Source organism: Diplotaxodon limnothrissa, linkage group LG5 (genome assembly GCF_057381915.1).
Source record: "Diplotaxodon limnothrissa isolate DT_005_m linkage group LG5, D_limnothrissa_male_GT1.1, whole genome shotgun sequence".
NCBI classification, from domain to species: Eukaryota; Metazoa; Chordata; class Actinopteri; order Cichliformes; family Cichlidae; genus Diplotaxodon; species Diplotaxodon limnothrissa.
Window position 1 is genome coordinate 36,739,129 of NC_140600.1, and position 126,645 is coordinate 36,865,773.

The following is a 126,645-nucleotide window of genomic DNA, read 5'->3' on the forward strand; positions in this document are numbered from 1 at the left end:
TCTATTCATGTAGTCGTTCTTTTCCACTTACCCTTATCAAGGTCGCGGTGAGGCTGGAACCTCCACCTAACATCATTTGTTGTATTATATTTTAAATACATTGTTACCATTGGATAATTGTTTTAAAAAAGAGATTCAAAACAAAGTACAATAACTGAAGAGACTGAATATCCACCTCCACAGAGCATCTTTTAGTACAATCTAACACAACAATCCAACTAATATGAAATGAAAATCCATCTGTCGCCTGGCCACTGATTATGCATAATTCTAAGCTTTAATAGAAGTTGAGCAGGTAGTTACATAAAGCTATCATGAACAAGTATCTTACTGCCAATCTGTCTACATTTTTCATTTTTATCAAATCACAAGAGATAGATGCCATTTTTGAAGCCATTTCCATATGTCTGTAGGCTCAGCAATTTATCCATGATAATCAGTATGCATGACTGCGCAATGTAACCATTAAAGGTTTTGTTCAGAGCACATACACACACATGCAGTTTAAAAGCTGTTGTGTACACAAACACACACTCTGTGCAGCAGGGCTCTACAGAGATATTACACACTTGGAGAAGGATCCCAGTTTTGGCTGATTGGCGCCATAGAAGCAGATTTGTTGAATTTCAATGCGGATTCTTCAAATATTCAGACTCCATGCTGGGCTGTTGTACCAAAAAGCTGGGTGGTTATTAGTAAGTGAGAGCTACAGTAAGACACTATGGCACAGTGAGAAGTTATGCAATTCAGTGCAACAGCTCTGCAACAAGTACTTCAAAGATAAGGCTTATCCTGGTGAATATTTGTTGTGCCAGAGAGGATATGAGCCTCTTGGTGATTTGTGGTCTTAAAAAATATTTCATTTAATTGGTGCTTCTTTGTGTGTTCTGTTTTATCAAGGACAACTTTGATGTTTTCATGGTAAAGGACAAAACTGTGCTGTTGTCTGGTGTTAGCTCCTGTTGTTTCTTACTCAAAAATCAAGCTTTTAAGTGCTCAGTTGGTGTATGATCATCTTCTCTTGACTCATGTCTGGACACTAATAGGCTCTCAGAGGCGATGGCTTTACTTTTATGCAATTGTTTTTCTTTTGATGCAGAATTTGACCATGATGTGCCTCACGTGCTTTGTTTATACAACACTGTGTATCCTTGTGACTCTGCAGGATCATCTGTTGAAATCTTTCGCAGTTTGGAGCTCCTAAGTAACATACCAGGAGCATTGTACCCAGTCCTCACTGTACTACAGGAAATTAGAGCCATTCAGACCACTTAACGCGCACAACAGCTGTGAATACTCAGTTCTTGAGAGCCCCTTTTGAATGAAATATCAACCTGCGCCGTTTCAATAGGCCCCAGCGCCGCCTTTGAAAAGCTGCATACTGTGTTCAATTAGCTATTGTTGGGGGGAAAATGGCTGTTCATGTGGGTGATATTTAGCTGCGGGTCTTTTAGTGTGTAATCATGCTCCAATAAGCCGTTCAGTATTCAGAGCAGTCATCTTTCTGTGTGTAGAGAGCCACATGAGGACTACGACACAGTTATTATTGTGTGTGTGGAGGAGTGGTGATGAGAACTCTGTGATGAGAAGCCAGTTGGCTGCAACCTCCTCTTCCTCCCACCCTTTGACATGAGGCACATGAGTCTGGAGATGGATTTAGGGTAAATGGATTTCTTCAGTGTGGTCATGAATCAAAATATTAATAATAAAATCTGTTTTTATTGGTCTGTTTTTATTTTTTACAAAAGTAATTTAATATCTCGTTGAAAGATTGCATAAAATACTGGCATTTAACATCATAGCAGCATTGAAGCTATTCACTATTACATTTACAGTTTGAGTTTTTCTCTTCTGATCTCGGTTACCATCAGCACATGAAATTGGAGCAGGTCGTGGGCTCAAGCAGCACCCTTCGGGGCTGAAAACTGAAGCCAGTGCAGAAGTGCAAAAACAGTTCTTGGAGTGGCTACTTGAAGTTGCTTCACAGACAATATAAAAGATGGATGTAGATTCCAGGTCTGAAAAGTAAAGCCAATGTGGAAATGCCTTAAACCTGCATTCTTTTAAAAGACCCACATGAAGACAGGAACCTGCAAAAAGACTAGAAGTCTGTGGGAAAACGTTTCTCTGCCAGGACCTAATGTTATTATTTTACATATAAGTGGGTAGAGACTATCCAAGAAATGTATTTTCTTTTTTTTTTCTTTTTTTTCTTTTTTTTCTTTTTTTTTTCTTTTCCTTTTTTTTGCCTGTCCCGTTTGGCTCTTTTGCCATCAGAATTGTTGTCTAAAGGCAAAGAAAGATGCCCAACGGATTTACTTTACCAAACTGACCATCCCAGCCTTGCCGTAATGGTCCATTTGATTCACCTTTTATTGTTTATTTTATTTTCACTTACTGAATACGGGACAGACTTGACTGGGGGAAAGAAGGGGAGAAAGAAAGAGGGAAAGAGAAACAGCTGAGAAGAGGGACGGGGGAGAAGGGCAAAAGACAAAAACCAACAGAATAAACAGAGAAAAAAAAATGCATATATCAATCACCTGGATCACCTGCTGAGAAAGAAAAAAGAAAGCAAGCAGAAGAGAACAAGAGTAATAGAATAAACAACATCACAATGATATATGGGAATATGACAGTAAATACTAAATGTTAAACATTATTGTGCAGCACATAAGATCAACAGAACACAGTGTGCTTTGAGGTAGGAGCCAAAAAGGGTGTAGTTTGTGGGTGTGATCACCCGTGTGTACACCTGTGAGCATGGACGCGCTTGTTTTTTGTTTTTTTAAAAGGTTCCTTCATGTAATAATCTGCTAGAGGGTGTGGGGGGGCCACAGCCCCGTCCTCCAGGGCTTGAAGCAGGTGTGGAGGAGATCAAAACTCCAGACATCCAGAGGCCCCCAGAACACAAGAGACCAAGGAAGACCAACAGAGGGGCAGCTGCGCCACTGTCCCGGAAAGAGCTGAGGAGAGTCCCAGATGAGGGCTCACTCAGCAGCCGCGGAGCAGAAGCCAGGGGGAGTTGCAGTGACGCGCCCGTGAGCTCCGCCGGCAGCCAGCTGCGCCTGAGTGACCGAGCCCCAGGCCGAGAGGCCGGGGGCACCCCACCTCCGAAGTGGCCCGAGCGAGCCCCAGGCTCCAGGCCCCGATAAGCGGCCGCCAAGGAGTGAGCCGGTGTGTACCTGGACGCCCATCCCCGTACACAAAGAACCACCAACGCACCGATGTCTGAGGGGGTCCGCCACTGGCAGGGGAAGTGGTGGTAGGGGGAGATAGGCCTCCAAACCTTGGAGGGCCTGAGATGTCCCCAGAGAGGTGGCGCCTGACACCCAACCTGACATATAGACACAGACATACAGGCACACACAGATACAAACATCCATTCCCACCCTCATGCTCTCATATGCACTTACTCCACACTCAACCAACGTGGAGACAGACATAAAGAGACGTTGTACACACGATCACACTCCCCAAGCGTACTCTACAAACCGGGTCTAGGTGCCCCCGCCCCTGGAGGGGGGAACTGCACCCAGACCCAGGTGGTGTTTCCCTTTTCCCTGCGGTGGGGGGAGGCAGACCGCCCCGACTCCGCAGCAGCAGGAAGGCTCCACACTCCAGACCGCAGTCGGACGGCCAACTCCTCCTCCTAGTCCTAGCCCCCCTGCTCCAGCAGGTCGCAGAGAACGGGGGTGAGAGAAGACTCCGAACCTCCCTCCACCCGCTCATTGTAATGTTGATGCATGTGTGTTCTAAGGTGCATTTAAAACCCAGGAGGGCATGGAGCTACCTGCCAGAGAGCAGCAGGTAAGCGCATGGTCCCTCCTGCTAGCCCTCAATGTCTACGTGTATTTAAAATTGAGAGGTGGGCAACGATGCCAGGGGTGGGGTGTACACCCTGATGGTACTTTGGACTCCGTGTATCGTGCCCACCCCCAAGATCCTATATGTATGTGTAATGAGAGTGTGAGTAATGTGAATGTCTAAGTTGTGGGATAAAATTGAGGCAGAGGCAGCCAGAAGGGGACAGAGGGGGGGTAGCCTCCTCTGCACCCTGGTGACATACCCCTACTCCAAGGCCCTGCATGTGTGGGTGGTTGTGGTGGAGCGGGAAGAGGGAGGCAGCTGGAGATGGGGAGGGAAGGAAGGGAGGGGCAGGTGACCCCTCCCTGGGGCCAGCTCCCCCGCTGACCCCAGTAGGCACCCCCATACTCCGCGACCCGCCAGGGAAAGGGGGCCCAGGCCCATCCAGACCGGGCCCAGTGCAGCAGCGCCGCCCGGCCCCACAGAGCCCGGGACAGTCCACCCAACCCCACCACAGAGAAAACTGCACCCACCCCACCATCCACTCATCTTCCAGACTACATAAGACAATAAACACCCAGGCTGAGATCTTCCTCCACCTCTCCTGTATCTCCCCCTCCTGCAGAGGCAGCTCCTGAGGAGAGGAAAGCTCCTGCAAGATGTGACAATCTCCCCCACCAGTTGAAGAGCCCCCCAGGTGGCTCGACGCACCGGCGGCACCCTGCTCCAGGGCTGGGCCCCCATGCACCCACCCGCCCACAACCCCGGCAACACACCAACCAGGACCCAAGCCCCCGAGGCCCGGTCCGGGTCCCAGCCCAGAGACGGAGCGCCCCCAGAACCTCACGCCCATCCCGGACCCACCCAGGGGCAGCCAGGCTACCAGGTCAGTAACCCACGTCCGTCAGCACAGACCTTCCCCTAGCCCCGCTGCACGCAGCCGCGAGGAAACAGTCACCTGAGAGCCAACAGAGCCCCCAACCGGACATGACCGCTACCCCGGGTTGAGCCCCCCAAGGAAGATGCCTCCGGGGAACCCCCCGACGCCCTAAGCCTGTCCCTACCCCCACACCAATCACAACAGTGAAGGCGGGACCAAACTATGACCCCCCACCCCCACTAGGTGATGGAGCTGATCAAAGGAGCCCAGAGCAATTGATCTGATGTGGTGGCAGAGGCTGTGTCAAGACTAATGTAATCTAATAGATAATTTCTATATTGGTTAGAATTAAGATTATTTTTATTTTTCCAGTTCATGAGGACTGTTTTCTTGGCTATGCATAGGGCAGTGAAAATCATATGGGCTATATTCTTTTCTGAAGTGACATTATCTAAGCTGCCCAACAAACACACTAAGGGGGAAGTTGGAATGTTACATTTCAGATACTTCGATAAGTCTTCACATATCTCGCGCCAAAACTTCTGAACTGGTGGACAGAACCAAAGAGCGTGGATATAATTGTCCGGTGAATTGGTTTGGCAGTGTGAGCAGTTGTTGGTAGACGTAAAGCCCATCTTGAACATCCGATGACCTGTATAGTGCACTCTATGTAATATTTTGTATTGAATTAATTGAAGACTGGGATTTCTAATTAGATGAAAGGTTTTTAAGCAAATCTGAGACCAGAAGTTTAGGTCTAAGTTAACTGATAAATCCGCTTCCCATTTTGCAATAGGAAGTGATATTGATTCATCTGTTTTAGAAAGCATTCTGTAAATTTTGGATAGTAATTTGGGGGGTTTAAGAGTAAGAAATTGAACCACACTTGGTGGTGTTTGTAGTTCAACTTGACCCGGTTTAAATTTCTTTTTTTACTATGGATTTAATTTGTTGATATTCTAAAAATCTTTTCTTGTTGATCCCATATTGTGTAACTAGTCCGTCAAATGAAATAAATTCTGTTCCTTCTAGTATATGTTCTAAATATTTGATTCCTTTATCACTCCAATCTGAAAAGTTTATCATATTATTGTTTTGTAATATGTCAGGGTTGTTCCAGATAGGTGTACGTTTGCATGGGATTAATGAAGACGCCGTCAATTTTAGAAACTCCCACCATGCTGTCAGAGAAGAGCTGATGTTGATGCTTTTAAAGCATTCATGTCGTTGGATGTTTGAGCTGATAAATGGTAGGTCTGAGATCTCTAGATTATTGCAGAGTGCTTGTTCTACATCTAGCCAAGGTTCATCTAAGAGGGTGTGTTTTAGCCATCCTGAGATAAACTGAAGCCTGTTGGCTAAGAAGTAGTGCTGAAAGTTAGGCAGTTCTAGTCCTCCTTTATCCTTGGTCTTTTGTAGTGTTTTTAAGCTTATACGTGGGGGTTTATTTTTCCAAAGGAATTTGGACATACATGAATCTAGAGATCTGAACCAATCTTGTGGCGGTTTAGTTGGGATCATTGAGAATAAATAATTTATTTTTGGTAAGACCATCATTTTTATAGCGGCAACCCTTCCCATGAGTGATATGGGTAGACATTTCCATCTAGCCAGATCATCTTCTACCTTCTTTAAAAGTGGGATATGGTTTAATTTAGTTAGATCTGCAAGCTTGGGAGAAACATTAATACCTAAATATTTTATATTTCCCGATTGCAGTGGTGTAGAAGAGGAATTATGGAAGGAGCAATTAATCGGTAGGACTGTAGATTTTGACCAGTTAATTGAGTAATCTGATATTCTTGCAAAAGAGTTTATCAATTCAATCACCCCAGAGATATTGGTTTGTGAATTTTGGAGAAAGAGTAACACATCATCCGCATAAAGGCTGATTTTATGTTCCACGTTCTTGCATTTTATGCCCTTAATTACTGAATTCTGTCTAATTGCTGCTGCTAGTGGTTCAATAAAAATTGCAAATAGTGAAGGGGAGAGTGGGCATCCCTGCCTGGTGCCCCTCAAGAGACAGAAGCTGGAGGATGTCTGGTCATTTGTTCTAACACAAGCTGTTGGGGAATTATATAATATTTTTAACCAGAAATGTATTTTCAAGTTTTGGTGAGAGAAGTTCTTCTGTTGTATTACTCTTGTTGTTTAGCACTAATTCAGTGATGTGTGTCAAAGTTTGTGGATGTAGGCTGCTTTACTACAGCTCGTTTCCAAATATGATCAGTACTGCTTCGCAAAAACTAAGGGAGATGATGAGTAGTCCAAGACCAGTTTAACTACTTTACATGCAGTTATACAGTTTAATATACAAGTTCTCCAAACACTAGAAGGTATTATTTGTAATTCGAGTATGTTGCTGAGTGTTAGAAATGGAAGAGCTGGTAGGATTATACACAGCTTGTTAATGAAGGCTATTGTGAAAAAGAGAAATTATAAATCCATTTTGTGATGTCCTTGATAGACACATCAGGAGAAGCTACAGTGTAAGTGGATAATTAATTACTGAATTGTGTATTTGCTGGTGTTTTTGTTCTTGTTTCACCAAAGGCACGGTGTAACCAAGGTGTGCACTGGAAGTCTAAGAAACTGGTTTTCTCTGAGCTGATTTATCTCCACTGTGCAGTGTGGGCAGATTATGAAACCAAGCCAGCTCTCAATAAAACTCATTTTCCACAAGCAATGAATTTCATCAAATAGCAGAGCAGGAGAACAGAAAAAATATCCAAACATCCATCTGTACAGTCAAAGAGTCTACCTTGTGTTGAGCTGTATGTGAATACAGAGCAGCCCGGGGAAGCCTCCACAATCCCTGGCAAGGTATTCATTACACCCACAAACCTCCAAGTCAGCAGAAAAAGAGGAGGACACAATTGAGCGAGCAGCAATCTCCAGTGGCTCTGATTTCATGCTCTGTGTTGCATTTCCATGGCTGCAGAAACCCATTCCTCTAAACCCCCACTTTTGTTTTTTCATTGTCCCACCATTTTTCCCCTCAATGTCGGCCCACAATCGTGACTGGAGGCAGCAACTGGCCATCGCACTCAGGAGGGTAAACCTATCCTACATGCGATGCCAAGAGGGCTGGGATAAGGTTTCATTACTGGATGAGAGGCTTTATTGGCCAGCGTGTGCCCTTAATGTGTTTTCATCCATGAGGAAAAATGCTCCTCTATCCCCATAATATAAAGTCATGTGATAATATGAGCTCCCCTCTGCTCTCTAGGGATTTTAAATCAGCGGCATAGTGCTCTGCAGCCTTGACTCCAATTCAAGGTGGATAATGGCATCAAGAGTCAATGAGTACGGTTTGTTGTGCACCGGTTTTTCTCCAGCGTACATTGCTAGGTCGCCATCACGGTGTGTCACCTCAGTTTTTAAGCCTTTTGTGTACAAAGAACACAAGCAGCTGCTTCGTGTCTCTGCTTTGAGCATCACAATTAAAGATCACATTGCCTACCTGGTGTGCTCCAACAGTAACATAGAAAAAAGCAAAAAAAATGATGTGCAACATAACTACACACTTTGTTTGCCTTTGTTTCTCTAAGATAGTAGTCAAATTAATTCTTCACTGATACATATTATGTATATAACATATAAGAATAAATCTTATTCTTCCTGCAGAGCATATAGATAGATATAGATGGAAATATAAAATACTTTTAAAAAGGATGGGAAACACTCCTGATTAGAGACCCTGCATAAATGTGGTGACAGATATGCATAAAGCCTCTTCAGCATCACCTCCATGAAACATATTCAGGTCACTGACCTGCTAAAATATCACAGGGGGGTGAGGACGGGGTTAGATTAGCAAAGAGGGAGACCATCCGAGACTCGGGCTTTGGAGTAAATTGATATTGAAACATCACTAACACCTCTGCAGCCATCAACCCCTCTCTAAAGACCAGGCACATAGACACAAACACACAGCCATATCAGCACTTACACACAAACACACACACACTCATTGTGTTGCAGACATGTGGGAGCTAGTGACCAGGAGGGAGAATGAGGTAATGATGAAAAAGCCAGAAGAGAAGAGAGCCTCCTCTAATGAGCTATTGACATTTTCAGATGATGAGTTAGGGGAGATGTACTTAGCTGCTGGATTGAAAAACACGAGATGTGCCGTGGAGAAAATAGTAATGATTAACGTTTAAAGCTAAAAAAGATGGCCCAAACACTCAAATGAAAAAATACAGCAGAGAAAAGAAATAATAGATTTTATGTAACAATAGAAATTTTAGACAAAGAGGGAAAAAACCCTCATAACTCAAATTAAATTATGGATAAATAAATAAATATAACGTCATGGGGAAAAGTCAAAGATAATATAATAAACTTGACATGAATTAAGATACAAATTGTAAACAGTTAAGAAGCATAAAAAATAACTGCAGAGTGATATGAAGTCTCATAAGGCAAATGTGTTTTATAGTATGAGGGTCAGCTTGTCCTGAATAATCACGCATTCTGCATACAGGCCCTACTGACTGTGTAATTTATGTTAATGAAGAAAGTTACACTGAACCCATCACACACACATTTTTATTACAACATGGCTTTATTTGTCGTCTTTTTTTAAAACAACATAGTTTTATGAGTCGGATGAACTGCATATAATCATATTTACAGGACATATATGTATTTGCTAGCCTGTTATTAGATAAAATGGTTCTGTTTTGGTTGCCATTCCTTTGGCATTAACATCTACTGTATTTCCATTATTGTGTCTATTCTGGGTCTAAGGTTAAAACCAGCATTACACTCTCTGCACCAGTATAGATGCATCATATCTATATGGTATAGTGTTGGACCACACCTCTTAAACTTTGAATGTGGGTGTTTTTAGTCTTTGGTTGCCACAGGTGTGTAAAATAAAGCACTTTCAGCCTGCCTTCATAAACATTTGTCAAATACTGGATCACTCCAAAGAGCGTAGTATATCAGCGCCTCCTTTGGTGAAATTTCTTCCCTCTTAGATATTCCATGTTCAGCTGTTAAAAAAAAAGCTTATCAATCAAAGCAGCTCAGACACCAGGTGGATGACCACCAAATAAAGTTACAGAGCGCTGGGGTATGACAGTCTCCAATGCTCTCCAATGTTCTGCAGAGTCCCAAACCTTTTCTACAATTAACATCAGCACAAAACCTGTGCACAGGGAGCTTCATGACACAGGTTTCTATGCTCAAGCTAGTCCTCTATTTGAAGTGTATAGGTGGCTGCAATACTGTTGTCCATATAGTGCATATGAGCAAACAAGGAATAGCACAAATTTCCTATACTGAGGTAAAAGGCTTGAACTCAAATCAGCTCTTTAAAAAAAATAGACAACCCTAACTAAACACACGTTTTCTTCATTGCTCTTTTCCAGAGTTTTCACTACAGAAGTGGAAAGTGGAAATTCAAATCATCCTGGCTCACCCACAAAGCCCCAGTAGGCTTTTTAATGACTGCTCTTTTAATGTTTTCATGGAGCTTAAGTGCCCAGTATTTTGGTTTATGAACACATACTCCACTTTTGTTTTAAGCTAATTAATAAAAACAAAGAGGCAAACAATACTATGCTAACATGCTGAAATATGGTGTTAAAGATTTATCTTCATCGTGTTGGTATGCTGGCATTAGACTTTAGCTCAAAAGATTTGTTGTGTCCAAGTAGAGCCTCAGAGAACTGCTGACACAGCGACTCTGTGAGGCTTGTTGTGGGTTTGCTTTTGTGACCACAATTATTTGTGGTTATTCTTTTTCCGTCAAGGCCTGTAATTTCATCATTTGCTACAGCCATATGCTTGCATTTCCTAGCGCTCCTCATTTCTTTGAATATCTGTAATAAACAGTCACAAATGTTGCCTAGACATGTCGCAGTCTACTCATAGCGGAGGAAGGAAGCAATAGCAATGAAAACATTTATAGCATGAGTAAGAGCTTTTTCAAGACGAAGCGAAAGGCCTAGCTGGAAAGACAAGAAGCTGATTCATGCTTGTGTTGATGGAAAACCTGTTGTGGATGCTTTTGTGAATGATTTCACTCTCACTGTTAAACATTTGTACAAAACATTGTGTCTTAAAAGAAGAAGAAACCCCGAAAGATGTTAACACTCTAAATAGGGTGCTGGATTTTTGCCGTCAACTAATCCAGCCATCTGTCTGTCTGTTGCATGTGATAAAACTACTTTTCAAAGGTGGCATAATGTGAGTCATTTTTCATTCACTGTCAGTCCAACAGTGATGCATCAGCTCAGTCTCCAGTCAGACACATAGCACTGCTGAGACCAAAGAGTAATTGACTGGAACTCAAGCCAACGGGCACAGGAAGGTCCCCGAAGATCGGCTGCCGCTCTGCTCCTTAAATACATTGACATTGATTTTTTTTTTTCACTGTGCTCTTGTCATCACATACTGTTCAGGTCATGGATCAGAATACACTTTAGGTACTGGACCAGGAGGGAGAATTTCTGATATACAAACAGTGCTGTGCAAAAGTCTCGAGCCACCACATTTATATATATTTTGTTTCCAAGGCTTTCTGGAGCTCTTTTACAAGTTTTTCTTTGTGCATCGGCTGCTTTTTCACTCACTTTCATTCCAGTCCTTGTATCTGACCATTTTTATAGGATTATTTTTTGTTATTTAAGCCACTTGCTGTAACTAACTCACTCACCTATGAATCATTCAAGGGATGAACCAATGTTGGTACTATACACAACAGATAACTTAGCAAAGAACCAATTTTAAATGGCATCTTTAGGCCTTTTTTACCCGCAGCTTGTCACAATAATACATTTTGTTCCCATTTCTTTAGGTGAATCTATGAAAAATGTCAAAGTCACAGTTTCTCAGGCATAAGATAACATTTTTGAACCAACATCAAGATTCCTAAAGAGTTGTTAGCCAAAAACATTGCATATTTCAGCGTGGTGTGCAGTGCATTCTTGAACAAGTGGCAGGCCTGAAAAACTACAGCAGATGAACACTATCTGAAGGTCTTGAAGAAATAAGAAAAAAACTGCAAAAACCTCACACAGGTCTACTGTTCGACAAAGGCTCTTCAAGGATGGTGTCAGTGGAAGGGTAAAGAAGTCAAATTATAAATTATACAAAAACTGGACTTAAAATCAGTGATAACAGGTCTTACAGAACCTAAATTGAACATTTTTGGTTCAAATCATCATCAATATGTACAGAGAAGGTCAGGAGAGAGGCGCAATTCATCTGTAAAACACGGTGTTGCCTCACAGCAAGACGTTCCTGACCATCAGGCCAGGGTCTTTCTGTGTGGAGTTTGCATGGTCTCCCCGTGTCTGCATGGTTCTCACCCACTACTCTGGCTTCCTCCCACAGTCCAAAGACATGTAGTTAGTGGGGTTAGGTTAACTGGTAACTTGGTAAGCCCATAGTTGTGATTGTGAGTGCAAATGGTTGTCTGTCTCTATGTGTTAGACATGCGACAGACTGGCGACCTGTCCTGGGTGTACCCTGCCTCTCGCCCAAAGGCAGATGGGATAGGCTCCGCCCCCCGCGAGAGTAGAAGAGGATTGATATATTACGTGGGACTTTCTGCCTTTTACTTTGATGATGTGAATATTAAATAAAATATTCACACCAACAGAGTCCCTACACTACTCCCAGTGATCTGCTCTGGACTAAAAGTAGCATCAAAATAAAAAGAGGCAAACTTCTGTCAAAACAGTCATACCACAAAGCTGCTAAATATATACTGCTGTATTTTTTTGTGAGCGTGTGTGTAAACAAAGACAGTGACTGTGCTGCACGGCTGCCTGTGTAAATACATGAGGAATTCAGTGTAAAAACATGGGCTCTTGTTTCTTATGTAAACACACAGGTACATCACTGGGAAAAACACCATCCATTTCAATTAGGCGCTGCTGATAATGACAACTGGAGGCCTTCAATTTAATTACAAAACCGTGTGATTGCAATCACAGTGAGGCAGACTGCCCGTGCTAATGAAAATATTATACATTTAACAGTGCGTGGAAGGGAATGAAGCAAACCAATGTAACTGAAGTATAATCGCCAAAACAGTAAAGAAAAAAGAAAAAATTATGAGTTTTCTGCACAATCTTTTGTGTGCATCATTGCAAAATAATAAACCTTACAATTAAAAAAAAAACAGCTATAAAAGGGCTTATTCTCAGTAAATCATGTGGCATATAAGAGAATTATCTGAACATCAGAACAGCATCAATATGCATTATCAAAATAAATATATTACAGACAGGAAATGGCAGATGATGAATCCTTGGAGGGCAGACATAACCTTGCACTCCAACCTGTCAATATTCCCCCGAGAGTAAAGCTCATGCTCACTCTCTCTACAGAAAATGCATTAGACAGAGACGATATCCTGGACTCGCGCCTTCAATCTATCACACACAACCACTAATCTGTTAATTGATCTGGCAAGGGGAAAGGAAAAGTGTGTGTGTTGTGTGCATGTGTGGGGGATACGGTGCTGAGGGATGACACGACTGAATAAATATATAATCTTTTATAATGGGTTCAGGGACCTTGAGTGGATGAGAGCTTGCTTTTGTTTGGAGTCCCCCTTTAAGGATTCATCCAAACCTGTTTGTTGTTGGCAGCCTACAGCTAAGACCAGAAACAATATAGAAAGATTTCCCTCTAAATAAATATGTGTGCATACATCAGTGACGAGATTCCAGTAAAACGTAGGAGAAGATCATGCTTATGTAGGATAATGTGGGACTCTCTGTTTGGTATTTCTGACTTAAAACATTAACACACAAAGTGTTGCAAACATTACCCACCCGAGGATAAATGTACAGCATGTAAGTATTTGGTAAATAAGTGCAGAAGGCTAGAACTGCTTAGGCTAGAATTGCCTCTATTTGCTTAATCCAGTCAAAAGTGGAGAATTTTTTAACTCAATTATAGCTTTATTTCCTTTTATTTATGGTAGTTTACATGAGATTTGCTGAAACACTAAACCTTTTATCAAAATGGAAACCCCACAATTACATCTTATTCAGCGCAGATGTCTTTACATGCCACACTGCCCTCATTCACAGTACAGGTGTGTTTATGGTGCTGCATTATAAGTAAGGGAGGTCATGCTTGCAGGGCCATTGCTAATTTTACCTGGGCTTTCCCTACTGTGAAAAGTCAAATCTCAAATGTGAAAAAGGTCGATGGTTATGGGAATAACGTCTTTTAAAAACTCAAATGTTAACCTGATGTAAAAATAACACGAATAATAAAATGGGGAGAATCCGACGAGTGTGCATGTCTAAAAGCTTTCAGCGTATCTCTAAAGTAGGCTACATATTGACATACTTCATCCAGTAAATGCAAACTTGGACCTCCAGGAGATGATACTGGAGTGAAAGAACGACACTAATGACTCTGATCATTTCAGTCAAAAGACGACGGTCAATAATATGCAGCAGAAAATGTCATCAAGCGTTGCTTTACAAATGCAGCAGTGTTTAAAGGAAATATTAGAGCAGTGCCAGAAATCGTGCCAGCCGATTGGCCAAACGTACATTGACTCATTTAAAGCGGTCAGCATCGTGTTAACGCCTTTAAAGGACCTTTAAAGCTGTTCTTTTCAGATAAATAAGGACATTCCAACATTTCTATTTCAGTGTTTTTATACTCTGTATGCATGTGGTCCATGCTGTTGCCTTCTAGGATAAAAGTGCAGGTACAACTGGTTTCATAAGCAGATAATGCACTTTGTACAGCCTTCACGTGGCTCATACTACAAAGAACAAAGATTAAATGAAATGACTGGTGTGTTACCACGTTTGATCCAGGTTCTGAAAGTAATACATTGTGAGGACGATCACATTTTGCATGGGTGTGCTTTGATTTTACTCAAGCCCACTTGGTACCAACGAGTCTTTCTTACTTTTCCGAGGGGAGTCGGAGAAGCTGAAGGAAGCTCAGAGTTTAGAGTCAGGCGGATGGCAGCGGGCATTCTTTCAATAAGAGTGTAATGAATGCAAAAGTGGTTTTTTTGATATTACTCCGCTTCTCAGCCGCTAAAGGGATTAGGAGCCTGATGAAGGCTGGGGTGTTGGTGATAAGAGTCAAAAACAAGAAGAAGTGAGTCATACGCTCTGATCCTTTCACCACAGTCCTCACCAGCAGATTTTTAGCATCCTCCTCTGCGTGACACAGACATCCCCCTCGGAGGCATAAGGAGCTTAGATGATGCAGCATTTTTTTTCCTCCCTCCTACAAGAAAAACTTGAAGGAGACTTGCACTAATAGCAAGCTGGCTGCTTCTTGTTGACTTGTCAAGCATTTAATATGAAGAATCTGCCTAAGGAGAAAGAAATCACTGTACCACAGTGAATGCTAACCAAATTAGTTTATCAACTATTTTCACTACAGAATAATTAAGAAATCATATGCTATTTGGTTTTCCTCATTCCACTGTTATAAGTGAATGGATGTTTTTATTAAACATGACAAATCTGAACCAAAAGCCCAACATTAAGACTGCTCTAAGTGCTTGGTCGAAGAGGAGTTGAACTTAATACAGTCATCTTAAGGACTCGGTTCTGGGTGTGAGCACAGACGGCCGACACACCTGATGTTTAAGCCTTCTGTTTAAGAGGGCCATCCAATCAAACAATGGGGCAGTGGCCTTGTAGTGAAGAGAGTTAAAGCAACTCAAGTAAAGACCAAATATAAAAGTAGGTCAAAATAAGTATACTGTATTCCATATATATATATATGGTTGAAAAATTATGATCACAGTTGCATGTTGTGGTTAAAACAGGTCAGGCTGTAATTTTATATGTTAACTATTTAATCATGACTTAGCATTACAAAAGAGTACAAGCACGCACTTATTTTCTTGAGGTTAGAAAAACCTACATGTATGCTGCTTCACCTCCACGCAATGCACGATTTAACCTTTCATCGTTTGTTGTATTTATATCTCTGCTCTTTCCTTTGCTCTGGAAATCAGAGGGAAGCGATTACAGAAAATCCCGTCTTTCAGGTGAGAAAGTGGGATTAAAAAGCAGGCTCAGAGTACAAGGTGTGAAAAATGCTCACAGTGTTTGGTGTGAAGCAGGATGTTGAAGATGCACTGTGTGCAGTTTCATTATCCGATTAAAAGCAGCATTATACGTTAAAAATGAACTGCTGGCTTTGCATTGGTTTACTGTGAGAGCTTCTAGGAGGTAGCGTGTCCATGTGTTATTCTTGTTCATATACTGACACCTAATGGCCATCGAGAGTACAGCAAAGCATGTGGAATAACAGTGCACTGAACAGTTTCTCCATTCAAAATCACTGGGTAACTGATTCCCACCAACATTACATTCCCATACAATTCCTATTTTTGTTCAATGTGGAATTCCAGAAAACAAGAAAATCTTGTGATCTCATATTTCATCCCAAATAAGTCAAATCCACTTTGAATAAAAGTTTAATTCACAAAAATACATTGACCAGTATAATGAAAATGTACTAAAATGTACTTTAATAATCCATAAAAGCTGGAACATTATTGACAGAAAAACACAAGAAGCATTATTAGAGTTGGTTTAGTATAATATATTTCAGCTTCGAGAGACATAGAAATCAATCCTTATTTTTCCCCATATTTCTTCTATAAAAGACCCATTTTTTCTGAAGCATTGTTATGCAAAAAGAAAAATGGCATTAGAATATATTATGGGAGCTATGAAATCCCGGTGACTGAGTATAAAATTAAGTCACATCAGAGAGAGATATCTGCAGAAGAGAAGTCCATGAACAAGAGGGCAAACAAAGAAAAAAAAATGTAATAAAAAAAATAATAATACATATCATAGACCTCGATCTACCATCACTGACATGACAGGCATGGAGAATAGGTGTATGGCTATAAAAAAAAAAAATTCTCACTTTTCCACTTTGATTTCACTTGAAAACATCTACACGTAATAACTGATGCTTTATTCATGCTCGTTTTTGAAGAATATTTATAATCATACAACTAAAGAGGTCAACTTCCATGTCTTTCAAATACAATATTGAAAAAGATGAAAAATACTGAATCCAAGTTCTAACTTTGTTTTCCTTCTTAAATGCTGTTATTTCTTTATGTTAAGCTGTCAAAAAATAAAAATAAGGGGCTGGCCATGTAGGCAGCTCGTGGACTTTTTTTTGTTTTTTTTTAACTTTCAGAGGCTTTGCTGCATTTTAATCAGAACATCGTCAGTTTGTGGTGCTGTTGTTGGTGCAGAGGTGGACGCTTCCCGTTCAGCGTTCACACTCAAACTGAGACAGAGGAAGGTCCTCGGAGGCGAGAGACCAGAGTCTACTCTCTCTTACTGTCTTTCTCTTTTCATTCTCTCTGGTGTAGATCATCCTCATCTTTGATAGGAGCAGTTCAGTCAGCTGATTCACCGTTTATGGCTGATGGAGGAAGGGTAGGGTCAGGGCTGTTGGAATGCTGGCACGTTCCAATCAGGGCAACAGTTCTTCATTACAGCATTTCTGCAAGACAGCACACTGTCAGTCCTTCCATAGCCAACTCAAATCACCCTCTGAAAGAAAATTAAGGCGGCAGTGCCCTCTACTGGCTGCTGAGCAGCATTGCAAGTGTTGCAATTTCATTAGAAAAAAAAATACACGGGCATATAGCATATATTATACCACTTTAAAGTAAAAGCATTAATGATTACAAGAATGATGTGTATAAACCTGGGATTTTAAGGCTTAAAAATAAAATTAAAAACTTATAACCTGCTTTTTGGACCCTTAATACAAAGTTTTTCATTCTTAAACTTCTTAGCGCTTTTCTTACATCTTAACCAGACCTTGGAAAAGAGATCAAATGTCTAACACAAAGCCTCAGGGGAAAATCACACCTCAGAGCAGAAAGTGAAGCCAGCAGTCCAACAGGGAGCACAGAGAAGTACTCCTGCACTATGTTCCTCAGAGGCACTTTCAGTGCCAAAGGCTTTAGGAAGCCGAGTGATCAGCATTTTGTGGCTTCTCTCAGCTGAGCAAAACTTCAATCAGTCCGTGTGCCAAAAGTCATGTGATGAGGTCTGCCGAGTTTCTGCTTGGGATGTTTAAACACTGCTCAGGTGCCATCTTTCCATTAACAGTCTGAGCTCTTAGCTCATGCTCGCCCTGTGCTTAAGTGTAGCTGCTGCAATTAAATGAACGTCTGTCTGGGCGAACACCGAGAGCCGCTGGTGTTCAACTCACAAACACCAAAATGAGAACAGAACACAAATAATATAATAGGAGTATATGCATGATGCTACAAGTGCAACTAGCAGGCTCGTGATTCATTTGCAGGCCAAGCTACCTTTCAGAGAGGCGGTGACAATAAGTTGGTAATGAGCGCAATAACAGATGCCCTGCAGTAACCATTCTTATTTCAAGTGTTCATGCGGTCTACTCTCATGTTGCTATAATCACATTCTGGCTACAGCAAATCTTGTTTTTCTTATTAGTCTTACAGTTAGCTTTCATAACTTCCATATGTTGTTGCTCGGTTTCTGATGAAGTATTCATTAACAGACCTCTTCAGACACATAGTAGAGCTCCTTCAAGAATATTAATGATAGCTTTATTTCATTAAGGTGTTTGGAATCTAGGGCCATGCAAGCTAACAGCTCCCTAAATATATCCCTCTCCCAGTGAATACAGTGACAGATAAAACCAGAGACTCAAAGTTCATGAGCTCATCAGGTCAACATGCTGGAAGCCACAAACTGACATGTCCCATTAACTCTCTGCGTCCCGTCTGTGCCTGGCACTGTATCCCCTCTCTCCCTCTCGCAGCGTATGAGCTGGTGGGCTGTGAGCAGTGGAACAGCGAGGTTGAAATCCCGTTAGTGCTGGTTCATTGGGCTGGCCGGCGTGAGAGTCGGGTAGGGTGGAGGTGGGGGGTGCTGGGAGTGCTGACGCCACCCTGGGGCATGCTAACAGAGGCCCCCGCTCTCACACACTGGAGCTCTAACTGACCAACACAGATGGGTTCAGACGAGGAACGCAGTGGGTGGTTCAGCGACCCTGCTGTCTGGGCTGGCTACAATGGCACTGTCTGTTTCACTAATCCAGTTTTATCTGCAAAATCAAAGTTTTATTCCTCCACCCTGGAAGTTAAAAGTAACTGAAGACGTAAGATCTCTCTGTTGGCTGTGTGAACCTGTCAGGTCTGGCAACACTGGGGTTTTGTTCTGACAACAGAGCTCAAAATACCAGCTAACAGATTGTAAGAGCTTCTAAAAGCGACTGCACTCTAACCAAAATACTGGAGGGAGGAAGAAAAAAAAAAAAAAAAGTTGTGCAAACTGTCGCTTGTTCAGCTACACCCTTTTTAATTTCAAACAACAAAGAGGCCATATGAGCTCCATTTTGCTCTTTTAATGACATTTGATTGTTTTCACAATATCATTCACCAATTAACAGCGAATAAACTGTTTAAGCTTTTTATTCTTGCTCACAATTAGATTCGTTTTTTGCTCCAATCCTTATGGCAAAATATCCCATAGGCTTGTCAGTCCTTTATTATTTATCTGTAGGCTTTATGGATGTGTACTCCTTATTTGTGGGTTCAGTATACTTATAAAAAAAAAAAAAAAACATAGCCAACTACTGATCTGGAAACATTAAAGCAGACTCGGGAGAAGTAGTTCATGTTTGGAGATTATATTAAAGTCAGCTGTTTATTATTGCGGAAATGCAATGCCACTTTATTACTGACAGGGAAATGTATTGACCGACTGTGAAGAACTTATTTGTCTACTTAGAAAAAAAAAAAGCACAGATCCCTAAAAAAAAAAATGTTAAGGGTCAGAGTCCTGCTCAAGGACACATCAGCTTCACTGACACCCAGGCTTTAGTCCTAAAACCCACTCATGTTCCATCCTGCAGCCCTTCGATCACCAGCAGATTTAGTCCCCGAGCCCAAACCAAACGCTGGCAAATATTTGGGCATTTACTGCTTCAAAAATAGGCTCCTGTGCTGTCGGCAAACACAGACCAAACAGCTCATGCAGAGTGTTACATCATTTGCAAATTCACAAAAGCTAACAGTTACATCTCCTTTGTACAGCGTCTGATCCAGATTCAACCTTTCACACAGCTACTTCAGCAAACAGGTTTAGCCTTTGACAGAAGGTCAAATGACACATCATGCAAACTAGTTTGTTTGAAGCATTCTGAACAGTTTACGCTTCACTACCTTCAAAGTTTGGAAACAATGAGGCCCAATTCAGTAATCTCCATGTGAGGGTGGCTGCACATCCTAAGTTCTTACAAGATTTCCTCAACTGAATAGATTGAGTTTCACCTGAAGGAAACGTTCTACATATGTAGTGGAAACTTTTGAAACTGGTGAGAGGTGGGTTAAATGGGCACAGTTCCATCGGGACATAATGAAAATTTTGACTTATTTTAGGTTACTGAAGATGTATGCCTGCAATATGACAAAAAGGATGGCTGCTCTCTGACCGCAGTTTTACTTAATTAGTAGTTTTTGCAGATTCTGATTAACAATGAAGCAAAAGCAAGTAGCTAACAGCTTACTCAATGTGCTGGCCATCTATTAAAATCTCATATAAGATTTATACAACTGTAGAAGAAACAAGGAAACATGTCATTAGTGTTTACAGAAAATGCTTTGCAGCTCCAATCTGCTCTCATGTTGCAGTCCAGACTTTGACGAATTGACTTTAATTATTGCCTGCGGTCGTTCTAAAATTAACAGACAAGATTGTCTGTTTGGAAGGATTCACAGAAATAAGCACTTAGCGTGACAGTTTTCAGACTTCCTCATTACCACTGTTAAAAAGAGGCTGGAGTGCCGCGGCGGGAGAGGTCCTTGCGTTTCTCCTCATGACCCAGCAGTATACCTGTGGCAGCCGCTGGCTGCAGTGCTGTTTTGAAAGTTGTGGAAGTGGAGTGGGTAGGGTTGAGCTGCCGTTTCTTTTGATCACCAGTTTTCTCCAGTTAAGGAGGTCAGACTCAGTCTTTATTTTTGACTTTGTTTTGGTAAGGTCAGGGGTGCAGGATTTGTGTTGATTTGTTTTTGTTTATTATTTTGGCCTCGGCTCACCCTGAAGTGTTGACACTCCCGTTTTGTTGTCCGTCTTTACCACTTTATAAATAAATCACATTATAAAGAACGGATTTGTTTCCTGTGGCTGCTTGGGTCATTGGGGGGCAGGTGCCTCACTCATGTTATTGCCTGGCCCTAGACGGGTCGTAACACCACAAAAAACAAAACAACATGGGTTGTTTTGTTTTTTTAAATCCTGTGAAAAAGATTTCAAAAGAAGCAGCTCTTCGTCTGGGAAACAACATGCTGACAGATCAGGATTTCCCAGACGTAACGAGCTGCTGCAGCTTGCTGAGGTCTGAAATTTATCTCCAGTTATCGCAGACTGACTCATTCATATTACAGGAATGAAGATTTAAAAAGCATTTCACAGGTCTGAAGGGTAATTCACGGATGCTTTCATTTCTAGACATTCACGGGGCCTATGCGTCATCAGTATCAATGAAATAATATTCACTGAATGACGAGTGAAGTTGTTTGTAGACTGTAAGAGAGCTAACGACAGATCAGTGTTGTGTATCTGCTGTTAGGTTGAAAAGTTCCTCTTCAGACCGTTTTAAACCAAGAACCTCTCTTGTAACCAGTTAAATGAATCACAGGGAGCCAGGTCAGGCATTACCTCATGTTGCTTGCTAATACACACACTATAATTGTGTAATCTATTGTCTCTACTTAAACCCTCAGTTATACCTCCAGCTACTTGGAGGGGGGGCTCCATCTCTAAACTGCATGTTTTGAGTTTATACAGGTACAATAACCACTGTGAACAGTTTATTTAGACTATAAAGTTAAAGTTGTTTCGACTTAACCGCACGCAAACAAACCCACATGACTAAAACGACAACTGATGTATGCAGTACCATCGGAGACAGCAGGAAGATCAAAGCCATTACATAACAATTAATCTGACAGCTTGTCTATGAATCATGAAGTTGTGAAGATGCCGGCTGCATGGGTATTTAAGACTAATGTGTTTTGAAACTGTAGACACAAACACACACACACACACCTGGCTCAGAGCTGCTGCAGGGGCTGAAGGGAGAAAGGTCTTTAAAGCAGAACGCAGTTGGATTTCTTTTTTGCCTTCTTCTTTTCCACTGGCGTTTTCCTATTTATCTGTCTGACCAAGTCATAGAAGATCTAAGAGAGAGAGAGAGAGAGAGACAACACAGATAAAATGTTAATAAAGCTCTAAACCTTATACCTTTAAGTACCCACACATAGCCTCGTCACTAAATGGATTTGTGTGACAGTTTGCAGACAGAAGGTTTAACAGGATGTAGCCCAGAGAATGAAGTATAATCCATCTAAGCTCATTATTACCTACATGTCAGAGAAACCTTAATTATGTGTCTTAAATAAATACAATTCTACTGATGATTGCAGTACACACATCCATCTGTGACTGAGATGGAAAACAAACTGAAAAATATATAGAGTTGCATTTTTGGAGGGGACGTTTGTACTCACATCAAGGACGTTGATCTTTGACTTAGCAGAGGACTCTAAAAAGGCACAGTGGTTCCACTGTCTGGCCAGGTTCTGGCCCTGCTCCTTCCCCACCACACGCTCATCCTCCAGGTCGCACTTGTTCCCTACAAGGATCATCGGCACCTGAGGACAGGTAAGAGCAAGCAGGTTCTGTTTGTGCCCACATGATTTATCCCCCATTGTCTGGTCACATATTCCTTGTTCATGCATTTTTAAAATTTATTTTAATGTAAAACTTAACATTTTATTCAGAAAAACTGTTCAGATTCCTCTAAATCCATTTGTCCTTACAACCTAGACTCCACTCTGTATGTCAGCAGGCTGTTTTAGGATTTAATATAAATCCTACAATTTGTATTATTCACAGCTGAGGCTGTAGTCCAGGTTCACATCCAACACAGATAAATTAGAAGTATACAGGATACACGTATACAGCTTGAATCACAAGACCGTACATAATGAGCCATGAATCAAAGTCTCCTCATGAAGGAGAAGAACCTTCCTTTTACTTTTGACTTTGTATAACTTCTTCGTTCATACCTTTTTGCCATTTTTCCCCTACAGAGAGGAAATTAGATATAGGAGAAAAGCAAACGTGTTTCCTATAAACACGTTTGCATTAAAAGGCTTCAGTAACTTTTCTTTTAGACTTTAAATACAAAATTTTAATACAAAAACTTTACTTTTTGTAAACTTAACCATAAACCTTTAAATGCCATTTTGCAGGGAGAAAAGGACCCTTCTTTGGAGGTGCAGCTGGGAATGTTAGAAAACAAACATTATCAAGATTGTTTTAATCCATTTGTCACCCTTTAACTCTACCTCAGGGAACGGTTAACAGTATAAAGGCCCAGGCTTTTTTATTGAACACACCAGCCACACACACACACACACATATAAACAAAGGGGTTAAATCTCTTGGAGTGAAAGGTAGTGAAAAAGCAATATCTGCAAACAAATGTACAACCCAAGTAAAAGACTGAAGAGATGAGTATTAACAGTCAATGAGTGTGCTTTTCTCTGAGGCCTGAATTGGAGGGTCACAAAGATGATCAATAAAAAAACGATCTCCTTCCCGGTGGGAAAGTAAAGAAAATCATTTAGGTTACACAACTGTGTCCAGAGAGATTAAAGAATCAATAGGAACTGACGAGGAAGGTGGTTTATTTTTAACTTTTGTTTCTTTAAAAGGGAAATAAATTAAAAGCAAAGCTGAGGGGACAGTCACTGAGATTAAGTGCAGCCAGTTTTGGAACCTCCTAAAACCAGCAATGCTGCTTCTTTTGTTCTCTCAAATGTTTTAATAACCAAAGGTCCCCTCAAAAAGAAAAGAAAACAGAAAAAAAAAAAAAAAAAAAAAAAAAAAGGAAAGCCTGAGGAGGACAGTATTCTGGGCAAAACTTCAGCCTCAACTGTCAAAGTAGGCAGAGCTGGGCAGTCAGGGTGTCGGGATGAGTCTCATCCTGCCTGCTGTTTCCTGCCCGGCTATCTAGGGAGAATGCTGGCCCGGAGGAAGTTATGACAGCCCCGCCCAACCGGGATAACATCGCTTTCCTTCCTGAATATTTTCAAATGTTTCAGCTGGATTCCATGCTCCAGCTGCTCTCTGGAATTATATGACACAGAGAGGTCTGTGTGTGGATGTGTTCATTCAGCCTGGGCTGCATTTCCACATTGAAACTTGGCTTAATAAACTAATCACTGTAAAACTGTATGATGTTAGAAAACGTCTCAGATGTGAGGAAGACTTTAAGATGTTGTCACAGGGTTCGTTCACGGGATATCTGCGTTTGTGATACAGCTTAGGAATCAACTGATGGAAAAAATTCTGCATGCAACAAAAGAGGCGCCAATAATATATCAGCCAGGAAAGTCTATTTGTGGCGCCAAATAAATTTATGCATGGGAAATCCTGCCTTCACTCTCTTCTGAGGACCTACAAATGCCCCCCAGACATGTCTTGTGGATGTGGAAAAGCTACATATTTTTAAGAAAAATACCAGTATCCTGACATGTGCTCACTTGTCCATACTCTTTTCCCCCCCAGTAAGTCTTCTTTTCAGAGGTTGCTGTTGGAGCACTACCGTCAGGCTTCTTGAGACAAAGTAAGATATAGGGTGAGTATTTTGTGCCCTTTCTATGGGGCAGACGACAGGAAACTGAGATGTTTAGATTAACCCCACAGAAGTTGGTGGTTGATGTTTGATATCTAAACAAATCCTCAAGCTGAACTGCTGAATGACACTTCTCCCACGGGTCCCGGGAGAACCAGTGGTATGCCCTCCTAACATAAACTCTTGAGTCAAGCTGGGATAAAAAGAATGGTGAGATGGCTGAAAGGATGGAGGTATGCAGGGAAAAAGGGAAAAAAATGTTCAGCGTCAGCAGAACACAAGGCAGCATTAGCCTACTTGAAGAATCCACACAACCCACAGAATCTGTTCAGACTTTATTAACATGCTACAGACAGGTCGTATCCCGCCCACAATGGCACGCCGAAGATTGGATTGTGGGTAACAGTGAACAGGCGGGTACAGAACGACAAAAATGAATGGAGTTAGTTCTTTAAAATGGAGCAGTGAGTCACAAGCATTGGAGTCAGGCATTACTACCATCCTAGTCACACGGGCAGAGACTGAGGTGGCCCGGAAAAGTCATAAGACCTCTCTTACATAAGAAGTGTGAAAGGAAATGAAGGAAGTGAGCTTTTAATTCACTAGTGTCTGCTCACTTACTTTATTTTTGCCACTAATGGCTCTTCTAAAGAGATGGAATTTGACCCTACTGTGTTCATTGAATGTACAACCATTAAAAGCCCTTTTAATTGAGCCTGGTGATATTAGGTGCATCTGTACATTATACCCGCTTTGCAGTAAATGGTGCATGTCAGAGCTGAGAATAAGAACAGCTGTAGCAGCATCAACGGTTTCTGCTTTAGCTCTGCAGTCACTTGAAAGATTTCTCAAACTAAGAAATCTGCCTTCTTGGAAGAAAAAGGGAAAACATGCCCAGCATTTCCTTTGGTCATGCATTCTTGCAAGGGGCAAAAAAGGATAAACAGATATCATGGCTATCAAAGGTAAGGGCACAAATGACCAGTGGACTGATAGCTGGCAGAGTGGCCATAATAGCCAGATAAGCTGAACTGTTTAAACTAAAAGATGTTTTCAAAGGGAACAGATTTCCAGAAGAAAAGAAACATCAACTCTTTCCTTGCGTGTCGAGAAGCCACTGGTCCTGCAATCCATCTGTTAGCCTGAGGCTAACCTCAGCTCCCAAACCATGGAGAGCCTAATGAAGAACCACAGTCTCACAACCCAGTTTTTGATGAGCTGAGGCTCTCCTTGCACTTCATGCCTGACAGTCCAATCACCCACATAGAGTGCCAGACCACATCAACACCACAAGGTTGGCCATCAAACAGAGGGGGGGAAGAATGCAACAGAAGCTGAAAAGGCCAGTTCAAATAAAAGCAGCACAATAATTGCACAAATATAGAGTAAGGGGAGCAAGAAAAAGAGAAAAGAGAGGTATTCTGCTCCAGGCTAGAGAGAGGCTTTGCAGATGGCTGACGGGGAACAGAGAGACGTAAGGAAGCAAAACCAAGAGGGTGGGTTATGGTAACATTCATTCCCTCAAGAGATCACCAAAAAAGGGCGTCTTAGATCCTGCTGACGCACTATCGACTCGACCAGAGAGGGGATAGAGGGCTTACTCGCTCCAGCAGTCCCACAATTTAGCAGATATATAGAAAACTGGAAATGTGCTGGTGACAAACAACAAGCTTGGAAAATAAGGAGATGACACATGCTCTTATTTGCAGCGTCGATGTGAGGCAGGCCTGATGGAGAAAACCACACAGTATACAGAAAAATCCCCGTGAGCACGAGTGCTCGGTGTCTGCAACAAACACTGATGAAACCGCAGGGACATACCCACACAACGTTAATATTAATCAGTGCTCAGTTATGCAGAGTACACAAGTTTGCCACTGTTTATACTCTATAAACATAACACCGTGACACTGATTGTGTTATGTTCAGATAATACAAATCTGCAATTAATTGCATAACACAGAGTGATTATAGTGTTGAATGGTATCTATAGCAACAGTCTGATCAGGCCCCTGAAAAATGTAGGCGGCTGAGCCCACGGACACAGGGCGTTTAGGTCTAACTGTACTCGTTGCCACTACTCTGCTTTCCACAGCCTACGTGATTAAAGAAAATTTTAGCCACAAACTGATAAAATTATAAAACGCTTGTACGCTTATGCCAGTATACTTACATCCTCTGTGTCCTTTACTCGTAGAATCTGTTCTCTCAGGTCTTGGAGGTCGTTGAAGGTGGACTGTGCTGTGATGGAGTATACCAGGGCAAAGCCTTGGCCATTCTTCATGTACAAGTCCCTCATAGCTGTGAACTGTTCCTACACAAGGGGGGAAAAAAAAAGATGGAGAGACTATGAGCGCTGTCCTAAAGCTTCCAACTTTTACTTATTGTTTTTTCTTTTTTTACTCTTTTATTCGCTGCACCAGTTTGACGATTACATTGCATATCTGTGACAAGATTACAAACTTTGCTGGATGGTTAAGTCTAAATAATCATTAAATCATTTGTCAAGCATAGATGTGTTGGCTCTAGATTGTCCCTTTTGTTTTGACTGGTCCATTTGTCAGAATTGAAACAGAAAAAAAAAAAGAAAATAAGCAATTTCAGGCCAGTGTACGTCGATGAAACTGAACACCATTTTATTATCAACTGAATAATCACAGTGGATTGGTTGAAATCCCAGTGGATAAAGAAACAGTATTGTGCAGGATTACAATTCTTGGATGTCTGTCAGGTTTTTCAGCAAAGACACACACACAGTGCAATGCAACGTGGTCTGTTACCGACAAACGCACACTTAAAACAGTTTCTGCACATCTCTAGGATAAGAGATGATGTGTTTCTCAGTCGCCAGTTCCCACACAGACAAATGTTTCAGAAATGTTCTTGCACGAGGACACCAGTGGGGGGGCAGAATAAGACTAATGTTAGATTGGTGTACAAAATATTCTAAAACAATCATAGATACACCATAAAAAGGCATCACAGTGTCAGCTCATAACTGGATGTCATTTCAGCTACTAAAGATCTCATTGCCCACTGTATCTGTGAAATACAACTTGTTTTAATGTTTCACAGTGTGGGAGACCGTCACATCTTGTATCAAATATCATTTATGAATATGTAAAAACTGCAGGCGAGGAAAAAGATTTCTGGTGCCAGGAGTCTGTTTCTTTTCTCCCAGATTGAGCCTGAGTAGCGTTGACTAATAGCATCTGAGCAGGTCACGGTCGAATGCAGGTAAACAGTGTGTGCAGAGAGAATCGACTGCTTTCTGACTACAATTTAGCTTTAAATAAATAAGGCTGTTTTCCCTAGAGGCCAAATTACCAAACACTACCTAACGCATTGTCCAATCTGAAACGCCTCTAGATTTACTAAAATATATATTCAGGAGTGCATATGCCCAGCAAAGCTGAGCATTTGAAGATTTCAGTGGCAGTGAGTTTACTTACTGTGCCGGCTGTGTCAAGAATTTCAAGCATACATTGCTGTCCATCTACCTCCACTTGCTGTAAGAAAACATGTAAGAGCATCTTTAATTTCAGGTCACTGAGCAAACAAAATTCATAGGTTATATTCATAGGTCATACACTGAAGACTGAAAGAGACAGCTAACACTGAGGGGAAACATGAAAGCAACCACACCAGTAGTATGAAGTCACAGGAAAATATAAAGAATGAAAACTAGGAATGAGAGGGTAACAGAGTAGAAGCAGTTGAATGAGAAAATTTCCGAGCACAATAATATGTGAACCTGAGGAGCAGCTGGTAACAATCAGCTCATTTCAAGCCAGCACTCTGCCTCTCACGGGACACTCACCTTTCTGTATGAGTCTTCTATTGTAGGGTCATATTTTTCCACAAAGATTCCTTGTACAAACTGAACTGTCTGTAAGGGGAGACACACAGAAAGCCAACATCAAACTGCTGGAGTAGCGCATGCAGCCAAAGTGCCATATCATCTAACACCTTGTCCACCTACGATCATCACAACTAGACAGGAATGAGGATGTTCATGAAGCCCAGCTGTGACCAAAAGCACAACATAATTATTCTACTGGCACACTTCTAAATCTGCATTTGTTTGAACTTTTTTATTTATCAAAAAATATTCAGTTAGAATAGTAAAATGTAGAAAATACAAGGGCTGATCCCCAGTTTAGGATTTGTACTTGTTTAATCATTGCTGTGAACCCAGAAGATGCAGAGAGTTAAGAGCTTTCAGTGCAAGAAAAATTGAGTGGCGCAAAAAAAATAAAATAGAGTGGCCAAATCACCACTTTGCTACTTGAATGTAAAAAAACAAAAAACGGCCTGCACATTCACATAAAACAATAGTGGAAGACAGGATCCTTTTCATGGTAAACAATCCTTTTCTTCACTTGGCTGGATGTACTAAAACTCTTCTAGATGTCTATTATCCAAGTCTACCACAATGAGAAGACTTCAAGACAGCAAACAGAGGGCAAACAAGGTAAAAACAATTTAGCCTCAAAAATGTTGAATATAGTATCCAGTAGTTTAGGCCAGATTAGACCTAGAAATGCAGAGGTGCCAGTTCAGTGTGGAAACAGCATTTTTTAGACCAATGAAATTAATCACTCAGTAAGAGAATAATGTGAAGAAATAAATATGGAGAAGGCTTGGAATGAGGCACACATCTCCATCTGTAAAAACATGCTGATGTCAATAGGACTACATTAGGATGTGTAGCTTCCAATAGCACTCACCATTTACCAGTGATATGACAAAAGACAGAGGCAGCTAACTCTGAAGCATATAGGAATATACTGTCAGCTCAGATCATTGACAGGCCAGTGTTTCAGAGTACAGATGGCCAGAAATCTTAACCTCACTGCAAAACCAACCCAGATGTTTTGGAGGTTGAAAAAACAAAACAAAAACACAGAAATATTCTCCAATGGTCAAGGTAATCAGCTGATCTCAATCAAGAAAGGAATTTACATGAAGACAAAACTAAAGGCAGAAAGCCCCACAAACAAGCAACTACAGTCAGCTGCACCAAAGGCCTGGCAAAGCATCACAAAGAAGGAAAGCCATCTGTGGTGATGTGCATGGCTTCCAGACTTGGGCAGTATTAAAAAAATGAACATTTTATATATAATTATATTAGTTTTTCCAAGTACATGTTAGGCCTGTGCATAAAAATGGTTATAATGCCAATGTTTCTGATCTTCAATCAGCATATCAGTTGCTTTATTTCAAATCTCATATGGTACATAGAGCCTAAATTATGATAAATGTGTCACTCTCCAAATAAACAGCAATGTCCAATTTTGGATTGTGTTAAAAGTGCTGTGCTGAGCGGCAGATTTACATTAGTGGGGTAGACCAAGTTCACCTGATAACATCTTAATCCTGCCTGTTTGAGGGATTAATCTGACACCTGGTTGAAATTAGCTGAGCAAAGCATACGACACATTTCACAGGCATCTGAGGTCTCCTGACAATAAAATACATCACTGCTCTGGTTCTGTTCTCTATCAACCTTAAGAAAAGTAAAAAAAACAGATTACGATGTCTATACATGTAAACACAGATGAGCTTAGGACTGGCACTCTTTGAACATTTCAAAAACCCTAACAATAAAACCATTATATGCATACAGGCAGCTAGTTTCGATAACACAGGCCTTGGAGATAGATTAAACCCTTGTCAGCAAACAAGCATGTTCTCAATAAATCCTTTAGGAAAAAATTTAAACAGTCAAAAGACAGTTTCATCTGTGCTCTATAAACCTCCATAATTAAAAATGTTTCACCGCATGCTTTCCTTCAAAAGCTAGCAAAGCCTCTTGCTGTTTTATTGACAATTATCTACAAAGTCTTTAGGGAACACATGGCAGGAGTAATAGAGGCAGCAGATGCAGGAAGAGGATTGGAAGGCCATACTCACCAAAGCAGACTTGCCCACACCTCCAGAGCCTAACACCACTAGCTTGTATTCACGCATGGCGGGATTGCTTCACTGGACAGCCCAACAGTCTGCACTGGACAAACAGGGAAAAATAAAAATTGGACAAACAAAATGAGCAAAGGTGTGAAAAAACAGTGGGGAAAAAGCAAAAAAGAAATCTCTTTTCAGGCAAATCAAAGGGATTTTTTTCCTGTCTGGTCTTTGAGTTTTTCCCACTCCAGAAAGAAAGGATTCTAGTCATTCCTGGAGGATATAGAGGAGAAGCAGGACAACAATGGAGGGAACACCCATAAGTGGAGCTGCTTCAGGGTGGAGGAGGTGAAGAGTATGTGACCCCCTCTCTAACAAAAACCAGCTGTGATGTGTATGTGTAGGGGGGAACTGAAGGAGAGAGGAGATGATACATTGATCTGGCAGATATTCCTCGTAATGACACAATCATTTGGCTTTCACACACACCAAAACACACCCTGCTTACAGATTTGTTAGTCACTGAGTCAATTTTTGGTTTTATAAAACAGCAATATGGTGGCGGTCTCCTTCGCTTATGACAGAAAACAGCTGAGCGAAGTGGAAAATGTGATGGAAGGAAATTGTGAAGTAAAAATATCCCTTTAAGAAACAAGGAGGTTATGAATCACTGGCACACACTGTGGCGTAAAGTCAGATTGGGTAGCCAACTGGGTCACTACAAGCTGGGCTACAGACTCAGAAGGGGTTTAGATGTAGCTAAGCAATGTGGGGATTTCTGATTCCTTATCTACTGATCTAACTTCATATCAAGCAGTGTCTCAGGGTTTTTCCTGGCTCAGAACAGGCCTGTGATGAGTGTCTACGCACAGCAATAAGAATAAACTCTGTGTACTTTAAAAGCAATCAGTCTGGTACCTTATTTGGCTGAAATCTTTGTTACTTCTCAACATTTTATACACAAACATGTCTATTATAGTTGAGGAAATTAAACCCCCATTAACAAAGCTGGTTTAGAAAAAACAATATTTTAAATAGGAGGAGATTTTCCAGTAATTGTCAAAGCTGCAGTCAAAAAAAGACATTCAACTTGAAATATAAACAATATTCTAAATTACTGATACAACCACAAAATGTGGTAGGGATGTATTTAGAGAACACTAAAACATTTTAATATCGGTTTTCTTCAAAGACACGGCAGCTGACTGCCAGCTTATGTTTTAATGAACCAAGCGCTTTTGGATCAAGGGCTAAAAAGTGCCGCTTGTTGACATCAAGGCTGTAACGAAAAAAATAAATAAAAATCAGATAGTAGCGCATGCTGAAATTAGGTCCCAAGGACAACTATATAGCCTCGATTAATCATCAACTCTTTTGCAAACATCAAAAGCCCAATCATCAGCTACTCTGGAAGCAGATGATCCTCTTCTGCACTGCTTTTTTTAAATAGCACACGCTAAACAAACTCTCAGGGGGAGTGGTCAAAGGACGAAGGACCTCCAGCTTCAATCACAAGCAGGGACCATGTGGGACATGAAGGCCAGAGTGTGCATAATTCATATTCTCTAATCCTCTGCACTCAAAGAGAAGTTCTCCTTGCATGATTAAGGGAGAGGAGCCAATGGGCGGTGAAGAAAAAGAACAGGGATGCACGAGTGCTATCCAAACGTGCGCCCCTGTACGCTCATGTAAACATTCAAGCACAAAGTCAAGTGCATGCAGTGTGTCACATATACAATGTGGTACAGACAATGTCACACTAAGATTTAGGCTACACTTCACTTGTCAGCTATGTGCACATCACAATTCCACTGTGAATGCTGTGGACTGACCCTTGCTAAGACGGATGACGTCAGGGGCTCGCTCTGTGACAGAGGCAGTCAGATTATTATGTGCCAGCTTCAAAGGTCATTATGGAGGATGAGTGTTCCTCCAAAAAAGTGCAGTCAAATTCCAGCTCCCATCTTTACCATTTCAAACCTCAGTTTGCAGCCTGTGCATATGAAGCAATTGTTTCTAAGGGTCCATTCCTCGCATGTGTCAACAAATAAAGTAACTACATGTTTTTAAAAAGGTGTAGAAAGGTTTAAAAAGACAGTTTTCTTTATTTGGACAGGCTGCCTAGCAAGGATATTTAACATGTTATTATCAGCACCGGGTAGGATACGAAAATGTTAGGAGGAATGCACCTACAAACTGTCTGCCAACAAAAATTAAGATGACAATAGGAAAGAAAGCAGCACAAACTACCAGGCAGATTAACTACTGTACAAAAAAAAAAAAAAGAAGTGTGCAAAGCCGAATATGACAACAAAACAAGGTCTGTGTGGATCACCCTCAAAAAAAAAAAAAAAAAAAAAAAGATAAACCAGAATAAGAGCCAGTCCAGACTTATTTCGAAGGATCAGTTACTAGTAACTAGCCATCCTTGGCCCTTCTTGTCTCAAGTCTCACTAATCCCTGGCTCGGTAAACAGGTTGATGTTCAATATCATTCATCTGCCTTTCCAAAGAGAAGCTCTTTCCACAATCAGAAACTCCAAAAAACTCCAACTCTGCCTTTATGAATTGCAGCTGGTGACAGCAGTCCTTTTTCTGCTCTTTAGAGGTGCTGTAAGCTGGAGGGACCCCTAACAAGAAGGGGGACAACACGACCAAGAGCCACTACACCAAGAACTCCAAGGCTGCACAGCAGAACAAGGACTGCTGGTTGAGACAAAAGTCAAATTAGAAAGTAAAAGCACAAAAAAAAGAATCCAAATCTGTCATGTACATCTGGAGTTTTCAGCACTGTAAGAATTACTTCTGACGTTAGCAGAGAGATTCCTCATTTCACAAGAGATGGAGATGTCGCCAAAATTTTGTTTCCTCTAAGAGTTTGCTGTTCAGCAAGTTAAAAATAATCTTTTCATTTACTGGACTAGTTTAGCATTAGTTCCGATCTCATATCCCCTTTTTCACACAAATGTGATGCTATTTTCAGAACAAAATGGAAATTAAGCCCTACAATCCGTGTTTCAGGGTTTTTCACAGTCTCTCTGATACTGGAAAGAAGTTAAGTTTAAAGTTACTGACATTTAAAGGAGTTTTGTAATCACCTACCTAACTGTAAGCAAATCTGACAGGGTATGGTTTCCCTTATTGCAATTATGGGTGCTTACCACAGCATATAAACAAATATATATTTAAAAAGAAAAAAAAAGTCACAGGCCATCATGTGCTGGAAATAAAAGTAACTGAACTGCCAATAAGTACTGAGACCACACCCAACTTCTAAAAAAATTATTTTACATAATTTCAAATTAATAAAAATAATACAGAACAGAGGCATGCAGCTGAGAACGAAATGCAACCTCATGGGCCTCTCTTACTAAATATTATATAGGTTTGACGGTTATGGTTTGACCTAACCTTCATTTTGATCTTAGACAGACCAGGGATTTCCCCCTCGTATACAATATTGCAGTGTCCCATCAAAAGGTTTTCTCCATTATTCAATGCCATACTGATAAAATTATTTTTCAACATTTCAATTTACTCTATCTTGAAATAATGGCCACAAATAAAAGACACCTCATTTTTCTAGCCAGGGGAAAACCGTGTACACACCTGTAAAGTTTTGTGGCTATTTCTTGTACAGTTGTGATACTGTCACACTGACAAATCCTGTCCTGAACACCAGGCAAAGAACCTAAAACCGTTTTGGTGGTAGTTCCCCCTACATGACCTGTCACTGGGAGCACATTTCTTTAGCATTATGACTCGCGCACAGAGATTCTCACAGTGAAAACAGTACCAGACAAACTACTGCAGCTGCTAAACATAGGTGACAGTCACCCAGCCGGCACTTTCTCACCAATTAGCACTGTTGGCAGCACTGATATATTTTTTTGTTTCAGTTCCTACCTTCAGGCAGGAGCTTCACAACCATCCATGCATGCACAAACAAACAAGCTGAAACACAGCTTTTACCCGTGACATTGATGAACACAGCCTGTCAATAACATATCAATAATCTTAGTGTAAAGTAATGTATGTGCCGCATTTTTTATTTATTTAATAATTTTACAGTTGTGTTGCTACTTATGCACGTGCACCATCAGTAGTTGTCCTTTTGTTGCACTTGTGCCAAAATAAATATAAAAAGGTCTTAAATCTCAAATCTGATTGCTTTCCCAAATTTTCATATGGCAGTCTATGTATGAAAACAATGAGTCAAAGTGCTGGTGAACTAACACGGAAGCTCAAATACAAATGAAGAGCAAAAAACCACTAAAAAAAAAAAAAAAAAAAAAAGAAGTAAATACTGCTACTAATAAAGTATTGAGAAACAGACCAAATTTCTTAGCTCAGAGTGTCTTAATTGATGCTAGAATCACTGGACTTGGTGCCATCTTTCACACCCCAAATGAACATATTGATTACAGCTCAAAGAGACTCTGCTTCATGTTTAATTTGCCAGCAACACAATTTTTGTTTCTTTTTGAGTTTTCCTTGAACTTGCAGCTACCTGCAGCCTGTTCTGCAAAAAGGTACTAAAGTGAGTGAAAAGAATACTCTCGTTCTGACACCTTGCCTGCATGATATCAGGGAAACTACACACAGCACAAGCCTGCAAACACAGTCACAATACCCGCAAAAATACACATAGGGCCATTTAAGGACATCAGCTTTTAAAACCAAACCAGTCTCTTTCCACTGCCCTCAACTACACACTGTCATTCCCAAGAAAACAAACACACCACTGCTGTTAATCTGCTTTCGTAGTAACCCCAGCAAATAAGGAGCGGGAGAAGGCCACATGCCACAGAAAACATGCTCCTCTATGACATCACTGCATCACTCACCCTCTACAGCCAAAGGTATGTATCCATCTAAGGCTGGGAATTGGATTAGGTGGCGCCGGTAGCAAGAGCATGCAGCGAATGCAAGTCTGGATAAACTGCAAAACTTAATTTAGTGAACAGGAGGCTGTTCAGCTAAAGTACAACCTCCCAGGATCCACAATTTCCTGGTCTACTGAGATTAATCCAACAGCAACGAAGCTGTCACACAAACTGACTCAGCAGGATGGGATGACTGACAGCTGCCCTCCGTATCCTCCACCCAGTGCGGATGGTGAACATGCACACATCCGCTGGTTACGCTAGCAGCACAATACCAACTCTTGTGGGTTTTCGCTTGCTTGACAAACTACATGTTGATGAGCTACGCTGTCAAAAAAAAAAAAAACCTACTTGTGGTTTAGGGTGAGATAACAGTTGCTCCAACAGTTTCTGCTAATAGGTGTTTTTATGTGTTCAAAAGTGCTTGCTCCTATGTTACCTCGACTAAAAACCGCAGTTCACTACACATAAGAAAGAAAAAAGAAGAAAAAAAAAAAAAAAAGTACTAACTTTAGAGGCTGCTGACAAAAAATATCTACAAACATTCCTTTGATCTTAGTTTAGTTGGGTCTAAGTTTGTCTTTACATGAAATTTCACCTGTAACAGATTTTCAAGTCCTGCTGTATAAGTAGCTTGGCAATTAATTGTAACTAATTAATTTGAAGTGTATCAACTTAAACTTGTCTGTAATTTCCTGCAATTACTACCAAATTACAAACCTCGCTAGGAAATTAGGAATTTACAAGCTTGTAAAATAAACGCTTACCACCAGAGTTACAATAAAGGGGAATTCCATGTTTTCACAGGTAACTAGAGTAAAATACTTTCTGAAGAAATTGTTTTGTGTTATCAATTAAACTAACTTCATTCAAGAAATAAAGACAGGTGTCAAAGAGTTTTTAGCTGCACTCGCCGATCACTCTTCTCTTACAAAAACATGAACTAACATAAAATAACCCAATAATCCAATAATCAAGTTATACAACTCTCTTTTTTTTCTTATCTCCTACAACCTTAAATGCCCCCATGAGTCAGAGCTAAACTGCAGCCAGGCACACAAACTCTGTGACTTAATTATGACAAAGACCCGTAACTGACAAGCCTTGTCAGCTGAATGCATCTGTGTTACTGGGGCCCTGACCTGTAACCACATCCTCTTTCCTAAGCGCAAAAAGGCTTCATGCTGATAGGATGGAAAAGGAGTAGCTACCTACTAAAATAACCTCTTCCAGTCTCTGTTCCTGTTCAAGAATCCTGACAGCAGGCTGGCTTGCTTACTAAGAGGGAGGGTAGGGGTTATTGGCATAGATGGCATCTTTAAAGTCAGGTTCGGGGAAGTGTGTAATTTCAACAAAGAAAAAGTGAAATAAAGTACCCTTGAGGCAGTGAGCCTCTTTGTAAAAAGGGCCGATTAACTGGGAAAGTGACCTGCTGTGTGTTTACAGTTTCAAGGATGGGGCACACACCTTTCCTGCTTCACATCTCTCCCCCTGAAGCAGAAATAATATGCGATAGGCTGTCACGAAGCTTGGAGTCAGACAAGAGAAAGTAATTTGAGCTCTTTGGTTATCTCACTGTGAATCTACCTAATTTGCTTAAGGCAGCGGCATATGCTTATCACTTCAGGTCATGCCAAGTCCCTGCAATCTGTGGCTCGGACTAAACCACACAGCACAACACTGTCGATGTGTGATTATTACAACATGAGCTCCAGCAACATTAATCAAATTCTGGTCAAATCATAAGCCCGCTTACAGATAAACCCTTAAAATGGCATAATCTATAATCCACGCGAGTGAGGCCGGCATGTGTCCGCAAGCAGTCTAGTTTCAAACCAGCAACTAGCCTAAGTCCCGTTATCAAGCTTGTTAGCAAAATGCCGCTAACTAGCTAGCTTTAACTGCCTGCTGCGGGCCGCCGACACTTCACAAACCGCTAGCCGCGGCTCGTTAGCAAGCGAGCTAACTAGCCGACACATTCCCGACCTCTGCGCACTATCAAAACACAACCACCCTGTCAGAAGCCCGCCTCAAACAACCCTACCTTACTATTCCCGACCAAACCAGACGTGGCAAGCACTAAATCAAGCCACACTGCAGTGTATTTTCTCGGGAAAGCCACAGCTAACGTTACCTGCCCTTCCGTCTGGCCTTGACTAAAATGGGAGTGCACACTCCGGTATGTACTTGCGGGCAATTCCTCTCCTTTATTCGGCGAAAAAACACACACGCATACACACACAGACACACACGGCGTGTGATGATGAATTCGCTAATGGCCACGCAAGCGTCGGCGCTACGTAGTCCCGTGCAAATGACTTATTATTCGACCGCATTCAGCACGTAGTAAAGTTTGGCTTTCTGCACTTACCGTATCTTGCTCGCTGTCTCCTCGCCGCTCCGCAAGTGTCAGTTTGCCTCGGGCCCGTGCGCGCAGCAGACGTCACTCCCCGCTGATTCTCATTTTTCTTAAAAGGGCATGACACATCGGCCGCGCGCCCCGCGTCATTTGCATGATAACGGACTGCACAGTAACGCTAAGTACTAACACACTCACGTAACCTGGATTCATGCATTATAACTGTTTTATAGCAAATAACCTTTGTTGTACAATTAAGCAGTGCTCAAAGTCAAGCACTTTCTGGTTGTGAGTTATGTGAAAAATGCAAACAAATGTAAAAAAACAAAACATAAAAAACAAAGTTTGTGTACAAAATAATTTCTTTTCACTAAGATTATAAATTGTGTGAGATAAAGTCTAAATCAAGTCTCAAGAGCCCCACGAAGACACTTAAAATTTATTTTAATTGAAAAGCAGTCAAAGCTGATTCTTAAAACTTTACCAGCCATCAATTATAAGACTTTAATGATTATTGATGACTTTATAGGGGAAAAAGGTCCTTGAAAGCAGTTAATATAAAAATGACCTACTCCCTTTAATGATTGAGCCAAAGTAGAGCTGACAGCTGACACAACAAATTAACAGTAAACTAATCACCAACAAGTTTTGGGACTGATTAAGCATGCTTTGTGTGTCACTGTGTTAAAAATGTGTTTTGGCTTCCCAAAACTAAACATTATGGTTGGGAAGGTTGCTTATGATGGGTATTTTACACAATTTCCTGACCATTTATAATTAAATATTTTTAGGGGAAGCTGCTGTTGCTTTCCCTATCTTTATTTATTGTTCTGGGATTTTATCAGCTTCAGAAGTAAAGTCTGAAACTTTGCCACGAGTACGGTTCTAAAAATCAAACAGCCCACTTGCCGTGCGAGCTGCATAATTTTCTCATCCGGTGTCCACCTGTAAATTTGAAGCACTGGCTCTAGAAGAGATAACTGGTGCGTGACACGCACATGCAAGAATGTGAGAGGAAAATGCTTCCTTATGTGTCCTTTGTAAATACATCTTTAAAGAGTCAGCTGCACCAAGCTGGGCAGGCAAAGAGGGCAAAAGTGGGTTTTTTTTGTTTGTTTTGCAAGGAGTTCCCTCTAGTGGAGAAGCAAAATCCTGCTCTAGCTTGTAATCTACAGTCCATAAATGTATTCATAAAGCTCCAAAAGACATACTTTACAACTTATTTCTTTAATGTACCAGAGTACAATCTGTCATACAGATTTAATACAGAATACATCAATCCCTTGCTTGAGTTCTCCATTTAATATTAAATGTCTGCCTCAGTTTGTCATTAGCAGTCTTTTTCTCACTTGTGCTGAATGTAAAAACCACCATCACATAAAATAGAACAATCTGACACAACTCCTTACCATTGAAAAATAAATAAATCACTGTAAAACAAACTAAAATATTCCAGGAATGGCATCTGTGTGTCTGTGGTAAGATGCTTGCCTTCATAACTCTGAATAAAGTCAAAAAATTAAAAAAAAAAAAAAAAAAAAAAAAGGCCAACCAAGTGTTGCTGGCCAACCCAAGCATGACAAAAAAGGCAAATATAGATTAACATAAGTGAAAGCTTTACTGTATGTACATATAATTAATTATGTTCCATGTGTGACATATTTTTGATAGATTCAACATCTCAGATTCTCTATCAAGATACATGCAGTTTATACTGTATGTAAACAAAATAGAAAAGCACATCTCATCCTCACAACAACTCTCAGCTGTCTGTATTTTACCACAGCTAGGTGAAACAGATGCACACGACAAGCCTGACAATGGCAAAAGGCAGATGTGTACATGGCTCCTGAAAGAAGGAAAATGGTGACGTGTTTTGTCGTTCGCTTCTCCGACAGTCCATAAAGTTGGGTGCACTTTCTACCGTTTGATGTGTGGTACTCTGCACCGCCATTTCTTCTTTTTAACTTCAGCAAGGAATTCACAAAAGGCCTAGAGGATAAAGAGGTGAGGACTTCCTCTCACTGATATTGTCTGTAGTCTCCAAAGGGAGAGGTGGGCATGGGAGCAGGGGCAGGTTCCTCTGCAAACTGAGGTCCTAAGGAGGAAAAAATAAAACTCAGAGTGAGATCGGTGCCAAAAGTCTAAAAGAGCAAACTGATGAATCAAAAAGACTTCCCAAAGGTCCTCACTGACATATGACGACTGAGTGTTTTTTTCCAATTATTTAAAAACAGTCACAAATTAAAATAGTCAGTTTCTTCAGAAAGCTGACTCAATCTTCAAATATTCGCATTTTGCCATAACTGTAGTATCATCACTGATAAACACTGTTTCAGAATAAATTTTATAATTTGATCATTTTTGTCCCACAATTCAAACACAAGCAGTAAAATTTAGAAAATTTGCAGAAGAATCAGATGAGATTTATCACACATATTAGACCTGATGTTTATAATCCATGCTACTGTGTGGTGACTGAATACTGTTTTCGGCAAAGCATGTGAGCAAGCTGGGGGTTGACTAACACTCCTAAAGTACAGTCAACAAAGATAAACATATCAGGTGCTGGGCAACAAGAGGTGAAGTCGCAGTACATTCAGTGTTTTTTTTCTTTGCCGCAGTCATGTCATCTTTCATCTAAGTATTCTTTCACGCCTGATGGCTTCTGGTGGTTAGGTAGACTTTTATGTACAGTAATTTATCACAATGGGTGCTCGTTACATAAAACACTCTTCAGTCTCTTTCACTGAATTTATAAAAAGATCACCAAAGTATTACTCACCAGTTGGAAGCTGTGAAGAGGCAAACCTAGTAAGCAGGATTCCAGCGCCCTCTATCAATGCCAGCAGGATACCCCCCATGGCGGCAGAGCCAAACATGGCTACCGGTCCATCTATGGACAAACCAAGGGCATTAATTGACTAAAATCACATAAAACATTCATTTCTGCACTTAAAAGGTATATTCAACAAGACTGAGATGGTACTGTTTGTTAGAAAATGTTCCCACCATCAATTTTTGTATCAGTTTTATTCCACTATTTTTGGATACAACTTATTATAATCCATTTCAATGAAAGGTATATAGCACAAGTGTTTTCAAACTACTTTCGGCTGCTCACCATTGTCGGGCAAATGTGTAAACCACTTCTGTCTATTCAATCTTTTGTTAAAGTTGTTCAGAATTATATGAGGACCCCACAGTCCCTGTACAAATAAGCTTCAAGTTTTTCTGCTCCAGTAAAGTAAGCAAAATGACCAGAAAGTGATGCAAAAACGAATCTATAAATAGAAGTAGACAAAAATGAAAACATGCAGACCAGTTACAAGAATCAACAACTCCATTTCCTCATACTGATTGCAGGAAAGTCTGAAAACTGGGTTTACTGGACCAGCTGTTGCAGGTTTTGTTTCTTTTTTAAGAAACTCCCACAAGAAGCCACTGAAGAAAAAAGCCTGAAAATCTCACACTCAGGAGGGGTTGTAATAAATGTGGACATGCATGTGAAAGCACATTTGCTGTTTGTATGAGGTATGCAAGTTTTCTGTTGACTACTCACTTCTTGCAGCAAGAATAGCTCCTGTCATGGCCCCACTTGTTATTGAGTTCCATGGATCCTCCTTCCCTCGCACTTTTACTAAACCACAGTCAATCATGGAGAAGAGGCCTCCCCATACTGCGAAGCTACCTGCAACACGCCAAAGATTTGCATCAGCTGAAGAAGTTATCATTGAAGATACGCTTGTCACTTTGTCAAGCAATCACCCGCGTCACATATTTACATAAGTGACTTCTACCACTAACACACTTCAACAGCAAATAAAGTATTAATAATTCTGCACACAGATTATGCCTTCAGGCTCCAATAGCAGCTTATTTAATTAAACGATAATTACTTTAATATACAAAGTTGAAATATTTCCCAAGATTAATTTGTCACCATCGGAACTGCAGACGATGTACAACATGCTGCTGACTACAGCCCATGTTCTTTACAAAGGAAGAGAAATGACCTTTGAAACAGTTCAGCAATTGTTCTTACCCCCGAGCTGTGGGGCTCTGGTCTTGATAGCAGTTAAGCTACCCCTCATTCTGTGGCTCATCCCCTACAAAAAAGAGAGACAAAAAACATGCATCAGTGGAAATTCACTGTCAGGTCAGGATTTCTGAGACCAAAGATTCAGAATTTTCAGATTATGACTAATAACATAAGTTGAAAAAATTGTGGGTCTTTGAAATTCAGGTTGGATTAAAAAGAAAATTTCCTGTTTACAGGAACAGAAACACTGCTTTATCATCGAGTGTCTTTGAGTGTGACACTGACCCCAAGGACAGTACCTTGAATGTCAGCTTTGACTGAGGCCAGAAAACAGTCCTTGAACTTACCGAGGGTGCATTTCTGAAGCCTTTCACTGCCTGAAATATTCCTCCTCCAATAGCTCCCATGGTGAAAGCTCCCCCACAGTCATCCACAATCCTCCAGGGGCTAAAAGCAGAACACAGACATTTTAGTTTGTTTAAGTTAATAATGTCATGACATTTGAGATCTCTCATTGCATGTTCATAACAATCTCTTAATGTTCCCTGTAAGTCTAAATTAATCCAAAGGTAAAGGAAGAAGAACTAGTTTATTACTGGTAATATGACAATAAGATATAGGTCATCTGAAAACTCTAAAATCTAACTATACACACACACAGACTTGGCCTTTGAGAAGGAGACCGGTGTAACAGTGAAGCTGTGAAGAGTAGTCAGAGGAGTTTAAATATATCCAAAAGCAACCGACAGTGCACAAGAGAAGTGAAGAAGAGATTCAGCAGGGTGGTGGTGATGGAGACTAGTGTCAGCGCTGATTTATGACAGAAGCAAGAGTGAAAGGGAAGGTTTACAAAAGAATAGTAATGAGACCTGCTGAGATGTATGATGAGCAGACAATGGCACTAACAAAAAGACAGGAGGCTGAGCTGAAGATGTTAAGATTTCCACTGGCAGTGAACTAAGAGAGAATGGACGGGATTAGAAAGCTCAGTTTAAACAGAAACTAAGTTTGAGAGGCAAGGCTGAGATGGTCTGAACGTGTGCTGCGGACGGTTAGTGTGTATATATTTGACAAAAAAAAGATGCTGAATATGGACCTGCCAGACATGAGCAGAAGCAGAAGCCCTCAGAGAGGGGCAATGTAGTGGAGGAGGACATGCAGAGGGTTGGTGTGACAGAAAACGATGCTAGGTATAGGGTGAAATGGAGGCAGACGAAGAAAAACACACGTACGCGTGAACGCACACAAACTCACAGGGTCACTCTCTCTGTGTCCTATGTTAATAACCACCTCTGAACCAGCGTAAAACATGAAGTATTACAGCATTACAACATTTTGTTTGTTTGAGCAGTAAGGATTATACTTCACATGACCGCATCTCAAATTTAAACAAACAGACTGCACGTTTACTTCTCACATACGACTTTATTAGAAAGGGTTTACATGGTTAGATGGTTGCATACAATGTAATATGACTTCTGGTCAAAATCAGGAAAATGTAACCGTTTTAAATAATGTATGTAAAACTGGATCTTCTATTTACTCATAGCCATTCGTTTACGTAAACAGATGCACTACATCTTAAATCACGAAACGAACATTTTGCAGTGATATTGAAGGACAGTAACCTTGTGTCTCGTGTTTCTGACCATTAGTATGCGATCTTAAATTGTTATTAAAAGCTGGCCAAAATACTTAAAAACACAAGTGGGAGAAAAACAGCGAACCAGGCCAACCTTTTTGAACTTTTAAGAAGTTTATTTAGTTCACGGTTCTTATAAATTAAACCTAAACCAAAATAAGCATACACGAGGACAGCCACCGAGAAAAAATGTATGTATTTGTAAAAACATTTATTTTAAATCCTCAGTGACGCTGTTAAAAGTTCATAAACTATTTGAACAGGACATGTCTCAAGCTAGCTGAAGCCATCAGGCTGCAGTCTAGATAGCGCACAAGTAGCTAATCCAGCTAGCTTACTTGTGCGCCAAAGCAAAATAATACTAAAATAACTACTCCAACTTTTCCCGAATGGCTACCAGTATGCGGTTACAATAGATGTTATATGCCTTTTTTAAGCACCGGTTTGTGGGGTCAGTAAATTTAAAGCAATGACATGTGGCAATAAAACCGACAAGGTCACAACGTGACTTAGCCGTCCCGACGCAGTGCTCGCTCAAACTACCTTCACTTGTGTATGCGAAGTTAGCATTTCTGCTAACGGCAGCTAGCCGGCCGGTTTCGAGGTGTTTCGGTCGTGTCACGTGATATAAAATAAAAACATTAAACACAACTAACATGGCATGTATTCAAAACGCAGCCCACTGCAGTACACGCTGAAACGGTGTGGGAAACGGATTAATTTTAATTTTAGGACTCACCACGGCTCTCTGGCATACTCCTCCATTTTGTTCTTTGCTGTTCCGCCTGACGTAACGATTATCGAACACCTGACGTAACGACACTATAGAGACAACGTCATTTATTAAAGGAACAGAGCATGCAGGGACGAAGGATGAGCTTCAGGCTGCTGTCCTGAGAGTTTATTACAGCCTATTTCTTAAACCTATCCACAGAAATACAAAAAAAGATCTTGTAATGAATAGTGTAAAGTAAAAAAGTAGAACTGTTCAAGCACTATAGACTTGTATTATACTTGAGTGTTTGCTAATTCACATAACATGAAGCAAATTAAAGGACAGCCAGACAGGTATAAGAGAGTTTTGACATTTCTATCAACAGAAGCAATGTCACACTGATCACATAAAGTCTTATTTACAGTGACAAAGGTTAAGAAGCAGGTAGAAAAACAAAAGAACACCCCTTAATAAACTTTTTTTTTCACATTTCTGCAACACAAATAGAACTCTTCATAGCAAAATAATCACACTCTGCTGTGCTCCTAGTGTTTTCTTAGTAATAGCAATGCAATGTACTTAGAGGCCTTCTGATGGCACTGAAAACCAGTAATCTCAACATTTCATTCCTTCCCCTCTTTTTCTTCCTTCTGAGACTATTGGTCAGAGTAGCAGCTACAGCTAAAAGACAGAAGGCTGGCTCACTGCCCATTATTAGGAACAAGAAAGGAATGACTTACAGAGCAAGCCCTCATTGAGAAATGACCAAATATAGGCATTTTGTGGATGCAGAGACTGAGGCAAGGCTGCAGAGAGATAAACTGGCCTGCTGCTGCTGCTCTCTTTTTTCTCTGGATGATGGCTACCTTTCCAGCTGGTGGGTGGACACTAGACAGCTCCCAATGTTTCCACGTAGCTTTAAACACATTATGTAAAGAGCAACAGATAGAAGAAAAGTTCTTCATGGTCCACTGCAGAAGCACAGATATGCATGCTACGAAAACATTCACTAGTTGATATAATGTTTTGTGTCTGGTAAAGGTTCTGCCGTGCGGTTTTTAAAATTAATCCATCAAGAAATGCAGATACATAAATTTAAAAAATGTGAATCCATGTTTATTTCAGTAGTTAAAGTACGAGACACGAGAGGCCTCCTGCTTTCCTGGAAAGGTATTTTTTGGCATACGGACACCGCAAGTTTCCACCTTAGTCTAAGTAAGTCATGGGACCCCAACTAGCCACAAAAGTCATAGTGATGTCGTAAAATCCTGCTGCGAGTACAAGCCATTGCATTTTTGAATGTATATACAGCTGTGGTCAGAAGCTTCCATACATTCATCATAGGGATGAATGTGATGATCATTTGGGGCTCATAAGGATTTCTTCGAGCTGCTCCTTTTCCAGGGTGGAAGGATTGTACAGCATACATATTTATTTACTTTAAAATGCAAGAATTGGGTTTGCATTTCTTTTGGATTTTTTCCTATCCACACAGGGTCAAAATTATACACACAGGCTGAAAACAGACACAGACTCGAACCTTTTAATAAGCGCTGCTGAAGGTTTTAAAGTGTCTTTTAATTCGACAAGGCCGAGGCCTATTTGCTTCTTGTTAATGATCACGAGAGATTACAATTGGTAGATCCTCTTTGTCTCCATAAAAAGCATTTGTTAGACAGCAACCACTGAATTCCCCAATACTAGGAATAATGGCAAAGTCCAAAGAACTCAATGAAGTTGAGGAGAATTGTAGATTTATACAAGTTGGGAACATTTCATGGAACCATTTCTAAGCATGCCATCACAATTGTCTGAGAGGGTCCCTGCTCCAAAATCAACACCTTAAAGCACAACTAAACTTCCCTGCTGACCCCATGGACAAACCAAATGCCTTCTGGAGAAATGTTTTATGGTCAGACAAGGAAAAAGATTGACCAATTGTGCTACACTGACAAGAGTTATATTTGAAAGATTAGAGGTGAGCCTTTCAAGTTCTTGTTTTTCAAAGTAATTAAAGCTGTGTGCTGTACAGTCATTGCATCATGGATAAAGAACAGTTAAAAGAAAACATTAAAAGCCTGAAACATGCCCATGATCAGTGATGTAAACGTCTGAGCACATCTTTACTTGTACAAATATAATCATATGCACATATATAGAGAATTAACAAGATTATCATATACATAATTTCATTTATTGTAGCTAAAAATTATAATATAATAACAGATTCCAATCACTTCTATCAGACGGGTAACATTAAACTTGCAAACATAGCAGAATCTTTTATTGAAAACATACAGGCTCTGTAAGAAAAACATGTAATAATGTATGTGCTTCATTACAACACTCAGGTTTTTGCTAATCACATTAAATTTCCTTTAGAACTGATATTCACTTTTAAATAGCACATTAACCAACAGTAGTGTTGATTTAATGGCGTTTCTGACATTTTGATGTAAAACCCAGGCTAGAATGATTCTGCACAAAACGCAACATCAGATGCTGAAACTTATCTCCCTGCACTTCCTGATAAAATGCACGATGTAATTATTTCCATGCTAAGACTCATTCGTTATGTCTCAGGACTCCTGGGACAATGGGCTGCTTTCGAAACCTGCCTGAGATGTCTTGAGATTTGAGACACACAATCAAAGACCACCTTGACCTTTTTGTTTTCTCCACCCACCCAGATTTTCTTAAGTCAGGCCGCCATGTTTGTTAATTCCCTGATATTCCCAGTTTGATTTACAGATTTACAGCTGATAGGATGGATTTCCTCTCCACAAATAAATAACTTTTCAAATTAATCTCAATTACATACTGTTGAATATTAGAGTTTTATAGAGTTGTTTGAATCTCTTGTTAAGCTCATCACACACTCTCCCACACACTCACATTCAGATGCATATACAAGCCAACATGTTATATGATCGGCCTCGTATTATCTAGTGCAAATAACCAGCCAAGCGTCAGTATGAATGGAAGACAAACAGCCTCAAACCCATGGCACTCTCTGCAGAGAGGCCTTCATCACTCATTCTCCACAGAGTCTTTTTGGTCCAGTGTTGTTGGGAGAACTCATAGTGATGGCTGTTCTTCCAAACGTCTCATGTTTCACTGTCTTCATCTGCCCCACTGCACTTTAACCGGCCAGGGGAATTTATAAAGGTTATCCCCTAGAAACCCTCTGGTGAGATGTCTGTTCTCCCTCCCTTGCTCTTCTTCTTCTTCACTTTATATTCCAGCAGGAAATATCACTGCAGCCACTTTGGCACCGGCACCTGTGAGAAAAATAAAACGTTAGTGAATCCAAACACAGCATCGGTGAGCTAACCTCTTCGTCAACCCTTCTGATGTACCTTCTTCAGCTGTTTCTTATTGGTTCCTCTGATAGAGGCAAGCAGTTGGTCCCTTGAGTTCTTCGTACCACCTGGGCGGTTTGCATCCAGCATAGGAGGTGGAGGAGGTGGTGGTCCACCCCCAGGAGGAGGCGGAGGTGGAGCCGGACCTCCAGCTCCTTTTCTTGGAGTAAGCTTTGGCGAAGGCACAGGTGAAGGGATGGGTGAAGGTTTAGGCGAAGCTTTGGGAGAACTCCTCAGAGATCCTCCACCTCCGCTCTTGGGCACCTCAAGTGTTCCCTTCTTCTCTCCATTGGCCTGGGCCTGCTTCTGCTCCTGCAGGCGCTTCTGCCTCTGCCTGTCCATGTTGCGACTCAGTATGTTTGTCGTGGTCATTCTTGGTCCTGCTAACTCAAAGTGGTAGCCCAGCTTGAGCAAGGTGGTGTTGTCTTTCAGGATCTTGACCATCTCCATCTCGGTTTTCCCTCCGCAGATGTGCCGCTGGTTCTGAAAGCGCAGCTCGGTCAGCGTGGAGTTGTGCTGCAACGCCTGGATGAGAGACAGGATGCCCTTCCCGGTGAGATGGTTGGAGTCGAGGTTAATGCTGGTGATAGTCTTGTTGCTGCGGATCGTGCCGGCAATGGCATAAGCGACATGGTCGTCTGCACGGCAGTTAGCGAGAGCGAACGTCTTGATGTGGGTGTTGTTGTGCAAAGCTTCTGCAAACTCGATGAGCGTTTTCGTCTTGATGACCTCTGAGTTGTTGACGTTGAGCTCAGTGAGGGAGGGGTTGTTGCTTCGCACCTGCTGCATGAGCTCATCAAACATGCTCGAGTCTTCGTCTTCCTCCTCTGCCTCCTTCGCCTTGCTGTTAGGGCTGTTTTTAGAAGCACAGTTAGCAAGTTTCCCACTATCCTCAGCTTTCTTAACCTTACCGTCCTCTCTTTGCACCTTCTCCTCTGGTTTCCGCTCAGCATTAAACTTCTCTTTCACATGGTCACTGTGGTTAACCAACTCTTCTCTGTCTGTTCTTTTCTCCATCTTGTCACGTTTCACCTCGTCTTTCTCAGAAGGTTGTCGTTCGAGTTTGACATCAGGTTTGTTTTTGTATTCAGATTTCTTCTCCTCTGCTTTAGCCTTCTTCTCTTCTGGTTTACACTCTTGAAGCTGGCTCTCCGATGCCTTGCTCTGCTTCACCATTTTAGAGACAAGCCCCTGTGTCTTGATACTCTCCGTTTTTCTTTCCTTTTCCTTGCCCACATCTTTCTCGCTTTTTTCTCGTAGCTTTGAGATAATGTCTTTGGTTTTGCTGTCATCTCGTCTCCTGCAGTCTTCCCTCCTTTCTTTCTCTTTGCTCTCATCCCTTTTCTCCTGTAACTTTGAGATCATGTCTTGTGTTTTGCTGCCTGTGCTCACTCTGTTTTCTCTTCTGTCTCTCAGCCTGTTGTCCTCATATTTCTCTTTGTCACGGGCCTCCTCTTTCGTGTCGCTCTCTCTGCTATCCAGCTTCCTGTTTCGACTTGAACACCAGCTCCCGTCTTCTTTTGAACTTTCAGGACCTTTGCTGTTTCTGTCTTCCGCCTTGATATCTCTTTCATTTGAGACACTAGCTTGTCTTTGCATTCCCACTTTCATATCGTCATTTCCCTCCTGGCTGAGACCCATCTTCCTCAGGTACTCCTGCTTCCGGCTCTCTTTCTTCGGCTCTCCCTGCAAGAAGATGAGGAGTGTGATAAGGAAATTTTTCCTCATCAGTATGACAAAACAAAAAATTACATGGGTCATTTAACGTCTGTGAAAAGCAGCATGTCAAATGATGCAGCGCTCTAAGCACAATAAATCACAGCAGAGTCTCAATTTATTAGCTACAGAGCACAGAAAAAGTAGTATCACAGAATTACAGCAAATATTGCATGACATGTAAAGTATGATAAGACATCTGATCGTGCAGATGTGCTGTCTTTTATTGTACAACAGCGTCTCACAATAGGGCATGTGTGTTTACAGTCAGCAAAAGGACACTATCCATTTTTTTTAGCACAGGGATACATTTGCAGTGAGGAGCTCGCTAAGTGTTTGATTTGTGAGCCTCCATCTGTTTTGCTTCGTGAGGCCGTGGCCCTGGCAGATGCATCCTTAAAAGGCAGTGAGCGTAGGAGCAATCAACCAAGGAATTCCACCAGGCCGGGATTAAGAAGCTCCGCAGAGCCGCTGCTCCAACCACTTAAGTGTCTCTCTTCTAAGCACACAAACTGATTGAAATCATGCTAATACTAATGGCAATAAATTTGTGTAGCATCTCCAATGAATTACACAAATGCCTCTTGGAGAAGATGTTTGTGCTTTGCTTGTTTGGCAGATGACAATTAAGGGTAAGGAGTGGATGTAGGCGGGTCATAGATGGGGACTCACTGCTTTTCCTGGCACAGGAGTCAACTCTGGGGACTACTATTTTTAAGCTGATGGGACTCGGGGTGCATGAGGTCCAGTTGCTTCAAGTGAAATGAAAAATAGACATGAAAGCTATCCAGGGGGCTGTGGGTATTATGCAATGCTGTAGCCTATCAGTCAGTTTGATTTCATAGCTCCTTTTAAATCTGGTTATAATAATAATGAATAATAATAATGGATTGCATTTTTAATAGTGCTTTTCGGGGCCCTCAAAGCACTTTACAATTCCACTATTCATTCACTCTCACATTCACACACTGGTGGAGGCAGCTACAGTTGTAGCCACAGCTGCCCTGGGGCAGACTGACAGAAGCGAGGCTGCCATATCGCGCCATCGGCCCCTCTGGCCATCACCAGTAGGTAAAGCGTCTTGCCCAAGGACACAACGACCGAGACTGTCCGAGCCAGGGCTCGAACCGGCAACCTTCCGGTTACAAGACGAACTGCCAACTCTTGAGCCACGATCGCTCAAAACTGGCAAAGGGAAGTCGAATATAAACATATGAAGAGAGAGATGAGGATCATACTTCATCATAAAACACTCATGAGTCAAAGCCAAAGCATATTTCCTCACAAACCTCAAATGATCGTTCCCTCTGGCTGAGCCTCCCTTTGGTGTCTCTCTGTTTCGTCGTTGCATCCCAGACATTGTTGCTCATAGGTGGCTGCGCAGGTTGGTTCTCCTCTGCAATGATGAGCCCCTCCTCGGGGTTAATGTCTGGCACCTTCATCATGTCCATCTTCAGCTCCTCTATTTCCTCGGGGGAGAGGGTGGACAGCAGGTTGTCCAGGTCTGGGTCCTCGCTGACCTGGCGACCTATACAGGTCAGGCCTTTCATCTTTCGTCTGGACATCTAGCTCAAGCAAATCCCACGATTTAAATTCAAATTATAAGCTGACTATTCCTATGTGCTGATGTCCTGCTGTTGTGTCGTGTCCCACTCACCAAAAAGCCACCAGAGGCATCAATCCTGGTGCAAAGAGGCTGGTCTCAGAGTCTTGCAGCGAGGGTTACAAGTGACGAACTGTGAGAGGCTCGCATCATCAAAGTGGACTGTGAGGCTGGGACATTCTTCGAAATCCTGTGAAAGTGCATGTCCATATTTAGTTCAGGGTACACACTCCTTTAAAGGTAATGGGAAGGGCTGAAGTTTACAGAGATGCCAGAGCAGGCTTACACAGACTTCCTATTACACAATCTGTATTTATATTGGAGCCCAGTTCAGTGATGTTTATACAGTCGCTCGCAAATAAAAAAGTTTTATAAGAGCTCGCTTTTAAACCAGTGGGGATCGCTACTCTATTGTAGTCACACAGTCAATAACGTTTTGCTGTAATACAAAGGCCAGTGTATAGTTAATAAAATATTGTATGGAATAAAAATAAATACAAATATAATGAATATATGTTTAAAATATGCATACTGTATATATGATACTAAATATTCCCATAATATATTAAACATATATTTAATTATTTAATACAAAGATGTGACACTGCATTAGTGTTTCACTGTATATTTACTATACTTAATTTGAGCTTTTTTACTTTTTAAAGACACTTTATGGTATTGTGCACTCGACAGACACTTCATTAGGCACACCTTGCTCATTCTGGGGTCAGACCTCCTTTTGTCTGCACAACTGCTTTGATTCAAGAAGGTGCTTGAAACGTGCCTCTAAGATTTTGGTCCATATTGACGTGAAGGCATCACACAGCTGCTGCAGATCTCTTGGTTGCACATCCATGATATGAATCTTCTGTTACACCACATCCCGAGAGTGCTCTATTGGACTGAGATCTAGTGACTGTGGAGGCCATTTGAGTACAATGGACTCACTGTCAAGATCAAGACACCAGTTTGAGATGAGAGACTTTTCACATGGCGCATTATCCTGCTGGAAGTGGCCATCAGAAGACAAGTACACTGTTATCATAAAGGGATAGATGTGGTCAGCAACAATATTCGGGTAAGCTGTGGTGTTTAAAAGACACAAAGTTGGTACAAAGGGGTCCAAAATGTGCCAAGAAATTACCCCTAACACTATTATTCCACGACCAGGGCGAACTGCTGATGCAGGGCAGGGCGGATCCATTTGTTGATGATGTTTTTACCAAATTATGATCGACCGTCTGAATGTCACAACAGAAATCAAGGCACATTTTTCTAATATTCTACAAATTTGAGTTACTGTCGCCTTCCTGTCACCCTGAAGTAGTCTGGTCACTCTCCTCTCACCCCAGAGAACTGCTGCTCACGGGATATTTTCTCTTTTTTGGACCACTCTCTGTAAACAGTAGAGATGGTTGTGTGGGAAAATCCCAGCTGGTCAGCATTTTCTGAACTACTCATACCAGCCCGTCTGGGACAAACAACCGTGCCGCATTCAAGGTTACTTAAATCCCCTCTCTTCCTCATTCTGATGCTTAATTTGAACCTCAGCAGGTCGTCTTGACCAAGTCTACTTAACTTCAGCTTATTTTGTTTTGCATTGTATTAAAAACTTCAAAAACAAAGTTATGTGAAAAAAAGTAATTTTGTTTGGAGAAGAATTTATTTAAACTAAAAGCCATGAATAACAGAATGGACAATAATGAAACTGTTTAATCCAGAGAGCATGTGAAGAGTAGAAATATTGGGACTTTTTAAAAATTATTATTACTTAACATAACTTATGTCATGTATAAAAAGCTGTAACTTCTGCCTCCAGTGAGTAATCCTGTGATCCTACATTGTTTTCTCATTTCTTTCCTCCCAATATTTACATGCAAATATTTACAGGCAAAATAAGTACATATATTTAAAAAAAAACAATTTAAAAAGGGGGGTTACTTTAATAAAGTTATGATAAAAAACAATTAAATAATGTTTTTTAGAATTATGATTGTATTTTGAATCACACTGTATTGCTGGTATGAACTCATCCAGTGTGTAAGTTCCCTGTTAATATATAAAACACTTTCAAACGCCACATTTAAGCTGTTTTGGGGGTGAATGCAGACATCTAGTGGCCAGTGTTGTAGATAAAAATCACACTTCTTTCTTTAAACTCAGAAAGAAACACAGACAGCAATTTGTTACATTCCAAAGTTAAATTTTATGTTAAAAGAAATAAACATTTTCCAGTCACTTTATTTTACAGTGTCATACCATCCATATGACGACAGACATGAAGCCATACCTAGACTCTGAACCTGATGTAAGTCATTAAAACACACTCATGGAGTTGGTTGGTTTAGAAGCACAAATGAACAGAAACATCACTGATGTTATATCAAACTACTTATGAAAGCATCTTTACAAAGAAAATCCCAGCGTCTTCCTTGTGCTTTACAAAGGCTCGACAAATCTGTACACTTGGACGTCGGCATCGGAGTGAGTAATTTATGCTGCAGACTAGCTGTGACAGTAATATTAGCTCTCAGGCATTAACATTATGTTTGAGCTGCTTAATACACTACACCTGAAAAGACAATCCAGGGATCACCTATTAGGAGGCATCGTGTTTTTCCAATTCGAACCTTTTAAAGAAGGATCAGGGATGCCCTCGAAGCTAAAGGAGATTTACAGGTTACGGGCCCTGACTGGAGCCCAAACCTGCAAGGACAAATTGAAAAGGACAATTTGACATTTTGGGAAATCCACCGTCTGCTTTCTTGCCGACTTAAAGCCAGATGAGAAGGCTGTTAGAGCCAGGAGCTGGCAGGTGGACGGCTAGAGGACGACTGGCTGGGGTTACGGATGGGAACATGTTGAGGTTATGATCAGGAGAAATTCACGCTGACAGAGGAAAACAGACTTCACCTCCCCCAGAATCGAATCTCAAGGCCTGGAAACAGTGCCTGACACTTATTAACATATGTTTATTCTGTGCAACACCCTGTGCTAGCATTCAGATTTTTTTTAAAAGTTTCGGTAGGAAGTTTCTTTTTTAAACCAAGACCTTTACCCTGCTTCTAGTCTGATGCTGAGGTAGGCTATCGGCCACTTGCTTCTCCTATAATTAACCACACATGTGCAGAAAGGGACTGACCTGATAGCAGAGTGTGGTGGGTACCACATGAGTGCATTTCCCAACAGCTCAACCGTTTACTGCAACTACAAGGCCTCGAAATTTCAAGATAAATGTACTTTTTACTACTTTTTTTTTTTGTTGCGGCTTGATGGCAACTGTTTCACATTTTTAAAACATAATCAGTGTACAAGTTTATTCAAATAAACTGACGTACCCAGGAAGCAGTTACGATGAGCAACACCATTATGAGCTGCAACACCTGTGTTAAGGAAGCCAAAAAGTCTTTATTAAAAAGTCTTTTAGGTTTAATTATTTTTGCATGTATTTATGCAGCACAAAATTAATACAACTACAGAAAATGTTACTGCTTGATTCAATGTAGAATTTTGTTTTGTTTTTAAGCAGAGGATTACAGACAATAACTACATTTTGCCAATATATCAAATGTGCCAATAAAGGGGGGAAAGCAACAAAAAAAACCAAAAAAACAAAAAACAAAAACAAAATGTGCACCCGTCAACAAGAAAGCAAACACCTTCTCCAAAATGTCAAACGAGTCCTTTAAAGAGAGGGGATCTTTCAGCAGTAGTCGTTTTTGGCTTCGTAGCTTAGTCCAGATGGTGAGAACCCATTCACAGTTAAAGGTAACTTAAATAGTAATAAATAGTAAATGGAAAGATGCCAAACGTCATATCTCATGGTACAATAAAAATACACGGTTTTAAAATAACTCGTTACAATATCATAAAATATTTAGTTGAAGAACAGATTTACAAAATATTCATTTAAATAGTTAATCTCTTTTTTCCCATGGTTAGTTACTGTAAGGCGGGATATTTTATTTTAATCAAACAGCGTGACCTGCAACTCCCCTGTCCTGATATGTTAGAAGGAATAGACGTTAACACGGATTTCACTGTGAAACACCCTACCCGTCACTATGGAATTAATCAAGACTAATTTCTAATTTATTTTAAAATCAGAAAAGAAGCAGAAGCGGACAGGTATCTTTGACCAGGAAGCATGCTGATGTTGAGATCGTAAAAAAGGGTGCCACTAATAAACTACTTCAAAGTAATTACTTGTGTCAGATATTAGAAAGACGAGACAAAGTTCAAACCAACAGTTGACAAAGGGCTTCTTACAAAGAACTGGGAGAACCGTTTAGATCTATAAAGCCACCTGCCTTAGATCCAAACATCACTTTTGCAATCAAACGTGGATCCCTTTTTTCCAGTTTATTTTTTTTTGCTTAGTTAGAAACATCAAAGACAAAGAAGAAGCACGTGATGCTATGATAACCGGAGAAAGTGGATCAGTAGCAGAGATTACCTGGAATGGAACCACAGGCAGTTATCAATTTATTCAAACTTAACAAGGGGGAGGAGGTAAAACATTTTTTTTTCTTTTACCAAATAAAGAGGGACAGCATTCTTTTCTAGAAGGTAACAAGCACTCTCTTTTGGCGACAACCTGTCACTGAGGTGAGTGTTTCAGATCACGAGGCTGATGAAACAGCGCCAAGACGCAGAAGTCGCCTCGCTTTCAGGATCATGTGACGCCTGCCCAGGAGTCAGGCGTCAGGTTGCAGGACAGACTTTGATTTACATTAATACTGTGGAAAAGTAGGACGACGCTGCAAATGAACAACTAAAACAGAACTTAAAGTGCCTCCTGTTTTCTTTCACAGGCAACCCACTGCTAATCGAGCCGTAGCGGTTATTTTAGCGTGTGACTGTGTGCTTAACTGCATCTGCGTGTGTGTGCATGTGTGTCTGTGTGTGGGAGAAAGTGCTGCTGCCTTCTTTTGAAACAGTCCCTTTGCTCAGCTGCAGTAGTGTCTCGCTGTGTGCGTGAAGAGGAGCCCATCAGTGACCAGGATACTGAGGTGGAGAGTACGGTGGTGGGGCTGAAAAACAAGTAGAAAAAGAAGACACACATGCACACACACAGTCAGCCTTTCACTGTAAGTCTAGAAGTTTTTGCCCAGATTATACCAGTATTTTAGCTCAGAGCTAGGCATGTTCATGAAACAGACTACAACTACATAGAATACACATGGCTGGGAAACCAAAATAGTGACAGGGTAAGAGTGAGAGAGAGTTTTAAATGTCACTGACATTTATGTATTTGGTGATTTAATGAAGCTGATGAAAACAAAGTTATAAATATTCATACTGAGGGCACGAAAAACATCCATGCTAAATTTTACAGTTTATGGGAACAGTTGCTGGAGAATAAAAAAAAACATGATTAAACACAAGTCAGCTGGAAAATTGTCCCAATCTGTTCAAAGGATTAGTGAAAGTTTTAATCGGCTGGGAGCATTAGGGGAAAAGTCCTCAAATTTAGCAAGACTCACTATTAAAATATGACACAATGTTGTGAAAGTAGCAAAGATGTGAAACTAGTGAAGAGACTATACAGTTCTCCTCTGAGGGAGGAAATGTTCCTAATCAGAGAGGACAATGTCCAACCATTGGACAGAACAAAATTCAACACATGCTGGGGTGAACTGCACTAAAGTCTCTAATATTTAAAAAAAACATTATCAGGTGATCACCCAAAGAACCACGTACACAGTATGTTGGCACATCATTTTTTGCTTTACATGCAAAAGCAGTTTTTGTTCTTGATTGTGATTTGACATATACTGACATGACCAGGAAACCCTGCAGCCATGTGAGCTCACTCTGAGGGAAGTTATGCAGGTCTTACCCTGGCTGTATGCAGGATCCATGGGGCGTGGTACGTACGGTCCAGGCTGCATCATTGGGTACTGTGGAGGCATGCCAGGATACTGGGGCGCCATAGGGTAACCAACGGGTGGATACTCTGAGGGGCAAATTGGTTTACCATAAGCGTCGTACATGGGCTCAACCGGGTAGCTGGCCATGGGGATCTGCTGAGCTGTGGGTTGAAGAAGATCGCACAGTTACGAAGGAAAATCCATACTTCATGGTCGTCTGCATAGACATCGACATGACAACGAGAGGTCTCACCATCATAAGGTGTCCTGCCCCTCTGCTGCCTTCTCTGGTAAAGGTAACAGCAGGAACACATAAAGCAGCAGACCATGGTCGCAATGATGGCCACAAAGAGGAGGATGGAAGACGCAATTCCAGCTAAAGTGGTGGGGCTGAGGAGAAGAAGAGTGGAGGATGTAAGTTAAAAAGGATTCATTTCTTCCTTTGATCATTCAGCCTCATGTTGTTCCTCCCCCCTCTGTGCTGCTAATTATGACTCACTCTGGAGGGAATTAAAGCCGAGGTGGCTGTGATGTGAAGCTTTCGATTTAGCAAAGACTGACCCCAACGTCGCATCCCAGCAAATGCCTCAAACTCTCCACCTCTCTGTCTCGACCCGATTCCACCACCTCATGATCTCAGAGAAGCAACAAAGCCCTCCATTTTATCTTAGCCTCCTCTGCCCACTGATCTGATCTCCCACCAGGCTCAATAAGCCACACGTTATCTGCTGGGTGCTGAACAGTGCCGAATGGTTTAAAATGCTGTGGAGAAAAACTGTCATGCTGCAGCCTCAGATACAAACATGCTTAGACTAGCATCAGTATTTTTCCCAGCTAAATGATTTCTCTCATTACAGGAGACTCACAGAAAGATGAGCCACCACTGACCAGATATTATAGTCAACAGAACAGGCCGTGCACAAGTCTGTGCATGATCATAAACCTCATCCAGCTGTTCCCAACATAACACAACAAGAGGGGACACAGTGACATTTGTAACAAAGTCTAACCCCTTTGTCATTTCGTGTTTGTGGCAGGACTTTTACTTGCGCATTCTTGACTCTGTTATGGTTTGTGTGAAAAACAAACTCAAAGGTCTACTTGTTAATTTTCTTCTAAACTACATTTTTTACTTCCTGATTGAAAACCAGGGGAGGAAGCTAAATGCTCCAAATAAGTTACTAAGTAGAGTTAAGGTGTAATGACTTTACTCTATTTCACTGCAACACACAGAAAACATGTTTTACAATTATTGTGTCCTACATTTTACCATTTTTAACAAGTGTTATCATTTGGCTTTAGTTATGAATCTACAGCTAACATCCATTTTCAATATCCTTTTGTTTGCAGTGCCATGAGAGCGTATAAGTAGATGCTTCCTCTACGGTTCCTGTGTGTTCTCAGAGTCCAAAGATACGTTAGGTTAATTTGTAGGTTTAAATCGGCCTATAGATGTGGATGTGAGACTGCGTGGCTGTCTGTCTCTCACTACGATGTAATCCACATAAGTGGCCGACGCCATGTCCAGCCCTTGTGCATTTGCGTGGTGTTTTATGTGTTGATTACCTTGTGGTTGTGTCACAGTGTTTAATATGCGGTGCCAGCCATGACATAAACAAATAAACTGTCACGGTTCTTTTACCGTCCTGGGTTTCCTCTCTTGGCTGAGGTCAGTTTTTTGTTCCCTCCAGAGTTGAAAGTATTTCTCCCTCAAGTTTTTCCACTTCTGCGTAGATTTCTTCAACTTCATTCTGATGGTTTCAGCCATCTACCTCCAGGAATTTCCTGACATCTGTGAATCCTTATATTGTGGCTATGATTATTATTCCTTATACCAATGTGACGATTCATGTTGAAAAACTGCAGTGAAGAATTAGCCAGAAATGCACAGGAGTCGACGACAGTACAGAACCGGCCAATCATAATCACTGTGGGCTGTTACATTTCCAGAGAGGTTCACAGCGTAGGTTACAAAGTGGGATTTCAGAGAAGTTTGTGGTTACGATGCACCTACAGCATAGATTTAACTCATTAGCGTGTGACGGTGCACATGGACTTTCACCCTATGTCAGCAGCCATCAGCTTCAGCCCCCACTATAACCCTAAGTTTGATAAGCATCTAAGAAGATGGATGAGTATACAGTTTCAGCTTTTCTAGGATAACTGTCCATTGCTAATTATCCTAAACTTTGATCGATCCATTAGCTGTTTTCGTGGCTTTACACAACCTTTCCGGTCTTTAAGGCCCCATCCCAATCCTTTCAGTAATACTGTTTCTCACTTTCAACATTTTATAGGTTTGCACTAAAGCTAACAATCTGCAAATCCTCCTTTCTCAGTTTATTTAACCAAGTGTCACAAATTATTTGGAAATAATGACATTTCACAGACTTTCTGAGAGTTGCCCAGAAGCTGAGCGTCGATGCTTAAGGTCTGGAATCTAAGTTGGAGCTTTGTGGAAAACCATGCTTCGAGGGGATAAAAAGCTCCTGCAGTGATTGCCTTGACTCGAGAACACAAACCGTGACGCTTGGTGTCAAGTAAATGAATAAATAAGTAATAAACCTGAAGCCCCTGCTGCTGCGTCTACACCCACCTGAACTGGAAGAGCATGCAGCGTTTCTGCTCTCTCTCCGTGATCATCTTGAAGGCGTCCAGGCAGCAGTAGCGTCGGTTGCAGTTCCCACAGCAGAACGTGATGAGAGGGCAGTCGAAGCCGTTGTGCCAGGTGCCATTTTTATCCACATACCACAGACACTGCTCGTTCCCACTGACTGCAAAACAACAAGAGCAACACAAAGTGAAAGGGAGGATGACACAACAGGGGAAGTGATCAAATAACTGGCTATGGAAGGAAGCAGAGAAATGAGGAAAACAGCAAGCGCTACTTCACATGGCTCTTTAAAGTGATTATCTTCCTTTTTATCTCTCCTTTTTGACACGCCGTTGTTTGTTTGTATCAAAGTCCTGACTGTTAATTTACAGATCCAGCTCAGGGTTGCCTCGAGCAAATCATAAATATGTATTTTGAACATTTCCTGGCACTTCTTTCTTATATTTTTCTTATTCCAGACCAGACAGTCACAATGCATTATTCAGCAGTTCCCTGTGGCAGAGGCTGAAAACTGATTCGGGCTCCAGTACTGGAAGGTACCCAGGAGATTTAAAGGACCTGAATGACTGCAACTAAAGATCACTTTCACTCTCAGTAAATCTGACAGTTACCTCTTCTATTAAAAGACGAGGTAAAGCACCAAAGTCCTTCATCTGAATATGAAGTACGTATTAAATATTTGGCATTTTTGAGTGAAAACTGACCTTAACGGTTAATTTAAGGCCTTAATTTTTGCCATTATTAAGGAAGATCCACACACAGCCACCACAAAATCTGGATGAAAGAAAACTCAGTTTATTTTCCGCAGTCGACAGGCTTACAAAAAAATGATGATTCACACAAACCTGCGAAACACATGCTGTCTCCTCAAAGAATAAACACATTATAAGCCCTTAATTAAGCTGAAAAACGAACGCATGATTATCCTTTCCACATCGTATAATTTAAGGCAGCGCTAAATTACAGGTCACAGTGTGTTTGTGAAGGCTTCACTGCTTTTTTATCCATCAGTTTTCATGTGGAGCCTGGGAGAAAACCGACACACTCTGGGTTTTTCTGCTTCACATTTGGCTTTTGGGGGGTTGACTACACACGACTGGTTCACATACTGCAAAACCAAGAGTTTTACAACACAACCAATGTGTGCTACGCTTAAATAAATGAAAGGCATTTTAATAAAACTGTGTTCACATTTTTAAAAAAACATAACTTTACTACAGTACTGGTGATTTTGTTTTCCACACAGAAACATTACACTAGGTCATCCAACCCGAGCTGCAGCCCGTATGTAAATAAGATGACACATTTAGCCCGAGAGAGCTGCTTTTCCATACTGAGCAGAGCACATTAAACTGATGGAAACTTCACAAAGGCCGTCTAGGCCACAGTATCGAGCCAAGACTTGTATAGACTTGGCTCCTGAACTAGCTGACACTAAATTTGGTTCATGACCTTTGAGTGTTAGCCCTGACAATGCAAGTTGTCCAGCTTTATACAAGCTTTCATTTAAAAAAAAAAAAAAAAAAATCTATTACTGTTTGCTGTTAGCATCATTTAGATGCTTGCACTGGTGTGGCCCGTCTCTAAAGCACCACTGGGCCAACTGCGACACAGCTTAACTTGCTGAGTAACAGAAGCAGCCCGGCTGCAGTGAATCCTACCTCTGTTACAATATTCTGTACTTGAAACCATTTAAAGAGGTTTTAATTTAACTTTATGAGCCAAAGTTTAACACATCATACTGGCAGGAGTTTTACTTGATTGTATTAATCAGTCCACGCCATTTAAACCAGCGTGGTCTGTACAATACAGTGTAGTTCATTCTACAAACTGCAATTACTACGGCAATAAACATTTAAACTTTTAAATTTAAGCCCGAGTTTGAGTCACAGACTGTATAAAAAGACAGACGTGGCCACCGTGACGTCACATATTATGCAAACTTGGGGATTGAAAAATAAACCACATATATATTTAATCTTTATTTCACCAGTGCTTTAAACCGTATCACAGAGATAGATCGTAATTCAGCTTTATCTGACATTTTTTTAAGATCTACCAGGTTCTGCAGAAATCCTGGGTGCCGTGAAGACAAGCGAAAATCAAACAGAACAGCTGTTTGCAAGTGATAGGGAGATTTCACAGATAAGCAGGGAGCATTGTAGCTTTATATATAAAAATATGTCAATGTTGTAGTCCCCTTAGGCTGTCTAAAGGGCCAGGAAGCCAGATCATAAAGTGCACAGGGATGTATACTGCTCACTGAATCTGCTATGCTACACAGAGTCCAGGCAGCAGCTGATGCAGATCTAAAAGCGCAAAAATGATTCAGATCTTGATATATATATACTACCTGGTATTATCTGTGCATTCATACAGTTTTTTTTAAGTTATATTAAAAAGTAGTTTTAAGTATTAGCCTTCCAGCACTGTCTTTAAACTCTAGTCTGAGCAGTTCTGCTGGAGAAAACATCTTTTTTTGCTTTGTGTTACCACATATTAGACACTATATATAACAATAGCGATATACCAGGTTATTTCCTGCGTATAAAATATATAAAGACTTGGAAAAGACTCTTTGCATCGACTACATGTGGACAACTCTTGCTTAAATGCAAAAAGCTTGTATATTATCAGCCAACTTATACGTCACCCAACTCCACTAAAAGGTCATATATGCATTTTTCTATATGAATGCTTAATATTAATTATTATTTTTAAATATGAAATAAAGCTTTTTTTATTTTATTTCTATTGATATATTAAGCTTTAACACACTTCTAATTTTGCTCCAGTATGTACAAACACGTCTGAGTCCCTTAGCGCGGTATCAGCCATGAGTTACATGAAGATAAATCAGATTTTCACCTGAACAGGTATCTTAACGGTAAAGCACGAGTCAAAACTAGCTAGCTCCCGGTTCTCCGCTAACTATAGTAGATTTAACGAGCAACGGCAGTTCAGTTCATTTAAACATGAACTGCTGCACGATAGTTCCCGTCATAAAGGAGCCAGTGAAAGCTAAACGTGTCCGCTGAACAGCGTTTAGTTCCAGTGATTTAGGCCTAAAATAAACACCGAGGCTCCGGGCCAACAATTAAACAGCCAAAAGCGCTTTGAGATCACGGTGACTGCGGCTCGGTGTGCGGGATAAATAAGCAGCAGTGCCGCAGAAAAGAAAGGGGAAATAGAAAAGGAAAAAAAACGGAGGCAGGGATCAACCGTTACTCCGTTGCCGTTAGCTAGCGGCGGGGCCTGGATGGAAAGCTACAATCTTACCCTGAGAAGTGCTGAGGACGACGGCGAGCACCGCCAAAGTCACCGAGATGAGGGGCATGTTTCCCCCCGGAAAGATCATTCCCGTTTGGATTTAAAACCGAGTAATTTTAAAGAGCAGGTGTTCTCATCGGTGTGCACGAGCAGACAGAGGCGCGCTAACGGTCGTTCTCGTGCATTATCCTGGCCAGGGAACAGCACGGGGGACGGGACGGCTCTGACAGTCCGTAATTTATCCGTGGAAATGACAGAGCGCTGCTGTGACGCCGCTCACCCGGGACGAGGGGTGTGCTGCCTTCACGGAACGACTGAAACGTTAGAATTATGCCCCATCACTCGGCCGTCGACAGTTACCAACAACAAAAACCAAACCGCGTCACCAGTATAATTACAAATCATAATGGAACGGAAATACATCTTTTTACTCAAGTACGCAAATACACAGTAAGCCTTTCACATTTAACAAAAAGATAATTATTATTAGCAATAAACATATCAAAGGTACTCATTATGCACAGTGGTCTTTATCTGCATGATGCGCAGTATATCAAAAAGCATAATCACTGACTATGGGTCGCCAGGACTGACGTAATGAATGAATTAAATACACCATTAAATAATTTATTAAATGTGGCAATAATTAATTAAAATTGGTAAGAATTAACTTAAATGGGAACTAATTAAATGAATATTTTTGACATATTTAATTAATCAATTATTGACACATTTAAATAATTATTTAATGGTGTATTTAATCAATTCATTATGTCAACCCTGGCGTTCCATAACTGACGTGAACATCGTTTTGAATGCTTAGTATATTGCAGGATGTCTCGTTAAGAGCTCGCGTTGTCGAGCCGCCTTGAATGAGTCTTCCTACCCCCAGCCTGCACTGTCTGGATTTTAGCAAGTACCTGAAAAAAACTGCTTTCTTTAATGTCACACTGTTGCTAAATATCCTGAAACCGTGGAATGACCACATGTTTGAAAAACCTGTTATTTATAGGAGATTAAAATAAACCACCTAACTAAGCCATATAAGCCCGGGTTCATTATTTTTTCTGTGAAAATATGCAACTATGAACCTCATTTGTATGAAGTTTCATTAAGTGGAAGGAAAAAACAGAGATACGAAAAACTTTTTAAATACTCTCTCTGCCCACACAGCTGATCCTGCTCACCTGTTTGACCTTCTTAGTAGCTTTGCTACAATCTGTTAAGCTGGGAGACATGACACATTTGAAAGGAGAAGCACTCCACTCTGCACACACCAAACACGCTTAACGATAATGTGTGTTATGGACATTTTTTGTGGTGTTTTATAGTCATCTAAGTAGTGTTATATATTAACAAACTTTTAGATGGTTCAGATCATTAAAAATAAATAAACAATAGATAATTTTGTATCTACTCAGATTATCTTTAAGTTTTTAATTTATGATTTCATTTATTAAGGGAAATAAGTTATCCATACACAGCTGGCCCTATGCGAAAAACGTTATTCCATCTTCTCGTTTAAACAGAAGCTGTTTGACAAAGTGAAGTAAGCTAAAAGATCTCAAAAACACATGGCACAATCTGAAGGAAGTCGAGAACTGACGAGAAACACATTCAATGACATGTATCAGTCTGGAAAGGGTTAAAAAGGCCATTTCTAAGGGTTTGGGACTCCAGTGAACCACGGCAAAGCCCATTATGCACAAATGGAAAAAACTTGGAACAGTGGTGAACCTTCCCAGGAGGACAGATGCTTTAGTGTGACCTTAAACAGTTCATTCATGCTAGAAAAATCTCCAATACGGCTGAATCAAAGCACCTCTGCAAAGAACAGTGGACCAAAATTGCAACATGCCAAACAGTCTGAGCTGTTTGGCATGTTGACATTCATGATTAGCAGATTCTGTTTTTAAATCCACATTAGCTTGTGTTGCCCACAAAGGTCCATTGGGGTAAGGAGCTCAGGAGCGAGCATAAACATCACATCCTTTTAGATTTTCTTGGAAAATTTAGTCATGAGTTCTATTAAAATAGAAACCAATCTACAGGAAACTCATTTTCAAAGAATCTGTTTGCATATTGGCATTATATCCACAACCTTTTGGCCTCTTTTTTTTGACTAGAACTGCTTTTCTCTTTTTACCTCTTGGGCTTCCAGATCTGCCACAGCTGAAAAGCACCGACTTCTTAGATTTTGCATTTTAAGCCTCAGGACGTAGCCCTGTTGAGACACTGCACTCTGCTGAGTGGACGATGCTTTTATGTTTGTGGCAAACCTGCGAGATCTTAAGTCCTGTATTTGTTTTCTTTGAATCAGTGATTAGTTGTTAATTCTGTAGTTTAATAATAATTTTGTTGCTTTCTGTTCCACCCTGGACTCCAAGTAAAGGTCAAAACAGACATGTCAGCAATCAGAGTCCGAGTAGGTGAAGCGTTTTTCTGTTTCAGTTGAAGTCGGACATAAAGACAGGAATCTGGTGATCATTCTGAAAATGTTGTCCTGCTGGGACTTTTATTTAGAAATGTTTTCATCCCAAACGCCAATGGGTACAAGGAAATGACAAGGCTGTGAATCACCATGGCAACAGTGTTAATTCCCAAATACCCACCGTACCCAGATACACGCCAGCGGGTCTGAAAGCGCTTCATTTCCTGTTGTCAACAGTCTGTTTTATGGAATATAAGGCCGCCAATGTTTCTCTCCCTCTCGAACATCCCGGTGTTTTGTTTTCCTTCAGTCCATGTGAAGTTCTCCTGGAAGTGTTTCTCTGTCTTGCACCTCACTCGTTTCGTTTGTACAGAAACACACACAAAAATAAACGGGCTAAATTACAAACAACACGTGGCGAAAAAGTCCGTACATACATCAAGGTTCAACCTTCTCGTCCAGTTTGAAGTTCCTTCAAAATGGTGAGACTCTCTTCGGGAACTGACCGGTGCAGTCGCTCACCTCGCCACGCTGCTCGTTTTAACAGAGTCCTTCATCCCATCACAAGAATGTAGTAACAGGAGAGCTATGGACACGTGCATGAGTCTCTTCCCACCCCATCCCCCTCCTCTTTTATCAACTTCTCTTTTTCTTTTGCTGTAAATTCATTGTGAGGGTCATGTGACGGGGCTGATGATGGAAGATGATGTGCTGGAGCTGCAGACGGCGGGGCTAGAGGCCTATAGACTGAAGGGTTTGTCTCTCGGCTTGGTTGAGGTGGCCTGAGAACATGCTGTAGCACGGCTGCTGGGCGAACTGTGTCAGGAAGTCTGTAAGGTAAGCCTGAAGAGGAGACAGAGGATACAGTGGAGGTAATCAGGTGGTAAATCCTGTGGGGAAAACAACTTAAACATTTCTTCAGCTTTAGCTCAAACATTCAGTTGGATTCGAGGATAAAGCGATCAGTTTTTGGTGTTGTGACTTTACACCCGCGATTCAAAGCATGAATGGTTCCGGCCGGTCTTTGTACCCACCTAAAAATAAATGGATGGTTTGTATTTAAGGATTCAGAAGATGGTCTCAGAGCTGTCACAGTGACTCTTTGTACAACCCAAACCTTGAACTTATCGTAATCACTGACAGGAAAAGCAGCACATTAGCATATTTTAAAAAGCCGGAACCAATAATGCACTTTTTCATGGAATTCAGTTTTAGTCAGCACTCACAGGGCTTATCAGCCTCATCTCAATTTACCCCGTTTACAGCAGCAGTTCAACACGAACCAGCCGGTAAACACCGTTGTTCCGACTAACATTATTAATGGCTCGGTTCCTCAATAGTACACAACTCGACCCAATGCCATGCATCCTGAAAAATGCTTGTTTACCAGCAGATGAAAGTGCAAATTGCGTGTCTCATCTCCAACATTAATCCAGCAAGCCATTTTATCCTAAAGCTCTGTTATAATTAGAGCGTCTTCTCATCTGATTTGACATTCTAGGGCAGAAAACGCTGGTAAACTCGCAGCAATGACCTTGGCCACTCTTAAGGGCTGCAGCCTCCCGGGCAGCTTATATATGAACATAATGTATTACAGTATGTCTGCTGGCATAATGGGTACAACCCAGTACTAGCAAGGTGACCTAATAAAGTGGCTGTTAAGTGCATAATACAGTCAATACATACTTCCCTTGTTAATACTTTGAATAGCTCACTATTGATACTCAAGATGGCAGTATAAGCTACAAACACGTGAGCAGAATATCTACACGGGTTGAAAGATGGGTAACAGAAAGGTAGTTCGTGAGGAGGTTTACTTATGTGCAACTGCTAAAAATCTATACATACACAGATATACTGTTGGCATCACTTAAGTAGATTTCAGCTACGGCCAAAAGAAAAGTACAGCACTGTAAATAGAGTTGTGTTAAATGAGGTTTAATTATCTCAAGCAGACATTTTCATTTATGAAATAGCAAAGATCCATGTTTTTATGCTTATGCATCAACCAGTGAAGATTAATCTGAGCAAGTCGATTGAACATTTAGTCTTCATTGATAGTTTATCAATGAAGACTAAATGTTCAATCTACATGATATTTGGCATAAATATCTAAATTATTGTTACTCATTCAAAGGGAACCAGCAGAAGTCTTTGACTTGTGTTTGACTAAGTGAAAGACAACAGAGAGGCCAATAAAATGTCAGAGGAAACCAGCTCCAGCAGTAAAAACACAGAAGCTGGCTTTCATATTATTATTCTCTGTCGCTCCACAGCTCCAACCAGTGTGTCCCACCCACGCTTAGATCTGAAGTAAGACACTTACCTGCAGGTCAATCTGATATATGGGGTCTTTCAAGGCATCTGGATCATCCTCATCGTCGTCCTCGTAATAATCATCATCTATAAAAATAACATTTTATTCGCTGAGGTGAAACAACGTTCTGTCATGAACACAGAGAGGGAGCTGCTCTTAGAAGAAATTAAGATGAAATCCAGTGAGGAGATACTGGTACCGTATTTGTTAGCGGCAATGAGATCAGAAAGGAGCTGCCCCGCCAGCCCTTCGTCCTCGTCATCATCATCCTCCACCTCGTCCTCCCCCTGGTCCTCCCACATACCACTGGAATCTAAGATGAGCAGAAATAACAGCTGGTTACTGAAAGGTCTGCTGTCCCAGCAATTCAATAGAACAACTGAACAAACTGCGATTTTTCAGTAAGTCAGAAGGCTTCACCTGCCCAACATGATGCACTTCTAGAGACATGAGTCAACATCACATTTAGGAACTACAAATATAATTGAATAAACGAGTGCATTTGTAAACAGGCCTGTGTGGAGTTTCTGACTTCTGGTGACGGTGTACTGGGGTCCACGAGTACATACTGACTCACCTTGGCTCCAGTCTGCGGCGTTCGTCCTGCTGGCGTTTGCCTCGACTACAGTCGAAAGCTCGTTAATGATCAACTTAAAGATCTTCACCAGCAAAGGAATGTTGGTCCAACGCTCTGGATCTGTTCAATCGAAACATTTGCATTTTCTCATGATAAAACTTCTGCTTTCAGCAGTCTCTCTGTTCAAGTTCAAAATCATTTAGTGTCTTACTCTTTGCAGATTTGGAGCGTGTGCGGATGCCGTCGTCTGGACTGTAGATTTCTTCACCTTTCACCACAATGTCCTGGAGACGTTTATCATCAGTGTTGAGACTGTGCTGCAGCAGCTTGCAGAGAGCCACCGTGCTGCAGGAATTCAAGAGTACATTTGAATGGACACGTTCTTATACATCGCTTTTACACTCTGAAAATGCTTTATACAACATGCCTTGTTCACCCATTCATACAAGCACTTTTTTTTAAATGCACGAGTGCTTTCACCATGGTGTTCACTTCTTCAGATACAGTCCATAATAGACAAAGCTGAGAGTTTGTGTATTCAGGTTCTTAGTCAGATCCACCTTTCACTCATCCCAATCACTTTTAAAACAACACAGCCTGAACTCAAAGCTGAAGGTTTTCATGTTCTGACATGACGCATGTTCTTCCTTTCAGATCTTCTTTCACTGTAGGCCAAAGTAAAATCGTTGTAGTTTTCTTACCTGACCTTCCCCTCGTACTGCCCGTAGAAAAGGTGCTGCCTGCTCATCCACTCGGTCATGACGAACTCCAGGGCGGGTTTCCCTGTCGGTCCAGGCAGGCTGCACAAAAACTCCAGCAGAGGTTCCAGCTGAGAGTGAACCAGGTGGGCAAACACCATGATCAGAGACTGGAGAGGGAGGAGAAACAGGAGGTGGTTCAGATACCGGCATCCAGTGGAACTCAATTAAAATAAAGAAATTCAGCCTGCGGCCCTTCGGCAAAGCCATCAACCATCTTTCCTTCCTACCTGCATGACACTGAGGGTCTCGGCTTGCTGCATCTTGCTCAGAATCGCTCGGAGGATCTGATCCAGCTGCTCACCGAGCTCAGTTCCAGCCCGAGAGATTAAAGTGGACACCAACCTGCCCACGAAGGCGGCAGTGAACTCGGACGTCCGGGGATCCAGCAGCTGGTTGACCACCTGCATGACGTACCAAAGGCCGCTGTTTCCCTGGTCGTCCCGCCACTGGACAACCTGCTCGAGGGCGATGGAGACGTACGCCCGCAGACACTCACCGCCGTTCTGGAGAGAGGAGCGAAGTGATCAATGTGTTACACCACATGCTACATTTTACACAGTTAAAGTGACCACGTGTGACATAATTATTTCTGGACCTTTTCGTCTTTGTTTTGTTTACCTGCATTATCGCATTGTCATCAGTGCGCAGGGTGCACTGTGCCACCACAGGAAACGCTTGGCACACCAACAGCTCTGACAGAGGGGGTTTGGTGTTTCTGACAACTGTGGTCAGGATGTCAATGGACGTCTGCGACAGAGCAGGAGAACAGAAAGAGAAACCGATGTTTTCAGAAAGAATCATGATCTATCCTCAGCAATCGTCTCAGCTGGATGCAGAAAATGTCAAGTATTACATATTTAAAACACAAAAACCCCCACAAAGGGCATTTTTGGCTTCCACTGATCCACATTTCTTGGGCCAGTTCTTGTTTTTGTTGGTCTGCACGCTGACTGAAGCAATACTTATGCCCACTGTTACATGAAGACTCTTACTTGTATACTTTTTCTTCTTTAAATGTGGCAAATGTCACTGTGCAATCATTTCAAATAAGTTATTTTGAACTAACATAATAAATTATTTTTTAAAAGCAGACTGACACACATTATTGCACCTCGTAATTCTCTGAACAGCTTTGTATATGCCACCTGGTACTTACAGCGCACAGTCCGGTGGGGATCTTGTCATGTGGAGCCTGCATGATGCTGATAAGCGTGGGGATGAGACGCATCTGCATGGGGCCCTGACAGCCTTCAATCTGTGCCAGTTCCTTAAAGATGTCCTGAGCCAGGGATGCCACCACAGGGTCTGAGGACACGAGGACAAATCTTATCACACCATGTCCTCATCCGGGAAGCACTTTGCTTGGAAAAGGTGGTACAACTTAAGATTTTGCAATCAGGTGCTGATGACCAGAGCATGCTGGGAATTTAGTTCAACAGTCAAAGAAGGTGTGAGTCAAGTACCGTTGTTATATTTAAGGAAAATGGCAATGGTGAGGGGGCAGATCTTATTCTCGGCACTGGTGGTGAACGCCGGGTCAACGGTGCAGACGATGCACAGCGTCTCCATGACAAGCGTCAGCACTTCAGAGCTGAACTGGGCGGCCAGTTGAACCAGTCCATCTAGGATGCTGGGGAGGAAGGGCTGAATGACATGTGTGCTCTCCGACAGTTTCAGCTGATCACAGTACCTGGAGACATGAACACGCAGCATCCTTAATATTTTTATAACTTTATAGTCACTGCTTTGAGGTAACACCTTTTCATGTGGGACTGTTGGCTCTACTTCATGATCTGTTTCATATTTTAGTGATGGACAAAACTAACAAGCACAGAAACCATGAAACAACTCAAGTTCAGACGAGGAAAGGATATGATGCGAAAAACCTACGAAACATAAAACCCAACTGCACAGCTGCTGAAAGAAATTAACTTATCTGATTACCTGTTGAAATTTAGACGAGAAATCAATGTGTTTGGTAAAGTTAAGCATACAGCCACTAGTCGGTTATCTTAATATCACTTAAATAGTTTAACTAATTTATGTTGTGGCTGAGTAACTTCCTGAAGTCACTGATGATGGCATGGGAGACCCACACAGAGCAAGATGCTTGAAAGTAGGGCTGGGCCATATTATACCGTTCACGGTAATACCGGTATAATGTTAGGCAACGATAGGAAAATGAAATATCGCGATAGAATGGGAGTAAAACGCGCATGCGCAGTGCCTTTGTTTTCATACGCACATGGCCGATTGTTGAGTGAAACAGATGAACCAGAATTGGTTTGTAAAAATGGTGCAACTTCAGTGATGTGGAACTGGTTTGGTGTTTGTCCGTCAGATACACGACAAAGCACATTTTTTTGCAGAACATGCAAGCGGCCGTCGTTATTGTCGTATTTGTAGGACTAAGATGCTCTTAAATCTGGGAGTAATCTGGGTCCTAAACTCCGTAATCTTCAGGTCAAACAACACTGCAGCATCACTGAGAGTTAAAAACTGTCTAAATTCTTTCATCTTTAATAAAACGATCAGCATTGCTGCTTTACCAGGTGTAACTATGAAGTTTAACTTCCAGGCATCCATGAAAACAAAATTTATTACATTTAATGGAGTTAGAAGTTAGCAGGAAGCTAGCGGAAGTTAGCTCGCTAGTTTCGCTAGTTACCTAAGCATGATATAGCATGTTCTGACTGAGAGATTTCTGAAAAAATTCAAACGTACAGCTCTGCTATCACTTCCAACATAAATGAAGGCAGGAAACTAAACAGCAGTGACGTTTGTAGGGTTACTGAAGTTGGGCTAGCTGGTATATAATGATGTGCTACGTGATCGCTAGCGACACAGCTATGTTAGCATAACATAAACAGTGAAGCTGGAGGACGAACACTAACACTTTTCCACTTATAAAAGTTAACGTGAAGGTTCTTCATGGTTAGAGACAAATGCAATCGCATGGCAGGATGCTGTAAACGGACCAAACTTCAGTCAGGAGAACAACTGAGATAATCCATCCACAATACGAGGTTAGTCATTAATATACTGCAACAACATGGGAATAGAGCAGCTGCCAGAGAATTCAACATTAATGAATCAATGGTACAGAAGTGGAGGAAGCAAGAAGAATGAGTTTAATAAAGTTTGATTTATCTGACTGCTTTGTTTCGCTTAATGTGTTTTATAATCCCGTGCACCTTATGGTCCGAAAAATACGTACTGCACACTGCAGTTTAATGTTGCAAAGCACCTTTTTTTAACTTCAGTGGATATTATACATGGTTATGCTCAGGATATGTCAGCCCATTTCTACTGGAAATGCCTTTTAGTTAAATTTTCAGCAAGGAATTTGCATTTGCACTGTTACATTTTTATAAAGCTTTAATGTACATAAAAACCAGCTTCTTGTTTAAGTGAAAATAAATGGAAGGTTGTCTTTTTGCGCTAGTAATGTTGTGGAGTTGTATTTTGTCTGGCATCAATTATATCGTCAGTTATATCGTTATCGCAAATTTTCAAATATATATCGTGATAAATATTTTTGGCCATATCGCCCTGCTCTACTTGAAAGTGGACATTTAGAGGTTCCTTTAGAAATCTTTTATGAGATTCGGACAAGTCTAGGATAGTGGTTTTCCTTCTGTTCCCAGGTTTTGTGCAAATCTGAGATACCTGCCTGCTTTTTTAAACAGCTCCCGAATGTAACAGGCTACAACCTGTACCGTGGACCAAGACAAAGTTGCTCAATCACAAAATAAAAGGATGGTTTTCTTTTGGCGGTGACCTGGTTACAATTATGAACGGCTAGCTCACCCCCAGATGGCCCTGACCGCGGAGATGCGGAGAGAAGGCGGCCGGCAGTCATGGAGGGCGCTGACTGTGACCTGGAGAAACTGCTGGATGACCTCGGGAGACATGGCGGCTGTAAAGCGACTGGCCGCCCACAGAGCACGACCGAGAAGGAAGGGAGACGCCGCTGGGAAAGAAAAAACAAGCAAGATGAGGTGAGAAACATAAAGAGTGAAATAACCGTTTTCACGTTTCATTGCAGTTTGACGGCTTTGACTTGTTAAAAAAACCTAAAATATTAAAATGCAGTCTTTTATAGTTTATGGGGGAATTTCACGGCTTGTTAGATCATTCGAGGTCAGAGATATAACAAAGGACTCAAAGTTAGTTCTCGTCAGAAGTTCCACGCTCTTGCAGAAAAAACTCAGGAGCTTTGTTCCTGTTTTTCTGCTGACCGGACTCACCCGTCAGGTTGAGATCACCCAGGACAACGCCGGCCAAAAAACCGTGCATGTCAAACTGGATGCGGCCATTTTTCACGTTCTCTGTGATGATGGTCTTGACTGAGCCGAGGGCCAACATACAGGCCTCGTGGATCTTCCACCTGTTTTAAAATAAAAGCAACATAAGGAACAGAAAGCGAAAACATAGAAAGCCAGACTGGCTGTGACCGAGTCTGCCCTCACCAGTGCTCATTGCCACCGTTTTTAGCCTGCTCTGCCTCCTGGAAGTGTCTGGTTGCAGCTGCTGCCAGCGCTGCTGCGCTCTCATTCTGAAACTCTGCAGCGACGGCCTGCAAAAAGAGGTCAAAGGTTACCGTCATGATACACCTGATCAGGGCGAACCCCAGGCTGAAAAGCGAGATCATGAGCAAGTACGACTTTGACACCACAACAAACTTCTGGATGTGTTTGACTGCACAGATCTAACCTCTTCTATCATAACACTGCATGAAACACACACAGTGTATAGTGAAAACAAAAACAAAACTGTTCCCATTTCTTTCACAGCTTTAAAATCTGCCTCCAGTGTCCGTGGAGGTTGTGTGTGTGTGTGTGTGTGTGTAGGAGAAGAAAAAGCAGAGCCAAGAGGATTATTTCCCTCAGTCTAAATACAGCTGCCTGGCAGACACGCACATCCTCATGTTCTCTGCTTTACAGCCTCAGATAAGTTCGACTTCTTGTAATTCTTTTTCATTTTATATAAATAATAACTGAAAGTTGTAAGATAAAACCTGCAAACTTATTGAAATACCTCTCTATAACCATCTTGGAACTGAAATGGCTCAAGTCAGTCAAACTAAACTAGATCAAGGAGGCTGTTAATTTACAAAAAAAAGTGCCTCTGTGTTTAAAAGCAGGCGTCATCTGTCAGCCAATTAAATAACAGCTCTCATACCTGAGACCTTTATCCAATAAGATTGCTTTACCTAAGCAGTAGGGGTGCAACAATACTCGTATTGATATTGAACCGCTCGATACAGTGCTTTCGGTCGTATGCATATGTATGAACAATACAATTTTTTTTATTTATTTTATCAACTTTTCATCTGACGATGCTGTCTGTGTTGAGCGCTAAGTGGATCTGCATTCCACTACTCCGCCTAGGCTGCACTGTCGAGTGCAGATCCACTGAGCGCAGCGCAAGCTAGCAAGACAGAAGCTAAGCTCGTTGCAACATGGCAAATTGAACCTCCCCCACCCTCATTCAGATCTGGCCTTTGGAACTATTTTGGTTTTCATGTGAAGTATGACCCTGAAGGTCAGTGTTGGGGAGTAACGGAATACATGTACCGCCGTTACGTATTTAAAATACAAAATATGAGTAACTGTATTCCGTTACAGTTACCGTTTAAAAAGGTGGTATTTAGAATACAGATACTGTGTTGAAATAAATGGATTACACGGCAGTACTTTCCTGTTTCATATCGTGGCGGGTCAGGACTGTTTGGGTTTTGTTTGACAGCTATGTTCTGTTGTTCCAGGTGGCAGCGTTACGGTTGCCATGGTTACAGGGTGACGCTCTCTCTCTGCGTGTTTCCTGGGTGAGAGAGCGCCTTTTGTTGTTGTTGTTGTGCTAAGCTAACAGGCAGAATGCTACAAGCATAGCTCTAAAGCAGGGGTGCCCAATCCCGGTCCTCGAGAGCTACCGTCCTGCAGCTTTTAGATGCATCCTTGTTCCCACACACCCGAATCAAATGAATGGCTTGTTATCAGGCCTTTGCCAAACATGATGGCATGCTGAAGAGGTAATCAAACCATTTGATTCAGCTGTGTTGGATTAGGGATGCATCTAAAAGCTGCAGGATAGTAGCTCTCGAGGACTGGGATTGGGCAGCCCTGCTCTAAAGAATGTAGCATCATGGGCAGTGTAGTCCGTGCTGCAGGGAGAATGGACTGTCATACCCGTTATGTGTCTGTGAGCGCGAGGAGGGAGAAAAAAAGCGAGTGGAAAGGTACGAGTTGTCATCGAGCAAAAACGGGAGCTGGAAGCATGTAAATATAATAATAGCCACTGCAGCCAAGAAGAGTGCCTGACGAGCCCAGTTGTAAGTAAGCTATTAAGACTCGACTGTACACCGTGTTCGTGTTTTCCTCCGAAACAATAAGTTCCGTTGGAGCAGTCTTTCAACGCCTCTCTCTGTCTCTCGCAAGCAAAGTTGACCCAGACAACAAAGTAAAGCTATTTTTCGGCTACGAGCCGACAGGGACCCCGCCTTATTAGTCAGAGGTCCCTTTACTACGGGTTCGGAGCCGCGGACCTTCAGTAACAGTAATAAATCACAGCAATAGCACATTCACGTAGTTGTAAACAGCATGATAATATATTAAGTAATCCAAAGTATTCAGAATACGTTACTGTCATTGAGTAAAGTAACGGAATACGTTACAGAATACATTTTGGGGCATGTATTCTGTATTCTGTAATGGAATACATTTTAAAAGTAACCTTCCCAACACTGCTGATGGTAAGCGTGTCATGGACAAAAATAAAACAGTATGTTGGATGTGCCACGCAATGCTCAATTGTTGGGAACTAGTGCGTTAGCGCAGTTAGCTTGTTAACGTATTGACGCCGTCCAGCCCCACGCACGGGGCGATCCGCGGTAGCTCGTTAACGGAGATCTGCCGCGTTATGGCGTTAACGTCATTTCAACGAGATTAACGCTGACAGCACTAGTGGGAACACAACGAATATGACTGTAGATTTACGCCGACAGCATCCTAGTGCAAAGACAAGTGGAAGCAGAGAAAAACAACAAGCACACATGCTACAAACTTTACCCGAGTCATTTAGACAGCCATTAGCACAGGATTCTCCTTATGGGGACCTGATATGTTTAATATGCTGCTGAGAATATAGCCCAGAAGAAGCGTATAGTATAGCTTTTATTTTGGAAAGAGCCATTTCTCTGTAATAAACTCTCTTTTCCAAAGACGAATGATTTCTCGATCAGATAGATTTATTTTTTTTATTTTGTTGTTTCAGCAACATTAAATTTAAAAACTGTACTTTTGAGTTAAAATATATATTTATAATTTTAATAAATTACAAATTTAAAAGGCATGAACATTTTTTTTGCATCGAAAAAAATATCGAACCGTGACACCAAAGTATTGAACCAAACCGGGAATTTTGTGTATCGTTGCACCCCTACTAAGCAGTGATACTTTTTTTGGTTGTTCTCTCACCAGCAGCAGGTCCTGAGCAGAGATCCTGACAGAGTAGGAGAAGGTGTCATCATCCTCGTCCTCCACAAACTGCTGCGGGTTAGCTGTCCACACTTTGATCTGAAGAGAAACAACACAAATATACTTAGTTTTTTCTTTTTTACTTCCACCTACACGTGCATCTTCTACCAGATGTTGCAGTCGTTTCTCACCTGGTCCTCAGTGATCTGCATGTACAGGATGATGTAATAGATGAGTTCAGGCAGCGCCTTCCTCACCGTGCTCTTCAACTTGTTGTTCTCCAGCAGCGTGTGGACAAACTCAAAGATGCTGAACACCAAATTCTCAAAGCCCAAAACCTCACCTGCAAAAACACAAGCAACCAAATAAATAAATAAGTGGATAACAATATTAATAACCATGTGTAACACAGCAAGACTTGAATTCTGCTCACCGTCTGAGTCTACTGGGTCGTCCACTTCCTCTGTGTAGTTCACTTCTGTTCTCACATAAGTGAAGATCTGGTTAAGGATCAATGCACTCACAAAAACGTTTTTCTCTCATTAATGGCTGTAAATTTAATTATTATATGAGATGACCCTATACAGACAGCTTGTCTGTGAAGTCCATTACCTTGTCACACCCCAGTGCTTCTTTAAGTATGTCAAAGGAGGTTTTGATCCTGCTGAGTAAGCAGGTGATTTCCATACATTAAAAACTGCGACAGTAATGTGGATTAGTGGTTTAGAGAAACTGTCAAATAAACAAGAGATCACAAGTCACAGCAAATGACCTGTCTGTCTGCAAGATGCCCAAAAGGAAGTCAAACCTCGAGGTAAGAAGTGTTCAGCCCCAAAACAAATGCTCTTCAAACGATTGCTGGGAGCGAGGAAACAGCTAATACATAGATGACAGGATATAAAGCTGCACTTTCAGTCAGTGTATTCCACACAATGGGTAATATCTGCTGCATGGAGGACACCATGGGTTTGGGGAAGTTCTTTACCAATGCTGTCACTGCCTGTGAGACGAATAAGCAAAGAAAACAAGGATTTGAACCCTGGAAAGTAGCCACAGACAAAAAGAAAACTAAAAGACTGACTTAACGTTTGCAGATCATAATCAGTCCGACAAAAGGGTCCAAGTGCACAGAGTTTCTCACCTTGAGGACTTCCATCTTGAGGCCGCTATCAGACGTGGGCCCATCGGGCATCTGCAGGGCTTGGACAAACGCTTCTGTGAACTGCTGCACCACAGGGAAGATCAACGCTTTGGCTGCACCCTACACCCAGGTCAATAAGAACGATTATTAAAAAACACAGCAACAGCGACTCAGGTCTATACCTTCCACTTTAATGCAGATATAAAAGTGATGCATGAGTAGAAGCCTTTTTGAAAGGCCATCAACTTAAAACTGAAACGTTTGCTGACCCCGCCTCACCTTTTCAAGCTCTTCAATAGCACAGATCAGGTTGGCACAGGTGGTGAATATCTCCACTGCTCTGGAGCGAGTACGAATACTGTAAACCTGCAAAAGTGAAAACAGTTCAGGGAGGCGATCCATGCCGGTGTATCACACAAATGCAATGTGCAGTCATTAATGGCAGTCACAGAAAACAGGACTGTTCAGACTGACAGCTGTAAAATGTGTGCCTGCATCCACAGAGGCTCAATACTGATAGAGATAAGGAGCACATAAGGAGATATAGGAGTACCTCTGCCATGGAAAAGATCTTATACATCTCTGGTAAGATGACTGGAGCCACTAGCGGCATCTGGGTGTCTGTCACCTCTCGAGTAAACTCTGCAAAAAAAAAAAAAGAAGTTGTAAACTAAAGACTCTGAAAAATGGAAATGCATAAAGCTAATCTTCAAGAACTTAGCCGTAGTCTAAGCTAAAAAAACAACAAAAAAACTCAACTGCTCCTGAGATCACAGTCACTTTAAGCGTTGACTTCCAAAACGGATCAAATGTTTGTGCAACCTTTAAAATTCCCCAAGCAGATAGACTTATTGTGTTATTTATATGTTACTACATACCCGTGAGCACCCTCATGGCCCCGTGCACGGCATTAACGTCTCCGCTGACCAGCATCTCCATCAGGAGGGTGAAGAGCTGCGGCCACGCCTCAGGCCAGTCCCAGTGGGCGATGGCCGACACGGCGTACGCAACACTGGAGCGGACTTTGCTGATGGACTCCCGCAGACCGCTGGGCAGCAGCTCCCTAATGGCGGCTTTCGCCTGGAGGGGAACAACAAAAGTCCGACTCGCTTTGGCTTCAATCGTGTAACAGGGGTGTAGAGTTGGGTGATCTGCCCCTCCGCTCCCTCACTCTGACCACTGATTATACTTACTAATAATCAGACATAGGTCACTTTTACAATTACTTTCCTTCTTTGAGACGAGGCTGGATACCGAAGGCTGTTCTTAAAAAGGGCAAATTAAATACCACTGCAGGATTTATAAGCATTGCTGTTACTTCTTCTCAATTATGGATAAGTTATTATACTTCTCTGAGCGGGCAGCCACCTCTCAGATACTACAGCACCATGTGGCCTACAGAGTGAGTCCCTGCTGTAAGTGACAATGTCTTTACCCCCCTCAGTAATGATGAATCATCCTTTTGCCATTGCACTGTTGGAACAATACTAGCAGTGCCTGAAGCAGAGCGTTTTTGGTTTTTAATACATCTGAAAGCAGGCCTAAAACATGGTTTTTCTTCACTGTCATAATGCGTGAGAAATGATGTAGCTAAAGTTTGAATTTGCAACATAATTAAAAGTGTTTGAGATGCCTGAACATGCTTCCTGAGACTGAGGATGAAGCAGGGTTTACCTGATCTGTGGTTTCAGGAGGCCTGAACTTCTCCGATTGGGAACACCAGTGAGTCTCCACATACTGCTTCAGGATGACGGATGCCAACTGTAAACACAGCCAACCACACAAACAAGAAAATGATGAGGAACAACAGAAAAAGTGGTGTTTGTTGTAAAGGTTCATTTTTTTTCTTTTTCAGTTTCTCTCCTGCTCACCTGACGAATGGCAAGTGCTCCCTGAGGGTCGACTGTGAGTTCTGCCAGGTGGACGCCAAACTCTGCAATGTGAACAAATCAGCAAGGACAACAGGATATAAATACACAACTAAATGCATATCAGCTCGCTTAGAGCATGATGAATATAGAAAAAGCCAAATGTGGATGTATAAATACTGAATTTATAAATGAGGTTTTTGCTAATCCTACACATTTCCATTATTAATTTTCACTATGGTTTAAAGAGCCTGGCAAAATATGAAAATATGCATCCTTCAGCAGCAACAGGATGACAAGGGATCAGTGTGTGACATTAAGTAAGAGACATGAGACACACCATACAGGCAGAGGGAAAAAACTCGAGCGGAGCATGCTTTAGTCTGAACATGGCATGCAGGGTGCCAAAGACATCAGGGTGACATCAGGCGCCAGAAGACAATGTTAGTGCTGACAATCCCATAGCGCGGCTGCCTTAGAGCGGGGCCAGCGGAAAGGGTCGGCTCGCTGCGATACTGCAGTACAGCCGACATCAGTGCGCACAATTAGCCTTTCACCAGCAGCACGAGGACTGCAGGACAAACAATGGGAGGTCTAGCAGAGTCAGAGCTACACCCCCCTGGCTACAGTATCCATCTGTCCAAATTTTACTAAAAATCAGACAGAAAGTGTCTTTTTATTTCTCTATCAAAAAAAGAAGAAAAGTAATCAAGTCTTAAAACTTTGCCAACAGATGAACTGCATAAAGCAACACCACAAGATTACTTCAGGATCTACGTTAACATGTTCTAAGTACAAGCATCACTACTACTTTCTTTTCCCCCCTCATTAATACAATTCTGACACACATTCTGTGACTTTGATGGTTTCCTCCTACACTGAAGCCTCAGACTTTTCCCACTCCATATGAAACACTAACAGCTCTTTCATTGGCCATCCTGTGTGTACTGCCCTCCCTGCTGGTCCTGATGGTGCAGGAAGCTGGAAGTCTGGGAGAAGCCCCTGCCCCCCGGGGACACATCTTCGCGGGGAAAAAAAAACAATCTGTCAGTAAGGCATTCAATTGTTAGCATAGTGACGGCGCAATTAATGAATGTTTAATATTAGGCAGGCGGCGAATCCGCTATTGTCCGGGCGGTCAAACAGCGGATTTTGGAGTTTGCGTGAACGTGACCAAAGTAGCTGCTCTCAAAAAAGGAGAGAGACAGAAAAAAGTGGTAATATTTTTTATCAAGATGTTCACGCACACCTGGCTGAAAAGACCACGCGACTCTTGTCTTTCCCTTTGGTTTACTGACGCAGATGTTGAACCCAGAGTCGATCCCGCCGCCGTGCTGCTGAGGCCGGGGTGCACACAGCTCCCATGTGCTTCATCAAACTTGGTAACTAGGTCCGAGCTACTGACCACACTTGTGACACATCCGGCTGTCCGAACCGATCGCCTGAGCAAAGCAACCGGCCAGTCTCGAACCCCAATCGAAGATCATCATCATTATTATCTTAATCATCACCAACTCCTGGAAATGTGGCCTAATGTTTGCTCCGGGGAGCCAGGACAGTCGCTCAGCTAACGTAATGACTGCTAGCTTAGTCACAAAGTTAGCCCCAATAACGGCGGCCGTCAGCTGTTCGCGCACTGGGCGCGAAGCGGAGGCCCCCGTGCTGTTAATAAGCGACAACACCCCGGTTAACTTCTCAAAGCGCTGTTCAGACCCCGGCTGCCACTCACCCTCTGTCACTTCCAGCACTTTGATCTGCTCCTCCGCGGCGGCGCGCACTTCTTGGACCGGGGACAGGATGGCCGTCAGCGTCTCGATCAGAGCCTCTTTAAGTCCCTGCTGGACCGAACCGGGCCGAACGCTACCCGCTGCACTCATGCCTGCTGTGTTTTCACCCGCAGCCCGCTACAGTCAGTCTACCAGCAGCTGTAGCACCACCACCCGGGGAGGAGCGACGAGCCACGGCCACAGAGGCGAAGCGCGCCAATGCATGGAAACGCGGAGGCGGGGTTTTTGCGGGAGGAAGTGTGTTTGTCGTCCGGTTAGGCCCACGTGTTTTTCTCCCTTTGTTTTTGTTTTTATATTTTAGCGCCCTCTGGTGGAGCGGAGGAAATTTATGATTTTGAGCTCAGGTAAATAATAATAATAATAATTATAATAATAATAATAATTATTATTATTATTATACTAGTTGTAGTATTGCGTATAGTAGAGCTCTCATAGTAAAGGCTATATTAAAGATTTTGTGTTATTGCAGGCATGGTTCATGGAAACTTAGATAGTGAGATCCACTGTGATGTATGGTAAGGAGACGGTGGCACACTAACATGAAGACAGGAGGCTGGAGGTGCCAGTTGAAGATGTTGACAATTTCATTGGGAGTGGCCAGGATAATTAGATGAGTTAATCAGATTGATAGTTCAGGTTGAACAGTTTGGAGACAAAGTTAGTTTGGACATGTGCTGAGGAGGGATAGTGGACAGAGTCGAGAAGGACATGCAGAGGAAAGTTGGGGTGAGAGCCAGAGGCAGATGATCTGCTGTGGCATAACAGTTTCTATGCGCTATACGGCATATGTAGCTCTCCAGAAGACTGGTAACATGTCCTGGGTGTACCCCACCTGGCCCCATGACAGAAGTGGAAATGGATGGATGGAGTTATATATATTTATATTTGTCTCGCCATATAAAGAGGTCAAAGTAACCGTAGCCTAACCTTAAGTGTGAACAACTTGCAAAATCTTGGAGGAATCTGAGCTACCAGCTTCACCATATAATCCTACAGCGAAACAGTGTGTGCAATTTGCAAGGCTGTTACATTTACATCCCTAATACTTTCCCTTCACACTGTTAATCATAAAATGTGTGGCGGTTTGGATGTCTGAATATAAAAATCTTGTGTTATTATTCACTGCTCTAAGATGTACAACATACAGGAAAAATGACTTATGGAAAACTAGCAAATATTGTAGAAACTCAATTACAAAATATAATTTTTTTCTTGTAAAATCCCCACTCGTATGTGACTTTGGCAAATATGTAAATATAAAAAGCATAAAAAAAGTATCAAAACTAACCATACGCTCTGTTGCCAGTTATGAGGTATACCTTGGTAAAAGCAATAGTCCATGGACCTGGAAACCAATGTCCCAAACTAAAGAAGGGACATTGGTTTCCAGGCCTATAATTATATACTTACAGAAAATCCATTAAATGTGGTGCTCCTCAAGGCTCCATCTTAGGTCCTCTTTTATTCCCTTTTCTCTCTCGTTACATGTCACTCTTTGGCTACATCTCTCAAAAAGAGAATATTTATTATTGCCAACATGTGGATCTGCCACGCTGCCACATTAGTCGATAATGCCATGAAACGTTTGACTTATGCTGTATGAAGAAAATCTTTGACTTTTTGGGATGATCGCAAATCACAGATTTAATTTATTTATCATTTGCTTTTAAAGAACTCCATGGATCAGCCAGCACCACAATATAGAACAATAGTTCTAATACCATACTGTGGCTCTAGGTCACTGAGGTCCTCCTCCAAACTTCTTTCAGACCCCAGCTCTTGACTAAGAACCAAAGTTGACAAGACTTTGCAGGGCTCATCCAGAAAGCAGCAATCATTTCTTGAAATTCACCTTTTAGTCAAGTCTGAGGTGCCTCGTAGTTTCTGTCAAGTCCATTGTGAACATGCTGCTCTTTCACTTGTTCTATATTTTCGTATTTGTAGAATTGATTTTCTTTTAATAATTTTTACCTTGAGTTTTTTTTAATTAAAATGACTACTACTAGTCTGAAAAACAGAAAATATCCACTGAGCAGAGGTGCTCTGCATAATAGCCAGTCTGCTTCAAGTTGATAGGAAGGCAAGACAGGTAAGACGATAACCCAAATAACTCATTACAACAAAGGTATGCAGAAAAATGTTCCGTCTTGATGAGTCTTGTTTTCTGCAGACGTCAGACGTTGGGTTAAACAACATGAGAGCACGGATAAATCCTGCCGTGTGTGAGTGTCTTGAGGCTGCTGGTGGTCTAATTGTGTGGGGACTTTTTTTGGCACACTCTTGGCCCTTTAGTACCAAACTTTAAACAGCAAGTATTGTTGCTGACCATATCCATTCCTTTATGATCACAGTTGAACCATCTCCTTTATATAAAGCACAATTTCACAGAATTTGAATAATCTCAAACTAGTTTCTTCAACGTGTTTAAAATATTGACTGTACTCAAAGGGCCTCCACAGCCACCAGATTTCAACCCAACAGAGGACTTTTAGGATGTGGAGGAATGAGAAATTTGCATCATGGATGTGCAGCAACTGTGCGATTTTGTCATATGACTATAAACTGAAATCTCTGAGGAATCTTTTTCCAGCACCTTCTTCATGAAGAATTAAGACAGTTCTGAAGCCAAAGGAGGTCCAACCCAGTACAGGCAAGATGTACCTAATATAGTGGCTGGTGAGTGTATATGTGACTTTGTTTTTATTTTTTAATTTGTTATGCACTCTTTGTTCTTTCTCTATATGAATAAAACATGATATACTCTGAACAGTTACCACTTGTGATAAAAAAAAAAGAAAAGAAAATAAGGTTAATAAAATATGAATCCCCCCACTAATCATTAAGGACTGGATTCACTGCGTGGCTGAGGTGTTAGACAGCGACTGCTTCAGCTCGTGTAATGTTGATCTAATATACCGATTTCTAAGAACAAACCAAAGACTAAAACAACCGTTTCCTCTTGTTTGAGCAAAAAGAATTTGGTTTATGTAGAAACAAGCAATGTTTTGCAACTGGATATTTCCCTCCTCTCCAAAAGAGTTAAAGCTAAAAATAAAAAAAAGAGAAATGAACACCCACCCCGCTGCACCCAGAATTGCCACCACCTGAAAATATTTGCAGGTTACGGACAGAAAGCAAAGGAAACCCGGGCGACAGCTCACAAGGGTGATGGGGAGGTAAGTGTACAGTACATATATATAAAATATAAAATCTGACATATATTTTATATATATATATTAAATTGTGTTAGGATTCAGTATCGTTCACTACACAGCATTAAAGTGGTGTGTCTTCTTATCTTTTTTCCTTCATTTTTCTTTTTTCCAACGCTATCATATAAACCAGAGGAGAGTCAAAACAAAACAAATGAATCAACGAACAAACAAATGTGGGAATAAAATGGAAACTAAGCAACAGACGAAAGGCCTCCGCCCGATCCGATGCCCGTTCCCCGTCCCCCTCCACCCCACAACCACCCTCCCCAGCGGGAGGGGTGAGCTAGCCCGGACGAGGTGGGACAGACCCGTCCAGCTGTACAGCGCAGTGAAACATAACTTACATATTAGCTCATTTTTACACGTACAGTCGTGATCAAGGCACAGGGATCTTCTACAAGTTTTTTTTTTTTTTTTTTTCAATAAAGTTGTACAAAATAATACATTTTACAGTCTGTACAGGAATAATAGTCCAGCAGTAAAATAAAGACAGACGTACTTAAAGCCAGGAAGGGAGGAGGTGGGAATGGGAGAAGTGAGAGAACAAGACGAAAGGTAAACGGTGTGGAGGTGGGTCATAGTGTGGACAAGGAGGCCTGTGAGTGCATGTGCACGGGTGTGTGTGTTAGTGTGTCCGTGTGTGCTGCCAGGTCAGAATGTCGCATCCAGCCCCGACGAGTCATTTCTTCAACTTCGTACGTTCCTTTTGCGTCGTCATGCTTTCCTTGTTAAATAAAAATTCCACATATTCAATAGTTGTCAAATAGCAGCAGGAGCAAAGGGGGCGAGGATGTATATATTTTATATATGTGTGTATGTGTGTGTGTGGCTGTTGGAGGTTTAAATGGTGCACAAAGGCAGATCTCACACACACAGTGTACACCCACACACAACATGGGGTAAAAACTAACAAAAACTTAAAAGTTGAATTGCGTTATTACAGGAATATATAATATTTATATTTATATATATATATATATACATATTTATATACACACATATATAAATATCTATATATATAGCTTGGATTTTTTGCACTGCATGAAGTTCACTGGTATGCATGAGTTTATGCATTGTATGATATTCATCTTGTTTATTTTTTTTTCTTTTTTTCTGTTGTTGTTTTCTGCATCCCTCCTTGGTTGGATTCTTGAAGAGCCGTGTGGTCTTCTGTTAGAGTCACGCTCACGTCCGCAGGCAGCCATTAGTCAATTAGTCCATCTGTCCATCTCTGGGCACAAAACAGCCCTCCTCTGTATCATTTTGCCACCCTCGCTGTCCGCCGTTCCCTTCCTTCGTGTTCAGCACTAGGTGAATAAACTCGTCCCTCTCAGAAGGCATTATTCAATTTAGCCTCTGCCGACTTTGGAAAGCAGTAGAACTTGACTTTTGAAAGGCTCTGTGAGAGTGTATGCGTCTTACTGCTGTATTAAAACCTATCTGAAGTTGTCTCTCATATCTGTGTGTGTTTGTGTACCTGTGAGCATGTGTGTTCATTTAACTGAGAGAGAGCTAAAAGGAGAGTTCGCCTACACTCAGGGATTCCAGTCCTGACCCTCTTTCCTGGGTCAAAGTGTGGCTGAGTACAGCAGTCAGTCCAGGCTGATAGTTGATGATGTGGTGTATCTGTAACAACGTTTCCTTTGTTTTGAAAAGAGTCTTTCCGCTGTTCAGCTTTTCTGCAGTTGTGTTTATCGGGAGAAGCTGTATCGGAGTGGAGGGGAGGGCAAGGCGCTCAGTTGCTTGCTCAGATGTTAGGTGAAGTTGGTGGAAGTGGATGAGTGATTGGCTAACTGGTCGGGAGGGGGTGTTTAGCTAGGTATGATGATAGGTAGTTAGGTAAGATTGGACGCCGCTGCCAATCACAAGAGCTCATACTGCCGTAGGTGCATCCTCTGTATGATGTCGCGACAGTCATTGAAGACGCGGCGGATGTTTTCTGTGTCAACCGCACAGGTGAAGTGGGGATAACAGTAATGCCGCCCGTCTCCGCTGGCTGTGCTGATCCTCTGAGAAAAGAGACACACAAAGACTAGTTGGTACTGACGATGCCCGCAGAGTAACGCTGATCTAAACTTGTCTACCACTTTTTATTATATAGAAGGGAGTATCTGTATATTATCGTTTCTATATTATCATGTATTTTTTTAATGTAACTATTGAGCTGTCATACATTCCTAATATCCAAAGTTAAAAAAAACCTTATGGGCGAAAATCAGAGAACACTTATATGCAGTATACTCATTAAAATATAATTATTCTAACACCAAACTGAGGGAGAACTTTTTTCCAGTGGCAGGTATTATACTCACCCACTGATACACATTGATAGTTTATGTACTCTGGTGTAGTGACAAAATCTACATCTCTGGGACATAAGCGGTCCATCAAATGCTCAAAAACACTGAAACTATGTTCAGCTCCTTCAGCAGTGCCAGAGTAGAGAGACTGAGTGGAGTTCAAGCCAATTTGGAAACCACATCCCATGTAAATCAGCCTCTAAAGGAATTTTGTCAGGAATATAACTCAAACCTCATATTAGTCTTTTATGTCATATAAAGAATAGAAAAAAGGGAAACTAAAGTCAAAGAGGCAAAACAGGTTTTGCCTCTTTGACTTTTGTACACACCAGAAATTCATCCCGTATGAAGTACTTTGCCCTGGTAACACGGGGATCTTCACCTGGCTCTGGTATTGCTGTTGGAAGAAGAAATCTGGTCACATTCGAGTCACCTTCACGCTGCAGCATTAAATAGTCACACGGTGCAGCACTGTTACCACAGAATAAACCACATTAGAGTTAAACTGGTAAAAATGGCCAATACTTTACTTGATCTCAGGACCGTAACTACTGATTCTCACTGAGCGTGAGGAGAAAAACCTCAGCATGTTTACATATTAACATGTCAGTGCACTGCGGGCGTTAGCATGTGTGACATTTCGATGGAGCACTCAGAACTCAAACTAACCAAGAGCTCCGGCCGTGAAGTCACACGGACACACGATCTAACTGGATAACAGGAGGCAGAGCCTTCAGTTATCAGGCTGCTTTGCTGTGGAACCAGCTCCCAGGGAGGACTGTATTAGGTGATCATGAACCATCCCTTTGTTATTCTGGCTTTGGCTCTGGTCGGTTTATATGCAACATCTGCACATCATAAAGTGTACTCTCCAGTTTTTTGTTCATGCTGTAGCCACGCTTCCGTTTCTTTGTCATCTCTGGATTGTTTCCCCTCTTTGAGTCTCGGTCTGCTGGTGGTCTCTCTGGAGTGCCTGTTCATAGTGAACTTTTGGATAATACAGCTTCTCCCTCTGATGTTGTACGCTCTCTAACTTGTTCCTTGAGATGAAAGTTGTTAACAGGAGCTATATAAATATTATTGTATTAAAGTGGACAGTTCTGGGGATGTTATATCATCAGGGATAATGTTTGGGGGGAAAAAAAGACTGACAGCAAGATGAAGATGAGCAGATCTAAGAGCGCCAGCCTTACCATCATCAGGCGTAGTGTAGCGTGCAAACTCTGGGAAATACTCCTCAATTTTAGATTTTCCTGCCAAAACCTTCTCAGCAAGCAGGTCCTGTTTGTTCAGGAAGAGGATTACAGAAATGGTCCGTAGCCACCTGCGGAGGGAAGTGAGCAAGTTCAGACCAAGGTTAGTTTCAGACCCAAAACATGTGTTGCTGGAGAGTCACTGTTTTAAAAGTAGAAATTACATTTTAATAGACTTTGGCTGGAGAACACGGCAATAATTTACTCTCTGGAGTTCTGGGTTAAAAAGGTCTTAGAGCTTCTGCCATAAACAGCCCATATGGAGTCAAAGGCGGACATGGTGTCTGCTCAGAGCTTTGTCCCTCTACATATACACCCTGAATCAGAAATTTCACATTTTCTTGATTTTCAGAAGAATTTTTTAGTGCACCGTTCACGTAAACGTATTGAGCGCTTTGTTTAAATTTACTGTACTTATCTCTGAAAAGAAATGACTTCTCTTACCAAACTAGCAAAAGCAGCAGCCCCTCAGATGACAAACCTTCCCAGCTTGATTTGTGTTTTCATTTGCACAGCTAACAGAAAGCTCACATCATGTCTCATGTTCTTTTGATCCTATTTTATCTTTGTTTTTTCCCCCGTATTTCCCTGCTGTGTGCAAGATGGCTTGTAACTAGGCATTCCTCTCAACTCAAAGTAAAAGTTTTATTATTGTATTGTATTGTTGTATATGACTTTCTTTTAGCCCAAACAATGGAAAACTACCAGTCACAGTAATCATATACTTCACTCTTAAGTTGCTCTTATGTCTGCTCCCTTTACCTTCTACATAAAGGGAGCTAGAAAGGGACCAAAGTGTCACAGCATTTAGTTTCTATAGTCTTTTTAGCAACATTTCTTGGCTTTTATGACTCCCTTTTGTCTCCTCACCTTCAAACAAAAAAAGACAAAAACAGAAAAGAAAGAAATGTGTCCAAAGAAAAATTTGTCTCCGACCTGTTGTTCCAAATGTTCTTGAAAAGATTGAGGGCTTCCTGTAGTCTGTTAGTCTGATTATCTTCTCTGATCACCATGTTGTAGCTGCTACTCGCCACCACAAAGATGATAGCTGTCACATCTGCGGCACACAACACAGAGCAGGATTAATAAAACCACTATGAATAAAAATACCCAAAAACTCAAGATACACAACCTTGTTCTCAACTTGGACTTTAAATGAACGCACATGCTTCAATCCAGTTACGGATTGCTGAACACTACATATATATCTGCTTTAGTAACTTTATAAACCCAATGACATGAAAAAAGCAGCAAAGTGAGTGTTAGATACTTCAGAAATAATTCAGGATCATCTCCTACCATTAAAACACTGGATCCACTTTCGCCGTTCATCCCTCTGACCTCCAACGTCGAACATACTGAGAGACAGAGGAAGTTAAAAAGTTTTATATTTACACTTTTAAAACAGTATTAATCCTTTTATTTGACTTTTTTACTTTCGCTCTATCGCACACATCGTGATAAATAAACATTGAGGTTGCTCACTGGAAATTAACTTTGTCTATTTGAAATCTTGTCTCGAAGATCCCAGATGTCAGTACTCTGCATCTTAGCAGGTCCTGAAAAAAACAAAAAAGGAGTAGGAGGGTTAAAGGAAGCACAAGTGGACAATGAAGCATAAAATGGCAGTAAATGGGCAAGAAGTCGACTTTCGTGAGGAAATAAAACAAATAAAGATAACTGATGCGTGCGTCTTGAAAGTCCATCTAGGGAACAGCATTTAAACTTAAATGCCGGGATGTGTGACACAGTTCATATTATGCACTTATCCGTATTGATACACATTATAAATAAAATAATTTTAAAAAGAAGCTGTGCATATAGTCCATTTTCAATAAGACATACTGAATAATAACACCTAATAATGAATAGTGTTTGTAGATGAGTAGATCTTTTGTAAAAACAGGTCAAAAACAATCAAATTCAAAGTTTTATCTGGCTATCTAAATCAAATAAAAGCAGATAAATTCCACACTCATTTTACTTTTAATTTTTCTATATTCACTTTCCATTTCCCACGGCACTGTTCTTACTCGCTTCTACGCTAATCACAGCTGATTGTACATAAAAATCTAGAAAGTATTCACCAACTATGATTTTAAAAACTGCCACAAATGTGGTAATTATAATTTTCTGCAAACACAACGACACACATTTTCTATATGCAAACATGCCCTGTGCACGGCTCTGCTGCCCTCAGTGGTGATGCGTAATTACAATGCCGTCATGAAGGTCTCTTCATGCTTTCCACGTCCACACGGGTCGTTGGGACGTGAACTTCTCCATCTGCACACGCTCGTTTCACGTATGATATGACGTGTACTGCAGTTCACATCCTTTGTCTGGTTCCGGCTACACAGTTAAACACACTCACACTTTTTACTTCTTCTCGAGTTTCCCCAAGATTAAACTTTGACACGTCACAGAAGGGAAGGCACAGGTGCCTCCAAATAATATGCACAGAGCATGAGTGTGTCATGATGGGAACCTGAAAATCTGCTTACAGGTTGTTATTGCAATATTATTTGAGTTTGGTGAATAAATGCAAATGTCTGGCAGGCGTTGCTCTGGTGGTTCATCACCTTCAATCCTGTTTGTGTTATTACAGTGAACTAAAACTCAAAAAATGAAAGCTACAAGAGAAAAAAACATTTTGATTAACTGGAATAGAAAACAAAAACTACTCTCCATTTTCGTTTTTGCTCAATTTGAACATTATAGAATATACTAAACACTGGTGAACATTTTTAAACAATAAAATAACAGAATATAACTGAAACTTACAAAACTAAATAAAAATGATAAAAACTGTTATAACTGGTGTTTGAGTGCTGACTGCCTCACCTGATCAGTGGGTGTGTAGTCGTTCTGCCTGACCACATCAATCCGGTCTAGGAAGCTGCAAAGACAACACAAAAGCTTTTAAATCTCAGCTGGAACTGTATAGAAAAAATATATATACAATATTACAATAAAACTAATGTATTGCTTACTTTCACAGTAAATCAGTCCATTTTAACTAACCACAGTAATCTTCAAAATAAAACCTACTGAACTGTAAACGCAACTTAAAATCCTCCTTAACTCACCAACCTATCAGACTGGAAGAGTTTGGCTTCAAAAACGCACACAAACACAGGCCGAGCGCTGCTGCCGAGCACAGCAATGAGAGCTCGGGAAACATGGAGGATATGAGTCCCTGAATGGCCACGAGGGGGCGAGTGTTTGAAATCGCAGCGAGATCAGAGGCAGCCAGTCTGAGTCACCGGCAGCCGTTTGCTCTGTCAGACTGAAGAAGCCTCGTCAATGGAGCTGCTGTAGTAGTACTTGCACAGAAGGAGAAGTGTGTGTGTGTGTGTGTGTGTGTGTGTGTGTGTGTGTGTGTGTGTGCGTGCGTGGGTGGGTATGCAGGCCTACAGCGCGTTCATATTTTGAAGAGCGCCTACCCAAATGCATGTTAATGGTCTGTGTGAACGGGTGTATGCTTTCAAGGTGTGTGAGGCAGCCTGACGACTCTTTCGGAGTTGTCTGGACCACAGACACTTTTACACTAGTACCCGTCGTGTACATGCACACCAGCATTAATAAGATTGCCTAAATTTCACACAGGGAAAAAAAACAACTTCCCTATCATCTCCCTTCGAGCCACTGCACATGCATGTAAATAAAATGAAGGTGGAAAATTAAACTTCCAAGCTGTCCAGACGGGACTTTCAGATGTAAAGAGGTAAACATTATCAAAGAAGAGTTGCTCAGCTGTGGCATGGAAAGAGGAGTGAGCTGAATTCAGGCCAGTTATACCGAAAGGAATTTGGTGATTATCTTTAAGCAGCAGTGTCGCACTCGCCTGCACTGATCGAGCACAAGTGCTGCAGTTTTCCTACAGAAACTGAGCTGAAAACTTCACAATCGCAGCTTTAATATCATGCAAATGTTTCAATCACGGATTCTGCTCTCAAACTTAAACATTTGCATATTAAACTTTAGCCCTTCCTCGTGTGTGTTACCATGTTATATTAAACAACAAGATCTCAAGTAAATACTGAATGGACGTGAAATGCAGTACAAATAATTACAGGGTCTCCGACAGATATAGCTTGAAATGCAATGGGAGTCTTTCTGTAGAAAGAAACTTGAAAATTACCTCCATACAAATTGTTAAAATAAAACACCAAATATGCTAAATGTACTTTATTGTACCTTATTGTACTTTAACCTTAATGTACTTTAATGTACCTTATTCTGATGCATTTCTACTTCACAAAATTCCGGAACAATATTTAAATATTAAAGCTTTCCCCTGAGCAGCATGTTTTAAGCAGGGATGAGGGTTATAGTGCAGTAGTGTTAAAGTGTAGCCACACAGTTAATGCTTGCTAATTTAAAAAAAAATGAACAGACATGGCTTTGATGTGTTAAAGCACTGCTTGCAACTTCATCTAACCAATTTTATTTTAAATCTCTGCAAAGCTTCACCAACCAAAATGCTTTAAGTAATCCCTGACTGCTTGTTACAGAGTAGTTGCTAACATACTGCGTTCCCACTCTGTTCCCCGGCCCGCCCGGCTGTCTGCTTTGAATAATTGTCTACGCTCTATTCTTACAACTAGCAAGGCAAGACACTGGCCTGCAGCCGCCTCTCAGAGAACAGGTATGCAGCCCCCTCTGAGATAACTAGGAATGTTGCGGGCAGGGGTGAAATGTGACAGAAGGGCTGCAGGTAACACACTGAGAGGAACGGGGGGCTGCGTCTGCAGGCGCTACAGTGCTGGACAAACGGACAAAAAGACCCCTGAGCCAGGAAGGAGAGGGAGGAGAAAGGGTTCGCAGAGACAAAGAGCGGGCCATGCGCATTTCTCTGCACAAATGCGCACTGACACAGATATTCATGTAAAACACACAGAAAGACCATTAGGCAGTCAGCCGGTCTGGTACCAGCCGCTCTCTGCAGGGGCCAAGTGGCTCAGGTGCTCCCACACCTCAGCACCTTCGAGTCAAACTTCAGCCCATAACATTACATTATTAGTGAGCACCTCAACAACAAAACTTTCATTTTGGGTGAAGGTGAAAGCTACAGCTCTAATGATGAGAGTTAACATGCCTGCCCCCAACATCTGCTGAGGCCAAAATCTTGTTTATCTACAGCTCCGGTCTGAGGCATCAACACGCCCAGGACAAACACACTGCTCAATTTTTAGCACTTCTCCCTATTAATAGGAGAAGTGCCAATAATAACCATGCCTACTAAGATGAACTAAATAATAGTGGCTGCCCCAGTAACAGAGAGGTCTACGGTGTTATGTATATCCACAGGGTTATTCTGGGTAGCAGACAGGGTGACTTAAACTCTGGAAATATACACAGGTCACTTGTCTGGTAGCTAAAAATGACCCAGTATTTACAAGAAAAGCTAAAATTCATTCTTCTGTTTTCTTTGGGTTTCTTTTCTTCTTCTTTTTTGCAGATACAATAAATGTAGGCCACGATTGTGGAAAAATGAAAAATAAATACTCTAGCATTTACATATTTTTAAAATGTCATATTTACTTCAATTCTTTATTTGGATTCATTGTTTTATTGCCACACAAACAACCCTGAAGGATATTTAAATATGCTTGTTCAAATTTATAAAATAAAAATCACATGTTTTATCAATTATATTTTAAAAAATAGACTTTTTTTTAACAAAAGTTCAATTACCAAATTTCTTCTATATTATTGCTACAATAATTAAAGCCTATTGGACTGCTATGAAAACACCTTTTAACTGGATCTGCTTTGCACGTGTAATTTTGAACATAATGAAGTTGTTTTTGTTTTTTTCATGTGTTGAAAAACAAACAAACAAAAAAAAACGTAACAGCAGCGGCGCACTGTCCCAACATAGCTGACAACACTCCCATAATGCATTTATCTTGTAAAAGTGGCAGTATTAGAACAAAGGATTACTCAGATTATGAGCTTTCATACGTCCTCATCTCTACTCAGTATTAGATTACTCTGACACACAACTGTGTCGTCCGGCCTGCAACCTTACAGCTGGTAAGGATAAAACAGAAACAGATCAAACGTAACAGGACGGAGCAGGTTTTTATGTTTTTAGGGAGCCAAATTTTCAGATCATAGTACTTTAATTTTAAATTACCTTCATATGAGAAACAGTTATGAAATGTCTCTTTTAAAAAAAAAAAAAAGCCAGTATTTGATCAAAGAACACATTAACTGTGTTAACAGTTTAATAGTACCAGAGTAATAATTAAAGTATTTTAACCTGTATCAGGGTTTGTAGTATAACAAGATACAAACACACAGCATCTGGAAAACTTTGCCCCACCGCGTCCGAGCAGCTCCGCTGTGTGACAACACACACGCAGACACACACAAATCAGCGAGCAGGATTGCGTCCCTAAAAAGCGCCTCTTTCCACATCTCCTCAAATCTATTCATGTCCAAGCAAGTTTTCAGAAGTTCAACCACCATGTCTTTACACAAAAGTAAAAAATGAAGACGCTCAAAAACCTTTACAAATACAGAAAATGCACATTCCCGAGAAGCTGATTAACAGTAAAACTGTAAAACAGGAAAACTGTGAAAACAAATTAAAAGATTATTAGAAGTTTACAAAAAAAAAGGATACATTTTAAAATTGTAAATTTAAGTATTAAATCCTTAAATATAGTTTAGTGTCAATTTTACTGACAATAATTTGGCCATTTATTAACACTTAAATTTGTTTTTTCAGATTTACAAAAAATGCAGTTTAGTATTTTTTTTTACGTTAACAGGGCTTTAAATTGTGTCTTTATTGTTGCTGCAAATCTCACTGCAGACACTCAAACGTGTCACTTAAGGCGCCTGAAATCAATCTCAGCTGCACGAGAGAAAACTGAAGCTTTACAAGCCTCTGAAGCACCGAGCCCACTCAAAAAAATAAATACAAAAAAACCCAACAAAAAAATGGTCTCGGTGCTTCCTCAAGGTGGAGGTAATAGGTAGGTGGGGGGAGGGGGACGGTGCAAGACTTGAGGGGGTTACCGCTTCTTTGTACGTTAGCGCTTCACACTGCGACGAGCTGACCAAACCGAAGGCTTCGCCAGCCGATCCTTAATCAAACACACACCACATCCAGAGAGAGAGGGAAGAAAGAGAGAGAAGGCTATGTCTGACATTACAGAGCTGCTCCAAAAATAGCTCCCTGGCGCCCTGGCCTCCAGCTTGGTTGTCATGGCGACAGAACCACAGGCGCTATAAATAGACAATCGGCTCCAAATCTTGTGCTGCTGGAGAGAGGCCAGAGAGAGGGAGAGACAGACAGAGAGAGGAGAGGGAAAAGAAGGGAAGAAAGGCAGAAGAAGGGGACAGAGAGGAATGGAGCGAGCAACAAAGAGACAGAAAGAAAGAAATTCAGGGAATGGAGTGGGTTAGAGGAAACAGAGGGAAAAGTGCGCGAGAGAAGAAAAGGACAAAAAAAGAAGGAAGGCAATTAAAGAACTAACACACGAGGAAAACAGAGAAAAGTGAACAGATTATAAGAGTAGGAAAGGTAGGAGGAGACGAGAACAGAGTGAAAGAGAAAGACAAAAAGAGAACGAAAGAGAAGAATCAAAGATAAAAATAAAAAAAAATGAACAGGATAGTGAAACATTAATAAAAGAATGGAAAGTTTAGAGGAAAAAAAGAACATAAAGAGAAAAGTAAAAGGAGAGCATAAAAACTTTAAAGAAACTGACAAAGATGGGAAAGAAACGTGACAAAAAATGAAATTAATTGATGAACAAATGATCAGAAATCAAAGAATAAAAGAAAGCAAAAAAGAAACAAACAAGAGCATGAAGAAAACTTTTTAAAGCGAGACAAAGCCCAGAGAAAAGTCACGAAGAAACCTTAAATGAGGCATAAAAATGAAGAAAACCCCCCAAAGGACCAGAAAGGAAAATACAAATCCCGTACAGTAAAGTAAAAAAGAATACAAAACTCAATGAAAGAAAGACAACGACAAGAAGAAAAATAAAGGAAAAGTAACTAAGTAAACACGAGACATCTAAACAGCATTCAGAAAAATCACAAGACGGCGAGATTACAGCAGCAGCAGCAAAGTTTCCCACAGCTGCCCGTCTCCAAACACATTTACACATTTAACATCTGCAGCTTGCACACACCTGGAAATTTCATTTAAACATCTTCAGGATAACACACAGTGACACTGCCACCCCATCAAAACACAAAAAAAATCAGTTCGTCTTTGCCCCCATCCCTCATCTCCCCTCCCTCCTCCTTCAGGATGAGTCAGAGACTCAATCTCAACCATTTTCTGTCCCTGCACAAACACCGCCACACATCACGGAGAGACAGAGAGAGGCGAGAGCAGAGGAAGGACGGGGGGAGAGAAGAGGAGTACGAGGGTGCCAAAGAAGTACTTTAGGGGGACTCTGGCACAGGCGGCACAAACGTAACGTCTCTGAGTGACTTCTCCTACAGTTACAAACACCCCCAATTTAAAAAAAAGACACTCCTAACATTTGAGAAGAAGAAAACCAAACAAAATATATAGCAGAGATTAAAAATCCACTACATCTGGTGTTGCAAATCTATGGCGTTGTGCTGTTTATATTATTTTATGCAAAATCCTGACGTTATTTTGCATTATAGATGGCACAACTAATTTTTAACAAAGTAATAGAAAATTACTTTCCCCCCCAAATACATTATTACTTTATCCACTTTAATATATGAACAAATGGAACATTAGCATTTCATTGGGGCTCATGTTTAAGATTCTATGTATTTTTTTTGTTAGTAAAGTGTTGCATATGGAAGGAATGCTTCATAAAATAATGCATAAAAAAGTCTGTTTCGCAAGAGTCCTTCAAAATAAAAGCCTGTAAAAACAAAACACCTTCACTCCCAGCTTCAGGTCAGGTACTCCTCGTCATATTTTAACACAACGGGTACCTCTATACTGTCATTTAAAAATAAAAAAGCAGTCAGACAATAAGGTAACAGGAGACCTAAACAATATACAACATCAATATCGTTCTGGTTCAAGAGACTAAATAATTAATTTATCCAATTTTACGTTGTTCCGTGTTTACTAAGCCACATACCAGGAGCTGTGCACCGGCTACTATACCAGCAACTTGTCCGTGTCTGATTACAGCAGTTTTTTGGGGTTTTTTTTTTTTTTTACTTGACCTAAGTGTGTCGACATGGCTGAAAAGCTCAAACAATTATGCTTGCCTTACATGCTTGTGCATATCCTGGAAGAAAGTTCACGCTCTGCATCAAATCATTTTTATCAATTGTTTAAAAAAAGAAATAAAAGTCGGTCTGACAGCTTCAGCAAATGCTTAAAAAACATTTTCTCTCAAATTAGCTTTCATTTATATTTTTCACAGATTGAGAATAAAAGCAGCTACGTAATGTGTTCTCGTGAACTCAATTAACGTTATTTCACTTATTATCTGTTTCCTGACAGCTCCACTCCACACTGAAGGTGTGTGTAAGGAGGTGAGACAGGAAGAAAGAGGGTAGGTAAAGAAGAATGACGGTGTAAATGACAGCAGGGTCAGACAGATGAAACAAGACCCCTGCGGAGGAATTACATGAATAATGTACTTATTTTTGGATGTACAGTTTGTTACATGTTACAAAGTCAGGGAAGCAAATGTTTAAGTTCAGGCTGATGTTGCCTTAAAGTTAAAAGAATGATCTCCAGTCAATTTTTTCCTCTCGGTGTGAGGAACAGAGCTTACAGGAAAACAATCTTCATATGATCAGCAATGATCATAAACAAACACAAAATGATTCATGGTATTTTCAAAAAATCCACAAAAGGTGAAGACTGTGTAAAGCTTACAAAGGACTTGTGCTAAAGTATGTACAGCTTTGTTCACTGTTTCCAAATATGCAGTTGTCTCCAACTGGTCAGCAACATCTCATTATTGGCTTAGTTTTCCATAACTTCCTTTTGGCCACATGTTTGCATTATTTCTTTGTCTTTAGGCCACAAGTACAAGCGTCTTTCTACTTCTCATTTGAAGGAAGGGCTCAGATTTGGTGGCAATCTGCTTTTTAGAGATGGAGGAGACGATGCCTCTGCAGACAAAAAGCAAGCTGCCACTTTGCTTAGAAGCATATCTGTCTCTGTCCAAAGATGAAATCTGCTTACCACCCACACTAAAGTCTTACAAAACATGGAAAAAAGGTGTAACCTTTAGATGTTTCACTGAGATGACAAGAAGCTACAACTAAGGACATGACTTTAAAACAGTTAGTTGATCCTCCAATAAGCCATAATAATATCAAAAATAAAAATAAAATAAAAGAGGTGTATTATAAATAAATATTTGCAAAAATATGTGCAAGACTCGACATATTTAAAATCAGGTACTTATTCAACAATTAATTGTGATTTCTCTTAATTTGGTAAATTAATGAGGAAAAATCCTGAAATTTACAGAGGTTTAGGTAAAAAAATAAAATCTCAAGAAAAATGCGTGAAATTTATGATATTATTGAAAAAGTTTGGGAATATTTTTGAGCAATATGGCAGTATTTTCAAAAGATTAGCCATGCTGCACTTTTTACAATTGCATGTTGTCATACAATAAATACCACATAAATAAAAGAAACCACACAAATATTTAACCCTCTCTGAGTTAACAAGTATCTAACACTTAAACAAGTCTCTCTTTTTAATCCCTCTCTTTTTTATGGCATCTTGTTGAGTGTCCTGTAGCCACAGAGCCTCCTCCACACTGCCATACTACCTGGCCAGATTACCCAGCATGCCCTTAGGGGAAAAAAATAAAGCAAACCTTATATTTCCTAAAGTTTATAAAATTGGGAACAGCAGTCAGATACGTTTCAACTTGATCTTTGATCCAATTAAATCTTTCTTAAAATAATAATATAATTTGCGCTCACCATACTGAAGCTTTGGACAGGTGATATTCCCCTTTCACAGAGGTTTTTAAAAATGCTTTACATTTCTTATGATGATAAGAAATGTAAGGGTTATTATAAAATAAACACTTATTGCTAACCCCAACTGCAAAAAAGACTATATTTGAATAGTCCATCTTATATTAGGAATGATGCTGCATGCCATTTGAAGTGGAAAGTCAGAATTCCACTGGATTTTCAGCTCAAACGCCCCCTCCAGTTGGACTTCCCACTCGGAAAGTCAGCAAAGTCACACCAACTCCAACTTTGGAATCCAACATGGCAGCAGCAGTAAAACTGTAGAAAGTGCAGTCTGTACTACCACTGTTGTGTATTTGTGACTCGCCAAATAAGGCCTACAAAACCTCTAACGTCCCACTTTGACATGATGTGGAAGCTCGGCAAAAATAAAAGCAACTTTTCTTTCTTTTAAACATCTGTTTCTTATAAATTTGTGTCTTAAATCTCAAAGAATCCCTCTTATTTTCTGGATATATGTACCATTTTTGTCTTGCAAATTTTACCACTGCAAGCCTGGATATTTGCAAGGTTAGGAATATTATACAAATAATATAAGAAACTTAGAATAATACCCCTGGCTGTACTATGCCCATAGATTTGTGATTTATGCATTTGTCTGACATGCAAAAGATCCCTGGTTCAAGACGAGCAGGAGACAAAAAACCCTCGGAGATTAGGTCAGGAAGGATAACCAGCATAAAAATCATAAATCAAGTATGGGAAGCCATCCACTGTGGCATGCTGTTTGTTAGCAAGGGAGCGCCCAAAAGAAGCTTGGATTCGCCTTTGTTATGTGTATGAGGTAACAGAGTCTGTGAAGTGATGAGTAAAGCAATTTGAAAAAATAAATAAATAAAAATTACGATTTTTTTCTCTTTTCCACTTATCTTGAAAATTCTTACACTTACAGCGACACTTACACACTGCTATACTGTATATGATGAGACAATAGAAACCTGACAAACCCTTCGCCTCAGCCCTGTTGGGCAGAGGGGGCAACGAGGCACTGAGTGGACTTTGCATTTGAACATCTTACAGTTAGAGTGCATCCTCAATGCATAGGGGAAAAACAGCAACAATAATGATGCATCACGGCGGAGCATGACGGAGCAAAAAGAGAACCGGTGAAGCTTCAGTGACTTCCTTCTAATCACACAGAGACAAAGCATCAGTGCCATGTCAACTTCTTCTTCCCTTTTTTTTCCTGATTTTATCCCCCCCCCCCCCCCGATCATGACACGGGTCAGGTGATCTTTGCAAAGAGAGAGGCAGGAGGTGTACATGGTGGGCCTCACTTTTCCTGTGCTGATCCAGGGTTGACATTTTCATTTAATGCTAACAACCTTCATCAATAATGCTGAAGTTGTCTCTCTCTTCTAACACAGTCGCTCATTCTTTCTCCTTCTGCAGCCTGCCTGGGTTAAAAATAGCTCTCCCCTCTCTCTTTCTCTGCTTCTCCGTTTACATAAGCACACAGAGGGGGGAGGGGAGCACTTCCGGTCTGGCCACCCAGCCCAACATCTGATCCATCATAACACTGGGGCTGCTGGGTGTGGAGAAGAGGAGAGGAGAGGAGAAGAGAGGACAGAGGAGAGGAGAAGGGAGGAGAGGGTTCCTGCAACAGAGGAAAACCCTCATTCAATTTCAATCTCTCTTTTCGATCTTTTGTCATTTTCAATCGCTGTCTCTCCTCAGATGCGTGAAACGCCGCATGTGTTCAATCACACTTCTTACAGTGATGGTTTTTCATGATCATCTCACTGACAGCCTGTGCTGTCAGCCCACCCGCCTCCCACAAAACATAAGAGTGCCACACACACGCAACTGTGACTGCGACAAACAACTGTGGTCGCATTTGCAACATGGAAATGACATGCATACACACCCCCCAATGACAACATACGCTCACAAAGACAGTAACTGAGTAACTAAAGTAACTGAGTACACTCATCTAAAAAAAATACGGCACAAAGTACAACTTCACATGCAGTAGAACTTCTAATTCTACTTTTTGGAAATGTATACAGAATTCACTCCTCATTCATTTGATTGCTTGAGTTACTACAGTGAGATTTTATGTAAAACATGCCACACCGAGCTGAAGGTGGACTTGGTGGCATGTAGTCCCTACAGATTAACAGTAAATCCTGGGAGGCAAAGTCATTCATTAAGCGTTTCATCAAATAGTTGATTTAACTATTTGTAACATATCAAAAGTCTTACAATTTGAACATGAATTTGTGCAGTACAACTTTACTTTTTGCTTCACTCCTTCCTCTTTTGATCTAAACCCAAAGGTTAGAAACTCGATAACTAATTATATGTGAAGCAGTTTAAAAATAGTTCCCCCTTAACCGGCTGCTACAGTAAAATATGCCATTTGAATTCATGCATCACCGTTATATCTAGTCATTTATTGCATGCTATGACCATGCAATAAATGACGAATATAATGCTATGAGAGCTTTTATATTTGATACTTGCTTTAAACACACAACGACAAATGAAACAGTCAGCACACGTCCCATACTGACGCATGTGATCGTTTTGTGTCTTATAATGAAGCCAGACTGACCAAAGACCAAAGGGAAAGATAACAAGCTTGGAACAGCAGAGGGAGAGTCAGGCGGCACGGGTTGGGGAAGTTCAAGCTAATGTTCCTCTAAATATGTTCCAAATTTCAATGCAGAAAACACAAAAAGATGTTCCAGGAAGATTAACCAATTCCCCATCAGTGAAAACACACACACTATCACCATCCAAAAGGTCTGCACTTTGTTTAGCAAAGACTAACCAGAAATCCACCTGACAGAAAAAACCAATTGCCAGCACATGGAAACGAAACCTTTCAACAGTCCAATTCACAGCAGGAACATCTGTAACCAAGCATCATGGAAACTTTAGATTGGGTGAGCACAAATTTTAGTCAGAAAATGACCAAAATCGCAATTAATTGGTGCGACCAACACCGGCCATCTGTGATGCTTCTTTACACCCATGCTAGCAGCTCTTTGAGGCTTTATGGAGGCATTGAGGTGCTCTAAGCTAAATGCTGACGCTATGACACTAACATTTACCGTTTTTACTACCTTAGCTTAACATTTAAGCTAATATTTGCTAATTAGCACAAAATAGGAACAATAGTTGAACCAATGCAATGAACACATTTTTACTAATTATGCCACAGTTTGGCCTGACACATTAGTGGCTGCTTGAGGGAACTGTGACGTCAACACAGCACCATAGTCATAAATGTGAGCACAAGAAGTAGCAGTGTACTTTTCAATGATAAACACTTGAATATCAAGCCTTTGCCCACATGCTGTGCGTGCCTTCATTTTCAGTTTTTCATGTGCACAAAGTTATTGTCTGTAGGATTCAATATTTCTATAAAGTTTTCTATGTGCTGGGGTCTATTGCTACCTGTTGCTCTGGCATGCTCTCAACAGCACTCGTTACCATGTGGAAAATCCATGTTTTAATAAATAAGCTATGTCAACACGTGCATGGGTAAGTGTCAAAACTGAGAAGAAAATTTAAATGGTCATAATAGTATGCAAACAAAGCGATTGCTAAGTTTTAAGCAGGTTTTTTTTTTTGCAGAACATATAATCGCAGGCTTCAGGTTACAAAAGCTAGAAGGTGCATGGCAAACCAAAACGTCACCAAAGGACACTGCACACCAGCAGCTGTGATGCCATTTTTGGCATACACAAGCCACAACTGCAAGTATAGACTGCCTGCAACATTTCATACTGAAAGTGGCTTTAACCTTTATAGAAAGGTTTTAGTCCAAACTACAAAGGGAATCCCCTGGTGTCCCCACAAGGGAACTATCCACTGGGGACAACTAACGTGAGTCAGAGGTTTCATATTAACCAATTTAATGGTAGCTCAAATATTTCAGTCAATACTAAAGTGGTGGACCAACTAACAAAATACCAACACCATAACAAAGTCCACAAATCCTTTAAAAAAAAAAAAGAAAAAAGAAAAGAAAAAAGAGACAACACATCATTATTTCCAGCCTAAAGAAATGATCTACAAAACTACTAAAATAAACTAGCCAAAATAAATACACTTGACAAAGTAGCACTGCATTCATTATCACCATTTATCTTCACACATTGAGCTCACATAAACCACAGGGAAACAACCCAACCCAACCCCCCCCAGAGCACACATTAAATGGTTTATATGTCTCACCTTTGAGTGTCAAAACCCGAAGAAGGAAGTTCTTAGAAATGTGCCCGTATTTAACTGCTAGTGTACGTACAGAGGTGAAAATAGTATAAGAAAAGCAAAGACTCACTATTGTGCGCAGTCGATGAGTTGATATTCGTTGGACCTTTCCCAGCATGCCCGCACACCTTCGTCCTGCCAGAGGATCTTTGCGTGGTCATAAAACTCCTGAAAAGACAAAAGCTTGTTTGGATCAGCAACACATCTGAGATCTGCGGCTTTCTGCGACTGGAAACAGGGTAACTGATTGTAAAAACAAGAATTACCACCTTATGGTTGTTAACCTCCACCAACACCTGAAGTTGCATTAATTAATTTCAATTACGATTTACAATAAATCAAATCTCCCTCCCTATAGTCATGCGTCACATATCCACAAGGTTTCTGGGAATGCACGGGCGTGGTTGGAGAAGTGCACGCCCAGATTTCGGCAGGTGTGTGGAGAAACTACAGCCAGACATCATTATTATCAAATGAGACAAAATATTTCTGATGTCCTGATTTTTAAATAACTGCAACGTGATCTAATTTGCAGAGACGCTTATCTCCAACTTTTCCCCATTTTTGTTCACTGTGAGGCGAGGGGACCATGAAGGGCGCCGGACAGACAGGTTAGACATTTTAAACAAAGTAGAGCCAGTAAAAGTTAAGACTTCATACCGTTTTAGCAATTCAGCTTACATCTGTCAACTTATGTTACCCAGTTACAATTGGCTAAATCACCCAGTGTTGTATGTCAGATGTTTCTTTGTGCTGGAAGTGATAAACTCCTAGTCTGTATGTTCCTCACTTTCTCTCTCTCAACAGCGCATGTTTTTGGATTTTTGGGGGCCTTTTGGGCCACGCATTATGCATTACAGATGTTGGATATCATTAACTTACAGGGCCTTTCACACAGGAAGCAACATGTGCTGTGTTGACCTCCAAAAGTTGAGCAAACAGTCCAAAATATGTGCTAAGCTAGCCTTAACACATAATTGTTTGCAACCACATGTAGCGTATACACGTTCTATTCGTCACACAAATGTTCACTTCAATTCAGTTCAGTTATATTTATATACCGGAAAATCATAACAACCGCTGCCTCAAGGCGCTTTATACTGTAAGGTAAAGACCCTACAATAATAAAGGGAAAGCAGTTAAAGTTGGTCAAATGTGACTAACACTTACTGCTGTCGCATTTAGTCAGCTTTTGCAGGACATTCTGATGTCACAGTGAAGTTTACCTTTGACCTTTTAAATATAAAATGCCATCGCATAATTATTTTATTGGATTAAGCATTTGTTTATATTTCCTGTGATGTCACTGTGACCCTGATCACTATAGTGTAATCAGTTTAACCGAGTTCAGTTTCATGAAATCGCCTGAAAAGTGTTCAAGAAATGTAGCGTTTACAAGGCGGGATACAGAAGGACCGACAAACTAACGATCTGCTCTTAATATTAGTGACTAGTTATACATGAAAAAGTTGAGTGTGATCTTGGACAGGCCTGTGTCCCTTTCTTACAGCTGTATTTTTCATCTGGTTCTCGATGGCTGAAACCGTTTAAGGACAGCCGAGGGGGGCAGTGATACACCCCAGCTTAGTTTGGAGTTAAAGGCCGGCTCGCCGAGGAGCAGCAGATGAGCAAACTGATATAAGCAGGAAACAGAGCAGTTCACAGAGTTCATGTAGAAACGGAGAGCTTTGTACCAACACAAGGCTAGACTGTCACTACGCAGGGGCCTATCTTCACTGTGATCTAGAATTGTCACATACAATGGAGACAGGCACAAAGAAGCCATTATGAGACATAGAGTTAAACTGTATACTATTAAAAAAAATCAGGAAGGATTAAGTAGGATAATGGAATGAGTAGAAGTCATGGGTTATCAGCTGAGCCTTTCACTTTAGAGAAGTGGCCTTTTGGGTAATTTGTACGTTCTGTATATGAGTGGCAATCTATTGTTAGTGTGTGGAAAGTAACATAGACAAAGTTACTGAAAATCGCCATAAAAGTGTTACCAGCTTCAGTGTAATTGTTAACCAAATGCTGGGCACTGTGTTTTCCACCTATCACTGCAGAGTTGGTCCGACAAGTAAAGACTAGTTAAAGGCTATGAGCTGGGCTAGAATCAAAACACTCTGAGAGATATAACTTGCTATGTAGCAAGTCCAGTATAGCTAGGCTTCATCTACATTAGCTGGGGAGGGTGGGTAACTAGCTCTCTTTGTTAACCCATTCTTTTTTTAGGCTCTGCGCATGCTCATGTAAAAAGGGGGCATTTGATGTATCCCTTGACTATTCCTACAAACAGAATTTAAAGACTGAATGTTGCCTACTTCTGACAGAGGGATAGGTGATTAAGATACATACAGGATATAAGAAATTAAACAAAAATGCAACAAATAAAGAGGACATGGGATTGGGTTTTTTTTTTTAAATTATGGTACGCTATCAGAAGCTGCTGTGTGTTTCTAACTTGATGACTACAAAAGGTGCAAAGTGTGAAACTATAAAACATATTATAGGCTACTCAGTTCATTCAGGTGGGTCACATGACCTAATGCATGAGTTGTAGAAATAAGTTTAATTCGTCACCAGATCAAAGTGAACACGATTTTACTCATAGGCTAAAAACACAATTAGCTGCAGTTCGCAGAGTATAAAACAAACTTGGGAAAGGTTGGCAGCACAGGGCCTTTTGCATGTTCGCATGTTCCCAACGAGTCTGCTTCCTAAAGGTATGGATCAACAGGTTACATGTATAAAACACATTCCTTCTGCAGAAAATCTTTATCGCTCTTAGAGCACGCTCTAAACGCGGTGATTCTGAAACGACTGTGGTGATCTAGCTAAGTTCAATTAGCGCACAAAACTTTGGCTTTCAGCTCGGCATTCCACAGAAACCCACTACCGGTAATCTTGCTTCATAGTACACTCATCTGAAAAGTTAACCCTGGGAACTTTTTATCTTCTGACATGTTGCACAAAGTGAGATTTTGCACATGACATAAATGTTTGGCATTAAGGTGCTGTCACACTTTTTCAAAAGGCACTGCTCAACTCAGGAAACAGTTGTTACTTAACAGAAGAACTAACTGGTCATGTATCCGCCACTGCAGTTTTTAGAATTTATTTTATTTTACGCATGTGGATTTTAACTTTAACGTTTCGCTGTATCCGATTGATTGATCGTCCCCAAAGTGCATGCATACAGGTGAACTGTATGCACTTACTTGTTGTCTTTACACACACAGTCTTATTCATTATTGTTATTTTAATTTATCCCTGTAGACTGTGGGAAGAGCTCAGAGCAACGTTTTGGACGTGCTGGAATTCAGAAGGTCTAATGATCGTGACAATGACATTAACTTCCTTCTGAACCAACTTAGAAAAACTGAATGTAATGACGTAAAAACAAGTGAGACTGTAATTGCATCCTGGATTTAAGGGCTTTGAATTTATAGTTTAGGATAGCTAAAAGCTGTGTCAGCTGGGAAACGCTCTAATGCTCCTCCAACCCTAAACTGGATAAACAGTTAAGAAAATAGAAGCAGATGAACATTTTTCAGAATAAATGATCAATCGAAAGCAATAAGCACCATTTGAAATAAATTGCAGCAAAGAAAAAAAAGTGCACACAAAAACTTTTTATAAATATTGCTAAATATAATTTCGTTTAATAATTTGTTTACCCTGCCAAAAAACAAAAACCCAACAACTACAAAGGATGTAATTTGTTATCATGATCAGCTCAACTACAAAAAGAAAAGGCCAAAAGAATCTAATAATTAAAATAACATAAAAAAGTGGGAAAGTTTAAATCTGGGTGAAATCTGTATCCATTGGTTGTTTTGTCAGACCAGCTTGTAAATCAGCTAACAATGTTGGCTTTAAGAAGAAAAGAAGTGTTTCAGTTAGGAGTAACAACTAACTCACTTATTCTCTTTTTTAACTTTATTTTGTTAAATAATACAGTAACCAGTAATATGTAAATATGGCTTTACCAATAAATTTGTTATTTTATTACCAGTTTCTTTCCCTTACAGTTTATGCAGGACTGTAAACTTCCTGCTGTATAAAAAGCTACAATAGCTATGCAAAGTTTTCATGTTAAGAACTGGAGCTTGCTTATAGACCCAATCTGAGATGCTGTGCTGCAGTTATCATTTAATTATATTTAAAAGGGTTCCTACAGAATTAGAATTAAAGTATCATTTATATGTTTTAGAAGTGTATGTGTTTATTAAGGCAGGGGTGTCTGTGTGAATGACTAAGTCTTTTATTTTTATATATTATTTTTAATTGCAAATCAATACACTTAGACAATGAAAAATGATAAGAGCATAAAATAAAACACAGATAAATCTTTATGCCAAATCCACAGATGACCTTTATTTATTTCCCATCCTTTTTTGATGCATCTCGGCCTTATTTACTTTTTCATGGTCACTTTCATTTAAAGACTTCCTGCATATTTGTTACTGTAAAACGAAAGTGAAGGGGTTGGTGAATTTGTAAACACACACACCCCACCTGTCTGTCCTGAAAGAGGGATCACTCCTTTGCTCCTCTCCCTGAACGTTCCTTTTCTTTTTACCATCGAAAGGCTTTTAAGGATAGGGTATGCTGTGTGCTGCAAACAGCTGAGCACAGGTATGCAAAAATCAGTCTACAAAGACTAAGTTAGTACAAAAGTTTTTCTTTTAAAATAGAAAAAAAAGTTCAGTGCTTAATGTTTACAAAGAAAAAGTAATTTTAGTGAATAATAATTATGAGGATTGTTGATTAGACATAAAGCTTCGAGGGGAAATTCACAAAAAGCCTGTGGATATTCAACACAAGCCCTATGCTTATTGTCTGTCTACAGTGAAAGGCAGCGTCAACCAGTCAAACTGGTTTCCAGTAGACCCTAAGGCCAGGCAAGGGGGAGCGGGAAGAGGAGGCAGCTGAGGAGGAGCCGACCCCATCATTTCTCTTTCCTTAACAAATACGCGTTCAGATGGACAAACTGTTCAATTTTTGATGCTCTTTAAACACTGCTTTAAATAACCAGCTATCACTGTGAACTTTTCAAAAATCACAGCAGTACTTCACTAACAGCACTGCCTTCACGTTTGGATTTACTGTAATCCTCAACACCCTAAAATTAAAAAGAGTTCTGGTTTTTCCCTCCTGCAGTGGAAGTCTAGTGACGGACGGACAGCCCGAGGGAAGGGTCAGCTCGAGATAGGCCCACATAATAAATTTGCCATGACGTAACAGAGACAATATCAGGAGACTTCCTTTTGCTTACACACAAATACGCTCACTCTTTACTGGAAACTCAGCTGTAAACGACAAATGTACAAGACAAATGTACACGAAAGGAGCAACCAGTTTAAACACTAAGGCCACCATGCTGGAAAAACACAGACTCTGTGTTCTTTTCCCTCTATGTAACCGCTCCCCTGTTAGACAACAACTGAGTAATGCTGCACTCAGGAGTTTCATTTATTTTCTGCTTATAGAGATTTACTCATCAGTTAATTTGACCTATATACAATAAACATAGAAAGTATAAGATCACAAAAAAGAAAAGCTGCAAACTCACATTTGGGAAACTAAAGTTAGGGATTTTTTTCCTCCCGTTTATCAGAAACTATCACTATTAAAGACCCGGTTGTTTGAATCCCTGCTTTAACAGTGATTGTCAGCTTCTCACAGATGGCGTCCCAAACGCAAAGGACGTGTTTTTCACTGTGTGTGGTTGCATGATCATAATCTTATTGTCAGATTTGTCAGCAGATAATGGGGATAGTTATAGGGCCAAAACAAAATATTCATTCACTTTAAACATGCATTTACTGAATGTGTTAAAAACAAAAACAAAAAAAACAACAACACTTTTTTTGAATGTATGATTTCCTTAAATTTTAAATTAGTACATAATTTAAATGAAAAACAACCAGATAAATGAAGAAAGGGAGATGGATGCAGGGCAGGACACAGGCTGATCTGGTGTAGAGATAATGGTGTGTTTTTCAGTATTAGCGCACCTTCATACACTAACCCACCTCAGGAAACCGGTCGTTCCATCATCTCAGCAGACAAATCAGAGTAGCATACATACATAATTCCACCATGTGAACAGGAGCCGTCAGTTCGGCATACAGACGACAAAAGGTCTGTATGCCAAACTGTAAATTGGCAAGTCAGGGTGTCATAAAGTGTATGCTGATTTGAGAACGTAAGCTGACTGGACAGAACACCAGCATCGCAGCGACGCACAGAGAAACGGAGAGCCAACATCTCCTGACCCCTCTGTCCCCAAAAGTGGACCAGGTGAGAGACCACCTCATCCATAGCTGCAACAAACTGTTCCCAACATAAGCTCATCTATTGAAACATTTTCAACTTTTGCTTCTTTTGCATGATCTTGGCTCTAGCTAAGCTAAAGTAAGCGATTGGGCTTTTAGGGTGGAGGAAACACATTCAACATCTGATTCGCTATAGTAAAAATGCAAAAAAGTAATCAATGTGCCACATTCAATTAAAGATCAATGTAATTTAAAAAAAATCTATTTTTTTAAATAATCATTGGATGCAAAATTGTAATTGAAATTAAAATTTAATTAACTGCCCACTGTTAGATAGTTAACAAAAAAAAGCTTGAATTTTGCGGTCATTGTGTACTTACTGAAATATTGGAGATTGTTCAGTAGCGAAACACAAATTTAAAGCCAGAATACTTAACACACAAACTGATTCTGTGGCCGCAGATTTCAACCCCAAGGGGCGTCCAGTGAAGGGTGAACATTACTTTGTAAAATATGATTGATCAACTAATCTGGAACACCAGTCTTAATAACAGAAAGACATGAGCAAATAAATCAATGAATCAATCTCCAGATCAGTGGTGGGACCTTCATCGACTTCCTCCCAGGCCGCTGGGAGCAGACTGGTCTACGCGTTTATGGAAGACATGTCCCTCTGGACACATTTAGGTTTATTACAGACAATTAGAGTTAATCGGCGGTGTGGTACTCTCAGGTGAGAGGCTCATTCAATTGACAACCTCCCAAGCGGAAGCACACTTGCTAATTACTGAATCACCACGCAAACACACCAGGCGGACTCATACAGGCTGTCGCGTGATACCTTACTCACCTCTAGCACAACTAGCCAGAACACCTGTAAGATTCAGCAGGTTAGTAATGAGAATCTGACACATTTACACCTGTTAGTGCAAAATAGCAGGAGCGATTTTACAACAAAAAACACCCACTGGGGAAAAAGAGATTTGATTTATTAACTTGCAGCAGCTTTGTTTAAAACCAAATTGCTCTTCAAAAATTGTGCTGTTCAATTTTGTTTTATTGTCTGATCACATGTTTCATTGTGTCACGACATTCATTATTTTCTTTACACACAGATCAAGAGGTTCGAATGAAAGCAGAAGGAAACAAACTGCATTTAAAAGTCAGAGATCTGAGATGAAGTACAGTTGAACTTACTGTAGGAAAATCAAAATCCTTCTGGTTTACTAGGTTCAGGACATAATCAATCCGAGACTGGTTCTCAGGACAGGCTAACTGGCAAGGAGGTGTGAGCGTATTCATGGCCGCCACAATCGTCTGTATGAAAAGAACACACAAACACAAAAAGCCTCATTCATTAATATTATTCATAAATGTGTTTACACTGCCTCAAAACGGCTTTAGATACAAATTTTCATCATCTTAGCCCCTCAGTCACCCACGCCTAGAGGCTGTTTAGCCATCGCCAACAACCACCACCTGCTAGTGATAAATCTGTATTCCCCATGTGGTTGGAGGTATTCGAGACTGCACCGCAAGCCTCCATCTGATTGCTTTGGTCGCTAGCAGGTTGCTTCTGCACTTTTTGAAATTTCTCCACCACCCAGCGAGTGGGTAGTGGGTGTTTGTAGACGAGATGATGCAAACTACAAGTGACTGTGACAATGTGGTACTGCCCAAAGTAACAGCAAGGAGAGTTGTGGTGCAGCAAATTTTTGTAACGACTCCCAGCTGGTTGGGAGCGCACATGGGGTCGCTGACCGGTCTGAAGCAATGTGTGACTGAAAGCCTCCTCGCTTAGAATACAGCATTGAGTTTTGGATTTTTTTATTTATTTTTTTAAGAAGCTATAATCCATGTTTTTTCCTATTTTAGCCAAAAACCTGCATATCAGACAGAACATTACAAAGAAACATCATTCATCTATCAAAGGAAAAAAGAACAGTGTCTTACCTCTATAGCTTCTTTAATGTTGTTTTTAATATCATGAATTTTCTGTTTTTTCTCCCTGTGAAGAGAAGAGTTCGCATGTGCTTTATTTATTTATCACTTAAAAGCATAGATGGCAACTAGCTTTAATTGACCTAAGCTACAAAGGTTAACAGTGAATGATGACATTTAAAGAAATATTCATGTACAGCTATAAATCCAAATATGGCCATCGCAGTGCAACAGGGACAGGAAACAATATTTTTAAATAAAAACTGTAATTACACAGAGATGTTTTGTTTCTTCAGTGTCAGTCCCAGTGGATTCCAGTGGAAATGTGCTGTGTAATATTAACTTCTCCAGGATGTATTTGTCAGCCTAGAGCTAAATTATATCTGACATCAGTATTACGACTGCCCCACATACACAGATATTTTGTTTATTTGCTGACCAAGTGCAACCACTGAATTTTGCTGATACCAAAGAAGAACAGAACAGCTTGTCTTAATTTTGACAATGACATTCATTAATAGGGATGGGTACCGGTATCCGGTGCCATGATGGCACCGGTTCTGACATAAACGGTAGTAACCAGACCGAAAAGCAGCGCACATTTCGGTGCTTTATTTCGGTGCTTTTTTTTCCTGAGCTGAGATACACTTCTAGCCAATCATTTTACGTTTCCGAGGATAGTAGGCGGGTCCAGGTAGGTACGTTCTTTTAGAGCAGAGCTACAGATTAAAAATGCCCAAGGCGAAGCGGTCAAAAGTCTGGCTGTACTTCACAGCAAAATATGCAAACTCAGCAGCAACAAGTGCTTTAAGCTGATACTGTGATACTGTCAAAGGAAGTAACACCTTGAATCCGATGAAACACCTGGCGACGCATAGCGTTTTTTTTAAAAGCCCAGAAATGCGCCGTATTTGATAGCTTGCTGCGAGACCTCACACCGAGCACATCTACTGCGGGTGGGTTGCCTGTTATGCAACATCCCCCAAAAACCCGGAGAGGAGAGTCCTGGCCCCTAGCCCTGCCAGTGTAGCAGAAATGATGACGGATGATGATGGCAGCAGCAGCCATTCTTCTCTGCGTGAGTAACTTAATGTTGTTCGTGTGTGATTTACGTTGAGTAGGCTAACCACGTTATTACATTAATGCACGTAAGGTGAACTAGCAAACACCGTCGTAGTTACATGCGGCTGTCTTCTTGTTTGATGGCAGATACTCCCTTCACCCTGGCCAAAAAGGCTAAAATGACCAAAGAAAAAGAGGGAAACAGCTAAACATGAGAGGTTTTTGGACAAAGTTTGTGTTTTTTTCCAGTGTTTAAGCACTTCTTCCAGCCAAGAGTGATACCATATATGCCCTATAGCTGCAGAAAAGGCTAACATTGTTATCTTTTTACAAAAAACAAGCTGACCATGAGAGGTTTTTGGACCAATTTTGTGTTCTCCATTCTTTAAGCACCCGTTTGAGCACCGTTTGAGCACCGGCACCGTTTCAAAAGTACCGGTTTGGTACTAGTATTGGATAAAACCTAAACGATACCCATCCCTATTCATTAAGCACTAAACCACACAGCTAGTTGATTGTTATAGTACATTTTTGTACTATAGTTTGAGAAGTCATGAACACCAAGGAGCCCAAAGTACTGCTAAATTAAATAATACGGTCCACATTTTGTCCTTCCTTGTCGTTGTAGAGATAAACAGAATTTCACAACATGGCAGTTCATGCAATCTGTGAGCTTTGCTGATATCGCGAAGCACTGACGTCACACAGAAACATAAGTGCTGGATTCCTTCAAATGTGTCCTGACAAAACACAAAAGTCTGGTTGTTGAAATTCAGATTTGATAATGAATTCCACAAATATCTCAACAATGGGCTACTTAACCTTACAGCAAGAATACAAACCCTAAAATTAAGCGTATACAACTTGTGCTGAGGGGAAAGATTTTAAATTAAAGGCATGGGTGGATATCTCTCGCTCATGCGTCCTATGTAAAATGTAAACAATACTTCCCAGTTGTAGCCACTTCACATGTTAATATAAAAGCACATGTGGGCATTTTAATCAGCTACCATCGCTAGCTGGCACTGAAATAGTAAAATATGTCAATATTTTAACCAAAAATATAATATTTCTGGGATGAATGCTGGTCATTTCTAATTGATATTCGAATCTTTTAAAGCGTTGTTGATAATAAGGTGGATTAATAACAATTATATCAGAACAGGCAACACAACAGCAGCACAAATTCTCCAAAACAACCCCGTGTCACTTATTCTGAGCACTTTCTGCCTTATTCCAGATGTGAATTTTTGCAGTGATCCTCATTCTCACCTATGACTATTTCTCCATACAGAGACCAACACAGCTGTACAGATTTCTTTCGTCTGCATATTTACAAATATTTTTAAAAAGCACCCAATTTCTCTAAATAATTGCCATTTAAATTCATGGCAGTAGGATATATTCCTGACTGGTGAAAAAAAACAAGTCAAAAAAGCACAGAAGACCTGAACACGCACTGCAACTGACCTAATGACATGAAACGCAATCAGGCTAAAAAGAGAAATCCACCCCAAGTACAAAAATCCATTCAGAAAATTGCTTTCACAGGATTTTTGCACACATCCCTGTTTTGTTTTTTCAAGGCAAATATTAATCGATTCCTTTCTGATTGCTGGTCAAACCAGTCGCTGACTCTATGTGACAAAATTCACCAAAACACATGCAGTAAGCAGCTTCAGGTACTTTTCCTGCTATGAACATATGTGTCACAGTCAGTAATCACTAACTAACAGCAAGTCTGTGAATAACTTGATAAAAGGTCAAATAAAACCTGACTGTGTTTGAGTTTGTGATCTCTCTACGGTCTAAAGCATAAGTGTCAAACTCTGGCCCGCAGCCTAATTACATTTGGCCCGCGAAGCCACACCAAATGACTATCAGAGCTGGCCTACTGGTATTATACAGCTAATATATATATTGTTTAGTATTAAGCTTTGCTTGTTCCATATTCAGTTTTTCAGCAAAACTTGTTTGAGTCCATAAGAAAAGATTCATTCTCATATCTGGAGGAAGTTTTTTTTTTTCAATAAATATTAATGTTAGCCCACGACTTTGTTCCAGTTTTGAATTTTGGCCCACTGTGTATTTGAGTTTGACACCCCTGGTCTAAAGGAAGCTTTGCTCAGGTAACACTCGAGTACAACCATGAGTGCACTCTGTTGACCACTGTTGACCTACCAAGTCCAACAGAGTCAGTCCTTTCTCCCAGTTAAACTGTCATTAATCTAAAAGAAATGATGTGAGTTTCTAAACTCAGCTGCTTTAAATCAAATCTCCTAGATAACAGGCTGTAATTCATAAGGCTACAGCTTTTATATCAAATTATTAACATCATTCTATATTACCACGGTATGCTTTAAAGTGAGCTTAAAAAGCAAGTTGCTAGCCTATGACTCGCGTCCCTCTGCTTCACAGTCAGATCCATCTCTCACTCATAATGTCTCGATTTATTTTAAAAAAACAAATAAAATGGTGATGGCACAAATACTCAGTTTGATGTTAGTCTATAGGTTTACCTGGCGACCCAACCTTGTCATGTGTTTCATTCTCTTTGTCTAACTTGTTTATATTTTCTTCCAGTTGGCTTATTGGTTGACTCAACAGTTGTAGCCTGTCTAAAAAAACAAATAATAAAATAAAAAAAAAAAAATATTGTCCTGATGCTTTTTGGCTACATCTATGTGAACACTCCCACTCGCCTGAAAATACAACAAAGTGATTGAAAGCATTGTTAAGAACATGCCAAAGTAGCATGTGGTGATATAACCCTACCCATAAAGAAATCCCAGCCAATCAAAAGTATACAAGCAAGCAGCAAACAACGCAGCACACGGCAGCTTCACCTCCATCCTAGCTGGGAGGAGCCAGGATGTGAGGAAGCAACATGAGTGAGGGAATTGAGGCTCCATGTGAATGTAATGAAACTCACTCAAATGCTATATTCCTCACACTAGGACCTCCACAAGATAAATAAGTAAATAACAGATCACCTCTATTAAAAGGAGCTGTCCTGCTCAGTCATCTCTCGTGTCCCCCACCCATTTCCTGGTGTGTCACTAAACACCACCATCATCATCATCATCCCACTACCGGCTCCTTACAAATACCTGTGCCTGACCTTACCTTGAATGGCAAAGCCTTGCATGCAGAGGGGGAAACCCACAGAGTGAAAAGGAACCCTAACAAAGACTGGGAATTCATCACTGCACCGGGGCGCCTGGGTCTGTGAGAAGCGTCTGTTTGATGCGACCCAAAAATAAGCACATGATGATTCTTCTAGCCCAAAACCCCTTTCAAGGAAACTGATGATTAAGAATAGAAAAATGTGACTTTTATTTCCACTGCATCAAGTTGGGAAGGAGTTTTAGGAAATTCACAAGACAGGGTGGCTAAAAGCACCCAAAGCCATGTTTCCACATGAAAAGCTGACAAGGACAAAGCCTTCCTCCTGTGCCACACAACTTTTCACTAATTTGCTCCACAACAATACAAAAAAGCCCCAACAACTTTATTTTCCTGACTCACAGGAATGACAGGAGCTCCTCCCCTCTGTTAAGAACATCGGGTTGAAAAAGTGAGAATATGTTTAGTAAATTTTACAGTTTACCAAAAGGAAAAACCTTTTACTTCTTTGTTATAAATGCGAGACAACATAAAGCACATCTAAAGCTGTGTAATTACCTTTAAAAGGCATTTTGCTGCTTAAACTTTCTCTAAGCAACCTTTTTCAGTCACTGCGTCTATTTATCAGTAATGTTAACAAACAGCTGGCTCACAGCACAACCCAGACACCAACGCAAACTTGCAGTAAGTACAAAAAAAGACAAACTCATGTTACTTCAGATGGTACACAGTTCAGCAGAGTTCTCCATAGGGATTTTGATTATGAGCCATAATACTGTAGCGATCCAAAGTGAACATAATACGAGGTTTGATATTGTGAAACGATGGTATGATATCAACCTTCCTTAAAGACATTATATTCACCATGTTGCAGAAAAAAAAACTATAACCAATCAAATGGCAGCGATCTTCTACCAGTGTGATTGACAGGAGATCAGTGTTACCATGGAAATGTTTAAATCAAGCTCTATTGTACCAGTGACAAAGTTAGACAGGAAGTGGTTGGTTAGAAGGATGTCCACCTGTTATGTTGGGCAGTAATCAGTCCATACCAGCAGTTAGGCTAATGTTAGCTAACATTAGCCAGAAGAAAGACCGTCTGATGCAACTCGGCTAGCAAATATTCATCCGGCATTGGTAGTCTTATTAAATAAACTTTTTTATCCTTATACTGACACCAAGGTGTACATTTATCTTTCAGCCACTGTAGACTGCATATAAATGACAAGCATAACAGGTCAGGACAAACTGGAGTTTGTCTCCTCACTGATTTGGTTGATGCTAATTGTAGATAGAACGCGAGTACGTGCTCTGCCGACGTCACGTTGACTTCAGTGCACTTAACGACAGGTGTCATTACTAACAATGGTTTTCTGGAAGAAAGAGTCTCTGGGTGTTGCAGAGGCTTAATTCCCAATTGTCTACACCTGACGAGGCGTGGATAAAGGCATGCCTCAGGTTGGCTCAGGGAAAGATGCCACTTCTTACCTTCATGCTCTCCGGGCTGTCGTCTTTAGCTGAGGTTAAGTAATTTAAAATAAAACCAATGTTTCTGCAAACTCTGGACTCAGTCTACACTTTATGTTGCGTCGAGCCGGGCTGTGACATAAGGACCTGGAAGTCTGTTTTAATTCTTATAAACAATGTGGAGTATATTTAACCAGCATGCATCCCTACTGATTTTAGAAAAGGTAAAAACCAGAAGATCCTGCTGTGCATGAAGTTAATACAAAGTAAGGAACTACTGCAGCAGTGCTTCTGCAATCTAAAAACAGTTTACACTCGCTGCATTACGAGGTTTTATAAAAAGGTAAATGCCTCTTAAAATACTGCACTTGATGCATATTGTTTAACCCACTATGATAAAATACTAAGATATATATATGGAATTTGTTGGTGTATAGACATGTATAGAATATTTTTTTAAACAGTTATCATAAAAGGCTTTCAATCTGATTTACCATTTTCACAATGAATCCAATAACATTTTGTTTTTTCTTTCATTGTCCAACTAACACTTCAAATACAGTATTTCTATTAGCTATAATATAAAAACAAGCTGGAAACAGCTGCTAATTCATCACTTCTAAATATATGGTTAAAGAAATTATTTATAGGCAAGAACAGTAACATCCAATGCTTCTTTTTACTTCTGTATTTAAGGTGATTTTAAAAGTAATAACTAACCAAGTCTCCTGCTCTACCTGAAAACTTGAAGACTGGTGGGAAAGGTATTTTGTATCAGTGGTATCTTCTTAATGCCCCATTACTCCTCTCCAAAACATCATTACATAATTTAGGTATTTGGTCAACAAATATGTCAGTACCTGAGCAGATATCCATCTAAATGGGTTCCTTTACTCTAAAGAGAAACTGTGGGAGTGTTTAGTGAATAGTGAACTGAGGGGGAACCAGCGAAACTTACTCTGCGTTGAAGCCATTAACGTGCAATATTCGCATCTGTTTGACTATCGTACTTTTCCCGGATTCACCAGCCCCTGAAAGCAGAGAAACAACAAGTCAGACAAGAGTTTCATGAAGTTGTACAAGCAACTAAAATATCCAGGAAGGAGCAGAGATGGAAGGCATTTTGATGTTCCAAGGTTAGACGAGTCCTGGAAGCACTAAACAGCGATGCCTTTAATGATTTGAACTACAACAATGTTGCACCTTAGCAGAGAAGTCCTGTCCATTGTGCACAGACATTGCCCTGTCACAGGCCTTACCTACTTTTAAACAGTGCATGTTACACAAAAGCCAAAAGGCGAGACCTCGATGTACCCAACCTAAGAGTCAAGAACCTTTTACTTTTCTTATCTCTTTTTACTGCTCTTATCATTGACTGCTCTTATCTTATGTATGAAGAAACTTGAGTTTTACTTGAGTATTCCCATTTCAACAGTGCATTTTACTTCACTGTGTTTAAGAAGGAAATATCCTTTTTTAAAACATTACTTCATGTATTTGTTACTTTGCAGTTTCTGATTTTACATTAAAAAAAACAAAAAGGTCAGCGTATTATACACACTGCATTGTTAAAGATTAAACCGGTGGTTCCTGCCACTTCTGGCTAGTGACCTCTTCCAAAGGCAGTTCCTCCAAAGAGAGATTTCCCCTTTAAACGTCTCATTTAAAGAACAATTTTGAGACCCATTATGTCACAAAGCAACACACACAGACCAGAAAAGCAAACCTCATGACCCCTTAGATTTCTCCTGTGACCCAAACCCTTATCTTGGGAACCACAGGTAACTTCATGAATTGTTCTACCTCACCTTGGCAAAGCACTAAACACTAGGATACTACTTTTAACTTGTACTACGCATTTTATGCAACACTGAATCGTAAATACATTTAGCTTGTGTAGTTTTACATAGGGAGGCTGATGCACGACACGTGCACTTTCACCAAAGTCTGCCCCTTCTTCCAGAGGCGACAAGGACCAAGGAAAAAAAAAAAAAAGCTCCAACATGTAGACAACTATTCTCTCCCCGAGCATGTCATTCAGGAGAAAAACTGCTAGACCCTGAACCCTGATGTTAATAATTAAGAAAATAAATTTCTGGATAAGAACAGCCTTCAACGTGTCCTTGCAAAACTGAGTGTGAAAGGAGCCCGGCCATCACATCTCCATCCCCAAGCACCAGGAGCCAGCCAGGCTACAGGCCTGCTTTTCAGAGAAGGCGTAGAGCGAGAGAAACAGGCATTCAAGGCAAACTAGTAATCCTAATTTGCACTCTGTAGTCCAGCACAAGGGCTGGCCTTAAGGTTCACACTGCATCATGTCAGGAAGGCTCTCGTGATGAGGCCAAAAATAGCTTTACCAAATAATGGCTAATTAGAGGATATTAATTTCCAGAGTGGGTGGTGTGGACGGATTATGCAAAAAGAGAGAGAGAAAAAAAAAAGTATGTCATATGCAGTATGAAAACTAGGCTCAACCAGGATGTACGCAGCAGCCACAAATGAACCAGATCACAAGTTTGGTTTTTTTTGGTTTTTTTTACATGTGTGGAGGTGAGAAAGAGCCATGCACAAACGCCCGCGAGTGGCCTCCCGGCCTCTGCGTGGTGCCTGTGTGTGTGTGTGTGTGTGTGTGTGTGGTTCCCTCACACAGATGGTGGTGTCTGTCTGCCCCCCTCTCTATCACATGTTCTGCAATCATGCTCCATAATATCCCATGAATGCAGACAGGCCTGCTTTTTCAACTGTCCTGTGCCAAGACGCTTGAAGCGAATTAGTCGGGACTTCATGGCGTTGCATCAGTTCTTGATGCCTTGCTGTAACAGTGGTCCTTACACACTTTTCATGGGTACAGTCTGCTACAGTGGCACCGACATGAGTTAAACAGGTGAAAATGCTGTTTTGTAGGAACAAAATGGAAACAGTAATGTTAAATTTCACAAAACCTACCCAACAGCAGTAGCCGGTGAGTTGCCCGGTATATCTGTTTGTCTTTTTGGAGCTGCTTCTCAATCTTTTTGTTGGCTTCCCTCTGTGCCTTCTCCTCATTTCGTTGGTCTTCAGTCTTACTATTGCCAAGGCAGCCCATCTTCCCAAAAACCCAGTTGCAGGTTCAGGGTTTGGAGGCAGGGCGGTTGATATGGTTGGGGTAGGTGGGTGAAAGAAGAGGGTGATGGTCAGAAAAGAGAGGATCTTTTTTTAAATCAATCCCAAATTCCTAGACTGGCCCAAGAGAGGAACACCTGGCTCCAAATGGGTGACATGTATCTTGCCAGATGCAGAAGAAGTAGACGCCAGGTAGTAGACAGTGAGCTTCACCAGGCTTTGGCAAAATGTGTATGTGTGGAGGAGGGGATGGGGTGGGGGGTGTGGATATTTACTGGCAATTTATCAGCAACAGATCAGTCAGAAAGGAGCAGAGCTACGATGCCGCCCTTCTCAGATGCTTGATTCCTGTAGTTTTTTCCCCCACTGTAAATCCGCAATGAAGTCATCAACATTGATATGAGAGTGGATGTAAAATTTCCAGCTTCTGGCTGCACATGAATGAGTGTCTAGGGATGGCGATGGTGCTGGTGGTGGGGTCCAGATTCCTTAAAGGTGTATTTTTTTTTACCCCCCCTTCTTTTCCTCCTTTGTTTTAAATATACACGTATGTATATTTTCTCAAGCTTTGATGTTAAATCTTCCTCAGCAAATGTCTCCTCCGGAGCCCATCTTTGGCAGATGCCTCACTACTCTGCCGTTCAATTCATTTCCACTCACAACCAAAAAGAGCCCCGTTTTCTTTTTTTCCATCGACTCTCCCTTTAAATATAATTTCAGGTTATTATTTGAAATCCTATCTCAGGCTGGCCAGGAAAAAAAGCACATTAACAGGGCGGATGGGGAGAAATTAAAAAATTAATATTTCCTCTTAAAATGACGGCATGTGAATCATCAGGCTACAACCCGGGCTTCTGTCTCCACCACAACAGTCACATTATATATAGGAGCCTTATCAATAAGATCCCGTTTTTAGCCGATGTCCAAATTATTTCCTCTCCCCCGTAAGTAGATGCTGGTGCTTGGCTTTTTTTTCCCTGAGGTTTCACGAGAACCCCCCCACCCCCCAAAGAAAAGAAAAAAGGAAAAAAGAAAAGAAAAAAAAGGGGGGAAAGAAACAAGGCCCCTTCTCCGTCCTTTTTCTCTCCGTAACGTCAATTTATATTTCTCCTCACATCAGAAAGCTTCTCCGGGGCCGAGCTAAGGCGGTGTTTGGCAGCTGGATGTCCTTGAATATAGCGCGATATCCAGGTGATATTCGTGGAAAATCCTCCGTTATTTTCCCGTTTGGCGCAGGTACAAGGCGCTGTCAAGTCTCTCGGATTTTTGTATTCCCTTTGAATCCGTATGGTAGATTATGGTTACATGTGCATGATACATGAACATACCGCGGTGTTTTCAATCACTGGTCCAACGGCGACGCTGTCATTTTTAACCGCCGACAGGCCGCGGTTGCTCCGATGAACCGGTCGGGAAGGTGAGACTCGTTTCTTTGCTGTGTTACCCTGAATTATTTTTGCCCACCTTTTTTTTTCTCTGAGAATTGAACATTGAGATAGATAGCGTTGTAGAGGCGGGGTGGGGCAAACGGCTCTCACGGAACCCTGGGAACGAAGAACCGTGGTCAAGTTTTCCGGGACGGAGAAACTCGACTTCCGCTGGAAGCTTTCACAATAAAAGCCGAAAGGACGCATAAGCGGAACTAATCTCTTAAAAATAGATGTTTTCGTCCTTTTTAAGTATTTTTTGCTGACACACACAAAAACAAATACAGGGTGTGTATACAGTTAGGTCACACGTCTTTGATTTAATGTTTGTCTGTGTTTTCATTTTATTTGTATTCTTGCACTCTACAAGACATTGCCTGATTGTATACTGGACCTTTGTGCAATCCCTCAGTTCACAGTTCACTAATTCGAGGTCATTTCTTACTATTATATATGAGAGTTTATTTTGACTGAAAAATAAATAAATAAATAAAAAAGATGCCATCCAAGTCAAAATTACTGGTTCTCATTTCAAATTTTAGACTTCATAACTTGAAACTTCTTTTTCCAAAAGTTTGAGTAAGTTGAAAATTACATATTATCCCACATGTTTGGCCTATGGCTGGCAAAAATAAAATAGTTTTGGTTGTTTTGTTTATTTCTTTCCGTGGCCTGAAAACAAGCTTCCATAATAATTTACAAAATCTCTCTGTTGTGGCCTTCTTCAGACACAAAAAACTTGTGGACTGATGTGTATAATCAGTAATAATAACATAAAACGGTAATTACAATGGAGGTAACGTAATAGTGATAGGGGTTATTTCCCCTGCAAAAGGAAAAAAAAGGTCATAATTTTTTTTTCACCTTATACTTTTAAACTTCACCATCATACACCGGCTGCACCTGACATTTCAGAACAGTTGCCTTTGAGGGAAGTGGCACAAATAGGAAGTTGGGCTGAATGATGACCTTTATCCTATGATTATACATTTCTACCTCAATGATGGTGCTCTACAATGTCCCCATTTATAGGTAGCAATGAGTCATTAAATGATTTGAGTACAAAAATCACATCAGCCGTCATAATTTTTTGGGTTAAAAAATGCAAATAGCTTGTGATTTGTTTTGATAGCAAAGGTCCTCACAGTGATGTGTCATAAATGGCCTCCACAGTAATGTGCTCTCAGCCCCATCCAACACTGGAATTTTAGACTTCCAATTTTAGACAGCACTTTCCACCACTGTTACCACCAAATCCAAGAAAATCTTTTGAACATCTGGGTTTTGAGGGATTATCTGGTGGCACATGGTGGTATAAGACCTTACTAAGACAATTTATGTTGTTTTGTTTAACCATTAAATATACAGGGGTCGGGGTCTTTTAGAATTCTAAACCATGCATTTAATAAAAGGGAACGTCAACAGGCTTAGATTTGAGCCTTGGCTAATTTGACCAGAGGTCCCAACGAAACCCCAGTACTCCTATAAGTGTAAGAAAAAAGGGAAATATTTTCAATATTTTATTTTATTTACTTATTTAACATGTGACATTTGACATTGATTCACTAATGCAAATCTATGTGGAGCTCAGGGCAAAGGGTTCCTGATAAATATAGCCCTGCAGCAACAGAAAATCCCAGAAAAAGCTTAAAATAAAAATCAGGCATCCAAGCATTAATTGAAGAAAAAAAAAAACAACAGCCTTTGAAACTTTTGCTATGTGAAACATTTATTCTTTTCACAGATTTTTGCAGTTCTTCTAAAACTGGCTTTAAAATCCTCTCTCTGAACTGCACAAAACTTACAGCCACACAAGTGGAGTTTTAATTATTTTTAAAATATATTTAGTAAATACATTAATTTTTTTAGTGTGTGTGTGTGTGTGTGTGTGTGTGTGTGTGTGTGTGTGTGTGTGTGTGTGTGTGTGTGTGTGTGTGTGTGTGTGTGTTAAAGTATAACGTTTCACCTGAACTGCGAAAACAGAACAAACATCAATACATTTAACCCACCCACCAAATCTTAAGGCCGAGAAGGTACTTTTGGCTTTTATTTTGAGGGTAATGTGAGAGTAACGCTCGTTTCCGCCTGCATGCCACTTGACGCATCTGGAATGAAGCAGGGTCGGATCACATGATTGCCCGGAGCGTCATGAAGCAGAGGTACAGAAGGGGAGAGGCGCCCTCTTTGAAGCAAAATGATTATTATCCTGTCCGCCGCCTCATTCAACACCTCTGACAAACTTTACATCAAGTTATTCAAATATCGGCTCATAAAGAGATTAATGCTTCCATATACATTCAATCGCAGTAACACCGCTAGGTTACTAATAACAGGAATATGCTAATACGACTATCAACAGTTAATAAGTGAAGGGCAACAATCTTGTTTACCAAATTCTTCAGGTGGCAAAAATGGAAAAAAAAAAAAGTCCGTGTAAAAAGTAAGTGATAAAACTTGCAGCCTTTCCGAGCAAATGTATCACATGGTTTGTTACAAATTACTACTTTAATGGCATGTTGTCACATCTGATAGAAAAAGTAAACGTAAGCTCTCCGTTTATAACATTATTATTGTCACTTCATTCCAAACTAAACGGTGATTATAAAAGTCAAATTAGCGCTGTCAGTTATTTGAGAACGAAAAAGAAAGTAGCGATGCCCTGTTGGAATCGCATTTTAAAAGCTGCGAAGAAACTTTCATTAAATTACAAAAGACTACAACAGTGAATGCAAAACAAATGCTGAGACTCTGATAGAGGACTTCAGGAGGAGAAGGATATCTATAAATCATGTCCTGCCTTTCACAGTCTGCAAACCAATTCAACACCTAATGGAGCTTCTGAAACAGCGTTTACAGGGCTTTGCCAAAGACCACTGAGGTCACATTGCTTTAGTAACTCATGGTTTTTATAAATCTGGCATTGAGAGACTACCAACACTTTTTAGGGTATGTTATGGTTAATGCTAAGACTAGGATAGACCTTTTATATATATATATATATATATATATATATATATATATATATATATATATATATATATATATATATATATATCTTATGTCTATAAAAAATACAAAAAATCATGAAGCTGAAATGTGAATTTAGCATCCAGCAAAAACAAGATGTAATAATATTAAAATTTTTGTCTTTCTAACAATGAATATTGTGCTGTCATTGTTAGTCATGAGCGAAATTTAGAAGTCTCCACCTCGACGTTAGGTACTCAATAAATAGTTCCATGCCATCTTTACTTTGATATAACGGAAGTTTATTTCAAATGAAAGAACAATTATTTTTGTCATCTATAAGTCAAAATTGGAATTATTATTTCAGAAATTCAAGCCTTTTTTTCCTCAGATGTTTGAGTTAGTCAAAATTCTGATATAGCCACATATGGCTGAAAAAATTGTTTGTATGTTTGATTGTTTTTTTTCCACTGCTGGAAACAAACTTCTATAATAACACACAAAATCTCTGTTTGCATGATTATTTGTTTATCCTCCTAGAGCATCAGGAGCTAAACAACCAATCTTGGCACACAGGTACATCATAGGCCCCCGGAGGTTCTTATCTATATCAGATATTACAATGTCATCATGTTGCCAAGGAACCACCTAGCAACGTGCTAAAATGACCAGTTTTTAGTTGTTATTCATGCAAAACAACCTTTAAAAAGCTCAGTATCATTTTATTGTTGGACAACAATTTATCATTTATATCCACAAAAGTTTAAATATGCGTGATATTTTACACCTAGCATATAAATAGCATCTACCACACATATGTTTTATTTATTTATTCACTTTTCTCACTCTGATTAAGTATATAGGTTTGCCAGCAGCATTAACAAGCCTAACATTACTGTTGCATGGACATGTACTTGTAATAAATACTTTAATATTTAATTTACCAAATACTTTATTTGGTAAATTTTGCTCATTATTAGAGTTCAAAAGGATTATCCGAGATACGCTCACTAGCTAATGACCATCCGTGAGTGTGTGGTTTCACAGTCACCCCCATCCCACCCCCTCGCTCATCACATCTGGTTTCAAAACACCAAAATGACGACAACAATAATGCTAAACATGAGGTAAAAGGTACATCAGAAATTTTGAGGTAACAGGTCGTCAGTAGCTAGTGGGTGAGATCACACTGTGTTTGCTTTGAGGGCTATATCACTGACGTCGTACAGATCCTGGAGTCTTAACAGTCTTAACAGAGTATTAAGAGCAGTCTGAAGCCTGAACTTTGGACTTATTCCTTATACATCCGGTGACCTTATTAACATCCATTTTTTGCCGTCTTTACTATGTACATTTACCATTGTAAGAGCATATATGTGACAGAAAATCTGGAAAAACATAACACTTCATAATGGTTCTACCCTAAACTTACTGACGAGCTGCAAAAAGCAATAAAAACAATTATTTAAAGTAATTAAACAGACACTGAGAGCCATTCAAAAAAAGGACGTCCTGTCATCTTCACTCACCTCCTGGCGATTTAGATATGCAAGTGGCTCTTTGGCCTTTAGATCACAGACGGATGCATGTAAAACACACACACACACACACCTCCCTCCATAAATGTGTCAAACAGCAAGAGAAACAAGCTCAGGGCAAAACACATAAAGGTCATCAATGACAACTAAATGCTGCTGTGGCTCACTAATGAATGCCCACAGACGAGTGAAAAAAGACTAATAACTTCAATTTCAGAAGCAATATAAATGCAAAATCTCTGTAAACAAAACTTTTCTCAGTTCAACGGCGTTTTTGTCGTCGCAAACCACGTGCACTTCGCTTATAAGGTTTTGCCAGTATACTGAAAGGAACTTTGTACAGTCACCTGCAAACTGTCAAAGTGGGTGGTATCATGAACTATGACAGTAAAAATCTCAACAAACGCAAATGATTTGACCATATGTGGCATTTCTGTAGGTGTGAGCAATAGAGCCTTTGTCCTTATGCTGACCTGTACTGAAGGTACAGTCAAGGAGAAAACTTACACTTAAATAATTATGATATTTTCTGTGCACACTAACTAATAAAGTAAGTTAAAAGCTATGACAGGAGAATAACATTTGTCCTCTTTGTTTATCTCTAAATCACTTCTCTCAACTATAGTAACAATAATGATGGTTTAATTCTGTTTAAACCAATTTGTCACCCACATTTGCATTTGGGTGACATAACTTTATTCAGTTATATCATGTTATACTTACATAAATCCTCTAGATGGTAGCATCTCTCACACATATAACATTCACTGCAAACAGATGTATCTACAGTGTTAACATTATTTTCTTCTTATATATAAACGAGCATGCTTATTGAGTGTTATCTGACGCTGACCAGAGAAACACATCAGCTTCCATTCATTTCTGGTTCACTTCCTTCCTTCTTTTGCCCAGCTGCACAGCTCAGATGTTCTTTTTATATCCAATAAAATGTCGTGTTTTGCATTAGTACGACAATATTGCAAAGTATTAAAATATTCCAAGAGCTCACCTTACTTCATCTAAACATGTTTCAAT

At 40.7% G+C, this 126,645-nt stretch overlaps 6 protein-coding genes across 9 annotated transcripts; all 6 read right to left on the reverse strand.

The window, feature by feature from the left end:
- Positions 1–16,248: 16,248 nt before the first annotated feature.
- LOC146632775 (ras-related protein Rap-1A-like) lies at positions 16,249–37,593 on the reverse strand. 3 transcript variants are annotated; one of them, XM_085353495.1, is made up of 8 exons: positions 37,537–37,593; positions 30,290–30,378; positions 28,194–28,262; positions 27,826–27,882; positions 26,547–26,687; positions 22,239–22,382; positions 21,778–21,908; positions 16,249–17,185 (listed from the first exon to the last, which is right to left on the reverse strand). In XM_085353495.1, the coding sequence occupies exons 2-7, from the start codon at positions 30,344–30,346 to the stop codon at positions 21,819–21,821; spliced, it is 558 nt and encodes a 185-aa protein (XP_085209621.1). In that variant the 5' UTR covers positions 30,347–30,378; positions 37,537–37,593; the 3' UTR covers positions 16,249–17,185; positions 21,778–21,818. The 3 variants fall into 3 exon arrangements, with proteins under 3 accessions (XP_085209621.1, XP_085209622.1, XP_085209623.1); XM_085353496.1 differs by having other exon boundaries at positions 37,300–37,579; XM_085353497.1 differs by having other exon boundaries at positions 30,290–30,383; positions 37,537–37,565.
- Positions 37,594–39,099: 1,506 nt separating this feature from the next.
- Positions 39,100–44,007, reverse strand: timm17a (translocase of inner mitochondrial membrane 17 homolog A (yeast)). The gene is made up of 6 exons (XM_085354679.1): positions 43,948–44,007; positions 41,914–42,013; positions 41,570–41,633; positions 41,087–41,215; positions 40,310–40,420; positions 39,100–39,622 (listed from the first exon to the last, which is right to left on the reverse strand). The coding sequence occupies exons 1-6, from the start codon at positions 43,971–43,973 to the stop codon at positions 39,546–39,548; spliced, it is 507 nt and encodes a 168-aa protein (XP_085210805.1). The 5' UTR covers positions 43,974–44,007; the 3' UTR covers positions 39,100–39,545.
- A 2,324-nt stretch (positions 44,008–46,331) lies between these two features.
- On the reverse strand, positions 46,332–50,732 carry lmod1b (leiomodin 1b (smooth muscle)). 2 transcript variants are annotated; one of them, XM_085354681.1, is made up of 4 exons: positions 50,659–50,732; positions 50,291–50,566; positions 47,283–48,971; positions 46,332–47,204 (listed from the first exon to the last, which is right to left on the reverse strand). In XM_085354681.1, exons 2-4 carry the CDS (start codon positions 50,564–50,566, stop codon positions 47,178–47,180), a joined length of 1,992 nt encoding a protein of 663 aa, XP_085210807.1. In that variant the 5' UTR covers positions 50,659–50,732; the 3' UTR covers positions 46,332–47,177. The 2 variants fall into 2 exon arrangements, with proteins under 2 accessions (XP_085210807.1, XP_085210806.1); XM_085354680.1 differs by having other exon boundaries at positions 50,291–50,732.
- A 2,069-nt stretch (positions 50,733–52,801) lies between these two features.
- shisa4 (shisa family member 4) lies at positions 52,802–62,605 on the reverse strand. The gene is made up of 5 exons (XM_085354682.1): positions 62,371–62,605; positions 59,074–59,251; positions 56,731–56,867; positions 56,447–56,638; positions 52,802–55,637 (listed from the first exon to the last, which is right to left on the reverse strand). The coding sequence occupies exons 1-5, from the start codon at positions 62,447–62,449 to the stop codon at positions 55,597–55,599; spliced, it is 627 nt and encodes a 208-aa protein (XP_085210808.1). The 5' UTR covers positions 62,450–62,605; the 3' UTR covers positions 52,802–55,596.
- A 2,261-nt stretch (positions 62,606–64,866) lies between these two features.
- ipo9 (importin 9) lies at positions 64,867–80,891 on the reverse strand. Its single transcript, XM_085354683.1, has 24 exons — positions 80,664–80,891; positions 78,938–78,999; positions 78,741–78,827; positions 77,945–78,146; positions 77,620–77,708; positions 77,346–77,432; positions 77,067–77,186; positions 76,835–76,925; positions 76,359–76,463; positions 76,117–76,268; positions 75,926–76,024; positions 72,920–73,026; positions 72,698–72,837; positions 72,258–72,420; positions 69,911–70,137; positions 69,604–69,752; positions 69,066–69,194; positions 68,675–68,950; positions 68,388–68,554; positions 67,898–68,031; positions 67,687–67,806; positions 67,309–67,422; positions 67,119–67,195; positions 64,867–65,635 (listed from the first exon to the last, which is right to left on the reverse strand). Exons 1-24 carry the CDS (start codon positions 80,809–80,811, stop codon positions 65,525–65,527), a joined length of 3,156 nt encoding a protein of 1,051 aa, XP_085210809.1. The 5' UTR covers positions 80,812–80,891; the 3' UTR covers positions 64,867–65,524.
- Positions 80,892–84,219: 3,328 nt separating this feature from the next.
- Positions 84,220–121,215, reverse strand: LOC146632780 (guanine nucleotide-binding protein G(s) subunit alpha-like). Its single transcript, XM_085353498.1, has 12 exons — positions 119,523–121,215; positions 117,535–117,607; positions 110,934–110,988; positions 110,178–110,297; positions 102,767–102,864; positions 90,334–90,388; positions 88,975–89,048; positions 88,789–88,847; positions 88,426–88,546; positions 87,430–87,560; positions 86,566–86,633; positions 84,220–85,945 (listed from the first exon to the last, which is right to left on the reverse strand). Exons 1-12 carry the CDS (start codon positions 119,659–119,661, stop codon positions 85,799–85,801), a joined length of 1,140 nt encoding a protein of 379 aa, XP_085209624.1. The 5' UTR covers positions 119,662–121,215; the 3' UTR covers positions 84,220–85,798.
- Positions 121,216–126,645: the final 5,430 nt, after the last annotated feature.

Coding starts and splice junctions, on each gene's coding strand:
- LOC146632775 (XM_085353495.1), bottom strand. CDS start 30,346: ATGCGTGAATACAAGCTAGTGGTGTTAGGCTCTGGAGGTGTGGGCAAG. Junction 27,883..28,193: donor TAGAAGACTCATACAGAAAG/GTGAGTGTCCCG, acceptor GTTTTCTTACAG/CAAGTGGAGGTAGATGGACA. Junction 26,688..27,825: donor TTCTTGACACAGCCGGCACA/GTAAGTAAACTC, acceptor CCCCTTGTGTAG/GAACAGTTCACAGCTATGAG.
- timm17a (XM_085354679.1), bottom strand. CDS start 43,973: ATGGAGGAGTATGCCAGAGAGCCGTG. Junction 41,634..41,913: donor GCTTCAGAAATGCACCCTCG/GTAAGTTCAAGG, acceptor TCTTTTTTGTAG/GGGATGAGCCACAGAATGAG. Junction 41,216..41,569: donor CAGAGCCCCACAGCTCGGGG/GTAAGAACAATT, acceptor GGCGTGTTGCAG/GTAGCTTCGCAGTATGGGGA.
- lmod1b (XM_085354681.1), bottom strand. CDS start 50,566: ATGTCCAGACGAAAGATGAAAGGCCTGACCTGTATAGGTCGCCAGGTC. Junction 48,972..50,290: donor AGAGGGAACGATCATTTGAG/GTTTGTGAGGAA, acceptor ATCTTCTTGCAG/GGAGAGCCGAAGAAAGAGAG. Junction 47,205..47,282: donor ATAAGAAACAGCTGAAGAAG/GTACATCAGAAG, acceptor TTTTTCTCACAG/GTGCCGGTGCCAAAGTGGCT.
- LOC146632780 (XM_085353498.1), bottom strand. CDS start 119,661: ATGGGCTGCCTTGGCAATAGTAAGACTGAAGACCAACGAAATGAGGAG. Junction 110,298..110,933: donor ACATTAAAGAAGCTATAGAG/GTAAGACACTGT, acceptor CTTTTCATACAG/ACGATTGTGGCGGCCATGAA. Junction 88,547..88,788: donor GTGGATCCAGTGTTTTAATG/GTAGGAGATGAT, acceptor TGTGTGCCGCAG/ATGTGACAGCTATCATCTTT.
- ipo9 (XM_085354683.1), bottom strand. CDS start 80,811: ATGAGTGCAGCGGGTAGCGTTCGGCCCGGTTCGGTCCAGCAGGGACTT. Junction 76,025..76,116: donor TGCAGATCACTGAGGACCAG/GTGAGAAACGAC, acceptor GTTTCTCTTCAG/ATCAAAGTGTGGACAGCTAA. Junction 68,555..68,674: donor AGACCCTCAGTGTCATGCAG/GTAGGAAGGAAA, acceptor CTCCCTCTCCAG/TCTCTGATCATGGTGTTTGC.
- shisa4 (XM_085354682.1), bottom strand. CDS start 62,449: ATGATCTTTCCGGGGGGAAACATGCCCCTCATCTCGGTGACTTTGGCG. Junction 56,868..59,073: donor TGCATGCTCTTCCAGTTCAG/GTGGGTGTAGAC, acceptor TCTTCTCCTCAG/CCCCACCACTTTAGCTGGAA. Junction 56,639..56,730: donor GGGCAGGACACCTTATGATG/GTGAGACCTCTC, acceptor TTCAACCCACAG/CTCAGCAGATCCCCATGGCC.